Source organism: Panthera leo, chromosome A2 (assembly GCF_018350215.1).
Source record: "Panthera leo isolate Ple1 chromosome A2, P.leo_Ple1_pat1.1, whole genome shotgun sequence".
Taxonomy (NCBI): Eukaryota; Metazoa; Chordata; class Mammalia; order Carnivora; family Felidae; genus Panthera; species Panthera leo.
In genome coordinates, this window is record NC_056680.1 from 155,993,935 (window position 1) to 156,138,113 (window position 144,179).

Below are 144,179 nucleotides of genomic sequence, written 5' to 3' on the forward strand. Positions count from 1 at the left end.
AAATGGAAGATTCTTGAGAGGTACTTGTTTACCATCTTTTGCAAGGCATTTTTTTTTCTTTTCGTATATTTTCCTCCTGACAGCAGCCATACTTGGTTTTAGTATTTAATCCTTCCATAGTCAGATGAAACTGTGGCCACAGACGCTGTACTCTCCTACTCCCAAGGGGTGGGCATGTGACCCACGCTGAGCCAGTTGGATTCTTCTCCTTGGGATTCAGATCTTCAGAAGATATAAAACAAGTCTGAAGATACTTGCATCCATTCATCCCATCCACGTATCCTAACGAGGTCCCTTCACCTGTTAAACAATTCCTGCTTTTCTTGCCTTCTCAACTTCAAAAACTACCTGTTGATTTCAAATCTGATTCTATGGGTTCCCAGTCAGTTCTGTTAGCTTCGGGTAATGTTTCACCCAGTTTTACTCTCGATTGGGTTGTTAGTCTGAGACGGTAGTAATTGCCATACCTTTGGTATAGTGAGAAATCACTTCATTATTCAACCCTGCACATTCACAACTCACTAAATCCCCTCTAAATTCTTAGGAACTGATGAGTTCCTCCCTCAGTTCAGCTCTTTCAGGCAGTACCTTACCAACATAGCTGGAGACAGTCAGCTCATCTGTCAACATTCTTCTTCAAAACCTCTTTGCCATGTGCTACAGTTTCATTAGCTACAGTTTCTGTCTTACAAATTATCACAGGCAACATTTATGCTAAATGTTTTGCCTCTATATAATAATGCTGGAAGTTTTTTCCAGCTTCCAGTAACAGTCCCTTTGCAGCCCAGAGCCAGTACTGCATATTTCAAGTGTTGGCTGTGTTATGGCACTACCCTACATCTCTGTACCAGTTTGTGTTCTAGTCAGCTCTTGCTGTGTAACAAACAGCCACAAATCTCAATGTCATGTGCAAGAGTATTCTTTCTCCATTGAATTCCCTTTATGTTTTTTTTAACTTTTTAATATTTATTTATTTGTTTATTATTAAAAACATTTTTTAATGTTTTTATTTATTTTTGAGACAGAGCATGAGCAGGGGAGGGGCAGAGAGAGAGAGAGAGAGAAAGAGAGAGAGAGAGAGAGAAAGAATGAGTGGGGTCGGGGCAGAGAGAGAGGGAGACACAGAATTTGAAGCAGGCTCCAGGCTCTAAGCTGTTAGCATAGAGCCCGACATGGGGCTTGAACCCACAAACTGAGAGATCATGACCTTAAGTTGAAGACGGATGCTTAACCGACTGAGCCACCCAGGCGCCCCTCCCTTTACATGTTTGTGAAAAATCTGTTGATATTTATGCATGGGTCTGTATCTGTATCTGGACTCTACTCTTTTACATTGACTTATATGTCTGTGCTTTCACCAATACTGTACTCTCTGGATTAATGTAGCTTTAAGGTAAGTCTTAAACTGAGGTAGTTTAAGTCCCCTAAGTTTGTCTTTTTCAAAATTGTTTCAGCTCTTACATTTCCTTTTATTTTTCCTTAGAGAGTTTGGAATCAGCTTCTCATTTTCTACAGAAATTCCTGCTATGATATTAAGATTGCATTGAATATGTAGAACAGTTGCAGGAGAGTTGACATCATAACAACATTGAGACTTTAAACTCACGAACATGATATATCTTAAATTTTTTGAGGTCTTTGACTTTTTTTTTTTATCAGTGTTTTAGAGTTTTCAGTACACAAATCATAAACAGATTTTGTTAAGATTTTGGTGTTAAAATAGTCCAAAATATTTTTTATTTTTTGGTGCTATTATGATGGTACTACTTGAAACTTTTCAATTTCCATTGGTAATATAAAGAATATATACAGAAACACAGTTGATTTTGTATACTGAACTTATATTGGCCTTCCATCCACTGTTAAACTTACTTTTTAGTTCTAATAAATTTCTCATAGATTGGAATTTTCTAAATATATAGTCACATCATCTGTGAAGAGAAACATTTCTATTTGTTCCATTTCAATCAGTATGTCATTATGTCTTTCTTTCTTTTTTTAATGTTTATGTATTTGTTTTGAGAAGGAGAGTGAGCACACATGTGCGAGTGGGAGAGGGGCAGAGAGAGAGGGAGAGAGTGAATCCCAAGCAGGCTCCAAGCTGTCAGCACAGAGCCCAACATGGGGCTCGATCCCATGAACCGTGAGATCATGACCTGAGCTGCAGTCAAGAGTTGGAAGCTTAACTGACTGAGACACCCCGGCACCCCTATATCTTTCATTTCTATTTCTTCTCTTATTGCAACCAAAGAACTTCTAGTGTGAAGTCACATAAGGGTAGTGGGAGTGGCCCTCCTAGCCTGGTTTCTGATCTTAGAGGTAAAACATTCAGTCTTTCACCACGAGCTATGATGTTAGCAGCCATTTTTGTAGGTGCTTTTCCTCAGCTTGAGGACGTGCCCTTCCATTATTAACCTCTTGAGAGTTTTTATTATGAATAGATGCTGGGTTTTGTCCACTGATTTTCTGCATCTCTAGGGATAAGTGTATGGTATATACTTCCACTTTTGTCTACTGATGTGGTGAATTGATTTGATCAGCTTTTGAATGTTTAACTGTCTTGCATGCCGAGGTAAACCTTACTTGGTCATGGTGTATTACCTTTTTTACACATTGTTGGATTGCGATCACTACAGTTTTATTAAAGATTTTTGTATCTATGCTCATGAGGGATATTTGGTCTGTAGTTTTATTTTGATGTCTTTGTTTTTAATATAAGGTAATGCTAGCCTCAGAAAATGATCTTGGTAATTCCCTCTTATTTTCTGGAAAACTTTGCATAGAATTGGTATTATTTTTCTGAAATGTTTGAGAAATCTTGCCAGTGCAACCATCTGAGCCTGAAGATTCTTCTTCTTGGAAGGTTTTTAACCACAAATTCAATTTTATATATATATATATATATATATATATATATATATATATATATATATATATAAAGATTGTTTAAGATGTCTGTTTTTTCTTCAGTGAGTTTTGCTAGTATGTCTTTCAAAGGACCTGTCTGTTTAATCCTTATGGTTATAAATATCTTTAGGCTCTGCAATGGCATCCCCTCCTTCATTCTGAAATTTTAATTTATGTCTTCTCCCTTCTTACCATGGCCAGTAAAGCTGCTCAGTTATTAACTTATTGATGTTTTTAAAAGGACCAGCTCTTTAGTTTATTGATTCTTTCTCTCTTTTACTGCTTTTCCATTTCATTGTTTTTTGCTGTTATTTTTACTATTTCCTGGGAATTCTAGATCAGTTTCCAAGAATCCACACTCTAGGTCTTTATGTTTGAAACTTTTAAAAAAATTATGACAACATAAATACATTGTACATCATATCCCTTTTTATGCACAAAACCCCACATACATGTAATTAAACTTTCACAAAATAACACGTAACTGTATTACATGTGATATGTTTTATTGTTTTCCCCAATCCAATTCCATTCTGTTCTGGTGTGCCTATATTCCCATGTGTTAAGAAGAAGCTGTTCACAGCCTGCTAAACTATATTTACTGCCTACTAATGGTTAGTGATGTGCAATTTGATAAACGTTGCTGAAGATGATTCTGGTAACAAGTCATTTTTTACACCACTTTGTGAAACCTCATACTGTTTCTTGATCCATCTCATTGATAAAAATGAAAAACAAGACAAGGTGCATAATCCAGCCTACAGAATATCCCTAAAAATCTCTCGCCGGGTTGAAACAGAGCCCTTAACGAGCATACTCTGCGTGTGATGGTTTGTCCATTCATTCAGCAAATGCTGAACCCAGGTATCAATTTAGGCACTGTGGATACAGCAGTGGATAGAACAAATGAAGTCCTTTCTCTATGAAATTGCCACTTTTGTGGGTAAAAAGAGTCAATAAAATAAGTCTGTCTAGTGCTGGCGACAAAAAGTAAAGGAAGATGCAGAAGAAAGACAGAGGGATGCTATGCGATTTTATTTGGAAGTGTTCTATATCTCTTGAAATATTTTTTTTAAAGTGTTTATTTTGAGAGAGAGTGAGCATGTGCTCAGGGGAGAGACAGAGAGCGGGAGAGAGAATCCTAAGCAGGCTCTGTGCTGTCAGCACAGAGCCCAGTGCGGGGCTTGATCCCATGAACAGTGAGATCATGACCTGAGCCCAAATCAAGAGTTGGATGCTTAACTGCCTGCCGCACCCAGGCACCTCTTTTTTTTTCTTTTTTAAGTGAGCTCTAGGGGTGCGTGGGTGGTGCAGTTGGTTAATTAAGGATCCGATTTTTGCTGTAAGTCATGATCTCACAGTTTGTGAGTTCAAGCCCCATATTGGGCTCTGTGCTGATAGTATGGAGCCTGCTTAAGATTCTGTTTCTCCTTCTCTCTGCCCTTCCCCAGCTTGTGCGCTCTCTCGCTCTCTCGCGCTCTCTCTCTCAAAATAAATAAACTTAAAAAACAAAGTAAGCTCTACACTTAATGTGAGGCTTGAACTCACCACCCTGAGATCAAGAGTTGCATGGTCTACCAACTGAGCCAACCAGGTGCCTCTGCCTTGCTATTTTATTTGGGATGGCCAGTGATTGTTTTTCTTAAAAGATACTATTTGAACAAAGAACTAACAAATGAGAAATAGCTGGGGAAAGAGCATTCCAAACACAGGAAAGAGCAGGTGCAAAAGCCCTGGGGCAGGATCACACTTGGAACTGGAGAGGAGAGGAACTGGAGGGAGTGGTAGAGATAGTGGAGGTACCAGTGTCCATGCTGGAGCTCCCTGGCAATGACTGGATTTTACTCTGAGAAAAGGGAAGCTATTTGAAGTGCCTTTGCAGCTAAGTTATAAGATCTGACTTCCACCATAAAAGACTCAGTAAGACTGTTGTGGGGAGAATAGAACACAGAGGGGTAGGATGAGCCAAAGGGGAAGGTGTTGGGAAAGTCCAGGCAGAAGGTGGTGGTGACTCACGTTAAGGAGGTAGCAAGAAGGTGGTGAGAGCAATTGAATTGTTTACGTCTGGAAGATAAAGCTGACCAAATCTGCTGAGGGTCAGATAATTGTGAGGGTGTGCAAGATCGGAAAAACCCCATCCTTACTCTCCATCATCCCATGTTAGGTGTATTAATGGCTTGTTACCATTTCTAATTGTATTACGTATTTTTTTTCTTACTTGTTTGTTGTCTTCCTTAAGCATTAAAGCAGACACTCCATAAGATCAGAGACTCGTCTATCTTGTCCACAGCCATCCTCCAGCACCTGGAACAGTGCCTGGCACATACAGATGCTCAATAAACATTTGCTTCTGTGAATGAGTGAGAAGAAAGGAGTTTGGCATCTGTATTGAATCCTTGATATATTTCTGCCCTCCACTTTCTAATTCCACCCCTGGAAATCTATTTTGAGGAATTTTTCACAAATGCAAAGACTTGTCTCCATAGACATTCATCAAAGCAACTGATTCTAATAGTGGAAGATTAAACACATTCTAACCATTCAACAAGAGGAGAATTTGGCACCTTTCCTAAAAGGTTCAAGGAGAACTTTGCCCACTATCGGGGAAGGGTGGCCAGTGGTGGGGAGTAGCTCTCTGCCAGGGCTTTAGCACCCAGAGCCCAGCAGACCCGTGGGCACGGGGTTATGCCAGCCAGAAGTTCCTTCACTTCCAATCATGCATTTTAATTACAACTCTTAAAATCTCGAGGGTTTAATTTAAAAAGTTTTACAGCAGGCTTTGAACCAGTTCCTGGGGCCTCATTATCAGCCGCTCTCTTCATCCTGGGCCTGTGTGGGGGGGAGTTAAGAGAGAGGTGACTACGGGAGAAAGATGGGAGTGAAGGGGTATACGCTAGAAACACCCAAGGGAAAGCGGGAGCAGAGCTTTAATTAAAACCCAGCTGGGCAATTTGCATCAGCGAGTTTAACCCGAGAGGGACAGGCTAGCCTTCGGAAGTGCTGTGGGGATACGGGGGTGCTGGGCCCCGTGGAGGCAGCGTTTCCGTAGAGCCTACGGTACAGCACGTACTGGGCACCTTCCTGTGGGAACTCGTGCCTGTGTGAGCAAACGCGAACGCGTTGGCTTGTGCAGTTTTACTAATTAATGAAGCCTACATTTACTCAGCCGAGTGCTGGGAAAAATAAATGAAATAAAACCCCCTTTTTTTCTCACCAAAGAAAGAATTGTTGTTGTTGTTGTTGTTGTTGTTGTTGTTGTTGTTGTTTTTCAAATTTGCACCACAGAGCTCGGAGTCCTAGTATCCAATCTTAAGTATATTTACTCCCAAATCAAAGAGTTTCTGAACTAAAAGTTACTCTACTACCTTGCCCCATTTTACAAATAAGGAAATTGATGCCAGAGATTACCTCAAGGTTGTAGAGAGAGGAAAAGAATGCTTTCTTCCTTGACCACTATTTCAGCTCTCTCTTCATGATTCTGCACCGTTTTCTAATATTTTTCTGGATATACTTATTTGACAAATACTGAAAAGCCATGTGCATCGCACTGGGTAGCCATTGAGGAAAGTGTCACACAAAGGTGAAACGAAAATGAATTCTGTTTTCTTAAGATGTATACTCGGAATGTGAGTATCCTCATATTAATTATTTCAGTCTTTGTCCTCTGCCTGGCTCTAGGACCAACCGTAGTGGCCAAGATTTAGATCCTTGTGAGCCAAATGAGACCTAATGCAAAGACAAAGATGTAGGTACGATTTGGGCTGCAGAGCTTCCAAGAATTGGGTGACTTCCCTGGAGGAAGAGGCTGTCAGGCTGGCTAGGGGATGCCACAGTTGGGAGTGTATGTGGTGCGGCACTCGGGGATGTTGGTTGGAAAGCAACAGAAAAGAAAGCCTTGGCTAACTCTTGGAGGGAAGGAATTTACTAGAAGTAATTTGGACAGCTCTCCGAATTAATGGCATGTATGGAGACCGGGGAGCTAGATGCTCAGAAGTGCAGCACAGTTTATACCTCAGGAGGCCACCAGCCACTGGATGCGACCAACGGAATTGGTTCCATACTTTTATGCTCCCCAGGCATCATCTGCTTGGTATTCAGTGTCCCAGTGGACGTGGCTGACTACTCTAGCTTTAGGGTTGAGAGGAGGAAATATATGTATGTGGCATTTTTACCTAGTGTGCTATGAAGTAGGACCTTGTCTTCCACCCAGACTCAGACTATTTGAGGGGGACCCCAAACAGAAACAGGATCACTGCTGAGCAGTGAAAACAAAAACACACACAACCCCCCCCCCCCAAAAAAAAAACCCAAACAACACACAACTAAAATCCCCTGTGTCTGTTTAAAATCAAACAGAATTGAATGAGTTGAGAGTAAATAGGCACTCTACAGGAAGCTGTTCAAATTTCCATTTTTTCATCTGGAGAAGGAATTAGTAAGTCTTTTGTCAATATAGGTTCATCTTAGATACCCAAAGATATATTGAGAGATAAGGTGCTACATACATACTGGGGGCAAAATCCCCAGATATTTTTTGTTATGAAAATAATCTCTGAGCGAAGCCATATCTTTAAAAGAAAAAGTATCTTTAGAAAAAGTTTTATTTATTTATTTTGAGAGAGAGAGAATGAGAATGAACAGGGGAGGGGCAGAGAGAGCGAGGGAGAGAATACCAAACAGGGTCTTGAACTCAAACCGTGAGATCATGACCTGAGCCAAAATCCGGTCAGATGCTTAACCAACTGAGCCACCCAGGCACCCCCAAAATACCTTTTTTTTAAAAAGTGTATTTATTTTGAGAGAGAAAGCGTGTGTGCGTGCTCAAGCAAGCAAGGGAGGGGCAGATGGGGAGAGAGAGAGGGTGAGAATCCCAAGCAGGCTCTGTGCTGTCCGCTTGGAGTCTGGCTCAGGGGCTCAATCTCATGAAGCATGAGCTCATGACCTGAGCCAAAATCAAGAGTTAGACATTTAACCGACTGAGCCACTCAGATGCCCCAGAAAAAATGTCTTTTACACATTAGTTTCTTAAACATCAAGCATATAACAAATTTCAAGTCCAATTGAGATGACAGAAAATAAGTTTGTTTGGCTGAGCTATGGATTCATATTCTATCTAATCTCTTCCTTAAAGTTTGAAAACTACTTTATATAAATGAATTTACTTGCCCACTCCTTTCAAACACATAATCTCAAAGGCAGAATTTCTCACTCCATACTGGATTAGTCACATTTTTATGCCAGTATTCTCTAGTATCTCATTATCTTTTTAAAAAAAAAACTCATTAGACACATGAAAAAATGCTTCACATCACTAAATATCAGGAAATGCAAATCAGAACCACAATGAAATATCACTTTATACCTGTTAAGATGGCTAAAATAAAAAAGACAAGAAATAAGAAGTGTTGGTGAGGATGTGGAGAGAAAGGAACCTTCATGCACTGTTGGTGAGAATGAAAACTGGTACAGCCACTGTGGAAAATAGTGTAGAGGTTCCTTAAAAAATTAAAAATAGAAATACTGTATGGTCCAGTAATTCCACTGCTGGATATTTACCCAAAGAAAACAAAACACTAATTTGAAAAGATATATGTACCCCTGTGTTTATTGCAGCATTTTTTACAGTAGCCAAGGTATGGGGAAGCAACCTAAGTGTCCATTGACAGACAAATGGATTAGGAAGATGTGATATACATTATTTATACAATGGTATATTACACAGCCATGAAAGGATGAGATTTTGCCATTTGCAACAACATGGATGGACCTAGAGGGTATCATGCTAAGCAGATAAGTCAGACTCAGATACCATATGATTTCACTCATATGTGGAATCCAAAAAACAAAACAAACGATTAAGTAAACAAAAAGCAGAATCAGATCTGTAAATACAGAGAACAAGCTGATGGTTGCCAGAGGGGAGGGGTTGGGAATGGGCAGACGGATGAAAGAGTGAAATGGTGAAGGGGAGTGGAAGGTACAGGTTCCAGTTATGGAATGAATAAGTCACGGGAATAAAAGTCACAGCATAGAGAATATAGGCAACGATACTGTAATAGTGTTGTATGGGGACACTTGTGGTGAGCACACCATACTTAACCTGTAGAGAAGTTGGATTACTGTGTTGTACATATAAACTAATATAACATTGCCTGTCATCATACTAAAAAACAACTCTTCCCTTAGTCCTTTATCCCTCCAGTTGTCATCTCTTTTTTTGTTTCTTTACCAAGGAAAATCTATCAGGAGCATTTTGAATATAGGTTGTCTTGAGTTCCTCATCTTCCATTCCCTCAACCAACCACAGTTGGGTTTCTGACTCAGCCGCCATATTCCTTGACATGATCACCTCCACAAGGACGCATCCTACAGTCACATCTCCACCCTCCTTTTACATGACTTTTTCATGAGCAGTCAACAACCTATGACTCTGGACATCTCCCTCCTCCTCCGCTTTTTAAAAAAATATTTTCTTTCAAGTAGTTCTGTGATACTATCAGAAGTTTGGGCTTTTCTCTCACCTCACCAGGCTAGTCTTTCCCAATCTCATTTGCTTGTCTCACAGTGTTGCTGGCAGCATTCTCCATGTTTTCCTAAGGAATTCGGTGTGGTCTAAAGCTTTGAATATCATCTATATTCTGATGAATTCTAAGTTTCTATTTCAGACCTGATCTCTGGTCTGGAGTCTAGACTCATCAGTCAAACTGCCGTTGTGATATTTTCTCTTAATCCCATGCTATCATTTCCCACTATATCACCTAAAGGTATGAAAAACACTGAGGGCTCAAGCCGAGAACCCAGGTATCATACTTGCTCTTTCTTTACCTGTCACCATCACATCTATTCATCATTGAAGTCTGTTAGATCCACCCCCAAAATATAGATGGTCATATTTTCTGAAAATAGCAACTGTTTTGTTTCTTCCTTTGCATTTTGTCTATTTTTCTTGTCCTCATGCATTACTTAGGATCTCCAGGGATATGCTGAAGGTATATCCCTTTTCATTCTTCTCATGTTTTTTTTTTTTTTTTTTGAGAGAGAGAGAGTGAGAGAGCATGAGCGAGTGGGGGAGGGGCAGAGAGAGAGGGAGACACAGACTCTGAATCAGGCTCCAGGCTCTGAGCTGTCAGCGCAGAGCCCTACACGGGGCTTGAACCCACGAACCATGAGAACATGACCTGAGCCGAAGTCAGATACTTAACTGACTGAGCCACCCAGGCCCCCCCCACTTTTTTTTTTTTTTGAGAGAGAGTAAGCAAGTGCACGAAGGGGAAAAGGGCAGTGAGGGAGGGGGAGAGAGAGAGAGAGGGAGGGAGAAAGGGAGAGAGAGAGAACCCTAAGCAGGCTCCACACTCAGTACAGAGCCCCAATGCGGGGCTCTATCTCATGACCGTGAGATCATGACCTGAGCCAAAATCAAGAGTCAGATGCTCATCTGACTGAGCCACCCAGGTGCTCCTCTTCTCATGTTCTTGAATTTAATGTGAATCTTTCTAACTTTTTACTTCTGAGTATAATGCTTTGCCAGAGGTTTCTGGTAGATATACTATTCGTTATATTCTTTCTTTCTTTCTACCTTACTGTGCTGCAGATGTTTAATCCTGCCTGGGCTTGGATTTTTCAAACTATTTTCTGTTATGGTCATGAAGTGTTTCTCTTATAATCTGTGAAGTCAGTGAACACATTAGTTATACTAGAATTGCACCATCCTGCATTCTTGAGATTTATCTGTCCCCCCAGTCTACTCCCTCTGGACGTGGAGAGTCCCCACGGCCACTCCTGCTCTGTTAAGCCCTGTGCACCAGGCAGGTTCTTGATTTTCTTTTACCGTGTAATACCATCTTCCTGGATCTTTTAGGGGAGCCAGGCTTCCAGCTTTCCAATGCTGTATTAGAGTTATAGAAGAGATCTGGTCTTTCTAGTAAGTTAGGACCCCGGTTTTGGAGAGGCTGGAGCCTGTGCTTAGTGTGCCATCTTGAGGACAGACAGGAAAGGACTGGAATTACTGTGGTTCATGATGTAAAGAGACTTGGGAATCATCCTGATTTAGAAGAATGCCTTTGATCCAGAATTTAATGACATATATAGCAGGACCAAAGGAGGTGACAATTCAGAAAAAAGAAAAGCCTCTCCTAAATTAATGCTGGTTGAAGATCAAGTGAGGAGACAAAAGAAACCTGTGTGGGAAGAATTAAAGACAGAGACCGTAAAAATGTCAAGGCCTAAGGAATTTAAAAACTGATTATTTCCAGGGCACCAGGGTGGCTCAGTCGGTCAAGTGTGTGACTCTTGATTTCCGCTCAGGGCATGATCTCACAGTTCAGTGAGTTTGAAAGTATGGAGCCTGTTTGAGATTCTCTCTCTCCATCTCTCTCTGCCCCTCCCCTGCTCATGCTCTCTCTCAAATAAATAAACTTAAAAAAAAAATAAAAACCTGTTTATCTCCCTTGAAAGTTTCCATCACCATCTCCTACAAAATTTTTACTGGAAACATTCCCATCAGTACTGAATTTTGAATATATAAAAGGGGGTGGGGGAGGAAACCAGTGGAAAGTTAACCTCTCGCCCAGTCTGGCCACCAATGTGACCAAAATTTATGTAGCCAGTAATGAGGTAGAAAAAAATGGAGAAAAGACTAAAGTCATATTGCAGCTTCTTTCTGGAATAATGTCTTTGGATTTCAGTAAATATCAGAGGCCCGTATAGGATATTTAGCTGGGGCAGGAGTTGGGAAACTCAGTCTTTTTTGTCTTTATCTAGTCCACAAATACCGTTTGGTGTGCCAGGCCTTGTGCTATGTTTTGGGGGTAAAGCTCTGAGAAATGCAGACATCAGCCCCACCTTCGTGCCATGTATAGTCCAGTTAGGGAAGAGAACATCGCCCAAACATTATTGCAAATATGATGAGAAGCAGGGAAGGAATCACGGGGTATGACCGCAGGTAACAGTGTGCATAGTCAGGACACAGCCAGGGGTAGAGTTTCCTGTAAGAAAGGGTCTTTAAATTGAGACCTGCAAGAGGAGACAGAACTATTGGTCAGCCCTTCTGACCAGACTCCTGTCTTTCCAAAGCTGGAAAAAAAAAACCCATATTCTTTGCCTGTCCGAAGAATCTCTCTATCCAAGGGTACCTTTAAGATCAAGAATGTGTGGTTTCAGAATCATGGACTTCTAGAGGTGGAGTCCTCGGCGATCATGGAAAACTGGCTTGTGTTGTGCTCGAGTTCATCCACTGTGAGTAGAGGGAAGAGATGTGACACCAGCGTGGATCCTCAGGGAGAAAAGACAAGAGTCACACTGCTCTAACAGCAAACTGGAGGAAAGGGAAAGTATTTCAGTTGGGCTTTTCTGATGACAGGTGATTGGAACTCAAATGCGTAGAAGCAAAAGGAAGCAGTTTATTGGTTTAGGGAACAGTAGGGGAGTTTCTGTGGAACTTGAAGGCACTACGAGCCCTAGACTGTTGAGCAGGGTCCTTAGGGACCTTGGAGAAGGACAGCCTTACGACAAGTGAAAGTAGAATGATTCGACCAGCATCGTTGTCATTTTTCATTATTGCTCAGCTGTGATCCCAGTCTGTGTCACTAGGAGATATCTCATCCTAATTATAACTGGGCATTCATTGAACGTCCACAGGGCACCAGGCACGGTGCTAAACACCAGATCACAGAGATGGAAAGGAAGACTCTGTTCTGCCTGATAAGAGAGACACCTGCTTAAAGTAACTGACAACATGGTGTCATTAGGACACAGAAGTAATATGGGGCAACAAGCAAATAATATCTAAAAGGAGCACATTCGGGGAAGGCTTCTTGGAGAAGGCGACAAATGAACTCCTCCTGAAGGATGAACAGGAGTTTTCCTGGTGTATAAAGAAGGCAACACTATTTCAAGGAGAAGGAGCACTGTATGTAAATGCGCAGATATGCAAACCACGGAGATGTGTTCTGAAGATGAGAAGCAATTTGGATTTGCCAGAGAATGAGTCAGAGGGTGGGAGCTGGAACTGGAGGAAGGGGAAGGGGTAGGGTAGAGCCAGAAAATGAAGAGTCTGGCATTCTCCCTGAAGACAACCGGGAGTCCCTGAGGGCCTTTTAGCTGAAAGGTGTGGTTTGTTTGGCAGTGCTTTGGAAGACGAGTCAGTTGGAATCATGCCTAGAAGTGGGGAGCCCAGTAAAGAGGTTAATGGAGTAGTTTGGATGAGAGATGCTGGGGACTGGAATTTTGACCTTGGTGGTGGGAATGCAAGGTAAGGAGTCAGAGAGGTGGAGCCCAGGGCCATGGAAGTCTAGGCAGAGGGCAGTGCAGCAAGTCCGTCCCCAGAGGCTTGGAATTGAACTTGCCTGTCAAGCTTCTGGCTGGGACTGGGACTCTCCTGCAGAAGCTCTGACAGATTCATCACCGCCAGGGGAGATGGTATAGTCTGAAGTCACCTTGCTGCCTGAAGTAATCTCAGACTCTTTGAAATTGTGAAGGCAGTGAAAATCCAGAGACATTGTGCTGTCAGGCCAAAAGCACGGGGATCAGGAGTCAGAACACTAAACTTGAGTAGGTGTGACCCTTCCTGGTCAGTTAAAAGATTGATGGAAAACTGCTTATGCGGTTAACCTTCAGTTCCTGCACCTGCAAAATGAGGGTTGTATTTTCCTCACCTGGTAAGGATTGCATGGCAAAATGGAAAGGAAGGTATTCAAAATGCTGTAAAACACTGTGCACATATTAGCTATTTTATAGGGAAACCAGAATTTGGGATTTGAGTAAGAAGATACCATTTTGAGAAACTTGCTACCAGGTCACTGTCCCCAAAATATGCCCTTGTAATGCATTGTTACAAGCAAGTGAAGTCGTCATCTCTGAGCTATAAGGATAACTCAGGAGAAACCATTGATCTTGTATTTGGCAAAGCTGAGTGTCTATCTCAAGGTTGTTCAGACAGAGTTGTGTTATTATGGTATATTTGCACAATGACTCCACGTACTTTCATTTGTTTCCACAAAGTTTGGAGGCAGAGGAGAGGACGTGTATCGTTATTCATTCTAGACACCTAAAATCTGAGCCACAGAAAGACACCACCATACAGCTCAGTGTCCCTCATCCAGGGGAGGTGGTGTGCCCATGGCTGCTGTGGATGAAGAAGGAGCAACGAGTCATGGGGCTTCTGGGGTCACAAAGATGTTATACAACTTGAGGGGAGGCCTGGTGGTCCCCATCCCCCCCATTTCTGCTTAGTACCTAAAGATATGTTTCCAGAGCTTTCCATATGTTCCAGTCATGCAGGGGTCTCCCTTATCCATACACATGTTGATCCTCAGCTGCCGACTTAGTTCTCAGAGCAGAGTGGGCCTGAGCTGGGGATGTCCAGGACCATCTCATGCACATAGACTGACCAGAGGTTGCACACGGCCTCACTGCTGGTTGTGGCCCGGCTTGTGGAAAGGAACCCAAATGCCTTTGGACCTTATGATCACCTGACCTGGGAACATAGGCACTGACTGCACATGGCACATGATGCGGTATCCCGAATGCAATAGGAAGGAAGAGATGACGTGATGTCCAATATTCTTTATAGAGTACATCTCCCCCCACCATCCCAGGAGACCTAAAACATTTTGAGTAATCTCAGATTAATCAGAGAAACATTTGACTCTATCTCCTTGTCCAAGCTTATTTGCAACCTGATTGGTCTCCTTCTAGGTTCCTTAGAGTTTGATCCTCCCATCCTCCCTTGACCCTGAAGGGTATACAAAAGAAAGAATTGGGGTACAAAGAAAATCAGAAACAGGAAACTTCTCTCATGTGCTTTGGGTGCCTGGAGGCTCCAATTTAAACACGTTCGTTTATGTCTTTCATCAGCACAAGAACCTAGTAGCTACATCCTCTCATTGTTACCGTTAGCCCTAGGCACACAACTCCAGTTCCAATACACAAGGAAGGAAGCTCAGTAACACCTCCCTCCTCCATGCCCAGGACAGTCACATTCCAGAAACAGTCAGAGAAGCTCACCTGATCATCTTGTGCCTACAGCTCAGGTCTAGTGTGAGGGAGAAGAGTCATTTGTGTAGAAGTGGAGAGTGGGTGGTCTGGAGATGCTATATATAAGGAAGAAGGTATGATTACCTTCACAATATCCTTCTTTCTGCCTCCTTTTGGGAGAGTGATGCTTAGCTGGATGACTTCCCTGAACACCTGAGCAACACTCAAGTGATGCTTCTTGCAAACAAGCCCCTGGTCACTTCTCTCTGGATCTGAGTCTATAACTGAGAGGATTTAGGTTGAGACTGTCCCAGTCTCCTCAAGTATTCTCCACTCATCACTGTCACACTCTGCACGGAGGTGTTTCCCTGTGGTGAGCAGAGGGGTCTCTGCAAAACTATTGTTACCTTTAGTGAAAAACATGACCCAAGAGGACAGGAACCGGTAACAGGCTGAGGGAAACAAAAGGAGTAAAAGCAGAGGTCAGTGACTACTCGGGGATGTCCCATTAGAGAGCCTCCGTAGAGTGTGAGTTTTCATCTTTGCTCTTTGATCTTGGGTTAGGAGATTGGAACACCACTACCGACCATATGGGGCCAGACTGGACATTCTGTGTTGGGCAGCTTCTCTCTGGTGAGAGTCAAGGCAGTCAGTGTACCCTGATGCAGGGCCAGTCAGGTGCTGCTGTGAGGCCTCACAAGATGCCTGGGCTCAGTGCCGTTGATTTGGAAAGAGCCAGAGTGCTGAAAGCTGATTCACTAAGAGCTAATGTTTGAAGTGTACATTCTTCACTGCAACCCAGGGTGGCTAGTGATGAGTTTGCTGAATTTATTTGTTCCTTGTAGCTATTTGTATAGGGTACAGCACTTTGTACCAGATGGGGGTCAGTTTTAATAGATTATGAAGAAATCTGCCTAATTAAGGTTTGGTTAGTTTTTATTTTAGTTTATGACAGTGTCTGAAAGAATTTTCATGTGTTCTTTTTGCCAAAACTTTGCTACTGGTTGCAGAGGGAGATGGCAGAGAGAATGAATTGTCTGCTTCGGAAAGATGGAATGAAAAGTGATCATTGAAAAATATACATTCTTAAACTTTAGTATAAGAAAGACTGAAAATAAATTGAACTAAACATCTATTTAAGAAGTTAGAAAGTGATAGCAAAACAATGCCTCCGCCAAGAAGCAGAAAAAAGGAAATAATGAAGCTAAGAATAGACATTATTTAAAAAGAAAAAAAGTGTAAATAGCCAAACTCAAAAGTCTGAAAAGATGAGTCTCCTATGACACTGGTCAAAGACGAAAGAGGTGAGAGAAACACAAATAATAACATCAGAAATGAAAAGGGAAAAAAAAAGGACAGACGATGTAGAGATTGAATAATCACACAAGGATGTTCTAAAAACCTTGAAGCCAACACATTGGAAAAATTAGATACACAAATTATTGAAAAGCATCACTTTCAAATCTGAATCGAGAAGGAAGTTAATAATTCTGTAACCATCAAGGAAATTTTATCAGTAGGTAAAAATTTCTTATAAATAAAATGCCAGACACAGTGTCCAGTGAGTTCTTTCAAAAAATAATTTTAATCTTATGAAATCTTTCCAACGAGAGCAAAAGAAGGAAATGTTCAATACCTAACTTTGTGAAGAAGGATGTAACTTTGATATGAAAACTTGGCAAACACGTGTAAAAAGGAGAATTGTAGTCTAATCTAACCTGTAAATGTAGATGTGGGAATCCTAAGAACAGTATTATACTTACAAATAATAACTTATATGTCTCATAATGCACGTGACTAGTTATGTTGATCCCAGGACGCCATATTGGTTTAAACATGAGAAATTCAATTCATGAACCCACCTATGTTTACAGGCAAGAAAAGAAAAAGTGTGCAACCATTTGAGCAGTTGAAGAAATACTTTTTATGAAACTCAAAGTTTATCTAGTAAAATCTCTTAGAAAATAAAGAATAAAAACGAACTTTCCCAAACTGATCATGGATATGTATAAAACCTATTGTTAGACATTAGTTACATGATGAAATATTCAAACATTTCCCTTTGAGATCAGAATAAGATAAGGATGTGCACTGGTACCATTTTTATTCAACATTAAAAGTCCTTGCCAGCATAGAATGCTAAAGTGAAAATACACAAATAATAAAGAAATGAGTAAATGTTAAGAAGGACTGGAAATAAATTTTTAAAACTTTTGTACTTACAAGTGATGTGAGTGTGTAGGTGGAAAATATTTAAAGATTCCCAAAGTTTGGGGCACCTGGGTGGCTCAGTTGGTTGAGTGTCTGACTCTTGATTTCGGCTCAGGTCATGGTCTCCAAGGTTTGTGGGATTAAGCCCCATGTTGGGCTCTGCCTGACAGTGTGGAGCCTGCTTGGGATTCTCTCTCTCTCTCGCTCTCGCTCTCGCTCTCGCTCTCACTCCCTCTCCCCCCTTCCCTCCCTCAAAATAAATGAATAAACATAATTTTTTTTAATTCTCATAGTTTGAAAGCTATGGGGTTTATCAGTATTGCTGGAGTTAACATACAAATATTGTTATTTGATATTGCTAAAGATAACATACAAACATTAATTGCATTCCTATATACTATCAATATTCCAGGTGTGAAATGAATATTTTATTCGTTTGGAATAATGGGAAAATCCACTTGCATTAAAAAATATGGAGTCAAGAATGAAGTAACATATCTAGAAACTGTTCCACAACTTTGTGGGAAAACTAGGAAAGTAAACAGGGGCACCTGGGTAGCTCAGTCAGTTAAGCATCCAACTCCTGATTTTGGCTCAAGTTATGATCTCATGATTCGTGAGATAGAGCCGCAAGTCTGGCTGTGTGCTGACAACACAGAGCCTGCTTGGGATTCTCTCTCTCTCTCTCTCTCTCTCTCTTGCTCACTCTCTCTCTCTCTCTTCCTGTTTCTCTGCCCCTCCCCTGCTTGTGCTCCCTCTCCCTCTCTCTCTCAAAATAAATAAATGATAAAAAGAAAAAAAGAAATGTGGACAGAGAATCATTGGGGGGTACCTAAAGAGGTGCAGAGGTAAAATATGATCATAAACTGAAAAACTAATTTCTTAAAAGATATAAATTCCCCATAAACTGATCTATACTTAAAAAAGAAATCACTTAGAATCAAAATGTAGCAGGGTTTGTGGTGGTGATTGTTGTTTGCTTATTTGTTTTGGTGGAACACAATGAGCTGATTTTAAAATTTAAATATAAGCAACAAAGAGCCAAGAACAGTTGAGTGTTCTGGAAGAAAAATAAAGAAAAACAAGTATAAAAATCTTACACTATTGAACCATTGGCACAGAGATAGAAAAATAAATCAATAGAAAAAAACAGAGCGCTTCCAAAAGACACACATATATACGGGCAGTTGGCCCTGCCGATGAGGGGAAGGAGTAGACTTTTCAATAAACAGTGTTACGATAACTGGGAAGCCATATTTTTAGACACTGAAATTGTATTCCTACTTCACATGACACAAAAAACTTATTTAAAGATCTTCGCTTGAAAGGAAAATTGCAAAACTCTTGGAAGATAGTATAGAAAAGTATCTTCTTGTAATTTGGGTAAACAAAGTAATTTTTAATCAAGATGCAATTAGCATTACCCATAAGGAAAAGATTAAAAACTTGGACTTGTAATGTTTATCAGGAGAAGTATTGTTTCTCAAATGATACAAGAAAAAGAAAGAAAGGGCAACCCAGAGTGGGAGAAGCTATCAGAAAACATGTAACCAACCACAGTTATATAAACAGAATAATCATGACATACAGAAAATCCAATAGAAAAATGCACCAAGAATAAAACAAAATCTAAATGTCAAGTTAATATATGCAAAGCTACCTAACCTCATTAGTAATCAGTACAGCATAAATTAAAACCACAATAATATACTATTCTGCACCCATCATTTTGGCCAAAAGGAAGAAAAAAAAGCCAATGATATTAAGTGTCCACAGGATCTGGAGCAATGGAATCTCCTCATATATTCAGAGTGGTCCAAATTTAACTTACTGTTGTCTACAGCTTGTTTTTATCTAGTAAGGTTGAGTTGTGCATAGTTTATTTATTTTTATTTTTTTTAATTTTTTTTTAATTCACATTCAAGTTAGTTAGCATATAGTGCGATGATGATTTCAGAAGTAGAATCCAGTGATTCATCCCCTACATATAACACCCAGTGCTAATCCCAAAAAGTGTCTTCCTTATTCCCCCTTGCCCATTTAGCTCATCCCCCATCCAAAACTCCTCCAGCAACCCTCAGTTTGTTCTCTATATTCAAGTCTCTTACGTTTTGTTCCCCTCCCTGTTTTTATATTATTTTTGCTTCTCTTCCTTTATGTTCATCTGTTTTGTATCTTAAATTCCACATATGAGTGAAGTCATATGATACTTGTCTTTCTCTGACTAATTTTGCTTAGCATAATACCCTCCAGTTCAATCCACGTTGTTGCAAATGGCAAGATTTAATTCCTTTTGATTGCCAAGTAATACTCCATTGTGTGTGTGTGTGTGTGTGTGTATACACACACACACACACACACACACACACACACACACACACCACATGTTCTTTATCCATTCATCCATTGATGGACATTTGGGCTCTTTCCTTACTTTGGCTATTGTTGATAGCACTGCTATAAACATTGGGGTGCATGTGCTCCTTCAAAACAGCATGCCTGTATCACTTGGATAAATACTTAGTAGTGCAGTTGCTGGGTTGTAGGGTAGTTCTATTTTTAGTTTTTTGAGGAACCTCCATACTGTTTTCCAGAGTGGCTGCACCAGCTTGCATTCCCACCAGCAATGCAAAAGAGATCCTCTTTCTCTGCATCCTCGCCAACATCTGTCGTTGCCTGAGTTGTTAATGTTAGCCATTCTGACAGGTGTCAGGTGGTATCTCATTGTGGTTTTGGTTTGTATTTCCCTGATGATGAGTGATGTTGAGCTTTTTAAAAAAATTTTTAAAAATTTTTTATTTTATTTTTTTTTATTGAGCATGTTTTCATGTGTCTGTTAGCCACCTGGATGTCTTCTTTGGAAAAGTATTCATGTCTTTTACCCATTTCTTCACTGGATTATTTGTTTTTTGGGTGTTGAGTTGGTAAGTTCTTTATAGATTTTGGATACTAACCCTTTATCTGATATGTCATTTGCGAATATCTTCTCCCATTCCGTTGGTTGCCTTTTAGTTTTGCTGATTGTTTCCTTTGCTTTTTATTTTGATGAGGTCCCAGTAGTTCATTTTTGCTTTTGTTTCCCTAGCCCCCGGAGACGTGTTGAGTAGGAAGTTGCTGTGGCTGAGATCAAAGAGGTTGTTGCCTGTTTTCTCCTCGAGGATTTTGATGGCTTCCTGTCTTACATTGAGGTCTTTCATCCATTTTGAGTTTATTTTTGTGTGTGGTGTAAGAAAGTGACCCAGGTTCATTCTTCTGCATGTCGTTGTCCAGTTTTCCCAGCACCACTTGCTGAAGAGACTGTCTTTGTTCCATTGGATATTCTTTCCTGCTTTGTCAAAGATTAGTTGGTCATATGTTTGTGGGTTCACTTCTGGGTTCTCTTTTCAGTTACAATCATCTCTATGTGTCTGTTCTTGTGGCAGTACCATACTGTCTTGATGATTATATCTTTGTAATACATCTTGAAGTCCGGGATTGTGATGCCTCCAGGCTTCGTGTTCTTTTTCAGGATTGCTTTGGCTATTCGGGGTCTTTTCTGGTTCCATACAAATTTTAGGATTGTTTGTTCTAGCTCTGTGAAGAATGCTGGTGTTATTTTGATAGGGATTGCATTGAATATGCAGATTGGTTTGGGTAGTATTGACATTTTAACAATATTTGTTCTTCCTATCGAGGAACACAGAATGGTTTTTCATTTCTTTGTGTCTTCTTTGATTTCTTTGATAAGCTTTCTATAGTTTTCAGTATATAGATTTTTCACCTCTTTGGTTAGGTTTATTCCTAGGTATTTTGTGGGTTTTGATGCAGTTGTAAATGGGATCAATTCTTGATTTCTCTTTCTGTTGCTTCATTATTGGTGGATAGAAATCTACCGATTTGTGTGCTTTGATTTGATATCCTGCAACTTGGCTGAATTCATGGATCAGTTCTAACAGTTTTTTGGTGGAATCTTTTGGGTTTTCCGTATAGAGTATCCTGTCATCTGCAAAGAGTGAAAGTTTGACTTCCTTCTTACTGATATGGATGCCTTTTATTCCTTTGTGTTGGCTGATTGCTGAGGCTAGGACTTCATACTATGTTGAATAACTGGATAGGGTGGACATCCCTGTCATGTTCCTGACCTTAGGGGGAAAGCTCTCAGTTTTTCCCCATTGAGGATGATATTAGTGGTGGGTATTTCAATTATAGCTTTTATGATCTTGAGGTATGATCCTTCTGTCCCTACTTTCTTGAGGGCTGTTATCAAGAAAGGATGCTGTATTTTGTCAACTGCTTTCTCTGCATCTATTGAGAGGATCATGTGGTTCTTGCCCTTTCTTTTATTGCTGTGATGTATCACATTGATTATTTTCAGATATTGAAGCAGCCCTGCATCCCAGGTATAAATCCTGCTTGGTCGTGGTGAATAATTTTTTTAATGTATTGTTGGATCTGGTTGACTAGTATCTTGTTGAGGATTTTTGCATCCGTGTTCATTAGGGAAACTCCTTTTTAGTGGGGTCTTTGGTTTTGGAATCAAGGTAATGCTGGCTTTGTAAGTGAGTTTGGAAGTTTTCCTTCCATTTATATTTTTTGGAATAGCTTCAAAAGAATTGGTGTTAACTCTTCTTTAAATGTTTGATAGAATTTCCCTGGAAAGCCATCCGGCCCTGAACTCTTGTTTTTTGGGAGAGTTTTGATTTCTAATTTGATTTTCTTACTGGTTATGGGTCTGTTCAAATTTTCTATTTCTTCTTGTTTCAGTTTTGGTAGTTAATCTGTTTCTAGGAATTTGTCCCTTTCTTCCAGATTGCCCATTTTATTTGCATATAATTGCTCATAGTATTCTGTTATTATTGTTTGTGTTTCTGCAGTATTGGTTGTGATCTCTCCTCTTTCATTCTTGATTTTGTTTATTTGGGTCCTTTCCTTTTTCTTTTTGCTCAAACTGGCTAGGGGTTTATCAATTTTGTTAATAATTTCAAAGAACCAGCTCCTGGTTTCATTGATCTGTTCTACTGTTTTTTGATTTTGGTATTATTGATTTCTACTCTAATCTTTATTATTTCCTGTCTTCTGGTTTGGGCTTTATTTGCTGTTCTTTTTCCAGCTATTTAAGGTGTGAGGTTAAGTTGTGTATCAGAGACCTTTCTTCCTTCTTTAGGAAACCCTGGATTGCTATATACTTCCCTCTTTTGACCACCTTTGCCCTGTCCCAGAGGTTTTTTGCTGTGGTGTTATCATTTTCATTGGCTTCCATGTAATTTTTAATTTCCTCTTTAATTTCTTGGTTTACCCATTCATTCTTTAGTAAGATGTTCTTTAGTCTCCAAGTATTTGTTGTCTTTCCAAATTTTTTCTTGTGGTTGATTTCGAGTTTCATAGCATTGTGGTTTGAAAATATGCATGGTATGATCTCTATCTTTTTGTACTTGTTGAGGGCTGATTTGTGTCCCAGTATGTGATCTGTTCTGGAGAATGTTCCATGTGCACTTGAGAAGAATGTGTATTATGATGTTTTGGTATGAAATGTTCTGAATATATCTGTTAAGTCCATCTGGTTCAGTGTGGCATTCAAAGCCATGGTTTCCTTGTTGATTTTCTGTTTAGATGATCTGTCCATTGCTGTAAGTGGGGTGTTGAAGGCTCCTACTATTATGGTATTATCAATGAGTTTCTATATGTTTGTGATTAATTGATTTATATATTTGGGTGCTTCCATATGGATGTTTACAATTGTTAGGTCCTCTTGGTGGATAAACCCCTTAATTATGGTATAATGCCCTTCTTTATCTCTTGTTACTATCTTTATTTTAAAATCTAGATTGTCTGATATAAGTATGGCTACTCTGGCTTTCTTTTGACATCCATTAGCATGATACATAGTTCTCCATCCCTTTACTTTCAATCTGAAGGTGTCTTTAGGTCTAAAATGGATCTTTTGTAAACAGCATGCAGATGGATCTTGTTTTCATATCCATTCTGTTACCCTGTGCCTTTTAATTAGAGCCTTTAGTCCATTGACATTTAGAGTGAGTACTGAAAGATAAGAATTTATTGCCATTGTGTTGCCAGTAGAGTTGGAGTTTCTGGTGGTGTTCTCTGGTCCTTTCTAGTCTTTGTTGATTTTGGTCTTTTTTGTTTTGTTTCATCTTTTCTCCCCTCAGCGTGTCCCCCTTAAAATTTCTTGCAGTGCTGGTTTAGTGGTCACAAACTCCTTTAGTTTTTGTTTGTCTGGGATACTGTTTATCTGTCCTTCTATTTTGAATGACAACCTTGCTGGATAAAGAATTCTTGGCTGCATATTTTTCCGATTCAGCACATTGAATATATCCTGCCACTCCTTTCTGGCCTGCCAAGTTTCTGTGTATTGGTCTACTGCGAACCTGATCCATCTTCCCTTATAGATTAAGGGCTTTTTTCCCTTGTTGCTTTCATGATTCTTTCCTTGTCTGTATATTTTGCGAATTGAACTATGATATGCCTTGTTGATAGTTGGTTTTTGTTGAATCTAATGGGAGTTCTCTGTGCTTCCTGGATTTTGATGTTTGTGTCTTTCCCCAGGTTAGGAAAATTTTCCACTATGATTTGCTCACAGAAACCTTCTACCCCTTTTTCTCTCTCTTCATCTTCTGGGAAGTGTATGATTTGGTTGTTATTCCTTTTTCATGGGTCACTGAGCTCTCTAATTCTTATATAGTGCTGTTTTGCCTTAGTTTACCTCTTTTTTTTTCTGCTACATGACTCTCCATAATTTGCCCTCTATATCACTGATTCGCTTCTCTGCTTCATCCATCCTTTCTGCTGTGGCATCCATTCAAGATTGCATCTCAGTTATAGCATTTTTAATTTTGTCTTGACTAGATTTTACTTCTTTTGCCTTCGCAGAAAGGGATTCTATGCTTTTTTCCACCCCTGCTAGTATTCTTATTATCATGATTCTAAATTCTTGTTCAGACATCTTGCTTATATCTGTGTTAAGTCCCTGACTGTCAATTCTTTCTGTTCTTTCTTTTGAGGTGAATTCCTTTGTTTCATCATTTTCAAGGAAGAAAAATAATTGATAAAAAATAAAAATCAAAAACACAAAAATCAGATAAAGGATGCTAGATCCTAGGTTTGTTTTGGTCTGGTTGTTGAAGGAAGCTTGGTAGAATAGAGGAAAAAAGGAAATAAAAGAAAAGGAAAAAAAAGGAAAATGTTTGAAAATTAAAAAAAAGTGAATACAATAAAATAGAATAAAATGAAATGATTAAAGTGAAATAGAGTAAAAAAGTTACAAAAAAGTAAAAAATATAGTAGAAAAAAATTAAGGAAAAATCTTTCTTATAAAAACAAAAATAAAAATAAAAATTTTCTCTTTCTGTATTCAAGAATAAGAAAAGAAAAAGAAAAAAAAAATGAATAGATGGACCAGCGAACAGAATGGAATACGATGGAAATTACATCCAGTTTCCCCTAGCAGTCAAACTATGAAGCACTTTATACTCCGTAAACTAAGCAGGTGGAGAGACTTACGTTCCTCTAGAGCATGGTTGACACAGTTGGATGGGGCTTGGTGTAACGACTCCATTCTCTACTAGATGGCACTGGTTAACTTACCTGGGGTGGATTGTTGTGGTATGTGTACGTTCATGCACAGGAGAGGGGAAAATGGCATCACCCAGCTACCCAGTCTCTGGTATCAGAACTTTGTGTTTTTGCCAACCAGCAGTCAAGCACCCCTCCATTGTCTTTGGCCTCCACCCACTCCCCACTTCTACCCTGTCTGCTACCAAGACATCAGCCTGCCAGGTGGCACCTCCCTCCCGAGTTTTATCTCAGATGGGGCTGTGTTGCCAAACCCCTCGCTTCTGAGGGCCCTGACCCTTTGACCCACTCCACCCCTCTGGGGGAGGGTTTCACCAAGCAATGGCTGGGTGCTGGCCCACTTCCAGGAATGCTCACGTGACCGCTCTGATGCAGATGCTCAGAGACTGTAGCTGGGGGCCAGCCCGCCCCAGAAAAAGTCTGTGTGATTGTGTAGCAGCAGCGTTTCAAGGATTATGGTAAATCACAGCACACATCTGGCACCTTGTTCTTGTCTCTTAACGCCCTTGTTCCAACACTAGCAAGTGTGGCTGTTCCCTGGGTCCACTGGGACCTTTGCCTGTGGGGAGGCTGCACAGCCTCTACCAAATGTCCTCTCAGCAAGAGAACTGCCTCTCCCCGTGTGGCCCAAGGACCCCTCAGACCTCGCTGTCTGCTCCTAGGGATTTGCCCTTCTCACCACAGCTCCACCAGGTGTCAAGGTACAGAGTCTCAGACTTTGCACTCCTCTGTTTACATAGAGTCTTGATGGTATCCAGACCCTCTCCTTTCTCTTTTCTCCCTTTCTTTTTAATTCCCTTATGGGTGCTTCCAGTCTTTCTCTTTCTCTCCAGCTGCTTTCAGGGGCAATGCATTTCCTGTACTCTCCCCTCTGTCTCTGTTCTCTCTCTGAAAGCAAAAACAGCTCCCTACCTTCCCTGGCTTCTCTCTCCCCAAGTTCACCTCTCTGTATCACGTATGAATTCTGTGGTTCAAGTCATGCAGATTGTTGAGTTAATCCTCAGATCAATTTTCTAGGTGTGCAGGTTGGTTTGATGTTGATCTAGCTGCATTTCAGGGACAAGAGACACAAAAAATTTCTATGCTTTTCTGCCATCTTGGTCCCCTCCAACAGTGTTCTTAAAAATACTCCCCCACCCCCAGTTTTAAAGTCTATGTTTTAAGAAATGAATTATGGCCAGTAAAGTTCAAAGTTCTGCCTGTTTCTGAGTTGTAACTTCTTCTTCCTTCAGATTGTCTGGCCTTTGCACAGATTCAGATGAATTTCCATGTTACCTTTTAATTTGATCTTTAAAAACTTTAAGACAATGTTCCAACACCTACTGCAGAATCTCCTTATTTCTGGAGGGGTCCAAGAGGATGGAATATTTTTGATAGAAAATCATAATACCCTAGTCATGTTAATTTAAATCACTTACTATGTTCAACTGAGAACTGCCTACACCAAGGAGTCTCGCTTCAAGTAAAGGCAAAGAAAAATAGGGTAGAATATCCCTCAACAATATCTGTTTTTCTTTTGTCTTTTAACAGCTGAATATAGGATGTGGATGTAATTAAAGGGATACATTGGCTTAAATCCTTTTAAGGGCAACCATGTATCACATTCATAAACCAGTTTCCTGCTACTATAGGAGTAGCTTGAGGTCCCAATAGAACACCCACTCTAATTAAGGTAACCACTGCATAATTCTGCTTAGAGTCTTAAATACTACGTGGACACACACACACACACACACACACACGCATTTAGTTGGCATAAACATGTGAGACTAAAACTTTACTCTTCAAAAAAAATTTTTTAATGTTTCTATTTATTTTTGAGAGAGAGTAAGAGAGAGAGAAAGAGTGAGTGAGGTGAGAGGCAGAGAGAGAAAGACACAGAATCCGAAGCAGGCTCTAGGCTCTGAGCTGTCAGCACAGAGCCTGATGCGGGGCTTGAACTCACGAACTGTGAGGTTCATGACCTGAGCTAAAGTTGTACATTTAACTGACTGAGTCACCCAGGTGCCTCTGAAATTTTACTCTTATCTGTATATTTGGCCAAGGTTTCAGATTGGTTTGTTCTCTATTACTTTGGATCCAGTATACCAGTTGTCCCATTCCCCAGGGCTTGACCACAGCCAGGTTATTGGAGATGATGCAGAAATTCTCTGTGTGTATTTAAGTCTGCAGTCTTTCAAGATCTTGGGGCCTGACATAGTTGCTGATTTCAGAGCCCTCATTTTCTAGTCCTGCAGCAGGGCCAGAGTCCTTGACAGGAAGTTTGAGAACAGAGGTCCAAAATGAGAAAAGACCCCTGAGGTCTGAGATACTGGTCTTCAGGGTAGTCACAATTCCCTGATCATGGGTCCCATTTGGTAAGGTGATCATTGACACAGGTATGGGTGAAATCCCTGGTAAATTGAATTTTATTTTATTTCCTAATATGTTTTTTACGTTTTTATTTTGGGCAGAGCTCTTACTAGCCTTAACCATCTCATGGCTGGTATCCTATCATTATTCAATTTTCGATAAGTAGTTTGTAACACTTGATGTCCTTCTGTGAGTAGATTTTTTTTTCTTACACCAAGTGCATAGTTCATGTGGTATAAACCAAGTGAAAGTTACACACTTAATAAGAGGTATCAACTAAAATTTCACATGTGTAATTAATAAAGGCAGTGATTCTATTGTATGCCAAGATTCTAAATCCACATTAACAATATTATTAGGTAAACAGTAGATGAATTTGTTTCTATTTGAGTAGAGCAAATTGATTTGGGAGATTGTTCATGGATAGTACAAGTGAAACTTGGCCTCTTCTGTGTATCTTTAGTGAAAGATCAAAAGCCACAGTGTCTTTGGTGAGATGTTTGCCTTTGTAATAAAGACAAGCTCTTTGAGACCTTAAAGAAAGATTTGGATGGTAGGTTTAAATTACCCCTTCAGGGAATTTGTGTATTTGTCCTCTTCTAAAAGTCATATTTCTTTGCTTTAAAAAATTCACTTAGAATATTTTTTAAGAAGTGAAGACCATACTGGTAGGGGGCCTGGGTGGCTCAGTTGGTTGAGCGTCCGACTTCGGCTCAGGTCATGATCTCGTAGTTCATGAATTCAAGCCCCGTGTCAGGCTCTGTGCTTGACAGCTCAGAGCCTGGAGCCTGCTTGGGATTCTGTGTCTCCCTCTCTCTGCTCCTTCCCCGCTCATGCTCTGTCTCTGTCTCTCAAAGATGAATAAATGTTAAAAAAAATTAAAAAAAAAAAGAAGTGAAGAGCATTTGACTAGCAATTTTATGGGAAGAGTCACGTGGATAAACTCGTAAACTAAAATGAAGGCACGGTCCGAGTTTGCCACTATGGGAACAATACTGTTGATAGCAAGGAGTTGTAATGTTTCTGAGTGGCCACAAGGAGGAGACAAAGAACAACATAGGTGGCCCCAGCATCTCCAATGCCTAAGTTCACTCAAGGTAGACATTACTTTAATTTCCTTTAGCAGGGCTTCTTATTTCATTTTAACAGTATTTGCTAGAGAAGTAGGAGATTTTATTGTTCTGTTCAGTGTGACCAACCATTAGTGCTTTAATGGTTTTGAAATTCATTGTCCATCCTAATAAGTCAGTGGCTATCTAGTGCTAAGGGAAGAAGATATAGGTAGAGTCCTTTTTATCACCTCAAAAACTGTAAAGCAGCCTTTACTACTTCCCTAAATTTCCCTAGGGTGATGTCTTTCCTTTGAAATTTGTCCAGTATTGTAGGAATTTGGGTATTTCAGATATTGGATCTAATAGGCTATAAGAACACATGTGGTTCCTTGTCCCATGCTCTGAGACACGAAGAATGGAAGTTGGGGTACCCTTAAGAATGAGCAAAGGACATGTGGATACAAGTCCTGTGTTTCAGACCAGCTTCTAGGACTCCACCAGGCTGTTATTTTAAAGCATCAGATCTTTAAAATCCTCCAGACTAGGTAGGCCAGGGTCATGGTATTAAAGGATGTGTACCTTAGATGAATGACCCTTATCATTAAGTAGTTTCTTTTGAGTAACTAGAAATAACGTTTTTTGGTTTTAGCAGTTTTGATATGGTCATTTTTGGTTCAATAACTACGCATGCAAGTTTTTTTTTTAACGTTTATTTATTTTTGACAGAGAGAGAAAGAGAGAGAGAGAGAGAGAGAGAGAGAGAGAGCGAGCATGAATGGCAGAGGGGCAGAGAGAGGGAGGCACAGAAGGCTCCAGGCTCAGAGCTGGCAGCACAGAACCTGATGCAGGGCTTGAACTCACAAACTGTGAGATCATAACCTGGCCTAAAGTCAGACGCTTAACCACCTGAGCCACGCAGGCGCCCCTATTCATGCAAGTTTCATGCAAGAGGAGCTGGAGGTTGTGGCAGGAAGCACGTGGTATGTTGGCTGAAGGTTTGGGCTCTGCAGTCCAACTTGGGCTTTACCACTTAGCTCTGTATTTCTACTTCCTTCTCTGCAAAATGGATATAGTAATAGTACTTACTCCGTAGGACTGTTGTGAACATAAAAAATAAAAGCACTTATAACAGTTCCTGGAAGACAGCATTTATTGATGTTGAGACCTATACTGACATCCTTGTGAGCAAATGTACTTGGATACAGAATACCCTGACATTGTAACAGTTAAAATTAATTGTGAACTCAGAAACAACCAGCAGAGCCATTTGTAAGAGGGAAGGACTCCAATTTCCACTACAGAGTGTGTGGGGGAAGAGTCAGGGTTTGTCTTTGTCTCTATGACAACCTCTTTTTTTTTTAATTTTATTTATTTTTTTAAATTTACATCCAAATTGGTTAGCATCTAGTGCAACAATGATTTCAGGAGTAGATTCCTTATTGCCCCTCACCCATTTAGCTCTTCCCCCCTCCTACAACCCCTCCAGTAACCCTGTTTGTTCTCCATATTTATCAGTCTCTTCTGTTTTGTCCCCCTCCCTGTTTTTATATTATTTTTGTTTCCCTTCCCTTATGTTAATCTATTTTTTTCTTAAAGTCCTCATATGAGTGAAGTCATATGATTTTTGTCTTTCTCTGACTAATTTCACTTAGCATAATACCCTCCAGTTCCATCCATATAGTTGCAAATGGCAAGATTTCATTATTTTGATTGCTGAGTGATACTCCATTGTATATATACACCACATCTTTATCCATTCATCCATTGATGGACATTTGGGCTCTTTCCTTACTTTGGCTATCGTTGATAGTGCTGCTGTAAACATGGGGGTGCATGTGTCCCTTCGAAACAGCACACCTGTATCCCATGGATAAATACTTAGTAGTGCAGTTGCTGGGTTGTAGGGTAGTTCTATTTTTAATTTTTTGAGGAACCTCCATACTGTTTTCCAGAGTGGCTGCACCAGCTTGCATTCCCACCAGCAATGCAAAAGAGATCCTCTTTCTCCACATCCTCGCCAACATCTGTCGTTGCCTGAGTTGTTAATGTTAGCCATTCTGACAGGTGTCAGGTGGTATCTCATTGTGGTTTTGGTTTGTATTTCCCTGATGATGAGTGATGTTGAGCTTTTTAAAAAAAATTTTAAAAATTTTTTATTTTATTTTTTTTTATTGAGCATGTTTTCATGTGTCTGTTAGCCACCTGGATGTCTTCTTTGGAAAAGTATTCATGTCTTTTACCCATTTCTTCACTGGATTATTTGTTTTTTGGGTGTTGAGTTGGTAAGTTCTTTATAGATTTTGGATACTAACCCTTTATCTGATATGTCATTTGCGAATATCTTCTCCCATTCCGTTGGTTGCCTTTTAGTTTTGCTGATTGTTTCCTTTGCTTTTTATTTTGATGAGGTCCCAGTAGTTCATTTTTGCTTTTGTTTCCCTAGCCCCCGGAGACGTGTTGAGTAGGAAGTTGCTGTGGCTGAGATCAAAGAGGTTGTTGCCTGTTTTCTCCTCGAGGATTTTGATGGCTTCCTGTCTTACATTGAGGTCTTTCATCCATTTTGAGTTTATTTTTGTGTGTGGTGTAAGAAAGTGACCCAGGTTCATTCTTCTGCATGTCGTTGTCCAGTTTTCCCAGCACCACTTGCTGAAGAGACTGTCTTTGTTCCATTGGATATTCTTTTCTGCTTTGTCAAAGATTAGCCATATGTTTGTGGGTCCATTTTTGGGTTCTCTATTCTGTTCCATTGATCTGAGTGTCTGTTCTTGTGACAGTACCATACTGTCTTGATGATTACAGCTTTGTAGTATAGGTTGAAGTCCAGGATTGTGATGCCTCCTGCTTTGGTTTTCTTTTTTAAAACTGCTTTGGCTATTCAGGGTCTTTTCTGGTTCCATACGAATTTTAGGATCATTTGTTCTAGCTCTGTGAATAATGCTGGTGTTACTTTGATAGGGATTGCATTGAATATGTAGATTGCTTTGGATAGTATCAACATTTTAACAATATTTGTTCTTTCTATCCAGGAGCATGGAATGTTTTTCCATTTTTTTGTGTCTTCTTCAATTTCTTTCATAAGCTTTCTGTAGTTTTCAGTGTATAGATTTTCCACCTCTTTGGTTAGATTTATTCCTAGGTATTTTATGGTTTTTGGTGCAGTTGTAAATGGGATAGATTCCTTGATTTCTCTTTCTGTTGCTTCATTGTTGGTGTTCTATGGCAGCCTCTTAAAGCTGGTATTATCCATCCATGCAGTCTTCCTTAACATCATCGATAAGAATACCAGTTCTGGAGTTGAATTTCCTGGGTTCAACTCCTTTCTCTACCTATATGGAAGCTAACTAGTCACATGCTGAGACAACCAGAAAATCAGGTACCAATACTTTTTGGAACTTAAATTTGATATTTAGTAAAAATTCAGTAGTTAACATGAAGTAAGTCAGAAGTTTGTTGAACTTCCATTTTCTAGGTAGATTTTTGTTTAAATTATAAATCTTTCATGGAGGAGTTTTTCACTGCTAGGGGTTTCACTTAAGCCCTGACTTTTCCTCTTATTATCTGGGTGACTTCAGAAGTTATTTAATATTCCTTAGTATCTGTCTCCTCATTTTTGACATGGGAATAATAATAGTACCTACTTCAAAGGTCTGTTGTGTAAATTCCATGAGATAACTCACATTAAATACCCCACACAGTGCCTGTGCGTACTGATCGCTCATTGTGAGCTGGGTGTCATCACTGTTCTTTGAACTCACAAATGTTTATTGAGCACCTTTCATGTGAAAAGCACCTGAGAAAATATAGTAGTGAAATAAAAGGAAATTATCCTAGAATCGGGAGGAGGAGGATGGGATTCAAAAAAGGCATTTCCTAAGTCAGTTCTTCTTTAGAAGAGCTACTCTACTCTGAACGCAGTTCATGGAATGATATTCAAACCACAAAATATGGTTTAAAAGTAAGCTAGAGAAAAATGGCCACACCCCATTAATCCTGGAGATGTAGCTCCATTTAGAACTCCACCTAGCCAAAGAGTTGGGATGGGCTGGAATGCATTATTAGAAAGCTCAGGGTTAATTTGGTCTGCTGCATCCAGTAATCCTGCTCCTGAGTAAAGGCTGTCATGCACAAAGACTTTTCATTCAGTACAGCTGTTGTTATCACCGGACAGCGCCTTGATTCTTTGGTGACCAGAGGAGTCAGTCACCTATTTTGTGCTAAGAACAAACAGGCTGGTGGACCTGGTAGGGGTTACTGCTGTGACTTTAGTTTTGGTTGAAACACAAGTACTAGAAGATGGAACTAACCAAAAAGACCAAGTGGCTTTGTAACATTGAGCTTGAATTTATACCATCTTACTTGAATTTATACCACTCTTTGGGTTAGGTCATACCCACGAGTCCTTCTAGAGGTGGGAGAAAGGATGTAAGACAGGCTAGGATCTCAGTAACTATCATCACCATGTCTGGAAACAACACCTGTACTCATTACATAGTCTTACACAGAGACTGCATGCCTACCTCAAGTGGCCAACTCTGAGGTGGGATTCAGTCTTCAGGTTGTCCACACAAGACTAGATAGACAGGCCAGGCCACCATTGGACCTGGCAAAAGCTGAAGAATGCCCTTGCATGTGTATGCATTTTGCAGTGGATGAACATGTTCACCATTATCAAACAGTGGACTTTTATCCCCAAGTCATGGATGAGAATACAGAAGCACAGAGAGTTGAAGAGATTTCCCACAGAACCAAACAAGTCCAGGGCTCTCTATACCAGCCTGTCTCTCTTGCTATTAGAAAACTTCCCAAAGCATAAGAAATTTACAGTCATGTTCAAGGCTGGCAGGGGTGAGGGAGTGATGTCAGATTGTTATGGTAACCCATAGTCGTTAGAACCGTTGGTCAGAAGTAGAAGCCACGAGCCTGCAGGACCTCAAGATGCGCAGAAGAAAGGTCCTCTGCTGGAGAAGGAGGGTCGTGAAGCAAGTCGGTTGAACAGGGAAATAGTAACAAGGGCATTTTCCTGAGAAAGTTGGGGTCATTTTGTCTTATGACCTTAGCTGCCTTCCTGAAGACAGCTCAGGGATGGATGTGGGGCTCAGGCTCAAGAAGCTAAGCTGGAAACATGGGTGGTGGCCTTGGCGAGTGATCGTTCCTCCCCACCACCACCACCCCACTGCCTTGCTGCACATCCTTTATACCTGAGGATGCACGTACATCCGCATGGGGTTTTCTTGCCACTCAGGCAGACAGGACAGGCTGGCGGCCACTTCCTTCTGGACAGGCCAGCCCCAGGCCTCAAAGAATGGAGCCAGATTCTTCTGCACCTTTTCCGAGAACTTCTTCACCCACAGATTCATCTTGCCAGCCTTGTCTGTGGGGGTGCCAGAGAGTGTCTGGTACTCAGCAAATAACTGGGTGAATGGCTCCCACCCAAAGGCTTCCTGGAGCTGAGAAGAGAAGGAAGGGGCAGAATCAGGTACCAAGTTGTGAAAGCACCGGCAACATGCATGTTCAGAAGTATATTTCAGTTACAGCGATTTCTTCTCCTTGACCATTCATGAGCCTCCCTCCTGTAGTCTTGGCTAAGACTACAGAGGTATAGAATGTGCAGGGATCCTGGGGTGTCCCAGACCACCCCTCTTTTGTGGAGGAGAATTCTGACCCTGGGGTATAAAAGCCAAAACGGATAACATCCTGAAGTCAGACCTCCCTCTGATCTTATTGCCCTGGCCTCTGACAGTCCTGCTCATCACTATTAATTAATGCATCAACAGACACTTATTACACATACAGCATTTATTAAATACCTATAGCGTGCCAGGCATTGCACTAAACAATGGTGATTGAGAGCCCCTGTCTTCCAGAGGTCACGGGTCAGTGGGAGAGACAGACATGTAAATAAATGTAAAAAAAAAAAAAAAAAAAAAAAAAAAGAGGCTTATCAAGGAGATAATGTCAGGAGAGGAGGGCAATAGAACTGAATGTTGACAGGGGACCTGACTTGATGGGTAGATAAGATGTTCAAGCACATTTCAGCCACAGGAAGGAAGGAAACCTGGGAACTGGGGGACGAGAAGCTGAAGCAGCAAGATGTGTTCATAGTGGGAAGGAGTTTGGAGTACCAGAGGGTAACTCGAGGGGCACGGGAGCTGGGCGATGAAGCTGGTAAAAATCTGAAGCTGGCAGGGTCTTGTACACCCTGCTGGGCGGCTTTGACTTTGTATGTAGAGGAGATCACTTTAAGAGTTTTAATCATGGAGTATTAAGATTATTTTGGAAGTAAAGTGGATGAGGGACAGTAGGGGGTTGAGGCAAGGAGGCTGTTGTCACAGAGCAGAGACGAGCAGTGAGCACCTGTACCAGGGCAACAGTGGGAGGAAGGGTGGCGAGCAGGTAGAGGAATCAGAAGGTGCCTGCCCATCCTGAGACTGAGTCCCAGACCCCAAGATGATGGGTCTTTCCATAACTTCTGCAAAATGATCTTCAAGGCTCCATGGTGAGTGGGTAGGCGGGTAGGGTGAAATTATGGCTTTAACTTCCACTTCGGTAGCAAGCTACTATTTAAGGTCTGTCTCCATGTAGACCCTCAGACCGGCCGTGTAAGAATACAGAACTGAGGCAGTGCAAAGTCATCTCATTGAGTGGTGCTGTCTCCATTCACTCTTAGAAAATAAGGGGAAGAGGGGCGCCTGGGTAGCTCAGTCGGTGTCCGACGTTAGCTCAGGTCACGATCTCGTGGTTTGTGAGTTCGTGCCTCACATCAGACTCACGGCTGTCAGACTGTCAGTGCAGAGCCCACTTCGGATCCTCTGTCCCCGTCTCTCTGCCCCTCCCCCGCTTGCACTCTCCCCAAAATAAATAAATATATTTTTTAAAGATAAGAGGAAGGGAAGTGATTGAGAGGCAGTGCCAAAGCTTGAGTTGTGTCATTAACTTCTGATTTTAGGTTCCGGGTTCATCATTTAAATGAGTGATATGGGAGAGGCTGCTGAACTTCTTTAATCTGGTATTTGCCTCTGTGAAAAGCAGGCCATACCACTGCCATATAGGGCTGTGGCAGGCAGCATAAGAGATCTGATCTGGGGAACAGACTTGAGAACTCTGAAACATTAATATTCAGAGCAGGTTGGGGAGGGGACAGGGCTTTGTGCTTATTTCACAGGAAGTCTACCCGCTTCAGGACTTTGGTATCCTTGGGAAGTGGGGTTGGTTGGTTATTCCTTTATTCGTTCTAAAGACATTTCAGGTTCAAGTGGTGTGACTGAAGTCAGAGAGCCTTGATAACAGTTATCTCCTAGAAAGCTCTTGTAATGCAGTTGTCCTGGACTCATACCACTGTTATTACAAACGGATGGATGAAGGGATGTAACATTCTCTTAATTCACAGAACTAAGGTTAGGAAAAACAAAGAAAAACAGAACGACACCCATTTCTGGAGCACTCATTAGGCAACCATGGTCAGAACCAGTAAGTGGAAGTGCTTGGCTCCAGTCTCAGGAATGCCTCAGAACTTCTGCTCATGACCAGCAGACCAGTAGGCTGTATTTTGTCCGCCTGCTTTGTTTTTCATAATACTTTTCATTTCCTCTTACTTAACGTCGCAAAGTACAGAAGGCGAGGGGGACAGGTGTCATTATCTCTATCTTAGACATATATAACCTGGGAAGCCCCACCATGTGGTCCGGTCCCCCCCTACCTGTGCCCAGTCTGGAGGCGGCAGTGAAGGGGATCCAGGATGCTACACGGTGGAGGGTTCTGGTGGCTCTCAACTCCCTGACCTTCTCCGTACCTGTAGGTATGTTTCCAGAGCTGTCCACACATTCCAGTCGTGCAGTGGGGCTCCCTTTCCTACGTGGGTTTTAATTCTCTTCTCTCGTTCTGGAGGGCTCAGCGCAGGATGGGCCCGAGCCCTGGGGATGCCCAGGACCGTCTCATGCACATAGACTGACCAGAGGTTGCAGGTGGCCTCAGTGGTGTGTGGGGGGAACTCCCACTTCTGTTGCTGCTGGTTGTGACCCAGCTCATGGATGGGTCCCCACAGACCCCTGCTCCTCATGCCTGCCTCATTGATGAGCTCCTGCACTGACTCCAGGTGGCACATGATGGGGTATCCTGAGTGCATCCAGCCTGGGAACGCAGAAGCAAGAGATGAGGGGCAGGGGGTACCCAAACCCATCTCCCTTCATTCCTCTCTGCCGGGTAACTTTCCCTCACCATCCGGGTTGCCTTCCGCAACACCGGAATCTCCATGTTGGTCGGAAAGTAGATGGCTTCCTTTACCCGGTCAGAAACTGAACGGTCCCTGGCCCCCTGCCCAGCCTCTCACGCCAGAGTTATGCCCTCCACCTCACTGTGGCCCTGAAGGATATGAATACACTTTACACAGCCATTCTTGCTACAATTCAGTGCTTCACATTGTGTGATTTTCCTATCCTGTGAGTCTGTGACACCATGTCCTGTGTCTGGATTGGAGAACAGTGTCATTTCTTCTGCCACGTAAACCACTGTCGTGCAGATTTATACTCATCAGCAGAGGTCATCTTCTCCTTTTTTAAAGAGAAGAAAACCAAGGTCCAAAGGAAATGTCAATATGTCAGAACCAGATCTCCTCATTTTTCTTTCATGTAAACCACTCAATACTGAACATAAACTGCTCCTTTCCATGGCCAACTCACTTCTGTTTGGAGGAATATTTCTATTTTAACCTCTCCTTGAAATAACAAAGAGATGGCTCGTCACTATCTGTGAACCCCCAGGAGCAATTTTTTTTCTGAGGTTGTCCTGCCATCCTGTGAAATCTCACCTTGTAGATGTTCACCTTTTCACACGTGAACATCTCTGCATCCCCATCAAGGTCTTTTTTCCTTTACTGGTTAGATTATACCCTTCACATACTGGACATGACAAAAGGCAAAACACTGAATAAATGGTGTGCGCTGACTAGGAGGAGCACAGCCCTGGAGCACCCACCGGCTGAGATCTGCACGTCGGCAACAATCCTCTCGGGACGGCAGAGAGGGAAAGGCTGGGCTGCCAGCCGGGCTATCGCCTGCATCATCTCGTCCCAGAGGTGGAGTGCAGGCTCGGGGTCCTCCAGGGTACGGAGGTCTGCCGTTGGCACCGTCAGGATGATATTATCGGTGGCCAGCTCTCCCCAGGGAGCCAGGCTCTCCTGGACACAGTTCTTCCACTCCTGCACCGACGTCTTACCTGGGAACAAATATCATGGGCATGTCTCCCCACTTCTCCAGCTTACCTTGAACTCCAGGAGGAGGTCACTGAAATAGTGAACTGGACATGTGGGTCTATGTGCCATGAAGTGAAGGACGGGCCTCTAGACCCTCCCCTTAGTTCTGCCCGGAAGTCTCCACAGCCACAGGGTGTTTCATAGCCCCACCCCACCTCTACTTACATCTTGAACACTTCTTCCCCCTTCTGTGTGCCAGTCCCCGCCCCAGCCCCCCTTAGCAACCGGCCTGCGACTCTGGTAGCATCCCCGGCATTGTCTCCTCACCCAGCTTGTAGTATGGGGCGGGCACGGCCCTCTTGATGGTGACAGGTATGGGGCCCAGTTTGCTGCCCTTCGGCACGATGACATAGAGGAGGCCGCCCCAGAGGCAGGAGACCGACCGCGTGGTCCTGTCCATGCAGCACTGGTGAGTCACCACAGGGGCTCGGGACAGCTTTCTGGCCTCGGTCAGGTTATCAGTGTGGCAGCCAACCTGTATCTGGGGAGGTGAGTCCATCATGTGTAGCAGGAGCTAGGTCTCTGTGGTGAGTGTGGGGGGCCCTGTGTGTGCTGGCTGGATGGCGGGTACCCGACAAACACCAGCTTCCCCCTTCTGTGAGCTACCCGTGAAACCTATGAGGTCGTCCTTCAGCAGTCATAGGGAATGAACGGTATGTGGGATCATTCTTCTGGGGGTTTAAACAGCCCAACGATGGAGTGTCACCAGACAGACCAGGCACAACAGCCCTGAGGCAGATATGGACCAGGGCCCTGCGGTGTCTCTGTACCAGGTGGGACCCGGGCTCTCGTGTCAGGGCCTACGCCGTGTGGTGATTCCAACACCAGGATGAGCCAGACGGGGTCCTGGGCCGCCTTTTGTGCACAGAGGGGGGCAGCCGTCCAGAGGTGGTGAGATGTGGCCCGAGGCGGAAGGGCTAGTTCTCACTTCCCCCCGCCCTTGTCCAGGGCCCCCCCACTCCCCTTTCTGGTCACATGGGTTGAGGTTTGTTTTGTCTGGAGTCCTGGGGTTGCTTCTTTTAGGTGGAACGTAAGCGAGCTCCCGAAAGGCGGACACAGAAGAGCCCCTGACTGTGGCAGGAAGTGACCCTCAGGTTGAGGCAGGACAGTGTTAATCCTGCCTGTAGGGCCTGCTTGTGTGAGTGACCAGATGAAGCACAGCCTCAGGGGTCAAGGTAATGACGTAAAACACAGAAAGACCGTGTGCTGTTGGCGAAGTGGGTGAGGTTCTGAGGATGTGATGGGGCTCCTGGGGCCCCTCACATCCCTGTGGGGACGTAAAATCACCACACGTGGAAGTGCGAGGGCTTAGGTGTGAGTTCTATGCGTGACAGTAGCTCTGGCATCTCAGTTGCTCCTTTAGGCCCCCTGAAATAGATCTGCTTCGTCTATGAAACCCGTGAAATGGGCAGAATGGTCCCTCCTGGCCTCCCGGGAGCGCTGCCGAGACCCGAGGAAAGCCAAGCGGCTCTGGGGTTTGGGGTGTTGGCAGTGGCTACTCTGGTCTTACCTTCAGACCGGCGCAGGCTGCAGCTTCGGACAGTGAGACTTCTGCACTTTGTCCGTGCGGGAGGTAGAGCCCGGTACTCACCCAGCGGTCCTCGTTGCCTGACAAAAGCCACAGGAAGGGCTGAGTTCTTCGCCCAGCTGACTCTGGGGCACCCTGGAGCCTCCCGGCCCCTCCCAGAGGCACAGCCCCTGCCCTGCAGACCTCAGCTCACCCATGCTTCTGGCATGCATGCCCCCCAAACCCTCATTGGAACCCCGACCCCATCTTCCCTGAAGTACGTGATAGGGAATGACGCTGGCCCACTGGAGCTCGGTACCTGCAATGTCCTGTGACACCGAGGAACCCCCCCGACCCCCCCGCCCCGGGGCCTGCTGCTCTGGGCATCTCGCTCTGTACCTGGGTTGCTGCCATCGATCTCCACAGCGATGGGCTGATCTGAGGGGGCCGGAAGGGAGCCGCAGGTCCCCGTCCCAAGCTCGCGCACCAGCTGGGAGCAGTCAGTCCCAGAGCGTGCCAGCTCCGTGGCCAGGCAGAGCACCGCGGCCTCACAGGAATCGCCAGCCACTGGGTGCTCCCGGCTCACGGCTGGGAGGCCTGACAGACGCAGCATCTTCCTCAGGAGCCGGTGCAAGGAGGCGTAAGCCGGGACCCCCTCCGCGGGAATCTGTAGGAAGGCCGCACCGTCTGCTCCCAGCTTTGCCAGCCAGCGCTTTTCCAGGTTCCCAGCCCCACGGTTCAGCGTGGCCTGGAACTCGCACAGCGCCGTGCGGATGTGGTAGCTCCGCATCTCGGGGGTGGGGACAGGGAAGCAGCCCGGATCGAGGGTCTGAGCCAGGATGCTGAGGCCAAAGCGGTTGAGGATGACGTTGCCGGGGAAACCGGCCAAAGTGGAGCGGCCCGGGTTCTGGGAGGCCCACCACCAGGCCTGGCCCCCGATCAGCAAGCCCCCACCCTCGGCCACGAACTCCTGTAGCTGCTTGGCCTCCTTGTCACAGTAGGCCTTGCAGCAGTAGACACGCAAGTCGTGCGTCAGATGGGGCTGCAGACCGCACTCCAGGCCGTGCTCCGATAGGAGGGCGCACAGGTTTTTCAGCTCTGTGTTCACCCCACATTTGCCTGTCTGGCCTCTGGCCAGCCAGCGCACAGCATTGAGCAAAAAGGGCCCCATCTTGGGAGCCCAGAGCATGCCCTCGTGGGCGGCGAGGACCACCCGGCCCCGGCCATAGCGGGCGGCTGCCAGGAAGCAGCCGAGCGAGGCGTCTAACCCCAGCGGGAAGGCCAGGGCCCCGTGCACCAGCAGCTGCGAGGGAACTCCCCCCGTCTTGATGTCCAGCTCTGAGATCCCTTCCAGGAGCTGCTGCTGATCCCGCCTGAGATCCTCCCCGCACCTGGAGGGTGACACGGGGACAGAGGGTCAGAAGCACCGAAAACAAGCTCCTAGATAGGGAGTTCTCGGTGTGGGTGCAGAGGGGACAGTTCGTGCCAGCCTCCTGGTTCTGACTGATAACTGCTAGGATTCAAGTATGGAATACCATTTACCTTATCGGATCTGAGGCAGATTTTTTCACCTTTGAACGACTAACTGATGGCATATCGCTGTTTAATTGGCAGTGTTGACTCTTACTTCGTGACACAAAAATGGTGCTTATCTTATAACTGACATTGTCGTGGATTTGATGAAATACTGAGGAGTGACGTAGTGGCCTTAAGATGTGTACATCTTAAAGTCCACCTTCTCCAAATAAACACTGGCAGGAATTCTTCCCATGTTAGTCAACTGGTTGTTGAATATTCTGGCTTGAATTTCATATCTTTTTAAGTAATTAAACATATACATAAGTTAGTAAAAAAATAGTCTATTCCTAGAGAAAGTAGTCCTACTGTATTTCTCAAGAGCTAATTTTCTGCCAGAAAAAAAGCTGTAAAAACATCAGATTGCTAGCTCTGAGCTAGAAACACAAGTAAATTGTTTAATACTACAATTAAAGATTCATACACACACACACTGTAAAAATTCTCAAATCTGATGAGAGTATTTGTCACTTTTTATCGAGAAATGGTCTAAACGTAATAAATTTAAAAAAACTTTTGTATGTCAAGATTTTTTTAAACCAATTTGTAGATAGATTTGTGAATGTCAAACAACGGGACATTGGTTAAATAAGTTATGGTTAACTGTAGATGGCATACCATATGATAATTAAAATAACTGTAAGATAATATTGGAAAATGCTTCATGGAAAATATTTAAAAATCAGATTCCAAGATACTGTGCCCTAAATGAGCCAAATTTTTGGAACAAACCACCAAAAATGAAAAAGCAAATAGAAAACATGAAACCAGAGGCAGAATCTAAAGTCTGTTTATCACAACATCTTCAGTGACCATCTTGGCTAGTGGGATTATAGGCAATTTTAATTATCTTTACAAAACTTTATTGTCTCATCATAAAAATCAAGTGTTGTTAAAAAATAGTTTATCCATTTAAGTTGCAAAACATTATGGAAAAAAGTACCTCTTGCACAGCTTCTCCTTAATTTCTCTTAAGCATAAAGGAGGAACAAATAAAAAAATGGCATTAATCATACCATGGCTTGCTATTTATCAGTTAAAAACAACAGGTAAACCCATGCGAATTAACATGGGCAGATGTCCAGAACATTGTGCCGAGCAAAACAATTTGCAAAATAGCAGAACTTGGGGATGCAATTTATATAAGACAAAAATAAAACAATGTTAATATATGTCAATACATATGTCAAAAAAGTCAGGATAAAACCACAATAAACTTTTGGATCGTGGGATGGAGAGAAAGGGCTGATTTTGAAAGGGATGGTCACAGGGGTTTTTCCTCATTGGTAGTTTTCAAATAGGGAGAATATAGGAATATAATTTCTCTGGCAATTAAAAATTAAATTTAAAATGCTAAGGTAACTGCTGGAAAAATAGAAATAAAATGTATAACCTACAAATGTGTTCGGGACTTTAAGGAATAGAGAAAACTTAGTCAAAAAAAAAAAAAAAAAGAATGCAGAAAGAAAGCATAAAAGCAGAAAATAAGGCAAGAGGAAGAGATACACTGAAATTATTATTTTATATAAATGGGTTAAATTTCTATATGAAATGACTGAGCCTCTTAGCTCAGGTTAAAAATATCTAGGTATAAGCTGCTTGTAAAAGACATACTCCAAACTGACACAGAAGGACTGAAAATGAGGAAATCTGTGTATCAACAAAGCTGTATCGGGAAAAACCACAACAAAAAGAAAGCAGAAGTGCCGGTATTAATATGAGATGCAACTAAATTGAAAGAGGAAAGAGTTAAAATACACCAAGTGAATATTTTCCATGGGTAAAAGTTACACTTTACCAAAGATACAATTTTCATCAATTTTTAGGGTCCTAAAAACAAAATGCTGAGAGCAAAAACTTGGCACAAAACAAATTAAAATTTGATGAACTCATAATTGCATTTGGGATGGTAGTGGATCTGTCAGCATCCAGTGGGTCAATTACATTAAAAAAAAGAAAAAAGAGGAGAGAGATGATTTGAGCAGAACAAAAAACACGCTTGATCAGAGAACACTGGTGCAATATCTCCCAGACGCTGAGGATGATGGGGAGAGAGCCTAGGATGCTGCATTCCACCAATTTGAGGCAAGACTATAAGGAAGAAAGTAGACTTTCTTAAACATGATGCATTAAATAACATACCAGTTTTCAGCACACAAGCACATGCACAGATGAGCAAATTAGATTATCTGCGTCAAGCTTTTAAGAGCAGTAGCAACCTCAGTCCAGAGGCGTCCTCTGGGGATAGGGCCTGGCAGTGTGGGATAAAAGACGATCTACTATTCTGTATATATTTCTCTGTGGTCTGTATGTTCTTGACAATAAGCTTGAATTCCTTTTGAAAGAGTTTTGTAAAAAGATGGGATGTTAAGACAAAGGAAAGATGGAAGGAAGAGCAAACATAGTAGATGGGATACCAAGTAATTCTCAGCAGAATGCTTGACAGTGTTATGAGGGCAATATTAATGATCTCAAATATCGATTTACCAATATTCAAATCTTGCATACTATCAATGGTATTGAAGTCTGGAAAATAATGAACGTAGCTATTGCTTAACGAGGCTTAATATATACTAGGTATCCACACACATGGATTCTCTCCTTTAATCATGATAAAACTGAAATACATTACTCTCGCTTCACAAATGAGGCTTAAAAAGTTAAGCAGTTTGCTCCATGGTTCTTAGCTAATAACTGGCAGGGACAGGAAGCAAATCCAGGGTGGTTTGCCTCTAGCCAATGTTGTCCACACAGTGAAAACTCTCCTTCAATTGCTTGAGTCTTTGGATTAAGCCCACAAGTGGGTATATGGCAATCAATGCATATAGTTTGTGCAAAGGAGACTTTAAAAAGATGTGAAGGTGCAACTAATACTGTGTTTATGAAAAATGAAATATGTGTGTCCCTTCGGAGCTGACAGTGAAGGGAAGCGAGAGGTGATAGTGTTCAGGTAATACACTAGGTCACACCTAAGCAGACAAGTGATACGTGCAGTGGCTTTTTTTTTTTTTTTTTTTTTTATGTAGACTTCACACCCAGTGTGGAGCCCAACGCAGGGCTTGAACTTACCCTGAGATCGAGACCTAAGTTGAGGTCAACAGTCAGATGCTCGCTCAACTGAGCCACCCAGGCATCCCATGTAATGGTTTTCTGAATGCAGCTTAAAGAACCTCACAATAATGACAACTATGAAGAGAGGGCTTAGTGGGAAGTGAGCCACTGTCCCCTTAACCATACATTGGCCTTCCCTATCCTATTCCTTATGATGCCTAATTGACTTTTTTCCTGAGGTGTTTGGTTCTGAATTTGTTTTCTTTGCTCTGACATCCTTCTTTTCACTTCATTCTGTTACTTGTTTAACATATATTTTTGGAAAGTTCTAAATAGAACTTTAATAGCCTGAAACATTCTCAGGGAATCTGCTTCTGTTCACTGGGTCGCATTTTTCTCCCACGCCTGATTGATTCTGTCATCTTTCCATACTAAATTTGTCTTTTCTGTATTTCCCTTTCCAGTGTATTACGGTGTTTTTATAGAGTTACTGTACAGATTTGTTCCCCCAATTAGCTGCTGCAGATCTCTTGCATGTTCTGAAATAGTTTGGTTCAGTTTTCCTTCATATGCTCCGGGACCCGTTTGCCTATACACACCACCCACATCTATCCACCTTCCTGGATTCTACGGAGGTTGGGATATTGCTGCTTTCCACTTTCTTGTTGTCTGAGGTGTGTAGCATGAATCAAACGGCAAAGTAATCACCTGGGGCTACTGCCGTCCTTGCTGGGGGCTAGTCCCTGCACTTTGGGGGACTTAAGGCTATGCCTACCCCACCCGAGCAGGTGTGGAACACACCTGAGGGGTTCCACCCACCACTGTGCATGGAAGATGGCAGCTCCGGCTTCCCTTTCTGCCTCCACCAAGTCCTGCAGTGGCTCTGGTGCTTTTATATACTCCCCAGTGTGTTCGTTCTAGAATATGAGAAGGCATTAATGATAATTCTTGGATTTGTGGTGGTAGCTTTCTTCTTGCGTCTGGGTTGGGGTGGGGGTCAGGAGATGGTACATACCGTGCCACACATCAGTCACCTGCCCGCCTCGAAGCCTCCCGTTCAGCTATCTACTTGGCATTGCTCATTCATTTGGTCAGATTTGGTGGAGAGGGCAGTTCTGGGATCTAGCCCCATTGCATACAGTCTTTACCTGGAAACTCTTTGGACCGTGGTGAGGATCAAATGAGAGAACACAACACCTTTAGAAGATGCATAAGCTGCTGGCATGTGTTTACTTTCACGTGAGCAATTCCTAATATATTCTAGACTTTCTAGGTTACACCACGTATAAATGTCACGAGCTATTGTTCTGGGAGTTGTTTTCCCTAGCAAGTGCCTTTGGATCTGACTTTGTTCTTTGTTGTTTTTTTTTTTTTTTTTTTTTTTTTTTTGAGAGAAAGCGAGTGTGGGAGGGGCAGAGAGGGGGACAGAGAATCCAAAGTGGGCTCTCTGCTGACAGCAGAGAGCCAATGCAGGGCTCCAACTCATAAACCATGAGATCATGACCTGAGCTGAGATCAAGAGTCAGACCCCTAACAGACTGAGCCACCCAGGCACCCCCTGACTTTGCGTATTAAAGTAACTTCAGTGTCTCTCTCAGTTATATAAGCATGGGTGTGCAGTCAGCGCTTGCCCTTGGGGACAAGACATTGAGAGTATCTTCTGTTTTGGTTTTTGGAGAATGCCCCTCCCCTTGGCAGAGCATTTCCCTTAAGATGCTCCAGGGCCTCCAGCAGGACTTTGAAGTCAGCAAACCTGCTGGGTCAGTCCAGGCGCCTTTGACCAAGATTTGCCAGCAGGAAAGTTCCCTAAAAACCTCTAAGGGGACGCCAGGTAAAGGAGGCAGGAATCTGAGCTGAGGGCCTGGGCTCAACATTATCAGGTCTTCTTAGACTTTAGACGTGACCCTCTCAGCCAGCTTCAACCCAGTTTTTGGCTGAGCTCCCCTGGCAGAACATTCCTTAACATGAACTTATCTGTGGGGTTAACACTAGCATACTAGCCACCCTTTCTCCTTCATGGTTTTGGGTGTGTATTCACCTACGTATCCATTAATTTATATGGTATACAAACATTTGTCGCTCTATACTGTGTTTCACACGGCAGGCGCTGCGAAGAAAGCAGCAGACATGACAAGCAAGAGCAAGGCATTGGTGCAGCTTAACGTTCTGGCTGGCTGGACAGGCGCCAGCCAGTGCACAGGTCGGGGGTGTGCAGGTTGTGATCACTGATGCCGAGGCCATAAATGCAGAAGAGTGACACGGGGAGGTTAGTCTTAGATTCAATAGGGTCATCGGGGAAGACTCCTCTGAGAAGGGGGTTTGAGCTTGAAACTGAATAAGAAGAATAAATTGTCTGGTCCAGAGCTTCCCAGAGTAGGAAGAGAAATTTGAAAACAGGTCTTAAAATGAACTTTGCCATTGAACTACTAGTGTTATTTTTTTTGAATAACTGGATTTGCAAATGTCTTTAAAAAACTTCTTTAAAGTTTATTTATTTTGAGAGAGAGAGGGAGGAAGAGAGAGAGAATCTCAAGCAGGCTCTGCACTGTCATGAGCACACAGCCGGACGCGGGGCTTAGTTTCATGAGCTGTGAGATCATTACCTGAGCTAAAACCAAGAGTCAGATGCTTAACTGACTGAGCCACCCAGGCACCCCCACAAATGTCTTGAAACTTTATAGGACGAGAAACCTAATGTTACACCTTGAGGTCTTTGAATTTGGGGGGATTATTTTAGAAATTTAAAGATGTGTGTGGCTGATGTACAAGCTATACCCCCCCCCTCGAAATACTCAAGTTAGAAAATGTCTACGTACTCAACACAAGGACACAGTTAAACCAACTGTGGCACATATATTGTGACTAAAAATTCTCATTAAGAACATTACTTTTAAAAATAGAAAAATGTTCTTAAGCAAATACAAAATAGCAGTACATAACAACAACTGGCAAAAATGATGCATGATGACAGAAGATGTGTAAAGGTCAAAATTTTGTTGGGGACACAATGAGAAGCTAAAAATATTCAGATATTTCACTGTCATGTTGTTATTTCAGTAAAAGTTTTACAAATAAGGAAAACTGATAACATGGAAAACTTATTTTCATACATTACCTGAACATTCCCAACACTTCTGTTGGTCAAGCAAGTATGGACTTCAGTTAAACACTACTGTAGGCCCAGAGCCCAAAATAGTGTCTACAGTTTCACAGGCTCTCAGCACATTTTAGCTGAGTGAAAGAATGGATTGACAGGTTCTAGAAAGAGGGAAGGAAAACTGATATGGTAATGAAATTTGCATCTTTACCCATTTTGTTGCTGCATTAATAGAACAATATAAGACATAAGGTCAAAGAAAGAATCTTAGTGTAATTTGAGGAAAATTTCCTATTGTGTAAGGGTTTATACAAAGGCAGAGGAGTGATATAAAATTTTTTTCAGGTTATAATTATAGACAACTTGGAGATAACAAATGTTTAAAGAAGAAAATAATAATCACCTATCAGCTTATCTCTAGAGATATACTATTAATACTTTTATTTTCTATCTGTACACATCTTAACTAATTTGGCATCATTTAATATAGTTTTATATATTAATTTTGTCTATTGTATCATCAGTATTTTCTTACTCCTTTAAGTAATAAGTCTTTAAGGAGTTAAAGAGTAAGATATACCATAATTACTATTTTTTTAAAGATTTTTATTTTATCTTATTAAAAAAAAATTTTTTTAACATTTATTTATTTTTGAGAGACAGAGACAGAGCATGAGAGGGGGAAGGGCAGAGAGCGAGAGGGAGACACAGAATCTGAAGCAGGCTCCAGGCTCTGAGCCGTCAGCCCAGAGCCCGACTCGGGGCTCGAACTCATGAACTGTGAGATCATGACCTGAGCCGAAGTTGGATGCTTAACCGACTGAACCACCCCGGTGCCCCTATACCATAATATTTTAAGCAATATTCCATCTGTTAGACACTTATAGTTTTCCCCGTGTTTTACTTACTAGTGAAACACCATTAAAATTTTTGCTACTAAACTTTGCCCCATAGACACATTTCTCTTTTCCAATCCTTCCATCTTCCCTTGCCCCATAGGTGCTGATTCGGAGAGTCCCTCCTAGTAAACTTTCTGCTTACTCTCTCGGTCTTTGAGTTGGGTTCCTGGGGAACCCAATTCTGGGATAGTTGGTAATGTTTAGCAAAAATTACATGTGCATTTATCCTTTGACTCAGCAATCCCATTTCCAGCGATATGCAAAATTACAAAGGCATATGCACACAGGCATTTACTGCAATATAGATGAAATGGTAAGAATACTGGAAAAAATTTTTAAATACTACAAACTCAAATCTGTCAGTAAAAAAACTATCTGAATAAACTATACTACATCCATACATTTCAGTGTAATAAAATATATAGTGCATATCTATAGGTTATTATGGAGCCATATCCAGAAAACAATATTAAGTGAAAAAGTAAGGTGGAGAAAAATATGTATCGTATACAGTTGCTTTTTTCAAGAAAAAGGACACCAGTGTGTGTGTGTGTGTGTGTGTGTGTGTGTGTGTGTTCATACATATACTAACAATGGAGTAAAATGATTTTTTTTTAAAAAAGCGAGAAAAAAAATTATATAAAGGAACAGGGATAGAATATTGGCTTCTTAAGATTTTACTTTAGATCCACATAGCTATGCTAAATTATTATAAAATAAAATTAATTCACAAAAGCGCTTCCAAACAGCAAAAGTAAAATATCCAAATGAATCTACATGTGTATCCATTTATTTATTTATTTATTTTTAATTTTTTTTTTTTAACGTTTTTTTTATTTATTTATTTTTGAGACAGAGAGAGACAGAGCATGAACGGGGGAGGGGCAGAGAGAGAGAGGGAGACACAGAATCCAAAGCAGGCTCCAGGCTCTGAGCCATCAGCCCAGAGCCTGACGCGGGGCTCGAACTCATGGACCGCGAGATCGTGACCTGAGCTGAAGTCGGACGCTTAACCGACTGAGCCACCCAGGCGCCCCTACATGTGTATCCATTTAGTGGTGTAACCACAAAGAGAAGAACTAGTCTAAGTGACTTTAAAAGATGGTAATTTGACTTTATATACCTCATAAAATATATCATAAGGATGAAAGGAACTGAAAATAATCTTTAACTGTGCTGGTAGTACTGTTATTTGGCAACTGTTATGTGTGTCTTGTGGGATAAAACAAATGAGTTATTAGGGTGCTTTCTTTCAGAACTAGGATTATTTAGCATGGGACAAAAAGGAGGCAGATGTAATAAGATCACTGAAAGGAAATAAAACCCTATAGCTCTGAAGTTGAATTTGAAGCATGAGAATGAGCTCTTGATGTATTTATCATTTCAAAATCCTTATTTCTTAGCTCTGCCCACTCAAAAGGCCTGGAAACAATGATCAACCCAAGAGCAGTGAGCACACCACTGTGTCTCCGGCTCCTAAACACCATTTCCCACTCAAAGGAATAAGGGCTCCTTGTAGAAATGGCTGACGTTGGGTCTGGGGCAGGAAATGTGTAACATGAGGCTGAAACAAGGAAGTCCATTAAGGCTGGGTCAAAAAGTTTTAGTTTGACTTGAATAGGTTCATGATGGAACATGTTTATTATGTGAGTGTTCCAATCCATGAGTTCATAAGGACAATTAAAAAAAAAATAAGACACAGTGGAGACCTTTGGAAGATTCTAGGGAGTCCAACTCAGTGCTTTGGAAAATCCAGCATTTATCCTGCCTTCCCTAAGCAGACTATGCCAGGGTATGCAAATAGTAGATGAAGGGAATTATGTTTTTATAGAAGTATTCTAAATACTGGATAAAAGGAATGCTAGAATTTTAAATATACCATCTTAAGTTTATTTTTATTTATTTTGAGAGAGAGAGACAGCAGGTGAGAGAGGGGCAGAGAGAGATAAATAAAATAAATAAAAGAGAATTTCAGGTAGGCTCAGCTGTATCAGTGCAGAGCCCGAAGTGGGGCTTGAACTCACGAATGGTGAGATCATGACCTGAGCCAAAATCAAGAGTCAGACACTTAACTGGCTGAGCCGCCCAGGCACCCCTAAATCTACCATTTTATAGCCACTGATGAATTAATGGATCTAGGACTAGGCAATGATTATTAATGACTTTTAATATCACAGTGAGAGAAACAGACATTATGTTCCATTCTGTGGACATACACACATTACCACGTTTAAAGTGGTCAGGCCAAAAATTCAAACATGAGGCTCATCAAGCTTCTAAATTGGGGGGTGGGAAACTTTTCCAGCAGGGTAGATAATAGACATTAGGCTTGTGGGCCACATGGTCTCTGTTGATCCTACTCAACTCTGCCATTGTAGCTCGAAAGCAGCCACAGACCACATGTACACAGAGGGGCATACTGTGTTGCACTGAAGCTTTATTTACAGAAACAGGGCATGGTTTGCTAATCCCTGCCATAGAATCTACATCTAACTTCCAGTGTACAGGAAATACAGGGAACAAAGGAATATATTACATGACACCGTAAGAATGCAATCTAAAAATTCAGACTGAAGTGAACTGTTCAGGCAGGACAAAGTGCCTAGTTTCTTCAACAACAACAACAACAACAACAACAACAAAACAGAACAAAAAAAAAGCAAGAGATAAAAAGAATTGGGAAGGAAACTCATATCTTACAGGAGACGTAAAAGTCGTATCAGTCAAAATATTTGGGTTTTAATAAATACCAGTTCCAATAAACTTTGAAAAAAAAAGATAATCATGGAAATAAATGATGCCATTAAGGAATGACAGTGGTGCCTTGTGGTTGTTTTTGAAAGAGTTTATATGTTTAGACATACATATTGAAACATGATGGGAGCACCTGGGTGGCTCAGTTGGTTGAGTGGCTGGCTTTGGCTCGGATCATTATCTCATGGTTTGTGAGTTCAAGCCTCACATCAGGCTCACTGCTGTCAGAGCGGAGCCTGCTTCGGGTCCTCTGTTCCCCTCTCTATTCCCCTCCCCGGCCTGTGCTCTCTCTATAAAAAAAAAAAAAAGAAAGAAAAAGAAATATGATATGTCTGCAATTTACTTCCAAGTAATAGTAGGGCTGTGGGTAAAACTGACTATGAGTTGGCTCTTCTGAAGGTCAGGTCAGGGCTGCATGGGACTCATGGGACTGGTCTTTTGCATGTTTGAAGTTTTCCGTAATTAAAAGTTGAAACAAACACAAAACATAACTCAGGTTCAGCAACAGAGATGAAAAAAATGTACGTGTAGATGAAGAAAAATAGGTTTAGTTTGCCGGACAAGAGCCTCTGGAACAATTAAGTAGAATCGGGCTCATGGGATTTCCTGTTTGTCCCATAGAATTAGAATCAAAGACAAGCTGGAGTGGATCAGATCCACTCTGAGGTTTCTGAGTGACCCGTCCCCTCCCATCCCCTCCTGTCCCTCTCGGAGGGAAGGAGGTCCCAGGGCACCAGGGCTTGGGGCTGACGGCCCAGGGTGCTGCTAGCTGCTCACCCAACAAGCGTATGCTCTTCCTGGCATCAGCAACTTGATTTCTTCAGAGTTGCTAGTGCGCCTTTAAAAATACTCAGCAGGGGCGCCTGGGTGGCTCAGTCGGTTAAGCGGCCGACTTCGGCTCAGGTCATGATTTCGCGGTCCGTGAGTTTGAGCTCCACGTCGGGCTCTGTGCTGACAGCTCAGAGCCTGAAGCCTGTTTCAGATTCTGTGTCTCCCTCTCTCTGACCCTCCCCCGTTCATGCTCTGTCTCTCTCTGTCTCAAAAATAAATAAACATTAAAAAGAAAAATTTTTAAAACACTCAGCCCCTCAGAGCCTCTGGCAGCAGAGCTGGCCAGGTGAACAGCAAGTCTAATGGTCGGGGCTTCCAAAAATATTTTATTTTCTGAACTAAAAGGGATCTACTCAGCAGGTGTGGATATCCTAGCTTATCCTAGGTATGCTTACAGTGCCTGAAGTAGTAGGGGCAGCCTTGTGACCATAAAGAATAAGGTGATACACCATGACGGGAGGGGTGGAGGTGATGGTGCAGAGACAGAGAGAGAATGAATGAACCTGGCACATCACGGAGTGTCTGCCACAGGCTTATCTACCTGAACTTTGTGCTCCACAAGAAAACTTAATCCTGCATGGTTAATCCACTGCGGTAAGGCTTCTGTGACGTGTCACCGAACACAGTCACTGGTTTCACCGTTACCCCAACCCCCAAGTATCCAAAATTAAACTTCCTGGTCTCCTCTGAACTCCCTTCTCAGTCTTCCTCCACTTCATAAATAGCAACTTTGGTCTTTAAGGCATTCAGATCCAAACTCCTGTCGCTTTTTCCCTTCTCGCTCCATTTTCATCCATCAGCCATGCCTGTTGGGTCTCCAGTCTCACCTCCAGCTCCACTGCCGTCACCCTGGTGTGAGCCACGGTACCTCTTAGGTAGCCTGTTTCAGGAGCCTCCTGACTGGTGTCCTGCTTCAGTCCTGCCTCCTACAGCCTATTCTCCATCAATCAGAAGGCCCCTTTTGAAATGCAGGTACTTCCTGTCAGTCCTCTGACCCAAATCCTCTCACTTCCAGTAAGACCCAGAGCGCTGCCAAGGACTACCTCACGTCCTTTTACACCAGCCCTCATTCACCCAGCTCCGGTCACACCAGCTTCCTCAGTGTTCCTGCAACAAAGCAGGCGGGCTTCTGCTTCGGGCTTTCACCTTTGCTCCCCCCTCCGCCTGAGTTCTCTTTTCTTTTTAAAAGTGTATTTATTTTGAGAGAGAGAGAGAGAGAAAGGGAGTGCATGCAGGTTGGGGAGGGGCAGAGAGAGAAGGAGAGAGGGAATCCCAAGCAGGCTCCACGCTATCAGCACAGCCCGATGTGGGCCTTGATCCCACAAACCATGAGATCTTAACCTGAGCCAAAATCAAGAGTAGGACGCTCAACTGACTGAGCCAGCCAGGCGCCCCCTCAGTTCTCTTTTCACGGATGTCCATTTGGCTCATTCCTGAAATTCTTTCAGATCTCTTAGCTGTCACCTGACCAGACCAGAGAAGCCTTCCAAGGTGGCCGTTTTCTTGTTTGCACTCCTCTCCACTCCCCACGCTCCTCTGTCATGCTCTCCATTTTAGGGAATTGTGTTTCCCTGGCTTCCTTGCCCTTGGGCTTCTGGTGGGTACACCCACGGGAGGCAGAGGCAGAAAGAAGACTGAAGGCAGGCAGGCAACAAGAAGGAGACGAGGTCTGTGTCTCTCTCTTCAGGCTGTGTCTCTGGCACTCACGGTGTCTACTCTGAGATGCCAGGTCCCACAGACACCCCTCCATCTGGGGTCCCAGCTCCTGCTACACAGGCTTCTACCAGATGACTCAGAACCTGGGCTCCAGTGACAAGGCCACCTCCCTCTGTTGGTCATGCTGTCACTAAGCCCTCCATTACTGTGCTGTCTCTTGTGTGGCTTTCCAGTTCCTCCCTCACCTGCATAGTCAAGTTCTTATATTAAGTCCTTCTGTTTCAAACACCAACTAGTCCTGACGGGGCCTGACCGATAAGCCTTCCCTGATGACCCTCAGTGCCCTCGACTCCCCTCCCTGTCACTGTCCACTTATCCTGCATTACTTTCCCTGTGGCTCTTATCAACACATGCTAGAGTTTATATTTATTTGTTTTCTTAATTGCCTAACTCTTCACTGGCATATAAATGAGCAGGTAGTAGGACTTGGTGTGCTGTGTGGGGCTGGCAGTGGGCTGAGCTCACACAAATAAACCAGTGTTCTTTGATCTGTTTAAGAGATCTTGATAAGCACTCTCCCCATCCTGGACACTAGACACAGGAGACAGAGAGATGAATAAAGCAAACACTTCTATCTGGACATAGGACAGGGTGACGGTGAGAACCCAGCCTCCCTCCCTGTGTTTGCCTTGTGGTGCTTTCAAAACAGAGTGGAGAATCACGTGTGTGAAAATGGAAGCTCATCCAAGAGGGAGATCAAATCTATTGTTACCATGTGTCCGACTCCCCGTAGGGAAACACCACTCACCTGACATGGAGTGGGATCTTGGGTACCTTCTTAGAGACCTTGAACCGTCCTCTGTCCCCATAGATGTCGGTGAAGTACACTCCAGCCACACTTGTCACCTGGTTCCCGGGGAACCTGGACAGCACATTGTCACGACCATGCTGACTGGCCCAATACCAGGCTTGGCCCCCGATGAGCAGGCCACCTCCACGTTTCACAAACTGGATCAGCTCTGCAGTCATCTTATCATGGTAGGCACTGATGCAGTAAACCCCCAAGGGGGCCCCCAGTTCCGGCTGAATCTGTGCCTGAACCCCACAGCCCTGCAGGATACTTACTAGTGATCCCAGGGATGGGTGCACTCCAGTGGGAGCCCCAGGTGAGGGACAGAGCCAACCCACTGCATTAAGAAGAAATGGAACCAAGCCAGCATCCAGCAGGTAGCCTTCATGGGACACCACCACCAGGCGGCCTCGGCCGTAGAAGGAGGCAGCAATGAGGACCTGGCCCTTGTCATTCACCATCACCGGGAAGGCGGCCTCTCCAATAAGAAGAAGTTCACTAGGGATGGGGTCTTTGGGGACATTCCAGCTTGTCACTCCATCCATGAGGGCCTCGAAAGCACTGGCAGGAGTTGTCGCCATGGTTCAACCAGCTGCTGCAGAGGAGATGAAAGGCTGCGCTTGGTCAGAACTGATGAAGCATCAAGTGAAAACACAACTAAACGCATTCAAACTAAACCATTCACTGGGTTCCCCACTGTGTGCCAACCACTAGGGGGCCCAGCAAGGCACACGGGGACAAGGCCTTCATTTTCATGAATCTGATATTTCAGCAGGGGAAGGACAATAAATAAATCGGTAGACAAACATAAACACAGCAATTCCTAACCATTAGGATGAAAATAAGGAAGTGATGTGATATCAAGAGTAACTGGAGAGTCCGTTGAGATTGTGTGACAGGAAAGGCCTAGATGAGGAAGTGACCTTCAAGGTGTAACCTGACGTTTCAGCTGAGACGTGGCATGTGTGGGAGCCCAAAGTAGCCCTGGGCAGGGCAGAACACGACCTGAGTGGCTGAGGGGGGCGGGGCTGGGTCCTGCACAGCCTGGTACAAGGTGACAGCCATGTGCGTGAGCTGACTTAGTATTGTGCTGCATCTCTATGGACAAAACGGTCAAGTGACCTTTCAGAAAACTGCATTTTGGGGGACAGTTTTGACTAAATGAATTGAAATGTCTCCCAACTTATCATGGCTGCCCTAACTAGGAGTTCCCTACCTCTGTGTGGGTAGCTTTCTTTTTCCAGGGGTCTTTTAAAATTCATTGTGCCTGGAGAGCCTGGGTGGCTCAGTCTGTGAAGCATCAGACTTAGGCTCAGGTCATGATCTCGCGGTTCAAGGGTTCAAGCCCTCTTTTGGGCTCTGTGCTGACAACTTGGAGCCTGGAGCCTGCTTCAGTTTCTGTGTCTCCCTTTCTCTCGCCCCTCCCCTGCCTATGCATTCTCTCTCTCTCAAATATAAATAACATTTTTAAAAAGTCAGTGTGCCTAAAATTCAGCTATTTTTTCCCTTAAAGCAGCTTCTCTTGGATAAATTACTTAAGCCTCAGTTTCCCCACTTATAATAAAGAATAATACATCCCTTGGAGGATCGTTTTTGGAGATTAAGAGAATGCATATGAAAACACCTTGTTCTGGGTACACAGTGAGTGCTGAGAAAACGTGAGGGTCTGTCCCTATGCTGACCTTTCTAACTTCCCCAAATGACAAGGGCCATGTTCTGGGTGCCTGTCTGCTCCCCTCGGCCTACCCCTGACTTCAGCAACTGCCATGGAGGAACTTCCTGGGCACTCGGACGCCTCCTCACTTCCGCAGGTACACAGGGGCAGCCCTGCAGTGGCCCTGAGCGGGGAAGTGGAGGGCATGTGGACTCCGTGCCACAGCGGCTGTCCTACGTGTGTCCACGAGTCCCTCAGCAAGCACCTGAGGGGCTCAGCTCCAGCTGCCCCAGTGGTGAGCAGCTCAGCCCTTCGCTGCCTTTCCCTCCTTCCTGGTCTCCCCCTCCCCACTTCCTCACCTGCATTTGGGGCTCACTTCCCAAATAGGCTACCCGGCTCCAGTCCTTGTAGCAGGCCTCGCTTTGGGGAAGAATCAAAACTAAGACACCAAAGTTTTCCTCTACCTTTGCCTCCTTCCTTCCTCTCTCCTGTTTCCATAGACAGTCGGCTACCTCACTTTGTTCTTCTTGCACCGGGTCTCTCCAACATGAGTGAGTGCCTTCCGCTTGTATTCACATCCAGACTAAACCCATCTGGCTTTAGTCCCAGGATGGATTCTCATCTACCGTCTTCTCAAGCCATCCTACCCACTTCACTTCGTAATAAAAACCCTCTGATTTCATCCACTCTCCATAAGGTAGAAGCTGAGTGCCTTGCCCTGGATTCTAAGACCTCCATGGTCTGGGCTGTTCAGACTTTTTTTCCCTGCTACATACATTCTCTGCAAACCTCTAGCAGGCTTAGCATCCCTGAACATGTCCTGTATTTCCTATAGAAGTCCAGCTCCTGATCACCCTGTAACTTCCCGGCCCATCTAACCACCTCTTTCTCAGTAATGCTCCCAGGAAAGTGAATTCACAAAAGAGAACCGGTACCCACATCGAGCATCGTGGGCCATGAGGGCGAGTGATCTCAGCTTTCTGGTTTAGGACTAGGGAAAAAGCAGCGAAAGAAGTCAGGCAGCCTGAGATCAAGATCATGTTAACTACCTTGGAAAGGGAAGTCTTTCAGTACCCTGGGCCTAACAGGAAAAACAGACAAAAAACCCAAGAGATGAGTAATAGTTCCTCCGAACCCTGACCTCAACTCTCAAGAAGTAGGTGCGCGCGTGTGCGCAGACATGCGCACGTACATGCATACATCTTGGTAAGATTTTTGATTCACAGGTTCAAAGAGGCGAGAGAAAAGTGTTTTCAGAAAAATAGCAAACAGCACCAGACTGGGTACACGAAAGGAAACCCGGGACCCAGGCAGAGAGAAACACCTGAATGAAGGAACATTCCTGGGCATGCTTCCGGCACCAAGCGGCGCCCCAGCGAGCCCAGGTTCTCGGCCCCCGCCCCACCCGCAACGCTCTCGGATTGTTAAACTCACGATCGGTAGCCGGGTCCGTGGCGCTAGATCCGAGCGCGGGGAACTTATGCGGTGGCACAGCAAGCGGTCTGGGGTGGGGCCTGATGGAGGAGGCAGGCGGGGTGGGGCGCGGTTGGGGCGGTCCGGGGCGCGGTTGGGGCGGTCCGCGGCGCGGTGGGCGGTCTCGGGGCCGCGTGGAGAGGGCGCGGAGTGGGACCCAGAGGCGGCGAGGATGCGGCGAGGTGCTGGGGGGACGGCCCGGGGGCAGGGCGCAGCGGTCGGTCTGGGCGCCTTGTGGAGGGGGCGCGGCTGGCGACCCAGGGGCGGGCGTGCGGGGCGGGGTTGGGGTGGTTCAGGGACGGGGCTCAGGGGGCGGTCTGTGGGGCGGAGCCGGCGGGGCGCGGCAGGCGTGGTGGGGCGCCGCCCGGTTGAGGCGGCCCGGGGGCGGGGCGGCCCGGGGGTGGGCGGGGCGCGGCGCGGCGCGGTTGGGGCGGTTCGTGGGCGGGACAGGCAGGAGAGGGGGCGTGGCGAGGGGCATCTCGCCTCCGAGAGGCCCCTCCCGGCCCGCTGCGCTTGAGGTGGTGTCGCAGTTTGCGGAGCTCCATCAGGGTGCGTGACTCATGCTCCCAGGAGGTGGAGTTCCTCGATCTGCGGGGTTCGGGCGGAAAGAGGCTCTCTCAGGCCCTCCGAGAGTTCTGGGGTACGAGAGGGGAGCTTTGCCGGAAAGCAAACGCCAGGTCTCTAGTAAACCAGATTCGGGGCAAGCAACGCCCGACGACAGCGTAACCCAGCGCCTAGGGGTTTTGGCGTGGAAGCGCCTCCCTCCCCTCCAGTGGTGGGGTGCAGCGCCAGAGAATAGTTTCCTGCGTTGAAAGGCTGCCTCCTGGTGGTCAGCACCCGCCCGCGCAGCCCGTGCTCGTGGGGTTTCCAGGCTGTGCAGGACACTCAAGCTAGTACTGCGTCTGGGAGTAGAAGAGACATCGGTGCCAAAGATATTCTTGTTTCAGGGGTTTTCTTTAAGTGTATTCAGTGTGCAACACTCCTTCCTAGGAAAGTGAAATTTTCTTCTCTTAGAAAGCGACGCTTTTTCTTACCTTAGCGCAGCAGTCACTTGCCTCGAAAAGAATTTCCTAACCTCCAGATTATACCAAATCCTGCTTCCGACCACACCAGACACCTCTCTTTCTTCTTCTTTCCCAGGTTGCCACTCCACACTTGCTTGTATGACCACCGATTACCGTTGGTTTCTCCCATAGGCTCTCTTGCTGAGTGTGCCATCTGTCTCCGTCGTGTCCGTCATTGCATCCTCACTGCCGAGCTTCATTTGTCACGTAGCAGGCTTCCGTTTCTTAATAATTGCATGAAAGTGTGTGATTGAATAAGCGAATAAGCATATAGTGAACGTTCAAGAAATGTGTACTGAACTAGTAAATAACCGCGTCTTTGGAGGACTAGCAGAAATTTGTTTGGTAGAGGACCAAATGCAGTCAGGTTTCAGATGGAAGAGGCAAGGAGAAACCTATACAAGGCACGCGATTTGGCTAAGACCTATCCGAATTTGAGAATACTTCAGGGTGGAAGCCCAATGTGAGCTGGGGTTAGTTGAATTCATAGGTTTCATACCAGGAAACAAACCTTGGAGAAGTAAGGTGGGAGCCAGCCACTGAGGGAGTGTGTCAGGAAAGTTCCATGTCAAATGAGGAGTCTAGGGGCCCTTTTGTGTTTGCGCTCTAAGGTTTTAACCAGTCTCTGCCTACATCAGTGTCCCACTTTATGGTCAAGTGCCACGATTCTAGTAAGACACCTGTGAGTATTTTTGGTGTTGATCTAATAGAAGAAAGGGCTTCAAATAAAGGTGAATTTTTCAGGGCCAGCGAGCAAATGGTACCTGTGGTCATTAGGGTACCTCCATTTGGGAACAGAAGTTGGCTGAAGAATGGAAACAAAACAACATAAGAAACAGCACAAAGGTCCATTTAAAACCTAGCAAATGAAAGATGGTGGCCAACACGGGTCAGACTAAAGGGTCATTGCTCATGTGCAGACCTCCAGACCCTTCCTCCAGCCTAGGGGAAAACAGAGACTCCTCCATGAAAATCAGCATATTCTCACCGGGCACATACTCTGTGGGGTGCTCTGGGAGATGGAGATGATACTGTAGTCAGTAAATCTAAGAAGACAGTAGACACGAAAGAGCTGTAATACCGTAAGGATTTATGTAGGTGTCATAATCAGCTGAAAAATCAGTGCCAGGAAAGAGAAGGGAAGAGGCCATTATTTTTAGTCATCAGAGATGAACTTACAGGGACGGAGCCACTAAAACTTAGCTTTGAAAAACATAAATGTGATTTGTGAGCAGACAAGAGTCAAGGGCATTATAACATGAGGCCACATCGTAGTCCACAGCATGGAGATGTCCTTGTGAAAGCTTGGTCTGAGAAAGACAAAATGTTCATTGTGACCGAAATTTGTGAACCGCGCTTGTGGGAGTGAATTTGGATGGCAACCCAGGAGTTTGGATTGTAGTCTGCAGTCTGGAGGAAGGTTTTTAAGAAATGCCGTGTCGTAAACGTGGAGAGTCCCTCCTCCACATCTATTCCCTACCCCACCTCTACTGCCCTTTCTCAGCAGATCCCATTTTTGTTAGATAATCTCCTTCTCCCTCTTCCTTAAGATGCAGGGGAGATGGAACCATTTCCAGGTCCACGTGTGGGTCTGTCCTAGCTCAGGCCAAGCATGCCAACCCCTGTCCTTTGTGCTACAATGACTGACTCCTTCTGGGTTATACCTAATACGTATACACGAGCAATATGATACTTAATTGTCTAGCACATGCAAGGGGCATAGGGATCAGAACTTTTACTGTTAACCACTGGTACACCAGCCCGTTTTTGTCAAACAGAGGAAAACTCTTGCAGTAATTCCATTTTCTCACAAAGCCAAATGCAGGGGTTACCTAATACCTAAGCTTTCTAATTATGGGCTAGCATTAATAGTCACTGACTTCCTTCTTCAATTATTTTTAGCTCTGAGTTAAACTTAATGTGGTCCCATATATTCTTTCCCTGAAGGGCCTCAAGAATCTGGGAAGGATTAGCCATGGTCTAATTTAGGAATAGAGATGGTTGAATGCACCTATGCGCATTTATTGGTATGAGTCGCTGGGGAGGGTTACTAAGTCACTATTTAAGATGATCCAGAACAGGTGTCCGCAGCTGTTTGAAGAATAAGTACTGGGCCATGAAAAGGCTCCACTCCGATCTCCAACTGCAAGGAGCGAGTATGTAAGTGACAGGCGGCCACAGCTGGTGCACCCTGGAATCCTGGGTGCTGGGCCGTGGATTCTCCTGGCTGGTGATTAAGTGTACTCGGGCTATTGAGGCAGGCCCATTCCTGGGGTACATGGGACTCTTCTGATGGGTGACTTTGGCTCAAGGACTCCTATTGGCCTTGACAGGACTTTCTCTGAGACCTGCCCCACAGAAGCTTTTCCTGCGTTTGCTCTCTTCCTTCAGAGGATGAAACCTCCCTCACGGTCCCATGGCTCTCCCAGCCTCTTCTGGTCCCTCTCCATTTTCTCTCACAGATGTTTCCCTTGAGATAAATCTCTTGTGCATCTGACCTCATCTTGGCTTCTACTGCTTGGAGGATCCAGGCTAACACATGTACTGTTACAAGGATATCTCCTAAAGTTAAAATGCTCAAGTGCACTGATCAAAATTGTGCCTTAGTGGGAGTAAAGAGCAAAGCCGTTAACTTGAGAGCATGTAGGAAAGCCTCACCGACTACATTTTTTCATTCTTTAGTACATGTATGATAACCCTCATTCAGATCATAGCATGGTCTATCTCTAGGGCAAGTTCCTGCCTGCCTATTTATTTAAAGCAGTGAGGCTGGAATTTGCTGCTACTCTTGACAGATGGCCAGCGCTTAATCGCAGTTAGAAGAGCTTTCATTTTCTCCTGTGGCGTCTTTGTGAAATTAACCTAGGCCTATTTTTTAAAATTTATTTATTTTAAGTAATCTCTACACCCAACACACTCACAACCCCGAGATCAGGAGTCACATGCTTTACCGACCGAGCCAGCCAGGTTCCCCAACCTGGGCCTATATTTTCTTTTTGGATCGTAAGGATGTGGGACGTATGTGGCAGGAGCAGTAATATTGCAGTCACAGGGGGTGTCTTGGAACATACCACTACCACTCCACAGATGTCCATTCTGAAGATGTCTTCTTCACATCAGCAACAAGAGAGGAGTCTTCATACATTTCCAAACTTGTCCCATCTCCATAACGGTTGGTTTTGTACTGAAGATTTCAGTTGTCCCGGAGCCAGTGGAGCTGACTTAGCCCAAGGCTGAGTGTGGATGTTTTTCCTCTGGCTCTGAAATATCAGACCCATTAGGTAGGTATACAACAGACCCAGTTTCTATAATTGTATCCACACCAGTGTGGTTTATCTGTCTTCATGCACAAACCCACAAGGGTCGCAGATGTCAAGATGCCAGATGGGCTGCTGTATGGGAATTGGGAGTCACTGAAGGCCAATATCTCTACAATAAAATCCACGTAGAGAAGGAATATCAAAGCCACCAGTCTTATGGGATCAACAACATTATTTTTTAGATTTTTCTGCAATATAAACAATTATTTCCAAATTGATTTATTCTGAGAATTACTGTAATATCAAGGTTTTCCTCTCAAGGTTTTTCATTTTATATCGATACTTATGATCCAAGTATCTTTTCATTTTTTTAAGTTTATATATTTACTTAGAGAGTGTGTGTGTGTTTGTGTGTGTGTGTGTGTGTGTGTGTGTATGTGTGAGTGGGGGAGGATCAGAAAGAGAAGGAGAGAGAGAATCCCAAGCAGGCTCCGTGCTGTCAGTGCAGAGCCTGGTGTGGACCTCCATCTCACGAACCGTGAGCTCGTGACCTGAGCCGAAACCAAGAGTCAGATGCTCAACCTACTGAGCCACCCAGGTGCCCCCATGTGTCTTTTAATTTTAACCAAGGTCAAACGGATATTATACAGCTTAGCAGGGGAAGAGGGATATGGACTAGGAGGCCAAGGATAACTGAGGCTGTTTCCCATGACACATTTGTCCTAATGGACATCAGTATGGAAGTCTAAAACTTGCACTGCTGTGCAAATTTAGTCATTTGCTTCCAAATCAGTTTTCTCCCATGAATGTGGTTCCAAAGTCCACTTGTTACTGGATCCATCAGGCCATCAACAGGGACCCAGAACTTTGTATATAAAAGTTAAAGGCATGTCTTCATTCAGTACCTTTGGTAGAGGTCACAGCAGCCACTAAGATGAGCCCCTCATACTCCTCAGTCACAGGGATATTTCAGAGTGAGAAGTGTGCTTTGACTTTGAAGTTTGAGGAGAGATACTCAAAAGTTGTGAGTTTCCATTAAGTCAGTGGGTTCTGTCATAAGGCTAAGGTCAGAAATTAAAGCTTATATCCAAGAAATAGCTATGGACTCTTACGGGGATGAAACTCTTGTCTGTCTTGCTGCTCTCAGTATGCCAAGTCTAATTTTACCTCTCTTTGCCTTGAAGTATCTGCATGCTTTGCTCCCTCATTTCCTTCAAGAATCTGCCACATCTCCCCTTTATCAGAGAGGCTTTCCTGGACCTCACTGCATAAAACAGCAAACACACCCCTTGTCCAGTGCCCTCCTCCCCAGAACACTCCTCTGTCTTAACTTTGTTTTATACTTCAACATACTCGATATATGTTTATTTGTTCATTTTAATGTTCAAACTGGAACATAAGCACTATGAAGACAGGTGCTTTATTATGTTTATTGTGTATTTCCAGACCCTCTAACTAGCATTGTAGTAGGTGTTCAATAAATGTTTATTGAGTGAATTTATAGGTGACCCAGTGGCCAGATTGGAAGGAGATGCCCAAATGTGGGACATGCATCTTACAGAAGCCAAAATTTTATAATGATTTTATGAATGTTTAGGGAACATTTCTTTGAACATTTCTTTTTTTAAAACTTTTTTTAATGTTTATTTTTGAGAGAGAGAGACAGAGTGCAAATGGGGGAGGGGCAGAGAGAGAAGGAGACACAGAATCTGAAGCAGGTTCCAGGCTCTAAGCTGTTAGCACAGAGCCCGATGAGGGGCTTGGACTCACCAACTGTGAGATCACGACCTGAGCTGAAGTCAGATGCTTAACCGACAGAGCCACCCAGGTGCCCCTCTTTGAACATTTCTTAAAAGAGGGCAGATCAAACACGAAGAATTTTAATTTAACTTGGTAAAGCACTTTTCCAGTGGTTTCATTTAGTTTTATGCTAAAAAATATTAAAATCTCAGTGAGGCCACAGATCTTTACTGCTTTGCTCTCCTATCTCCCAGAGACTATGAGCTCCATAAGGGAAGTTTGAGCCCTGGAGAAAATGGTTTCTGCTACTCCTTTTATCAAAGCACTATAGATCTTTTTTACATATACTTTTTTTTAAAAGTTGACTTATTTTTGAGAGAGAGAGTGTGTACACAGCAAGCAGGGGAGGGGCAGAGAGGGAGAGAATCCCAAGCAGGCTCTGTGCTGTCAGCACAGAGCCTGATGAGGGGCTCAATTTCATGAAACATAATAAGATCATGACTTGAGCCCAAGTCAAGAGTCAGACGCTTAACTGAGCCAGCCAGGTGCCCCGAAAGCATTATATATCTAACTAACATAAAGGCACCTTTCAGTTTCTGTTTTAAATTCCAATTTTTCCTGTGTGGCTCAACTAGCAAGTGCATTTAGACGGATTGTAATGGTATCTTACTGTTATGTTCTTCCTGTTAGGTAAAAGCAAACTGCTTCCCTAATGCCTACTTTGTATTCTTCTCAGGAATGGCTCAGGGAACCTACATTTCAAAAGTGGGAATGTTTCAGAGAGTAAGTGGCCTGTTAGTATTAACTTGTGGTCCCAGCCTCATTTTGAATTACAACCAAGACTTGCTCCAAGTCTAGGGAATCATTAGGGAACCACCCTTTCCAGGGGTTGCTCTTGGGCACCTTGTGATACTATTTTTTTCCCCAACATATCCGTATGCTCAGTCAAGAGAAATGCATATTTTAATCTTGTGTAAGAGGAGCAGAGGCTCTTCATTTCATCCTCTAGCACTGTGAAAGAAAAAAAAAAGCAGCTCCTGACATCAGGAGCCTGTCTGATACAGCTAGGCGCTGTTTTTCCCCTTTGTACATAAACCATTCCATGGAACATCCACGTCAAACAAGATCACTCTGAGACCATGATAAGGCAACAAGAGCAAGATCTCTGGGCAACCTCAAAATACCAAATATCCCTCTCTCTTACCTAAAATGAGGACCTGCTACTTTTTCAGAGACCAGTTCTGGCTCTATGGCCACTGTAGGCATCCCTTTACCAATAGATGAGATTTCCTGAGACAATCATAGAATTGCCCCTGCGTCTTGACAGCATCCAATCCAGAACAAAGCCTTGCTTCCTTAGACCCTCCCCAGAATGATTCACCCAAAGCCAAATTCTCTAGTCGTTTCTTTTAAACACCTTTTACTGAGATGTCCAGTTCCCTGCAGTGTGTGCTTTTCCCTAGCCGCAATGAGTTACCCAGCTTGTTCAGCTAGAGGGGTGCTCCTGGTGGTCTTTGGCTGGAGGGCATCAATACCATCATCTGTTAGACCTGAGGATATTCACCCCTCCCCATCCCATCCATCCCATTAAATTCTCTTCTTCATCCAGTACCAGAGACCCAGTAGGCGTTATCCAAAGGTCACTCCGACACTACTGATGTGAGTCACTGTTCACCTTTTTATAGTTTAATCTCCATTTCCTACGGGGATCTGAGATTTGTCTGCTCTAGATTTTGACTGTTACCAACGGACCAGCTCACAGTGCCAAATGTCTTGTGAATAAATATCAGAAACCTTGATTACGACTTACTATTGCTTCCTTTGTGTGGCCCCCAAGCTGCTCTGACAGTAAGAACCACAGGAGAAACTGTTAAAAAATAAAACAAAAAATTGGAGTTGGCCTCTCCCACTCGCTACCTTGATGGAGGCTACAAGGAGAGCTCATGACCTCTTCCGGGTACTTGGCTCTTACTTAAAGCAAACACTTCACAGATAACAGGACTTGGCATAGGTATAGCCAGTTATATATACTTGGGCCCAGAATTACAGGTTGCGTTGGGGAAGGGGGAGGATGTCTCGGTCTGTGGGGCCTCTCCTGGACTCCTTGATTTGGTTGTCTTTATGTTTTACATTTGATCATTTTGCCCTCCTGGCTCCCACCCTCAACATTCTCCCACCCACCCACCTGTACTATCTCTGAACTCAAATTATACTAAATAATTTTGGCGGTCTGTGACAGTGAACTTTATGCCAAATTTAAGGCAGTTCATGCAAAGAAATTTTTAGTACCCACACGTACATATTTCTTAATTATGTATATTTGAGTTCCTTTATAGTTCAGATGAACAGAAGTAACATTTTAATGACCTTCATGTACACATGCTTGTGTTAACATAGTCCTTGGCTCCTGATAACTGTCATCACTGATCAATGATTGTTTTGTTTCTAATTTACTCATTTATTCTATTTTTTTCCTAATATAATGAGCACCTATAAAACTAAGCATCCAGCATGAGAACATTGCCAATAACAATGTACACAACCTTTCCTCTCAAAGAAATGCTTCTTTATAGCATTCAAATGTGTAAGAATCCAAATGAATCAGTAGCATTTCTATAGCTCTCTTGAATTAGATGTGGAGTGTGTGTGTGTAGTTAGAAGATGCTTGAAAAGTAGAGGATCACCCTCCCACCCAAACCTTCTCTACCACACTTCTGACTCTAATGATGAGGGTCAAAGAAAGAAATCCTTTTCAAAATGGAAGCTAAGTAGAGGTCCAAAAGCATTGAAGGAATAAAGAACCTAAAAGTGATGTCATCTTGAAAGAAGGCATAGAATGTGTTACTTCTGCCAGCAAAACCAGTCAACATCTAATGCCATATCTACTTACCTAGTGGCTTGCTAGCATATACCTTAGGTGAGGTTGCGACTCACCAATGTGAGGACATTGGTTTAGGGACTAAATATAGCAGCCTAATGTGTAAGGCCAATATATATGGCTGTAAGGCCAATGTTCCTTAGAGAGCTCCACCTGGCCTTGGGAGTTGGACAACAGAAGAAAGTAAACTAGTGGGGAAGGAAGAGCCACCAAGAGATGAAGATAGCAAAACACAAGAAATTTGGGAGCCTGAAGATTTCTCCTACATAGTTGACTGCCTCTCCAAAATACGGGGGTGGGAGGCAGAGGGAGAATTGGAGAAAACAGATTATGATGTTCAAGCAAAGTGGCAAAGAACATAACAAGGAGACTGACGGATAGAAATCTTCTGACATGACCTGGTCTCATCTAAGACTAAAACTTACCCAAATCGTCAAATGAATAGGAATGCAGGAAGACTTACAGCCCCATTATGATCTTGAGATGTTCCCTGGAATAGAATAGGGACAAGTATCATGCCTTCTTGGGAGAGAACACTGGTTGGCAATCTTCATGCAACACCTGTTGAGTGTTCCTTCACTCAATGAATATTAAAACTCTGCTAGAGAGTAAGCTTAATCTCAGTTACATGGTGAGATCAGGGACAAGCTTTGTTTTTTGTGGAACACCTGCAGCAACAAGGGAAGGTGAAGTGTGAATAATGGCCGGACCTAGAGAGTAATGGGAAGAACAATGAACCTGGACACACTGGGTGGATCCAAATATCTGAGGGCCTCATAAGCCATTGTAAGGGTTTGGTCTGGAGCATATCTTAGTCAATATGAAGTCACTGGAGAATTTTTATTTGAGTTTATTAAAAATTTTTCAAAGTAATACATGCACAAGGTAAAAAATTAAATAGTACAGAAGGACTTAAAATGAAAAACACGGTTTCCCACCCCACCCTCTTTAACCCTAGCCCCGTTCCCTAGAGGCAATGCATTTAACATTTTCTATTTTTAGATCTTCTGTTAACTAACTTGCTAACATTAAATAATATGTCTGAACAATAATTCTTGACTTATTAACTTTAGACAATCTTTAATAATTCCCCATTACAAAAGATAAGGATTTAACTTACACTATCCCCACCTTTCCTTTGCCTGTCCTTTCCCAAGCTTTCGATAGATAATGCCATTTTTAAGACTTCTGTTGATTTCATTTATAACTTTGGACAGTATACTGCCCTCTAGTTCTTGTTCCATTAACTGCAGACTTCATCTTCTCATTCTCGCTGTGAATGCAGAAGTGGCCCATCTCTTCCTTCCACCCCTCCTCCCCCAACCAATTCTCAACCTCTTTCTGTTCTCTTGTTTCTGAGCTTGTCAGGATTCGTTATATTCCATTTCAGTTCTGAATAAAAAATTAAGCTTCTCATGTTTTGTCTCTAGGCTGATCAGAACACTGAATACCAACAGACAGCATCTACATTATTTTGTCTAGGTAAATAGTGTTTACCGAGAGCCGAGTAGATGCGAGGGCATTTTTTTGCCATTCAAAACCCAGTGTTCATGATTCCTATGCCACTTGTAAGGAAAGGTACCTACCGCCAATGTCAAATTGCATCTCTTCGTACATTCCACGAGTTTTTGTTTCACAGTTGGACCTGAATGTCTCGACATACTTCCGTTTTCTTTTTGCCGACTGAAGCATGTATGTCTTCCATATTTTCAAACATTGCAGCTTCTCAATGATACGATCTGTGGAGCAGAATGTATATTCTTCCCAAAGAGCCTGAGACTGTGTGCTCTCATCTGAAATGGGTCTGCTAGAGTGAGGCATCCTGCTGGGACAGCTGTCACTCTAGAGTGACACATCCTGCTGGACTGTCACTCTAGAGTGAGGCATCCTGCTGGACAACTGTCACTGTAGAGTGAGACATCCTAGGTGAGGTCCATTGTTTCCTGGATTCCATTTCTTCTTCTTTCCTGGTCTTCTTCCTCATTTTCTTGGAGAACTTCCTCAAGGTACTTTCTTAGTAAGGGTGCAAAGTAGGTAGACTTTCTGAAAACTTGCCCGTCAGAAAATGTCTTTATTTTGACGTCACTCTTGACAGTTTGGCTTGCTAGGTTATCCGGGATCCAAATATTTCCCATAAGGGAAGAAACTGCTCCATTGGCTTCTAGCACTCAGCGTTGCTGATGAAAAATCTGCTGCCAGTCTATTTCTCATCCCTTTTTAGTTGAGCTAATTATGATGACTTTATTTTCTCTTTGGGCACTTGTAATATCTTCCCTCTTTCCTTAATATTCCAAAACTTCACAAGATCGTGTCTAGATATAGGTGGTATCAGGGTACCTCCATCTGGAGACTTAGTTCTTTCTGTTCTTCAATTTTTAAAAAATTTCTTCACCTAGATTTTGTATGTTCTCTTTTCCAAAAAGTCCTAATGCTTAGATATTGATTGACTAGATCTCTTTCCTTCATTTTTTCTACTGTTTCTTTTTGTTGTGTATCTAGGGAGTTGCCCTCAACTTTATTTTCTAGCCTGTCTACTGAATATTTTGGGTAGTTTTATTTCACTTTCAAAGGGCTCTTTTTATTCAGTTTTTCTTTCCTTTGTAGCCTTCTGTTTTCATGTTCACTTTGTTCACCATGTTCACTTTGTTTCCTCTAGAGTTGGTTGTATTTTTCAAGTCTCCCAATTCTCACTGGTTATTTTTCTTACATGCTTCTCCCCTGGTCCTCCCCCTCCACCTCCTAATGCCCAAACTACTGGGCTGACCGTTTGCATTTAAGAATCAATATAACTGTTAACTTCTATAGGAATTGGCGTGGGTATCCTCTGCCATTGTATGGCTGGGTCTGTTTCTCTAGTTAAGCCTCTTCTGGATCTAGAAGCACTTGGGCATTTGCAGAGGGATTTTGACAGAGAATTAGCTGATAGACTGGGGGGGTGGGGAGTCACTTATTTCCAAAAAAGAGAAATCTTATTCTGGGGCACCAACTTCTACCTCTCCTCAGGCAGCTTAATCAACTTCTGTACAAACAACAACAACAACAAGAACAACAGATTTTTAATGGGTACCAATCGCAATACTGCCTGTGTTCTGCACAATGGTTGGGGTAGGATAGGACGGGGTTCAGATTTACAATGGGTATAAGGTATAACTCTATAGACTCTTCAGGTGCTCATGTTTCTTTGGGATTAGGTTGTTCAGATCAGCGTCTATTCTGTCTGAAAGACACCTTCACTCTTTCATTCATTATCATGCTTCATCCACCTTCTCTCTTCCAGAAATGTGTTGAGATCTTCTTCAGTTATTATCAAATCTGTTCCATTTTCTTTGCTGAGATGTGTCAATCCTCTTTTGCATTTCTTGACTTCAATTTCAGTGGGGCCTGGGGAGGGAGGGGAAGTAAACTTATATGCTTAGTTCATCATCTTAAATTCAAAGTCCCACTGGAAGCTTTTAGACACAAGAGTGACATGAATAGCTTTATATAATTAAGAGGTCCCCGGGGCCGCAATGCTAAAAATGAACTAAAGAGGGCCAGAATGCATACAAATATTATTCTAGAGGACTAAGAATCTGATTTCCTCACTGAGAACATGCAATGTCTGGGACTTCTGGGAGTCAGGCACTTTACCAAAATAACCCATCATTCAAAACCCAGTAAGCTACTAGAATGCGTTCATGGTGCCCTAGAGATAATGTGTGAAACCTGAATAAACTGAACCTGAAAGACCCACACTGTCTTTGGGAAACACTTTAGGAGCCTACCGTAGATTCTTGCTTTGAACTGGCATTTGGGGTAAACAAAGGGACTTTCTGTTCTGATAAAATTGGATGGGGGGTGAGCACAAGCAGCCAAAAAGCTGGCAAGAAGGACATAAAGGTCCTTCTGTTTGCTGGCTGGTTTCATTTACTCACTGATTTGCTTATTCAAAGCACTTTCGTTACTAACACCATTCTGTAATCAGAGGGCCCTGGTTCGAATCCCAGGTCTACCACCTGTTAGCAATGTAGCCTCAGGCACTTTACTTGATCTCCATAAAATTCAGCTCACTTATTCCTGAAATGGGAGCGATACATTTCCACTTCATCAGATTATTGTGACGATTAAATTAATCTATATTAAAAACAAAAAACAAGTATGTTATTTGGCACACACTCAAAAACCCTCTAACTGACAGGATTTTTTCAAATGTTGAATGAACGTCCAACATCTACGTTTAAAGCATCTAGAGGAAGACATTCATGATAGAGGAAAATAATTCTAGGACTGAGAAATGACATAATAAAGGAATCCACAGAAGAATACTCTGTGGGTCCAATCTTATTGCCTATGCCTCCACCCAGTTCCTAACAAAGTGAATAAAATAGTGTATTAAAACAACTAAATGAATAGAAGTGATCTAAAGGAAACTGGCTGGGTGTACGAATTAATCCCAGAGCCTCAACTCTACTTCAAATTACACAGAAAATGGGAGGTTGTGAATAAGATCAGAAGAAAACTTAAGAAAGTCTTTGCATTGTAATTAAATGAAATTTGGGTCAGTCATATCCAGTTAGCTGGTTCTGAAATAAAGATTTCTCTGTGTGTGTGGACTTTATCTGCCAAACTGGTAAGGAACTCTGGCAGCGATAGGAATCTGTGCCACTCTGGAAATATAGATACCATCACTAAGCCAGGTGCCCATTGTTTGCTAGACAAACACCCTCACGGATTTGTTCTAGTTTTTCAAGTGACTTCCACTCTTGATCTAATCAAGGAAGGGCTTTTACCTGAAAGGTGGAACTGAATGAAGAGACCAAACCCCAAGTAGCTATTAAAACCCCACTGTGGATTTAGAGCCTGTGGATCCTGTAGATGCTGAAGCAAGATTCCACAATGCTTTCAGAGGCTGGTGTATAAAGTGTAGGATGCGATGGGACAGATCACACTGCCATCTGTAAATGCCATCTAAAAGGGCGGTCTAGCTCTACAATGATACCGAATTCATTAGACAGTAACAACAGAAGCTGACACTTTCTCAGTACCTGCCAACTGCCTGGTACTGTCCCAATTCCTTTTAGAGGTGCTAAAATTTAATCCTCACAATAATTCTATGAAATAGATCCCATTTTATAAGCAGTTTGCCCAGAGTCACGTGACTAACAGGTGGAAGAACCAGGTTTGGACGCAAGGAGTCTGCTGTGAGAGATGATGGTCTTAACCTCCAGGCTGTGGCGAGAAAAGAGGACGTACTAAGCTCACTACTCCGTGGGCCAGCAGAACGCGGAGCAGTCTCTGAGACGTGCAAGTACTGTATTTGCAGGCCTCTTCAGAGCTATTGGTCTGAGTCTTCACGACCACCCTGTGAGGCAGGGATTTTTGTCCTCACCTCACACTCATAGAGCTACAGTGACTTTCCCAAGAGCTAACCCCAGCTATGGGCTCTTTCTGGTACACTAGATTGCGTCTCATGCTCTTGGAAAACGACCTAAGACACAGAATATCAAGGAACTATCTGGTTATCCTGGTAAATTTGTGCTGTAGTAGATTCTAGGGTCAGGTTTTTGGAGCAGCTGGTCAAAACATACAAGACCAGAGAGTCCTCAGGATGTCAGAATGAGGACCTCCCCCTAAGGGCCATGGCCCCCAGTGGTGAGCCAAGGGCTGGCATGAAGGCAGGTGTCAAAGCTCTCAGAACCAGGCCAGTATAGGGCCAGGAGGGAATCTGACAGCTGAGAGCAGAGGAACGAGACTCACAAACAGAAGGCCTTGCTCCTGAGAAATTAGGATTCTCCTTTTTGCTGTGTTCTTAACCCACTTTCTAGGGATGGAGCCAGGCAGTCAGTTACAGGGGCAGGGAGCTGAGAGGGCAAGGCTAGGACCCTAAGAGACAGAGGTCGAGGACTGAATCCCCATCTCTGCCTACTTCCCCAAACCTCTCTACCTGCCACCTCGCTGGGCACTCCTTACATCTGTGTGAGGAGGTATAATTTCATAATATTTTCCTTCCATTCAGGCAGATAGGCCAGGCTGGTAGCCACTTCCTTCTGGATAGGCCAGGCCCAGGCCTCAAAGAACGGAGCCAGATTCTTCTGCACTTGGTGGGAGAACATCTTCACCCACAGATTCATTTTGTCAACATTGTCTGTGGGCAAGTTGGTCTGGTTCCTGTACTCAGTGAAGAGACGGATGAACGGCTCCCACCCAAAGGCCTCCTGTAGCTGGGAAGAGAAAGCAGCAGCAAGATGAGACATTTAATCCACAGAAAGAAGGCCCAGCAGACACTACAGTAAATTAATGTATTTAACCTCTGAAACACAAGTTTCATCTCTGTCACTGACCCTGTCTCCCGTTGTGGCTGCTGGCCTCATGGGCCATCCTTGATCTTATCTTCGGAAGGGCCTCTGAGCTAGCACGGTGCTCAGCACCGAGCAGACACTCAATAAATGATGGCTGTGGTAATAACTGTAAAGGTTATCATCAGTATTTACCACCAGTATTGTTATTCATGTAGCTCACTAGATCGTGAAAGCGTCCACAGGATATCACACAAGGATTCAAAACAGGCTGACGTGGAAAAAAATCCTTGTATCTTCAACAGTTGCAAAGTTAAACCCCAATAGTTGGGGAACCTCCACCCTTACCCTGACGTTAGCCTGCATCGGCCACAGGCCTATGTCAATCTGCAAGGCTAGGAACATGGCCTTTAGGGAAAAGAAGGTGAGTCCTATAGACACAGAAGATTATGTACAGTCTAGGTGGCTAGAATTAAGTTACGTAAGACATAGTTTTAGGAGAAGGCAGCTGTCCTGAGGCCACTGGCAACAGCCCACGTGAGGCTGGGTTATGGCGCTTTACTGTTGGGACGGACATTAGCCATTCTCTGGAACAGCGTCAGCTGGATTTCACACGTGAGCACCTTTTGTCCCTGGGGTGAAAGCGGCCCAACGACAAGGTTAAGGTCTGCAGGCACTCTCACTGTTGTTCTCAGGGCAGCGGATTCGAACAGAGCAAGAACCAGAATAGAGTGTGCCTGGCTGGAGGCCGAGTTCCAGAATCCCAGGTGGTGAGACGCTGCCCGGTGAGCTGGGAGCTGCCCCAGCAACCGCGGGGAGGGAACTGGCGTGTTGAACAGTAGTTCAAAGGCAGGGGCAACCTCGTGTCCAGGCCAGTGAGGAATCTGGGACTGCCTAAGAGGGAGAAACTGAGGCAGGGAGAAGATCCGCCTCCTGTAAGGAAACAACAGGTCCCATCCCATATCTTGTGCGTGGAGGGCAGGGCGGGGGGGTGTTTGGTTTTAGAGGGCTATTCTGTGGCACGGCTTGGCTTCAGTCTCAGGTACGTCTGGGTTTAAAGCCAGAGATGGTAACTGTACTTAAGTACTCTTTTCGCCTCTACCAAGTTTAAGCTTTCGTGGTGCTTTCTATCCACTCTACTGAACCTCCTCAGAATCATGGTGTGAGGGTGGGGCTGAGGCAGTCATGTCCACTGGGAGGCTTCATCAAATAGCACTGTCACACTTGGGCTCCGTCAGGTCTCCTGGGTCACTAGAGCGTCACCTGACAAGGTTGCGCTGCCGGTCCCCTGAGTGGGAGGTTCCCAACCCCCTCCGTTGCTGCCCAGTACCTGGAGATATGTTTCCAGGGCGGTCCATGCATTCCAGTTTTTCACATTGGGACCCTTGCCCAGGTAGATTCGGACCCTCTTCTCCCGAACCGGAGGCCACAGAGCAATATTGGCGCGGCCTCGAGGGATGCCCAGGACCGTCTCGTGCACATAAACACACCACAGGTTGCAGGTGGCCTCCGTGGTGTGCGGGGGGAACTCCCACTCCTGCCGTTGCTGGTTACGGCCGAGCTCGTGGACGGGGCCCCACAGCCCCTTGGTTCTGATGAGCTTCTCATTGATGAGCTCCTGCACAGACTCCAGATGGCACATGATGGGGTACCCTGCGTGCATCCAGCCTGGGCCGCAGGAGGGAGGAAGAAGGGTTAGGATGCTCCCCACGCATCTGTACCAGGACTCCCAGAAACCGTAATGCTCAGAAGGACGATCCACACAAGACCCACCCGGGCTTCCCCCCTCCTCTCATGGTGGATGGGTGCCCCCACCCCACTCCCACCCGACAGGGTGTGGCTGCAGGACTGATGCACGTTACAGACAGCCCTTCGTGTTCCTCTTCAATTTCTATTTTTGTGAGAGTGTCCTGTCCATGTGAACCTGTCTCATTATACCCTTCTCTCAAAACTGAAAAACTCCTGACAGTGGTTTCCCCTTCTCAATATTTAGATGTGGAGTTGCCCACATTGACACTACTTTATAGGGATCATCTCCGGAGGGCAAGAAAACTGGGGTCCAGAGAAATTTCCATCGTTCTTTAATGTCCACACCCACCCTGGTTTTTCTAGGCTTCTTAACCCCCTGGCACAGATCTCTTCATTCAGTGTCTTCTCAAAGTTGTTAAGTTCCTTCTCCCAACAACTGTGACCTAGGTCCAGACCCTCTGCCACTTTTACTTTCTCCTTGACATCCCCTGCTGGGGCTGCTGTGAAAGCCTGGCACTATTCTCTGAATGGTTCCTGCTGTTGAAGACCTCTCTTGACATGCTGACTTCAACTGTTACATACTTTTATGTTTTACTTTATGTTTATTTTTGAGAGAGGAAGAGAGAGAGTGGGAGTGGGGGAGAGAGAGAAAGAGAGAGAGAGAGAGAGAGAGAGAGAGAGAGAGGGAGAGAGAGAGAGGGAGAGAGAGAATATCCCAAGTGGGCTCCGGGCTGAGAGTGAAAAGCCTCATGGGGGCTCAAACTCACGAACTGTGAGATCATGACCTGAGCTGAAGTCTGACGCTTAACCAACTGAGCCACCCAAGCGCCTGTCAACTGTTACATATTTTAATGTGCTGCTCATATAGTTCTGTAGCCTGCTTTTGTGTCACATAATCCCATTATATTTCTTTCTGCCATCAAAAGATCACTTTAAATATCTTCCTCAATGACTGTTGAAGGTACACACCATATATCACTTAACCGTTCCATACTTTTGGACATTTAGGTAGTTTCCCATTTTTTGTTGGGGGATATGGCTGCATCTATTTTTCTTAGATCCATTTTCCCCCTTTTCATCTATATGGCAAGACTTACATCTTATATGTCTTGCTAGAAAAACATTTTTAACCAGCTGGCCACCCACTGGATGGCTGTTGGAAAAAAAAAAGGAGAGGCCCCGAGGGGAGCGCGCACAGAGGGCTGGTTCGCCCGGGGCACCCACCAACTGAGATCTGCACGTCGGCGACGATCCTCTGGGGCAGACGCAAAGGGAAGGGCTCGGCCCCCAGCCGCGCCACAGCCTGCATCACCTCATCCCAGAGGCGAAGCAATGGCTCAGGGTTCTCCAGGGTACGGAGATTGGCGGTTGGCACGGTCAGGATGATGTTGTCCGTAGCCAGCTCTCCCCAGGGACCTGGATTCTCCTGGATACGCTTCTTCCACTCCTCCTGCGAGGTCTCCCCTGGGAAGAGAGGCCGTGGGGCTTGAAACTCACTTTCCCAAATCCCTTAACGTGAAAAGATACAACCTGAGCCCAGGCGGAGAACAGCAAGGTCATGAACAACCACATCCCCTCTCTCTCCTTCTGTGAAGTCCCTCCCCATGAATGTGGTTTGGTCCTTCTCTCCTTCCCTCTACCAACCCACGTGTCTCTCTTCCTACACCGAACAGCCCCAGACGACCCATTCCCGCAGGCGTGCACCCCACGGCTTTCGCTCACCTAGCTTGTAGTATGGGGCATGCACAGCCCCCTTCACAGTGATGGGCACGGAGCCCAGTTTGCTGCTCTGAGGCACGATGATGTAGAGGAGGCCGCCCCAGAGGCAGGTGATGGACTTCGTGGGCTTGTCCAGGCAGCACCGGTTGATCACGAGCGGGCCTCGGAACAGCTTGCTGGCTCTGGTCAGGTCATCCGTGTGGCAGCCAATCTGTATCTGGAGCAGAAGATCCCCCCCGCCCAGAGTCACTTCGGGGAGTGTGCAGGTGGAAAGGGAAGGCTCCCAGGAGGTGGGGACAGTCAGGATCACTGGGCCATGATCCCACGCAAGCCCAGTTTTTCCACCATTCGTGAACCATGTGTGCCAAACCCATGCAATTCCATCATTCCTCAGGGCCGCGTGGACTGAACCGCGTGTAATGTCCTCCCAGGGACGCTGAAGTGAGGGGCACCAGGTGGAACCCACACGCTAATGCTGAGGAGGGCCGACTCCCGGGCCCCTGGGTGTCTCTGAGACCCACAGGATACTGGGTTGCCTATTTCACTGTGGCCTTCTGGCATTGGTAATGGGGCAGAGGGGACCTTGCGGACTTCTGCGTTTTGTTGACTAGAGAGGAGGCCCAGTGAAGGGCAGGGTGACCGGCTGATGGCCTGGAGGATAGATTCAGTTCCTCCTGTTCTCCGGGGCCCCCCTCCTGGGCCAGTGGAGCAGTCCCTGTACTTCACAGAGTCCTGGGATGGTTCTCCCAGGCTGATGCTAGAGAGTTCCAGGAGAGGTACAGGCACAGAACAGACCCTACCTGTCACAACTCTCAAGGGGGCTGAGCAGGATGGCTACTTAATTTGTGATATGTGTGTGTGACAGCGGCAGAGCTGAAGGTGGAACAGGGAAGCAGGAACAGTCTTCGGTGTCACAGGGAAGAGGTAGAAAGACCTTGGGCTCCAGTGGGAGGTTAGATGGGCATGGAGAGGGAACTGCGGTTGACTGAACATTGCTGTATGCCGGGATGCCTCCATGTGGTGCCTTATTTTATTTTACTTTAATGGAAGCATTTTATTTTTTAAATTATTATTATTATTATTTTTTAAGTAGGCTCTGTGCCCAACGTGGGGCTTGAACTCACGACTCTGAGATTGAGAGTCGCTTGCGTACCGAGTGAGCCAGCCAGGCACTCCTGTTTGCTGCCCTTCTTATTCCCCACTGCAGGACATGAATGAAAGGCACAGAACTTGAGAGCTAGCAATTGGTGAGCTTTGAGTCCTGGGCTCCACAATGCATCAGATCTACTGATCGACCCAAGTATAGTTGACACACAGTGTCACATTAGTTCCAGGTGTACTAGATCAATATTTTCAATCCACCTGCCCCCTCAGTTGTCTTACCCTTAAAATGGGGTAAGTCCTTGCCTCACAAGGCCAGTAGGGTTTTTAACTGGCAACCAGGACAGCAAGGACCTCTGGCTTCTGCGTCACATGGGAGATGGGGCCCGGCCTTACCTTCAGATCAGCAGAGGCAGCAGCTTCAGGCAGCGAGACCTCTATGATCTGCCTTCCAGGAATGTAGAGCCCGGTGCTCATCCAGCAGTATCTGGTGCCTGCCGACGCACAGAAGGGCAGACTTTATCCCTCCTCCGTGACGCCATCTCCGTCCAGCACATCCACAGCCCATTCTGGAGCTCCGCCCGCCTCCCTCCCTTCATGCCGCCCTGATTCAGGTGCTTAAATGTCACCTAAATCCCCAACCCCCATCTCCTGGAAAGTGCACGGCCAAGGGTGGCGATGGCCTTCTGAGGCCATCAGGCCCCGTCCCCACGGCCCCCCATGCTGAGTTCTCCTTCTCCCTGCCCCCATTCCTTACCTGGATTGTTGCAGTTGACGTCAACGGTGATAGGAGATTCCGAGGGGCGCAGATAGGGGCTGCTGTACATGTCTTCGATTTCTGGCACTAACAGAGAGAGGTCGCTTCCCGAGTGGGCCAGACCAGTGGCCAGGGAGAGCATAGCACCCCTGCAGCAATCATTGATAACGGGGTTCTCTCGCGTTGCTACCGGGAGCCGATAGCGACTCAGCAGTTTCCTCAGGAGCCGGTGCACAGACATATAGGCAGGGATCTCCTCTGCGGGGATCTGGAGGAAAGCAGCCCCGTCCGGCCCCAGCTTTGCCAGCCAGCCCTTTTCCACATTCCCTCTCTTCCGGCCCATTATGACCTGGAACTCGGCCAGAGTGGAGCGGAAGTGATAGGTCCTGATCCCTGCTTTAGGAGTACGGAAGGGCCCCGGATTGAGGCTCTGGCTTGTGATGCTGATGCCAAAGGGGTTGAGGAGGAGGTTTCCTGGGAACCGAGCCAAAGGGGACACTCCAGGGTTCTTGAAGGCCCACCACCAGGCTTGGGCTCCAACGAACAGTCCCCCGCCCTCTGCTACGAACTCCTGCAGCTCTTTGACCCCCACATCGCTCACGGGTTCAAAGCAATAGACACTTGCGTCGCTGGTCAGATGGGGCTCGATGCTGGTGTCTATGCCCCCCACTGCGAGCAGGCCGCTCAGTGTCCTCAGTTCTGTCTGCACCACGATCTTGCCTCTGCGGCCCCCGTCCAGCCAGCGCACGGCATTGAGCAGAAAGGGGCCCAGTTTGCCAACGGTGAATAATACCTTGTGGCCGGTCACGACCACCCGGCCCCGGCCGTAGCGGGCAGCCGCTATGACACAGCCATGGTAGGAGTCTAACCCCAGGGGAAAGGCCAGAGCCCCGTGCACCAGCAGCTGGGATGGGAAGCAGTCTGAGTTGCTGATGTCCAGCTCTGAAATCCCGTGCAGGAGCTCGTCTCTGTCCTCGGAGAGGTCATCCTCACAGCTGCAAAGACACACAAGTGTTCTCCATTCAAGGAGCAGCCACAGAAAGCCCCAGGGACAGCACCCAGCATACAGCAGGCAGCAGCTTTCCTAATATGACCACTTTTGTCTCTCACAGGGCAGCTGGGAGAACAAGGTGGGCATATCTGACCTCCCTGGGTATGGAGGCTGGTCAGAAGGAAGACGGGGACGTTGATTCTGGTCTACTCATTCTCGGAAGACAAACTCTCCAAAGCAAGGGCGCCTGGGTGGCTCTGTCAGTTAAGGGCCCTACTCTTGATTTCAGCTCCGGTCGTGATCTCCCGGTTGATGGGATCAAGCCCCACGTTGGGCTCTGCACTAAGAGCTCAGAGCTTGCTTGGGATTCTCTCTCTGACCTCTCTCTCTGCACTCCCCCCCACCCCCCAATTGCAAGTGTGTGCTGTCTCTCTCTCTCTCTCGCTCTCGCTCTCTCTCTCTCAAAATAAATAAATAAACAGGGGCTCCTGGGTGGCTCAGTCAGTTAAGCGTCCAACTTCGGCTCAGGTCACGATCTCGCAGTCAGTGAGTTCGAGTCCTGCATCAGGCTCTGTGCTGACAGCTCAGAGCCTGGGGCTTGCTTCAGGTTCTGTGTCTCCCTCTCTCTCTGCTCCTCCCCCACTCATGCTCTGTCTCTCTCTCTGTCTCTCAAAGATGAATAAATATTAAAAAAAATTAAAAATAAATAAACATTAAAAAAACACAACACAAATTTATTAAAAAAAAAACAAAACCCAAATTCTCCAAAGGAAATCTCAAAGGAAGGCTTGCTGTGTTTACCTAATATTATATCTTAAATATTCCAGATTTAAGTGTTTATTTCAGCCTTTTGCACATTATATAAATAACTGAATGGTATATCATGTTTTCATTCTCATAAAGAACCTTATTTATAAGTTCTGTGCAGCCAATTTTCTGCAAATAAAGTCAATGGAGAGCTGAGTTGGTGGCACCAGTATTATCTCAAAAGGTGGGGCAGGGGAGCTGAGTGGCTTCAACTCTAGTGAGACCCTCCTGGTAACTTGAACCTAAAAGGATTGACTGCTGACACCCAGCACTCCACCCACTCATTGCCGGCTCGCTGGAGTGACATCCACACTATAAGGTCTTTCTCAGCACCATCTGTACCCGTCTCTGGGTAACGGACCCCTATCACCTCAGGACACCTGTAACCCCAAAACAGGAGACGCAGCCCTGGCCACCTAGTGGGATCCTCAGGGGGTAAGAGGTGGAGTGACCTCCATAAGTTCGGGATCCCAGAACTGGCTGTGCCACTTTTGTAAAGATGTGGTAACTGCAGAAGGCAGCTGCCAGGATACAATGGAAAACAGGAGCCAGGCGGACAGCAGAGCTGAGTCGTGTCCTCTGGCTGGGAGAACTCCAGTTAACCGACGGGGAGACCGCGGTGCTCTCAGTGGGTACGAGCCTTTCCTGGAGACAAGGTTTCACCCTAGTGACTCTCCAGCTCCTTCAGGTAGTAACCTCCGAAGTTATTCAGCTCGCTGTTCCTGCTCTGATTCTCAGTTTACCCAACCACCTTGTGATTATAATCTTGCTTGTGATTCTGACGATCACCTGCCCCAACAGGCCAGGCCACACAGAATGTTCTAGTTTTGTGAAATGTCTATTTCTCAAGCAATATCTTGGACAGTCTGCCTTTAATTTGGTGATTCTAAAATTAAAAATATTAATTTAGGGGCGCCTGGGTGGCTCAGTCGGTTGGGCGGCCGACTTCGGCTCAGGTCATGATCTGGTGGTCTGTGAGTTCGAGCCCCGCGTCGGGCTCTGTGCTGACAGCTCAGAGCCTGGAGCCTGTTTCAGATTCTGTGTCTCCCTCTCTCTGACCCTTCCCCCGTTCATGCTCTGTCTCTCTCTGTCTCAAAAATAAATAAACGTTAAAAAAAATAATTAAAAAAAATATATTAATTTAAAAAATTTTTTATGACTTTATACCTGCATATAAAATTAAATGCAAAATGTGTTTAAATTCTTATAAGAAGCAGTTCTGTGTATAAATTTCACGCAGTTGTTTTACAGGTGAAATCAGTGAAGAGGTAGGTCACTGTGTTTTATTTATTGTTTTATTTTTTTTAAGTTTATTTATTTATTTTGAGAAAGACAAAAACTAGACAAGTAGGGGAGGGGCAGAGAGAGAGGGAGACAGAGAATCCCAAGCAGGCTCCACTGCCAGCACAGAGCCCGATGCTGGACTTGAACCCAAGAAACTGTGAGATCGTGACCTGAGCCAAACCCAAGAGTCAGACGCTTAACTGACTGAGCCACCCAGGCACCCCTGTGTTTTAGATAAATACACTGGCATCAAGGTTTATACACTATTATGACAAGGGGGGTGATACTGAATGTGCAAACTTGAGGTCCAGACACTGAGTCGCTAGAACCTCATCTAGACAATGACCCTGGGTGAGGTCCTGCTCATGCTAAGCTGGGGGGCACCCTCAGAGTGTCTTTTATGTCTAATAGCCATGACTTCTTTGCAGGGGGAGAAAAATTTTTCTTTCATAAACTGAAAAAAATCTGAACTGGATTTTTACTTCTCTTTCCCATTCTCTTCTGAAATGAAACATTAAGTTTTAAAATCAGAATAAATCCATGATAGCACTGGGTTTGGAGAAGGGCACAATCAATAAACTGGGCCAGTGAGAAATTTATAGAAAATGGAAATCAAATGGAATCAGACTGATCAGAAACCCTTGAAAACAGAAGAATCTGTAACTGCATCTATGTGAAAGAAAAAGACCAAGAAAACAGGAAGAGTAGGGATTATCATTTGTCCTGAGAAAATACACCTCAGTAACCAGTAATGACCAATCTAGAATTTCAATGCCACTTAACATTTAAATAAACAAGAATCACTGAATATGTGGTGAAAAGTAACACCGTGAAAGAGAAGCACGAAACTAACCACAGAAAACCAACACTCTAGTAACAGTGATAAATGAAGGTGAAAGTCCTACATAAATATTGCAGATTATTGGAGTTTTGAGATGACATACTTTGTCTCCAAAAAAAAAAAAAAAAACAACAAAAAAACAGGCTGCTATAATAAGTTACTCATTAGAATAAAAGTATAATTGCCAGAGAATCTCAATTTTAATACATGGCAGGAAGTAAATCTTGATGGGGATGAACACTATGACTAAGTCAACAGGGAAACTGAGTCAAGTGATCGTTCCAGAGGGCAGTGCTGAAAGGCATGAAGCTAAACAGTAGCAGAAAAAAGAGAATGAAGGACAAAGAAGATCTAGCAAGCGGGAGTTAAGAAAGCAAAGAAAGAGAAAAAAGTAGCAAGAAACCTACAATTACATGGCAATTTCCTTGCACTGAAAAACCGATTTCAGTTCTCAGAAAGACAGGACTACCCGAATGCAAAGCAGGGTAAATGAGAAGTGCAGGATCTAGCTGGTTACTGACAAGCTAATGAACTTCAAACATGAAGAAAAAGCCTTGAAGGCCGCCAGAAAGAAAACAAAGCCAAAGAGAACAAATTACCTACAAAGAAGCGAAACAAGTTCCCTAAAAACAAAGTATTTGAGGGCAGTGAAGGCACTCTCTTCGTACGACACACACAGCCGCCTAAAACTCTTCGTTGGCACGTGGAAATGCTGATACCACATCAAGGGTTTAGAAAATGTACCACTCATGAAAGTTTTCCCCAAAATGTACCTAAGGTTACCCTGTAGGTCTAGAAAAAGAAAAACAGGTACAACAGACAAACAAATTGGCTTCAGGAAACAGTGGCGGGCACGAAGACCAGTGTAATTTATAAGTAATGCTGAGAAAGGTCTTCTGCAGTTGCTAAGAAAGAATCCCGAATTAGCAGAACCATGATGTTAAACTAAACTGAGGCAAAACCAAACTGGAACCAAGGTGCCGCTGTTTTGGGAGGTAGAGGGTGAGCATGCAAAAGTGCGAGAAAGAGACAAATGGCGTTCTTAATCTGGAGATGCAGATTATAAAAACTAGTTAATTCGCAACTCAGATCTAAAAATATAAAGCTTACTAAAACAATAAGGGCAACACAGTAAATATGGCTATTAGTGTACAATAAAGGTGGCATCTTGTATTACTGGGAAAAGATACTTTCATAAATATAATTTCAAATAACCTATATTATAAATTATATTAACTTATTATAAATATTGATGTAATACATAATGCATAATATAATCTATAATTATATAATATAAATAATAAATATGTTATCATATTATAAATTATAAATATAATTTCATAAATGTTGGGATGACTGGTTAGGCATTTGGGAAAAGATAAAATGGATACCCTCTGACACACAACACACAAGACAAGATTCCAAATGCATCCGAGCGGTAAATTTTAAAAGGGAAACCACCCAAGTACTAGAAGAAACCAAGAGTGAAATCTCATAATCTAGGTGTGAGGAAAGGCTTCCTAACTATGACCCCAAATCAAATGTGCTAAGAGAAAAGATTGATAAAATTAGCTACATATGCATTTTTGAATGGCAGAAATACTAAGTACATTTAAAAAACAAACATGCTGTAATCACAGATAAAAGATGAATATTTCTAATCTGTAAAGACCTCTTAAAATGAGAACACGAAAAACATATCTGAAAATGGGCAAAACATGTAAAAGGACAGTTTGCAACCAAAAAAACCTAAATGACTCTTAACACACACTGATTTACTTCTAGAAAAAAGAATGAAGGGGCGCCTGGGTGGCTCAGTCAGTTAAGTGTCCGACTCTTAGATTTGGCTCAAATCATGACCTCATGGTCCCTGGGTTCAAGACCCTCTTCGGGCTCTGTGCTGACAGTGCAGAGCCTACTTGGGATTCTCTCTCTCTGCCCCTCTCCTGCTCATGCTCTCTCTCCCTCTCTCTAAAATTAAATAAACTTAAAACAGAAAAAAGAATCAAGTTACAACGATATTGGAATACCATTTCCCAGCTATCAGGGTAACAAAGCTTCAGAAGTCTGATAACTGTCCTGTTAGAATTGTGTGGGGGAAACAGGCATTCTCTCTCCACTGCTGGTGAGAATGCTAAGTGGTACAACCCAACATGGGGATGAACTTGGCAATTTCTTACAAAAGCATACATACATTTATCCTTGGACCTAGCAATTTTATCTCTAGAAAGTTAGCCAAAAGGCACAATTTCAATAAAATGAAAACACTTAAAACAAACTTATCCATTGCAACTTTATGATAGCAAAAACATGAAAGCAACACGAATGCCCGTACATTAGAGGTTGGTTGAATAAACTATGGTATACTCATAGAGACAAACAGAACGCCACTATGGAAAAAAAAAATAAGGGAGATTTCTAAATATTGTCAAAGCATAATTATTAAGATATATTAATTGAAAAAAGCAGGGTGTAAAAGAGTATTCATAGCATGCTTCCTTTAATTTGTGAAATACTGGGCACAATATGTATCCACACACACACTGTTGTAAAAAGAAACAGGAAGGAATAATCAAGAAACTAATGAAATTGATTATCATACAGGGGTGAGAACAGATTACAAACAGAGGGAAAGACAATGAGAAGGTTTTTTTTTTTTTTCAGGCTTTAACATGCCAATTAAAAAAACTACGCTTTATTTATTTATTTTTTTTAAGTAGGCTCCATGCTCAATATGGGCATGAACTTATGACCCTGGCATCAAGAGTCTCAAGCTGTACTGACTGAGCCAGCCAGAGGCCCCTAAGAGTACTTTTAGGCTCACAGCACTATTGAGGGGAGAGCACACAGAAGTCCCATATAGCCCCCCCCCCAACACACACACACACACACACACACACACACACACACACACACACACACGCACAGCCTCCCGTTACCAACATCCCCATCAGGGTAGTACATCTGTTACACTCAAACCTACATTAGCACATTATTATCACCCAAAGCCCATGGTTCTCATTAGGGTTCACTCTTGTACATCCTGTGGGTTTGGACAAAGGTATAATGACATGTATCCCTAATTATGGTATCATCAAGTATTTTCACTGCCCCCAAAATACTCTGTGTCCTGCCTATTCATCCTCTCATCTTGCCCCTGGCATCCACAGATCTTTTTACTGTCTCCAGAGTTTTGCCTTTTCCAGATATCATCCAGTCGCAATCATACATTAATCATGCATTTAAATTTCCTCCATGTCTGTTCATGGCTTATTAGCTCATTTATTTTTAGCACTGAATAATACCCCACTTCTGAATGTACCACAATTTACTTACTCATTCACCCCCTGAAGAACATCTTGGTTGCTTATACGTTTGGCAATTATGAACACAGCTGCTACTAATATCCACATGCATGTTTTTGTGTGGATATAACTCCTTTGGGTAAATAGCAAGGAGTGTGATTGCAAGATCATATGGTAAGAGTAGTTTAGTCTGTAAGAAACTGTGAAACTGTCTTCGAAGGTGGCTGTACCATGTTGCATTCCCATCAGCAGTGAACAAGAGTTCCTGTTGCTCCACATCCTCATCAGCATTTGGTGGTGTCAATGTCTTGGATTTTCAGTGTAGTGACAGCTCATTGTTTTACTTTGCATTTCCCCGATGACATGTGATATGAAGTGTCTTTTTATAGGATTATCTTACATCTGTACATCTTATTGTGAGGTGTCTATTAAGGTCATTGGACCATTTTATTATATTGTTTTCTTATTGTTATTTTAAGAGTTCATTATATATTTTGGATGATAATGCTTTATATGATGTGCCTTTTGCAGATATATGTTCCCAGTCTGTGGCCTGTCTTCTCATTCTCTTGACATTGACTTTTGCAGAGAAGAAGTTTTCAATTTTAATGAAGCCCAGCCTACCCATGATCATGTTCATGTTTCCTTGGTTATTATAGCTAAAAAGTCATAGCCACAGTCAAGATCATCTAGGATTATTTCCTATGTTATCTACTAGGAGTTTTACAGTTCTGTGTTTTACCTTCAGGTCTGTGATCTATTTTGAGTTATTTTATGAAAGCTATAAGGTCTGTGCCTAGGTTTCATTTTTTTGCCTGTGGATGTCCAGTTCCAGCATCATTTTTGAAGACTTTCTTTGCTCCATTGTATGGCCTTTGTTCCTCTATCAAAGATCAGATGACCAGATTTATGTGGGTCTCTTTCTGGGCTCTCTATTCCATTCAGTTTGTCTGTTCTTTCACGAATACCACACTCTTTTCTCTTTTGATTACTGTGAGTCTCAAGTATAGTGAGTCCCACTTTGTTCTCCTTTGATATTGTGTTGAATATGCCAACTTTGAAAAAATCAACCTCGCAGACATGTGTTAAAATCCATCCATTTAAAGTGTACATCTTGATGAGATTTTGTTACATTTATACACTGGTATAATCACAATAAAAATACATAACATTTCCATCACCATATAAAGCTATCTTTTGCCCTATTTCGGTCACTTCAGTCCCCGGGCAACCACTGACATGCTAGCTTTCAGTGTAGATTAGGTCTGCCTTTTCTGAAACTTCATATAAATGGAATCACAAAGTAGATACTCTTGCATTTGGCTTCTTCCACTTAGAGTACATTTTTGAGAGCCACCTATATTATTAAGCCTATCAGTAATCTATCCCCCCCTTTTTTTTAACTGCTGAGTAGTATGTCCCTGGGTGGATATGTCACATTTTGTTTATCTGTTCATCTGTTGATGAACATTTGGGTAGCTTCCATTTTGGGGCTTGCTGCCATGAACAATGATGTGCAGAATTTTTGTGTGGACGTGTTTTCTGTTCTTCTGGATAAATACTTAGGAATGAGATGTCTGAGTGGTATGGGAAGAGTAGGTTTAAGTTGATAAGAAATTGCCAAACTGTTTTCCAACTGTACATTCCCAACAGTAATGTATGAGAGCTCCAGTCGCTCCACATTATTACCAACACTTCTTGTCAGTCTTTTTAGGAGCAGTTCTAGTGGGGTGTATGGTATCTAATTGTGACATTAATTGGCATTTCTCTGATCACTAACAATATTGAGAATCTTTTCATGGGCTTACTGGCCTTTCATAGCTTATCTTCCATGAAGTATGTTGAAATATTTTGTCCTTTTATTTTTTTTATTGGATCGTTTGTCTTCTTATTGAGATGTAAGAGTTCTCTATGTATCTTGAATGCAAATCCATTGTCAGATACAAATACAGCAAATAATTTTTCTAGTCTATAGCCTGCCTTTTTGTTTTCTTTCTCCCTTTTTTCTTTTCTTTTTCTTTCTTTCTTTCTTTCCTTCTCTTTCCTTTTTTTTCTTAATATTATCTACTGAACTTCAGAAGTTATTAAAATTTTATGAAGCTCAATTTATCAATCATTTCCTCTTATGGCTCATGTACTTTTTGTGTCCTATCTAGTCCATCTTTGCCTAACCCAGGGTCACAGATAATCTCTCCTGTGCATTCATTTAGAAGTTTTTGACATAAAAAAGGAAAAAGAAAAAAGAAGGAAGGATGAAAGGAAGAAAGAGAAAAAAGAAAGAAAGAAAAAAAGAAAAGAAAGGAAAGGAAAAGAAAGGAAGGAAGGAAAAGAAAGGAAGGAAGGAAGGAAGGAAAGAAAGAAAGAAAGAAAGAAAAGAAAGAGAAAGAAAGAAAGAAGAAAGAAAAAGAAAGAAAGAAAGAAAAAGAAAGAGAAGGAAAGAAAGAAAGAAAAAAAGAGAAAGAAAGAAGAAAGAAAAAGAAAGAAAGAAAGAAAGAAAAAGAAAGAGAAAGAAAGAAGAAAGAAAAAGAAAGAAAGAAAGAAAGAAAAAGAAAGAAAGAAAGAAAGAAAGAAAGAAAGAAAGAAAGAAAGAAAAAGAAAAAGAAAAAGAAAAGATGGTTTTGAATCTTAGCCTCGGCTTTTCGGTCCAGATCTTTTTAGTTATTTGTTTTGTATGGAGCAGGATAAGTGTCAGGATTCACCTGTTCTCCATAAGGGTATCCATTTACTCCAGAACCATATGTTGAAAAGATTGAGCATGGATCTGTGAGCCTATTTCTGAACGATGTGTAGTCATTTCACTGATCTGTATGGCTGTCCTTATGCCAGCACCACAGAATCTTGATTACTTTAGCTTTCTAGTAAGTCTTGAACTTAGGTTATATTAGTTCCTTTCATTTGCATTAATTTTAGAGTCCATTTGAACTTTGGTTAGGACTGCATTGAATCTTTATGTCATTTGGGGGAAAACTGACATCTTAAAATTACTGAGTGTTCTGATTCATCAATCTGGTGTATTTCTCTATTTCTTTAGGCTTTACTTAATTTCAGTGATGTTTTATAGTTTCAGGATATAGGTCTTATAACATTTCGTTAACTTTATTCATTAGTATTTCATGATTTGGGGTCCTGTCTTTATTGGATTATTTTTAATTTCAATTGTCAATTTTTGGCTGCTAGTATATAAGAATGTAATTGATTTTTATTGACCTTGTATCTTGCAACCTTACTAACTTCAATTATTATAGTGCTTTTTTTGTAGTTTTAAAGAGTGTTTTTTTACATAGATCTCATGTTTTCTGCTAATAAACATAGGTTTACTTCTTAATTTTTCATCTCTGCGCCTTCTTTTACCGGCCTTACTGAACTGGCTATGATCGTTAGTGCAGTGTTGAATAAAAGCAGTGACAGCAGATACCCTTTCTTGCCTTGTTTTCAATTTTAGGGTATTTCCCTATTAAGCACATTCTTAGCTATAGCTTTTTCAAAGATGATTCTCACAATATTGAAGAAGTTCCTTTTTATTTCTAGTTGGCTAAAATATTATCATGATTTGGCACTGAATTTTGTCAAATGCTTTTGTGTGTGTGTGTGTGTGTGTGTGTGTGTGCACACGTGTACTGAATTATATGGTTTTCTCATTCATTCTGTTCATATGGTGAATTACTGGGGTGCTCGGATGGCTCAGTCGGTTACGTGTCCAACTTCCGCTCAGGTCATGATCTCACGGTTCGTGGGTTCAAGGCCCACGTCCGGCTCCGTGCTGACAGCTCAGCCTGCTTCGGATTCTGTGTCTCTCTCTTTCTTTCTCTGCCCTTCCCCTGCTCATGCTTGGTCTCTCTCTGTTTCAAAAGTAAGTAAACATTAAAAAAAGTATGATGAATTACTTCCATGGTAGAGTGTTAAACCAGCCATGCATTCCCAGGATAAGCCATACTTGGTCACGATGTAGTATCCTTTTTATATATTACTTTTATTCTTTTTACAATATTTTATTAAGAATTTTTGCATCTGCATGAGGGACATTGTTCTGTAGTTTTCTTGTGATGTCTTTCTCCGGTTTTGGTATCAGAGAAATACTAGTGTAATAAATTAAGTTGCAAAAAGTTTCCTCCTCTTCTACTTTCTTGAAGAGTTTATGTAGGGTTAGTATCTTTTGTTCTTTGAATGTTTGGTCAAATTCATCAGTGAAGCTATCTCCTTATTGGTTTTTTTTGCATTGTTGTTTATTTTAAATAAAATTTTTATTTTAAAATAAAAAACCATAAAAGTTGCAAATAGTACCAAGTTCCAATATACCCTTCACTCAGTTTTCCAAATGTTAACATGTTACACAGTTATGGTACGTTTGCCAAAACTAGTTAAGTTAAAATTAGTAAAATGCTCTTAACTCCAGACTTTACACAAATTTCACCTTTTCCCACTGATATTTTCTAGAATCCAATCCAGGATACCAGATTGCATTAGTATTGGGTTGTTTTAAATTAGAATTCAACTCCTTTAACATACATTTTCTGTTTCTTCTTGTGTCAATTCTAGCAGTTTGTCTCTCTGTGGAAAGCTGTCAAATGCATTGGCATACAGTTGTAATATTCCCTTATATCTTAATGTCTGTAGGATCTATATTAATCATCTGTATTCCATTCCTGGAATTTATCATTTGTATTCCTCTCTTGTTTTTGTGATCAATGTATCTAGAGATTTATCACTTCATTGATTTTTTTCCAACTAACCAACTTCTGTTTTTACTGATTTTCCCTATTGTTTTTCTACTTCCTGTTTCATTGATTTCTGCTCTCATCTTCATTGTCTTCTTATTCCTTCCACATATTATGGGTCAGGTTTTTCTTTTCTTTTCTTTTCTTTTCTTTTCTTTTCTTTTCTTTCTTTTCTTTTCTTTTTCTTTTTTTTCTTTTTTAGCTTCTTGATGTGGAAATTCAGGCCACTGAAATTAAGGCTTTCATTTTTTTTAATAAAAGCATTTAAAAGTACACCTTTCTTTCTCTGCACTACTTTCACTACATTACACAAATTTTGGCATGTTGTGTTTTCATTTTTATTCAGTTCAAAACATTTCCTAATTTCCTTGGCAATTTCTTTTTTGACTTGTAGGGTATTCATGTATTTTTTAACTTACAAATATTTAGATATTCCAGATATGTTTATCCCATTGATTTCTAGTGCAGTACCACTGTGATCAGAACATACTATGTATAGGGGCGCCTGGTGGCTGTTAAGAGTCCGACACTTGATTTCAGCTCAGGACATGATCTCATGGAGGTTAATCAAGCCCTACATTTGTCAGGCTCCGCACGTGGCATAGAGCCTGCTTAAAGTCGTCTCTCTCTGCCCCTCCCCAACTCGTGCATGCTCCCTCTCTCTCTCAAAATAAGTAAGTAAACTTAAAAAAAAATAAAGAAGTGTACTTTGTTGTTACAACCATGTCAGTACTTAATACATTCAAAAAATAAAATTAAATAAGCAAATATAGGCAAAAACCCACATTAAATAAAAGTAGGACCAAATGAAAACAAACAATCCAAGTACCTTCTGAACACAGTACTCGGACATTCTACGCTCAGTGAAGTATATTCTGAGTATAAAAATAAATACAAAGAAATCTTTAAAACTTACTATTTATGCTCTTGGCTATACTGTGGGAATAGTAATCATGAAATTATTTTGTGCGCACTGTAGGACTGAGCTAATGAGTAAATACTGAAGTTGTGGAAACCAGTATTCACATTATGGGAGACGGAAGATACAAACAGGGAATCTTCCCTGTGGTTTTGGATTCAAACTGGGGGTATCAGTATGAACTTATGATTATGAGATCAATATTTCCTGGCTGTCTTCTGAGGAGCCCAGGAATGAGGACAGTCCAACAGCAGTGAGTACACTGTGATGACCATAGTTTCTAAATACCATTCACCACCAAAAGGAGCTAAGAATTCTTGAAGAAATGGCTGAATCTGGTTTTGGACTAGAAAAGGACAACATGAACCTGCAACGTCTTGTTGTACCAGACACTGAGTAAATACAAGAAAACTGATGGGGCGTGTCAAATGATTTAGGAGGCAGCTTAATAGGGCTTTGCACTTGCCAAATTTGAGACAGTATGACCTTCCAAAAACACGCACTATAAATGATTTATATTTGATTTTTTTTTAAAAGTGTCCATGTGTGGGGCGCCTAGGTGGCTCAGTTGGTTAAGCATCTGACTCCTGGTCTCCGCCGAGGTCATAATCTCATGGTTCATGAGTTCCAGCCCCACATCCGGCTCTGCACTGTCAGCACAGAGCCTATGTGGGGTTCTCTCTCTCCCTCTCTCTGCCCCCCCCCCCCCCCGCTCGAACTCTCTCTCTCTCTCAAAATAAATAAACTTAAAAAAAAAGGGTCCATGAGTACAGAGTGATACTCAAGCAAAATTTTAAAACCACCACAAAATCAACAACAAATGTTGTGGGGGTGGGGAGGGATCCCAACCAATTCTGGCAGAAATCTACAAGTAAACCTACACTCAGCTAGAAGGTCAGGTTGCTACAGGTGCTCAGAAGAGAGACATCCATGTCAGAATGGGAGAGGGTGGGAGAGGTTTTCTGGAAGAGGTGATGTTTGACATGAATCTTTAAGAAAGGGGCAGGAAGTACCCGTGTGCAGTAGAAGTAATCACTTTTGTAAATATTGACCCGGGCACAGATCATCAACTAGTGCTAAAACCACTGGGTGGAAGGTTGCTGGTGAACAGGACATTAATACTCTCAAATTGTCACACCATAGGTTAAACTGGTTAAAAGGGGGGAAAGGCACTATTACACTAGGAAAATCTGGCAAACTCCAATTTAACTAAATAGCCAATTCTGTCATCACCAGTAACAATAAAACTGATGTCATATGCCTCCCAATTTGATACCTTGTAACGAGCCCAATGTCACCTATGTAGTATTCTTGCCAAAAAATGTTTGGACTGAGTATAATCATGAGAAAATAATTAGACAAATCCAAACTGAGGGGCATTCCACAAAATGGCTGGGCTAGATGCTTCAAAAACACCAGTGTCCTGAAAGATAAGAAAAGCTGGCAAAGTTTTGGTTGGATCCTATATTAAAAAAAAAAATCTAAAAAAAGATGTTGTTGGGGTAATTGCAGACAGTTGAACATGGACATTAAATAATAGTGTTGTATCAATGGCACCGTTTGTTTTTTTGTTTTTTGTTTTTTTTTTAGATCATTGTATTATGGTTATACTGGAAAATGCCCTTGTCTTTAGGAGATATATACTGAAGTATTTAGATGTGATGTGTTACTCCGTCTATAGGTTTCTCTCGAATGGTTAGGCAAAGTAATCTGTTTCTGTATGTTTATACAGTATATGTGACAAAATCTAGTCACTGACGTATCTAGGTGAAGGGTATGGTTATCATTACATTATTCTTGCAATGTTCCCATAAGTGTGAAAAATTTTTACATAAAGATGTGGGAAAAAATTAAGGATAGCTATAAGAAGAATAGAAAAATCGTGTATAATTTCCAGATAGTGAGAAGAGAAAAAGAAACTCAACCAATGGAGCAAAAGGCTGTAAAGGAAAATTTTAAAAGAAGCAATGAGAAAGTATAACAAAATATTGAGCAAGATTATAGTATCTAGAACATCAATTTTTTTTATTATATAAATGGATTATTTACCTTGTAAACCACAGAGGCACTATGATTAGGTTAAAAAATCAGATTTACACTAAGAGACAAACCTTTTAGAAAAAAACATAGAAAGAGTAACAAAACAAAACGAGAAGCAAAACACAAAAAATAGGAATAGTAACTACATACTACACAAAATAGAATTCAAGGTGAAAAACACCAGTTGCTAGAAAGGGTATGTTCTGACAAAATGTACACACCATGAAAAAAACTCAGGAGTTTTCAGGATACCAAAATATAGTTTTAAAATATGGGAAATAAAAGCCAAGTTCAGTTTTAAAATCTCAGTGGGAGTTTGGAACAGTTGTCTTAGAGATCTCTTTTAGATCAAGTATGCAAAAATTAAGTAATTTATGGAGAATATGAATAATCCAGTTTCTCTAAGGGATAAATTTAGACATATGTACGTAAGAGAGAATACTTACAGAATGCTCTCAAAAAACGATATTGTTACTGATAATTTGCTAGGTCAGAAAAAGTAATGCTATTTAAAATATGTGATAACAGTACTGTGGTTATATTTAAAGATCAGTCCTTGTCTTTTAGAGATACACTATTTTATGGACAGAATGATGCAATGTCAGAGACTTGCTCAAAACAAACTGGAAGAGGGAGGAAAGGGGTAGGAAGGTGGTGAGTGGAGACAGTTAGCTGGTAGTTGAGAATTGCACTGGCTGGGTGACGGATGCGTGTTTGTTCACTGCTCTTATTTCTATTTCTATGAATATATATGTTTGAAGATTTCCAAAATAAGAAATTTCTAAAAGGAAACTGCCAAGCACTTAAAATGAATAAGTGTATATCCAGCCTGTGTGGGTTTCAGTGAAAGGATATTCATTATATCTTTATTTACAGAAGAATTAGAAAGTAACTTTACTGTGTGCTAACAGGCGTATAGTTAAATGACTTATGGAACAATCCAACGCAAAACGCTATACAGCCATTCTGAAGGATGATGCACATTATCAGAAAGATGCACGTGGAAAATGTTCAAGATAATTAAGTGGAAAACCAAGTTGCAGGTTTCTCTGTCTCTGTCTCTGTCTCTCTGTTCCTCCAGCTCTTCCACACCGTCCTCCCACACAAATGGGGGAAAAGTCAGAAAAGATAGAGTCCAAACTCTGGAGGAACAAATCAGCAGGGGCAGAGGGACAGGCAGAGATGAAGATCTTTCCCTTTTTACTTTGCCTACTTCTGGATTATTTCTGTTATTTTCCAGCAAGCATGTATTTTGAAACTGGAAGAAAATGTTCATAAAAAGGGAAAGCAGGGGTACCTGGGTGGGTCAGTCGGTTGAGCGGCTGACTTCGGCTCAGGTCATGATCTCGCGGTCCATGATTTTGAGCCCTGCGTCGGGCTCTGTGCTGACGGCTCAGAGCCTGGAGCCTGTTTCAGATTCTGTGTCTCCCTCTCTCTGACCCTCCCCTGTTCATGCTCTGTCTCTGTCTCAAAAATAAATAAACGTTAAAAAAAAAAAAGGGAAAGCAATCTAAATTGTGATTTAGCAATTCCTCTTTTTTTTTATTTAAAATTTTTTAAAATGTTTATTTAGTTTTGAGAGAGAGACAGAGTATGAGTGGGGGAGGGACAGAGAGAGGGAGACACGGAATGCGAAGCAGGCTCCAGGCTCTGAGCTGTCAGCACAGAGCCCGACATGGAGCTCAAACTCACGGACCGCGAGATCATGACCTGAGCAGAAGTCAGAAGCTCAACCAACTGAGCCCCCAGGAGCCCCTAGCAATTACTCTTCTAACATGGCCTGTCTTTCCACTTGGATTCGCTCTCTGAAATGTCTTGTTTATTTTTTGAGAACCAGTTTATGCAATTTTAGCCTACATAACTAAGCATGCAGTGAGGACAGAGTAGGAGTTAGGTGAGGATATTTACCCCCACCACGCCCAGCCATGATCCTGACATAAAATTCTATAGTTAGCATTCTGAATATTCCTAACACGTAACAAGCAATGACCTCCAACGATTTGTGGATCCTTGTTATAAGTAAGCTTATTAATTAATATCTGCGTAAGGTTTGTCAATTCAGGTTTCACAGGGCCAAGGAATTTGGAGCATGCAGACATTGGAGAGCACGACCGTTGGGATAACATTCTTTTCTATGCATCTCTGGTGACTGAATATATATGGGGATCACCATAGACAGAAAACCAGTCTCAATGGAGTAATAGCTAAAAGGAGGACAAGGATGTTCTACTCCAGCACTTTCCATTTAGAGGGAAGAAGAGGTGAAATGCATGCCAAGCATGTCTTGCTGCATATACTGGCAGGAAGATCACAGGTTTCCAGGTTCCAGTGAAACTCAGTATCACAGCCCTCTTCCTAACACAGTTATTTGTTTTTTGTAAATTCTTCCAGCTCTTGTTACTGAAGGTTTCTGTGTTTTTAATTACTAGATCTTTGGAAATCATTGTCTTGACATACAAAATACTGCCTGGGACATAGAATATATTCAGTAAATTGCTGGCTATATAAATGTATGAACGAACAACATTCCTTAATAGAACTCTGTAATAGAAGACTGAGATTTTGGTAAAAGTGAGATAAGGGACTTCTTATCCAAAAGAGGGACTAGACAAACTATTCTGGTTTGTCTCCCTAACCTCCTCCTCTCCTAAACTTCCCTAGGTTGAACATCTAATGATGCGTTTAATTTACATCACATCTCTTATTGGTGGAGCCAATTCGGTCCCTAGTACCTGTTTTATTAAATATATAAAGAGGATAAAATGTGGCAATTGATCGTGATGATGCAGCTTCAGTTTGGTAGAGGAAGTAGGTGAAAACATGAGTAAAAATGCCAATATTTGCGGTGCCTGGGTAGCTCAGTCGGTTAAGCGTCCAACTCTTGATCTCAGCGCAGGTCATGATCTCAAGGTTGGTGGGATGGAGCCTCGTGTCAGGCTCTGTGCTGACCACTTGGAGCCTGCTTGGGATTCTCTCTCTCCCTCTCTCTCTGCCCCTCTCCTCTTGCACGAGAACATATGCGCATGCTCTCTCTCTCTCAAAATAAATACATAATTTCCTAAAAGGCCAATACTTTACACAACTCAGAGAACACACATGACCTGGGTAAAGCAGCATAATGATGGATGCTAGGTAATCATCAGTGGTTGGGAATGATATTCATGGCATCCTACAACTTATATACCATAGTGTGGAGGCTGGATGTCAGAATAATTAAAGTGCCTTAGGTATTTGAGCGTGTTTTCTTCATTCATTTAATCCTCACAACCACCCTGAAAGGTAGTCATTGTTAATCCCACTTTGAAGATAAGGCTTAGAGAGGGTGGCTCCAACACCAGGTTATAGCACATGCACCAGACAGAGCTTGGGAACTTACTGAAGTCTGCCTACTCTAAAATCTGGGCCTTTTCCAGGTTATATGAATACTGAGTCCTGCAATGGGACCAGGTAGTTTATGACAATGGACCCAGTGTTTTTCAAATGAAATACTTAATAGAAGTTGAGGCTTCTTTTGCACATAAAGTGCAGTGCCACTGGCCTCAGAGCCAAGGCACAATCGAGGCACTGAATGAAGCTGGTAGGAGAGTAGAAATCGCTCAGGGAACAGCCTACATGTGGCTTGGTCTTACGGGGCACGTGGAGGCTAGTGTTTTTCTTAAAATAAAAAAATTTTTTTTAATGTTATTCATTTCTGAGAGAGAGAGAACACAAACGGGAGAAGAGCAGAGACAGAGAATGGAGACACAGAATCCAAAGCACACTCTAGGCTCTGAGCTGTCAGCACAGAGCCCGACGTGGGGCTTGAACTCACAAACCATGAGATGGTGACCTGAGCCTAAGTCGGAAGCTTAACCGACTGAACCACCCAGGCGGCCCATGGAGGCTAGTGTTCTAAATGCAGATGATGACGCTTTGCTTTCCGGGCAGGAAACCAGGGCAGTGACTAGGAGGCTCATGTCCTGACAACTGTGGGTATTCTCACCCGGCTAAAAGTAGATCATCTGGTTTAATTACTTAGGGATATTATTTTTCTGATCATAAATTAGACTCTTCCTCTGATAAAAATGTGATTCATCTTGATAACAACCTGCGGATAGTTTACTCTTTTAGAAGGCTAAGAGGATCCCAGGATCGTATGTAGAATTTAATTTAGTAAGAAATATGCAAGGAATAAGATTAAGGTTAGCTTAATTCACACTCTTCTGTTTAAATGAGGGTTTAAAAATAAATAAGATACTTTGGCAGAGTAACTAAATCCATAGGGGCTTTCCATCTGAACCTTGCTCAGCCGGTGATGGAAATAATCTCCCTTGAATTCTAATAGAATCATCTTGGTGTCTTGTATTGTCTAATACTTCTAAAATGTTTTGAAGATATTCTCTGCAGTACTACCTATAAGAACAAGAGTAGAGAAAGATCCAGATGCTCAACAGCAGGCAAATGATTAAATAAATATGGTGTATGCACTGCATTCTCATGAAGTGAATCAAATATAACTTTAAAGACTATATAGAATGAAAAATATTCGTGAGTAGAATTCAAACTAGCATGTGTACTAAGAGGACAATGATGTAAAATTATGGATGAATGGGGAAAATAATATATGAAGACGAAAAGAGTTGTATTGTGAGTTTATGACATTACTTTTTAAAATGAAAATTAGGGGCGCCTGGGTGGCTCAGTCGGTTAAGCATCTAACTCTTAATTTTGGCTCAGGTCATGATCTCTTGGTTTGTGAGATCAAGCTCTGCACTGGGCTCCACAATGACAGCGGGGAGCTTGCTTGGGATTCTCTGTCTCCCTCTCTCTCTTCCCCTCCCTTGCTCATGCACGTGCTGTCTCTCTTTCAAAATAAATAAATAAACTTAAAAAAAAATTTTTTTAAATGAAATGAAAATTAAAAAAATAATAGATCCCACAATATTGAAAAAGTGGTTTAAAAGACCATCCATGAAGAAGAAACATAATTCAAAAGTATTGGCAATTGGCAATACACACACACACACACACACACACACACACACACACACACACATTTATATGTATATCAGAGATGTCAAAAAAATTGAACTAGGAGACTTAAATTTGGTTTTATATTTTTTGTTTATGTCATAGAATGGTGCATTGATAGATGTGGAAGATCTTTGACAGGACTTCTAAATTATTTTTCTTGTCTTTAATGTTCTTGTATGTGAAGTGATATTATGGCCTTCTCCTTTGATAATATTTTCTACACATAGCTATATTTTTTGAACAGAAGTGGGAACATACTGAACAACAGGTTAGTATCCTACTTTATTTCATTTCATAGTACCCCCTGAGAGGTTTTCTCCATGCCCTTTTCCCCATGCCTAAAACTATATTCTTGGAAATAGTTTTAATGGTTGGTTAATAATTCTATAATTTATTTAACTATACTACTCTTCCTTATTGCAAATAGTGCTGCATTGCATATCCTTGGACATGAATCTGATTGTCTCTGATTATTTTTTTTAAAGTGCTATTAAAAAATCTATTTTTTCTCCTGAAACCAATACCACACTGTATGTTAACTAACTTAAATTTATCTTATTGTATTTTTTTATGTTTATTTATTTTGAGAGAGAGAGAGATAAAGAGAGAGAGATCATGAACGGGGGAGCAGGGGGCAGAGAGAGAGAGACAGAGATAAGCACAAGCAGGCTCCACAATGTCAGCGCAGAGCCCAGTGCAGGGCTTGAACCCACAAACTGTGAGATCATGACCAGAGCTGAAATCAATAGTCAAACGTTCAATGGGCTGAGCCACCCAGGCGCCCATTAACTAACTTGAATTTAAATTAAAAAATAAAAATAAATAAAAATAAAAACGCTAGTTTTAAAGGTTTATTAAGGTCTAATTTACATAAAGTAAAAGCCACTCAATTTAGGTTTATAATTAAAAAAATTTTTTAATGTTTATTTTTGAGAGAGGAGAGAACGAGCAAGGGAGGGATAGAGACAGAGGGAGATAGAATCTGAAGCAGACTCCAGGCTCTGAGCTGTCAGCACAGAGCCTGATGTGGGGATGGAACTCACGAACTGTGAGATCATGACCTGAGCCTAAGTTGGATGCTCAACTGACTGAGCCACCCAGGGGCCCCAGATTTAGGTTTATAATTAATGAATGTGGATAAGTATATAGTTTAGCAACTGCAACAACATCAGGTGGGAGAAATATCCCTCAACGTCTACTTTTCAGCCTTGGCTACAAGAGAGTGAATATTAAAACTATGGGGAGAGGAGGAGAGGGTTCTTGTTTTCTCTTTTCCCATACTAACCTCAACGTATGCATTTAATCAGTATTTCATGCCTCTGTCTCTCTCCCTCACACACACACATGCACACGCTCAGCTCAGGAAAATCAGTATTGCCATCTTCAATCCATCTACACGTCTAAAATGACCCACCTAACATGAGCAATGCTTTGCTATAGCTACCTGTAGAAGTAAAGACAGTCAATGATTGTGATGCAGTCTCACCTAGTTAACAACCAAAACTAAAAACCCACAATCTCCACAACAGAGTCTGCATGCTTGCCTTATTAACTCTGATTTCCCCTCAAGCATCAGTCTTCCAGTTGATTTTACACATGTGCATACACATATATGAGTGCACACACACACACAACCGAGCTCCACCCGCAATTCAGAATCACTGATGATGAGAGATGATTTAGGTAGAGCCAAAGAAAAAAGAAGTATGGTTTTGATAGAGAAAAACATCTTTGAAGGCAAGTAAGGGGGGTTAGGTAGTTAAGAAAGAGAATTATGGCCAAGCCTTCCCTCCCTATTCCTTAGGATGAAGGTCATTGGTAAACTGAAATTTGATCAATTTGATCAATCACTATGCCCCAGAATAACCGTGTCTTTCCTCCTTGCACATATGGGGTTTTGTTTCAAATGTTCCATGCCAAGAAGAGGCCACAGCCCATGATCTGTATGTCTGTTCTAACCCTGCTGTGCCTTCCTCACCCAACCCTACTTTACCATGCTCCCACCAGTCAGAAATACCAGTGCTCTTTGCTCTAAGGATGCTGTGAGTTTTAATGTACAACAGGGTGTGGCCTGGTACACTTCTTCTACTCCTGGAACTACACCCGCCTCTACTCTCCCTCATTCATCCATCCAGTCACCAGACAACACGTGTTTACTGAGCATCTACAAACCTGCTTACGTCCAGCACTGTATGAGATGCTGGAGCATAGTGTGCACAGAACAGGCTGGTTAGTGCTCTTAAAGAACCTTCCATGTAGCCTGTCTCTGTACCCATCATCGGTGTCCCTCATTCTCCATCATCAGGTCTTTTGCCTGCAGACATAAAATCCTCCCCTAACTCTTAGACTTAGCACAAACAACATATTTCAAGCTAGACGTCAGGGAACATCATGGTCACTAAGAAGTTTTTCTGCTCAAAGAGCCAAGTGGTCTGGTCTTGGGAGGCAACAGCAATGGTCTGGTCTGAGTGCCTGGTCTGAGAAGGCAGGAACCCTCCTGTGCCTCAGGGTATTTTTAAAATCTGGTTGATTTAGGGTGAATCAATGCCTAAGTGCCAAGTTCTCTTCTGTTAGCCTGGGAGCAACCTAAAGACAAGAACCATGTCTGTTTTTGAACCTGCAACCAAATCCCCACCAGGGTAAATGCACTTACCTAACTAAGACTGGGATCTTGGGCATCTTCTTGGAGACTTTAAAGAAACTTGTGTCCCCTTTGTTGTCAGTGAAGTACACGCCGGCCACACTGGTCACGAGGTTGCCAGGGAACGTGAAAAGCACCCTTTCGTCATCGCCCTGGTTGGCCCAGTCCCAGGCCTGGCCTCCAATGAGCAAGCCCCCTCCACGTTTCATAAACTTGACCAACTTTTCTGTCATGGTTTCATTGTAGGCATCAATGCAGTAAACCCCCAGGGAGTCTTTCACTTCAGGCTCAATCTTCGCCTCTACCCCAGAACCCTCAAGGATTTTGGCCAGGGGTGCCAGGGACGGGTGTATGCCAATGGGAGCCCCAGGGGAAGAACAAAGCCAACCCACTGCATTGAGGAGAAAGGGAGTGAGCTGGGCTTCTACCAAGTAGTCCTCGTGGGACACCACCACCAGGCGGCCTCGGCCATAGGAGGAGGCAGCAATGAGGACCTGGCCCATGTCATTCACCATGACCGGAAAGGAGGCCTCTCCAATGAGAAGCAGTTCACATGGGATGGCATCTTCGGGGACATCCCAGCTGGTCACTCCATTCATAAGGGCCTCAAAGGCAGCAGAGGGAGTCGCCATGGCTGGATCGGCTTCTGTAGAGAGAAAATCAAAGACTCAGTTTGGGGAAGGACAGATAAACAAATAAATAAACAAGCCAAACAGTTCACTGCTCCCCCAGCTGGGGCAATTCTTCTGTCTATGCAGACGAGACTGACTCTATGAAATGACTCAGGGACTCACCAAGGGGGGTCAAGGTATCCAATCCGGGAGAATGCATCGCACCCTGACCAGTCCTCCTAAACTCCTGTGGTTAAACTAAAAGAGCCCAGCACTTTTCTACGCAGAAGGAAACAAACAGAAATGAAGGCAGAATTGTGTCCCCAAAGAGATACGTTCAAGTCCTAACTCCCGGTACCTGTGAATGCGACCTTCTTTGGAAATAGGGTCTTTGCAGGTACAATCCAGTTAAGATGAGGCCATACTGGATTTGAGCGGGCCCTAATTCAATGACTCACGTCCTTTAAGAAGAAATCTGGATGCAGACAAGACACACAGGGGAGAATGCTAAGAGATGGGAGTGATATATCTACACCAAGGGCGGCCAAAGGTTGCTGGTGAGCACTAGAAGCCAAGAGAGGGAGGCGAGGAGCAGATTTTCCTTCAGAACCTGCAGACCGAACCACCGTGCCAGTACCTTGACTTCAAACTTCTGTGCCCCCGGGACTGGGAGAGAATAGATTTCTGCCGTTTGAAGTCCCCCAGTTCGTGGGAATGTCTTACAGCAGCCACCGGAAACACACACACTGGTGCAGCATGCTGTCCCCACCCCACTCAGCTCCCACACCGATCTCACTAAGTGCAGCTCGGGGACCCCAGAATTTCAGTCTGGAAAGCCTGCGTCCTCTGAGAAGTGTCCTTGGTCACAGTCACAGCTGGAGAAGAGGAAAGCGGAAGTCCTCTGTGGCTTGAATCCAGAAGCGGAATGTATGCAACACATTATGAAACGATGGCCAATTCTCACTTGTGCCCAGACACCGTGGAGACGGGTGTGTATGTCTGTGGCTGTGGCCTCGCATAAATCCTCTGCTGCTTCCCTGTGAGCTCCCTGCTCGGGATGTGCTACAGTCTGACCTCCACTATGGGCACGGCACTGGAGCGATCCCCTCAAGAGCAGATGTGTTTTCATCATCAGGACACCGAGGGCTTGCCGTTCTCACTGCCCACCCGCTGGCACCGGACAGTGCCGGTCCCCGAGGCTGTCACCACCAGTAACGTTACCGCCTGGGCCAAGCGCAACGTCTTCAACCTGCTGACCCATTTACTTTCCAGCCTTCTCTTACCTCTTCTGAAAAGTCCCAGGTTTTTAGTCTTGGGCCCGTAACCTCTTTTCTTTCTGTTTCCCTTGTCAGAGAATATTCTCACTCTGAAGGCAATATGGCAAAGCGGCTCCAAGCCCGGGCTCTGGAGGTAGGCTACCAGGACTTGAATCTCAGCTGTTCGCTTACTGACTGTGAGATGGGCAGCACATTTCCGTCCTCATTTCCTCATTCATTAAGAAGGGATAAGAGTATCTACCACATCAGGTTGTCCCAAGGATTAAAGGAAGTAACAGGTTAAGTGCCTTTCAATTACTTATTTCATATATATATATACCTGTATATATACACACTCATATATATATACCTATATATATATATATATATATATATATATATATATATATATATATATATACATATATACATATATACACTTATATATGTATATACACATGTATGTTTGCTTATAATTATTTGGTTAAGGGTAAGCTATTTAACTTGCCAACGTGCATAATAGAGAATTCTTACAAAGTGAACAACAAGCAAACCTAATGTTAGAATTTACAAATACTGGACTAAGCATTTAATGATTTTTTTTTAAGTTTATTTATTTTGAAAGAGAGATGATGGGGGGAGGAGCAGAGACAGAGGGAGAGAGAGACAACTCCAAGCAGGCTCCATGCTGCCAGAGCACAGAGTCCGACGCGGGGCTGGGTCTCACGAACCATGAGATTGTGATGTGCGCCGATGCCAAGGGTCGGATGCGTAACCAACTGGGACACCCAGGTGCCCCTAATGATTCTGATTTTACAGTTTTCACATTTTGGAGCCAATGCTGACACTAAAACTAACGATGACTACGTTTAGTTCTCAAATATTTCCACGGGCCTTTGAAAAGGTCCAAGGCACAGACAAAAAGGCCCTGGTTCTGAGGTAACGAATAAACCCAAGATCCCTCCTGAAGGAGCACGTTCTACCATTTGCAGAGGCCTCTAAAACTAAAGAAGTACTAAATTTATTCTTTTCCCTTTAAACTAGCTCCTCTTAGGCAAATTATGTGAGCTTAGTGGCCCTAGTTGTTAAGGAGACATCTACCTCAGAGAAGCTTTGAGACCACAGAATCAGCAAGTGATTGGTTGCCAAGGGCTTGTGCCTTCTCCGTTCTTCCCGGTGTCCACAAATAGCCAGGACGGCAAACCACACAGGCACAGTTGTGTCCCTTCTCTCTCCTGTCCCGTATCCAGCTGGTCACAGTCCTGTCAAGGTCATCGTTCATGGTTTCCAACCACACTGCCAGTAACCTAGTTCGGGTGCTCAGTAATTCATTCCTCGACTGAAGTGATCCAGTTTCTAAGTCACCAGGGTCTTGTTCTGGCCTCTGTTCTCCTAAAGCTACAGATCACATTAGTTCCCAGAAGAGAACCCCCGCCTGGAGCTTCGCCTTTTCCTATGGTGTTAAATCTGACACCTTTATCCTGGGGTTTAAGGTCTCCGGGGCGGGCTGCTCCTTCCATTTTCCAGCCATGTCTCCGGCCACTCTGCAGTTTCCAGAACACTTGGCATCCCTGGACATACCCTGCTGTCATTTTAGATTCTCTTTCCTTCCTGTTGCCTCTCCCACATCTTTCTATCTGCTGAAATCCTATCCTTTTAAGAGAAGATATTCACAGAAGAGGACATTTAAGTGGCCAATTAGTCTATGAAAATGTGCTCAATCTCACTTTCAGGCAATTCACGATAGGATGCATGATGCTGCCCACAAGATTGTCAAAAAAGGGAGATGGTGAGGGAGAAAGGGAGGGAGGAGGAGGAGAAGGCGGAGAAGGTGAAGGCAGACAATAATGCCCAATGTCCAAAAGGCTAAGCAGACACTACTGCAATTTGCCGGACGGGCCGAGAAGCTGAGAGCGATCTGACAGATTGCTTTGTCAACAGAGTGGCAGCTCCGTTTCAGGGCCGAGCCTGTCCCCAGACCAGCAATCCCTCTTCTTATTACCCTGCTTACAGAAATAAGAGCAGCATTACAGATATATGTACAAGGATGCTCGCTGCCATACGAAACTATGAATGGAGACGGATAAATGCAAACCTAGGAGATAAATGACAAAGGATGTTTTCTGGAACCATCTGTGACTCCTGTGGGTGCAGCTCTCTACCCTAAAGCACACCTACCCCACTTCCACAAACTGTGGCACCCCACAGCCCATTATGGCAACATAAGACACCAGGGCGCAGCCCCCAGGCAGCCACCCATACATGCCCCACCCGGAAAGAGCTGCCCGTCAGATCCCTCCTCTGGGGGCCCTTGTCGCTGCCAGTTGCGGATCCTCCAAAAATGCTCAGGGCAGGGAACTCACATTTTTCTCTCACTAGCTGTCTTTCCAGCTAGTTCGTGGGAGAAGAACTATCTGTGGAAAAGTGACAAAGACACAGGCAGATGGCCTCGACACCTGAAAAGGAGGGGACCAGAATGAAGAGGGCTCTTCCTGTGGAGTTGCCTCCTTCTACCTGTCTCCTGGGCTGGACGAGTGGCCCAAGGTGAGTGGGGTTTGGTGGGGACACTCAAGCTGGCGTCCTCTCTGTCCTGCATCACGAGTGGGGACTTGAGTGCAGCCTCAGCTTTATACCAACACTGTGTGTGTGGCAAGCCAGCTTTTGAGAGGGAGAATGTCTGAATAAAGTATGATCATGTATATTGTAGAATATCCCATCACTGTTACAAAGAATGCGTTAAATTTTGCACGTACGTAGAATACCCTAGGTGTGTTTTAAATGAAACTTTCATATCACTGTATGCAGGACACACACCCGTTTTTGTATGAGTGAAAATAGTAATCGTTTTAGTAGTAGTAATGACACTACACTGCTTCCCAGGCTCCAGACGTTACTGGAAGTGCTTTACATCAGTTCCTTGATCCTAACAATACACCTGTGAGGTATGTACTATCACTAGCTCCATTTTATAGGTGGGCAAAACCAAAAAATGTGATGGTCAGAGAATGTGTTACTTGCTCAAGTCACACAGGTGTGAGCGGTGGGACCCAGGATTCAAACCTGGGGAATCTTATACTGGAGTCCACACTTGTAAATACCGGAAATAGATAAGCCTCTTAAGTACCAGGATTTTATATACGATAAAAAAAAAATCTATGGAGGCCACATTTCAGCATGCGAACATTCACTGCATCAGGAAGGGACGAGGCGCACAAGTCTGCATCCTTTGAACTGCTGTGTGTATCACAGTGAAAAATAACACAGATAATAGAACTTCAAGCAAACATTAAATGAATGAGTATGCACATCATTGGCCTGCTCAACCGATCATCTCTCACTCATTCTAAAATGTCTTTGTCCATCTCCCAGTCGGTTGAGCATTTACCCACCAAGAAATCTGATTTCCTCCTCTGTGGGGTTCCTTGAACTTTGCAGCTGGTTCTGTTCCCACTTTAACCAGTTATATCCAGGACTGCAGCACTTGACTGTTAAACGAAATGCTTCCTGTTTATGCCCAAATCCCTGTTTGCTCTCCTAGCTTGGGGAACGCAGATGGACACGGCCTGGGGGAATCCCTTTTATTTCTCTAAGTTCTTCATCCTCCATTCTCCTTCCATGGCTCCTGCTTTCTCTCCTTTGGGCCAACTCTGGCCTCTGAGCTTGCTGGAACCCAAGGCACCCATAAAGCAGAAAGTACCTCAGGCACAACTTGTAACTCTACAAATCCCTCCCCCTACCACAAAGAGGCCTCATGCTACCTAAATGGTGTTTTCCTGTACGAGCTGTATTTGGAAGGGAAGGAGGGTAGTGGGCTGGTCTTGGATAATGTGCCACATCCTGCATTATGGTTCGATTTCAAATCCCCAAAGCAGGATACGTGTCTGAAATCAGGGGATATGTTTGATTCTTTGGATTCCCCAGGAGAATGAAGACGTACTCCATGGATGGGTGACTGGGAGATGGATGTGGGTATCAAGGGCAGGCCTAGGATCACTTCTCCAGCAAATAGCTACCTTGGCCTTGATGAATGAGTAATACCACAGACATCCAGTCCTATAGGTCTTCCCTTCTCCATGCCATTTTCTTCCACGAGCCCCTGTTTCTTTTTCCCTGTATACATCCAATATCCTTTCCAGTGTCTGTCAACTAAACTAGAGTTGGGGTGGGTTCCCCCTTCTTTTGCATTCTGTCCTACATACTTACAGATCAATCTTGTTTTTCACTTAAAAGTGGTTTCATTGGGGCACCTGAGTGGTTCAGTAGGCTGAGCATTTGACTTCGGCTCAGGTCAGGATCTCATGATTCATGAGTTCAAGCCTCACACCTGGAGCCTGCTTCAGATTCTGTGTCTCCCTCTCTCGCTGCCCCTCCCCCACACACTCTCTCTCTCAAAAAAGTAAACATTAAAATTTTTTTAATGGTAAGGAATATGTAATGTGTGTGGAAGGACACAGATGGTAAAACAAGTTAAAAAATTAAACATTCCTACATAGCTACTACCCAGCTTAAAAAACAGACCATTACCAGTTTTTGAAGGCCTCCTCGTGGCCCTGTCCCATCCCTCCCCCATTCCCTAAAAAGCACGATTCAAAATGCTGTTTTCTATTCCCCTGTTCCTATCTCACTACATTCCCTTAATTCCTGAGTTCCCCTGGGGCTCTCTTTCCCTCACTCATATTTGCTCAGTTCTCTCACCAGGAAACTCCCAGGAGAAGGCATCACGCAGGAGCCCCGGAGTGGTGACCGGCCTGCCTCCGAGAGCAGAGCGTTCTATCAAAGGGACAACGTGCAAGACAGGCCATTCTCAACCTCGAGGGGTTGTTGATACCTTCTTCTGGTGTGGGATCCTCTCCGTTAACCTCCAGGCTCCCACCCCAGCCAGACTATCCTACGCAGGCCCAGAGCCAGTAGGCAAAGAGCTTGGCGGTGACGTCAGAGGAGGAAGGGAGAGGGGCTGGGATGGGGGAGGACACGGGTGGGGGGCGGGGGAGGACACCATGGGGAGGAGGGGAGCGAGGCGGAAAAGCTCTGCCTGGCAGGGAATGGCTCCAGACCCGCTGGCACGGTTGGGGTGAGGTAGGGGTACACAGACAGACCACTGGCCCTTCCTGCACTTACATGAGCCCGCGCGCGCGTACACACACACACACACACACACCCACACCCACCAGCCTCCAGCGGGCCGGTGAGAGTGGGCAAGGGAGCTCAGTCCCCGAGCCAGTGTTTGCAAAGATCAAAGGGCAGTAAGACAGAAGTGATGCTCTGTCACCAGCCACCTGTGTGACCCCGCGCGAGCCCTGCCTCCTCCCTGGGCTGCGGCATTCTCCGACGCAGCTGCGGACGAGATGCTGTGCTCCCGGCTCGGGCCTGCGCGTCTCGACGACACAAAGCACGCAAACACAAACATCAGATGTCAGAGCCCGGAGAGGGGCAGCACTGCGGCAGCGGCGACGCGGCGCCCAGGCCAGAGAACATCACCAGCAGGGGCGCGGACACGGTCAGCGAGAGGCCCGTCCCCGGCCTGGGAGCCTCCCGGCCCCGCGGCGGGCCGCTGCCGCAGGTCCGCCCGCGCCCCCATCGCGCCCCCTCGGCCTCCGGCACCGCCCTCCCCGGAGCCGGGCCGAGGCCACCGCCGGCCGCCCCTCCTGCGCTTTCGCAGAGGGCCACTCACCAGGTCGCCCTGCGACTTCCACGGGGACAGCCGGAGGGGGCAGGGCTGGGCGCAGAGGGGACGCGCGGTGCTGCGGGGAAGGGGCTTCCCTGCGGGCGGCGCCGGGCAGGCTGGCGAGCGGGCACCGGGAGGAGGGGTTCCCGAGGAGTCTCCTCCTCCCCACTTCCTCCCGGGCGCGACCGCCAGCCCGAGGGGCGGCGCTTGGCAGGGGACAGCGCTTCTTTGTGTCGCCGGCCCAGTGGGCTCGGCGCTGCGACGGCCCCCACCCTGGCAGAGTGGACGGGATTAGGGACATAAACTCTACTCGTTACCCAGGGCAAGGCTGAATAAATGATAGGGTATCAGTTCTTAGGAGGAGCTTAGATCTCCATTTGGTTGGGGGGAATGTACTTGACGCACTGCCAAGGGGAAAATAAAAACTGTAGGAAGCTGTTGACAATGCTTTCGTTTTTATAGTAAAAACTAGCCTTTTATGTATTCGTATTGCGGTGGGAGAAGGCACGCTGCGTCTCTACCTGTTAATACCGTTTGCCCTGAGGAACAGCGGAGGGCAACTTTCCTAGAGCTCTGCATTGTTACATACGTTACTTCTGTAAGTGAAAAATGAGATGATGTTGCAGACAGACAATAGGCAGCCAGAGTTTATGCATCTGGGTCCATTTCCGTTCCTATTTCTACCTCGAACTCGTTTCCAGTAACCAGCTGACTGTTGCTCCTCACTTCGTCTGGAGCCTTCACCTCCCTCAGGTGCTAGCTAGTTCCAGCATGTGAAGTGCAGGGTGGCGCAGCGGTTAGAAACTCAAGGCTGTCACCAGATGCCCTGGATTCAGATCGCGGTGCTACACTTCACAGGCTGAGTGGCTTCCCCAGAGTTACTCTGCACTTCAGTTTTACCTGTACACCGGGGATGATGAAATTAGTATATTACAGATCTCTTAACAAGGCTTAAATTAGGTGAGTGAATACTTACAACGTTCTTAGATCAGTAAGACTGTACCAGTGCTTCTTAAGTAAAATAAATATTCAAGTTGTGCTAAGATTCAATTCTTCGTGTTTCAGGAAAATGCATCCAAGTCATATTTCCTTTCGGCACCTCCCTTCAACCCCCTTTCCAATTTCCTTTCTTCTTTAAATCCTTCCCCAAACCGAATCATATCAGCAAGAGCCAACAGGGGGATGTGGGTAGGTGAGCTCAGTGGCATAAAACATGGAACGCAGGGAACAGAAACCAAGAGAACCTCAATTCAGGCTCCTGCCCAGTGAAGGACCACCTGTGTGAAAGTGAGCAGGCAGATCCTTTACCTCCTACAGGGGTCAGGGCTCCCAGATGATAAAGGAGGAGGGCTGGAAACTTGCTAAGTCCCTTTCCATTCTGAAATGCCACGACTAGAAGCACCGCAAGGCAAAACCCCCAAATACTGAGTTTCACGAAAAATGTTAAGGGGCAAAACAAAAACGCACATATTGCTTACATAAAGATAAATACAATAAAAGTACAAAAACATACATGAGAAGGACAATATAACAACATCTGAGGATGGACACGAGATTTGGTGGAGTAAGGATTTTCACTGTCAGGTTTTGTTTCTTAGAAGGAGGGGACACACACACACACACACACACACACACACACACACACGGCGGAGTAGGGGAGACCAAGTGCGCTGAAGCAAAGGTAATAAAAAATGTTCGCATCTGATAATTCTGTTATGTAATTGTCTGTACCTATCTGCAGTTTTGGAACATTTCATTATGAGAAGTGTTTTTAAAAGGCATAAATTCCTGGAGAACAAGAATGAAGCACGAAAGAAATAAGAGCCAGAGTGGTAGAAAAGGAGCAGAAGCAGACACAGGGATGGAGAGACCGCAGGGAATCCTCTTTGGAAGCCATCCGCCTCCTTAGGCCCAAGCGGTCTCAGGCCCAAAGCCCGACTACCTTCGCAGCCAGGCAGGCGCCCCCTCCCCCGCGCTCCCCGGGACCCCGGGCGGGTCCGTCCTTCTCCCCCCTCCCCCGCCCCCCGGGCCGCGCGGGCTTGATCGGTGGGCCTGATCGGTGCGCCGGGGGGGGGGGGGGGGGGGGGGCTGCCCCGGTTCTAGAAACGTCTTTGGTCGAGACTCACCCGTTATCCAGCAGTTTGCACACCGGGCTACTTCGGAGGGGGAAGGGACTCCTCTGCAGAGACGTGACAAGGAGACAGGGCAATCAGCCTGCGGATTTGGTAATTGGTGGAGGTGGGGGCGGGAGGCGTGTGGGGGCAGACTGGCTGCAGTGCGGAGAGGGGCTGGGGGGGGGGGGGGGGGGCGTGCATCCCGGGAGCTGATTGGCGGCTGCGGCAGTGGGGGGGGGGGGGGGTGGGCGGAGCCTGGCCGGCCGCCCCCAGACCTCAGAGGCCCTGCTTTGTGTCGGGTTCTGGGAGAGGATGCAGCCACGAATGCTGGAAGGTGTCCCGGCAGGGCTCCGGGAGTGCGGCAGGGCGATTAAAAAAATAATAAATCCGTGAGACTATTTACCAACAAGGGAGGGGTTGGTAAATATAGATTTGCATGTAAGACAAGGATGAGTTAAATCTACATATATGTGCCAGGAGTTGGGCTGTAGCTATATTCATATTTTTAATGAACATTTAACATGGTAGTAAGTGGAGAGCTTGCATTTTTGTACGAAAAACTTTAAAAATATATATGCTTATATAAACACAGGAATTACATGGAAAACACATTAAAATATTAGAATCCGTTCAGACAGTTAAGAGTAGATTACTTTTAAGTATCTTTACTTCACACCCCTCTTTAACATTTCAATGGTGATATGTGTCATTTTGTGATAAAAAAACGATACATTTAATCAACTACAAGAGATAAAAAGATCCTTGCTCAAGTAGCTGGTAGCGACGCCTCTATAAATCTGATTTCTCCCTGTGTGGGGGATTCTTGAACTTTGTTCTTCGTCCTGTCTCATTTCAGTCAAGAAAGAGTGGGATATAACAGGTGACTTTTGAGCGGGGACTGGACTCTATGGCCCTGTCTTGAATCCATGGTGAGCTCAACATGAGAAGCTGGGGGAAAACCACCTGTCCCTTTTATGGCTGCCGGTCCCAAGGACCTGAAAGATTGGTGTGGCCTCTGCACATTCGCCTGTTTCCTCACCCTTCACCCCTCACTGCACTGGCCCCTGTTCTCTGGGTGCCTAAGGAGAAGGTGTCCCTGGCCAAACTTCTCAGGAAGCGACCATGAAACAGCTTTCTCCCCTCCTGCAAAACAGTGTCCAGGCTGGACCTTCCACAGGAATGCGGACTCAGTGGTAAAGGGGATAGATTACTACATCCTGTATTCCTTCACGGTTTCATTACCACTCACCACACTAGAGGAAACATAAGTCTAGACCTATGTTTTCTTCTTCTTCTTCAGATTCTCCACTTCATGTGGCCATAAACCGGTACTTCGTAATGTCCACTTGACGGACGGATGGACAAGATACATGAATGTGAGGTCAGCCTATCATTTTCTTCCTATATCTGCTAAAACTTCAGCTAGTTCTAGCCTTTCTCTCTTTCAAACTGCACATTACCAGCTCGGTTTTAAATCCTATATCCTTCCTTATTTATACTTTCTCTAGCGTTTCTGTTTTTCTTTCCAGTTTCTACCTCGAGTAACAGAAATTGCCAGGAAATCCTGAAAGTACTGAAATAAATTTGGAGATGTTACGTTCTGTAAATACTCGGCTACATTGGGATGAATAAACAATTTGTTAAAAATCCATACTGTAAAATATTATGGAGTTCTAAAAAGGATGAGCTCAAGTTATACCTTGAATGCTTCCAATATATACTTTCAGTGAAAATTTTGTAATGCTCCTTTTGTGTATTTATGTTTATCTAGCAGGAAAAATAAGGACATATTTGGCTACCTCAAGAAGTGGGGCGGGTTGGCCAGTAATTTTTTTCTTTAGACATTTTGTATTTTTAAAATGTTACAAAAATAATTTTGAAAAAAAAATAGGACTACTCAGTAATACCACTCTTAGGTATATACATATACCCAAGATGTATATATATGTCACCAAAAGACATGCACTAGAATATTCAAAGCAGCACCACCCATAATAATCTAAAACTTGTGGCTAGTCAAATGCTACCCTCCCTGCTTTCTGACCCCTAGTGCTGTCCTGGCATTATCTTCTATTATAAGTGTCTTAAAAATGACCAGCAAATACTGAGAATTTATTTTCAAAAGCTCTTTAAAGGAAATTCTAAAGGATGTATCTCAAGAAGAAATAAAATAATATTAGATAAATTATCTAAAATGTAAGACAAAATGGTAAGAGACTTCTAAATCTGGCGTTGAGAGGATACCTTATTTGGAACCATACTTCCACTGAAAATTCACAGCAATAGATGTTGGACAAAATATAGGAAACAATGGAAGACTTTGAAGAGCAAACAACACAGGGAGAACTTGAGAAGCTACAGTCCCAAGGGAAGAAAAACACAGGACATGAGTTCCACATCTGCTGTGGCTTTTTGGTTTAGGACAGTTTCCAGTTCACAATGCATTTCACGAGCTGAAAATGTCAATCTTACTGGTTCAGGATTCTCAAACCAACTGAACCCAAAGGGCAACATTTCAGACAAGAAGTCCCTGAGAAGTGAATGTAAAAATCTATGTACAAGTTCCCCTTAATTTGTCCCTGGCTGACTGACTTTCAAGCTCTGCACACACAGGGATAGACCCCCCACCTTCCCCCCCGCCAAAAACTTGTTGAAAATAGAGGCTAACATGCTAAATAGTTGAGCTGTCAATTCAGTAATTGTACTTCTCTGGGAACAAAGCAGTAGAGGACAAGTCCCACAGAAGTAAGTGATTCTTATCAACACTCTGCTTTCAGTTGAGAAAATCCATGGCGTATCAATAAGAATGACACCTTAGGAGTAAGCATTAAGGGTGGGTAAAGGAAAAACTACAAATGTACCAGTTTTAAGAAAGCTTAAAACTCAACTTTGATAGTATGAAAGTAATCTTCTGGTACTTTATCTGTTCCCCATCCCCCCAAAAGTCCTCTTTGACAAACAATAACATCAACCATAACTTTATAATTTTTCATTCATGATGTCCTGCACCCCATCAAAAATTTAGAGGGAGGGTAAAAATCAGAAGACATGGCCAAGAACTCAAAAGAAACAACAAATAATAGAAATAGACTCACAGGTGGCTTGGACATTTGCATTCTTAGGGACTTACTTTAAAATAACTGTGATCCAGTGGAGTACTAACGTGGCAATGAGAAAGAACGAAATATGGCCCTTTGTAGCAACGTGGATGGAACTGGAGAGTGTGATGCTAAGTGAAATAAGCCATACAGAGAAAGACAGATACCATATGGTTTCACTCTTATGTGGATCCTGAGAAACGTAACAGAAACCCATGAGGGAGGGGAAGGAAAAAAAAAAAAAGAGATTAGAGTGGGAGAGAGCCAAAGCATAAGAGACTCTTAAAAACTGAGAACAAACTGAGGGTTGATGGGGGGTGGGAGGGAGGGGAGGGTAGGTGATTGGGCATTGAAGAGGGCATATTTTGGGATGAGCACTGGATGTTGTATGGAAACCAATTTGACAATAAATTTCATATATTAAAAAATAAATAAATAAATAAATAAATAAATAAATAAATAAAATAACTGTGATCAATATGTTAAAAAATTACAGAAGCCAGGTTGGAGGATTTCAGTATAGAATTAAAACTCATATATAGAAAACTATAAAAGCTCCATCAAAAAACTGTTAGAATAAATGAATTCAGCATATTCAGTATGGTTTCAGGAAACATAATCAACATATAAAAATTAGTTATGTTTTTTTATACTAACAGTGAAGTATCTGTAAAGGAAAGTAAGAAAACAACCCCATTTACAATAGCATTAAAAACAATAAAATACTTAACCAATTTAACCAAGGAGGTAAAAGATCTGTACACTGATAACTATAAAACGTTGAAGAAAAAAGTTGAAGACACAAATAAATGAAACGATATTCCATGTTCATAGATTGGAAGAATTAAGGTTAAAATGTCCATACCAACCAAAATTATCTATTAATTTAATATAATCCCTATCAAAATTCCAATGGCATTTTTTCACAAAAATAGAAAAAAATTCCAAAATTTGTATGAACCATAAAAGAACTCAAGTTTCTAAAGCCATCTTCAGCAAGAAGAATAAAATTTGAGGCATAAAATGCCTGATTTCAAACTATACTACAAAGCTACAGTAATCAAAATACTATGGTACTTGCATAAAAACATATAGGCCAATGGAAAAAAGTAGAGAGCCCAGAAATAGGCCCATACATTTGTATCCAACTCATTGTCAACAAAGGTACAAAGAACACACAATGGGGAAAGAATAGACTCTTCAATAAATGGTATTGAAATAACTGTATACCCACATGCAAAAAAATGAAATTAGGCTATTATCTCATACCATATACGAAAATCAACTCAAAATGCCTTAAAGACTTAAAATTGTAAAGCTACTAGAAGTAAACATAGGGAAGAAAGTTCTTGACATTGATCTGGGCAATAAATGTTTATATGACCCCAAAAGGGATCCAGAGCAACAGGCAACAAGAGCAAAAATAAACAAGTGGGACTACTTCAAACTGAAAAGCATCTCCACAGCAAAGGAAACAATCAGCAGAGTGAAGGGACAACTTATGGAATCGGAGAAAATATTTGTAAACCATACATCCCCAACAAGGGGTTAATATCCAAAATACGTAAGGAATTCAAGCAACTAAATAGTAAATGGTCCAATTAAAAAATGAGCACAGGACGTAAGTGGACATTTCTCAAAGGAAGACATACAAATGGCCAATAGGTATATGAAAAGGCACACAAGTCCACTAATCATCAGGGAAATACAAATCTAAACCATGACATATCACCTCATAACCTGTTAGAAGAGCTACTATCAAAAAGATAAAAAGTGTTGGTGAGGATATGGAGAAAAGGAAAGACTTGTGCGCCGTTGGTGTGAATGCATTTTGGCATAGCCATTATGGGAAATAGCATGGATGTTCCTTCTAAAATTAAAAGCAGAACTACCTGCGTGCTTGGATGGCTCAGTCAGTTAAGCGTCCAGCTCTTGTTTTTGGCACAGGTCATGATCTCATGGTTGTGAGATTGAGCCCTGCATCAATCAGGCTCTCAGCTGGGCATAGAGCCTGCTTAAAATTATTTCTCTCTCCCTCTCCCTTTGTCCTGCTTCCCTGCTCTCTCTCTCTCTCTAAAATAAAAAAAAATGAAAAAAAAAATAGAACTACCATATTATCCAGGAATCCAACTTTTAGGTATATATTCAAAGGAAATGAAATCAATATCTAGAAGTGATATTTGCACGTCCATGGTCACTGCAGCATTATTCGCAGTAACCGAGGTATGGAAAAAACTTAAGTGTCTAGCAAATGAATGAATGGATAAATAAATTGTTGTATGAGTATACAGTGGAATTTATTTAGCCATAAAAAAGAAGAAAATCTGGCCATTTGTGGCAACACGGATGAAACTTGAATGCATTATGTTAAGTTTTGAAATAATTCAAGGCAAATACTATATGATCTCGTATGTGGAATCTAACATAGTCGAACTCAGAAGCAGAAAGTAGCATAGTGGTTACTAGAATGTGGGAGGTGGGGGAAATGGGGAGATATATAGGTCAAAGGCTGCAAAGTTTCAGATATGTAAGATAAATAAGTTCTGGAGATCTAATGTATAGTACAGTGTCTATAGTTAATAATATTGTATATATACTTGAAATTTGCTAAAAAAAATAGATCTCAGTTGTTCTCATACACACAAAAAAGGTAAACTATGTGTGGTGATCAGTGTATTAATTAGCATGTGTGGTAATCATTTAATAATTATACATATCACATTGTACATCTTTTATATATGCAAATTTTATCTCTCAGTTCTACCTCAATAAATGTTATGAATTAAATGTATCATACAACTAAGTTATAAAATTTAGGAATTTTGGAGTATTCCTAAAACATTCAAACTAAAATGTTACAACATGTAATTTCCAAATAAGAGGAGCAGTAAAATGGGGACACAAAGGAGTAAAAGAGGGGAGAGGAATAAAAGAGACAGACAAAGCATAAAAAATAATAAACAAATAAAATTACAGAAATAAATCTATTTGCACTACTAATCACAATAAATATAACTGGAATAAATTATTCAGTGGTAAGTTATAAATTGTCAAACAATAATTTTATTTTTACTTATTTTTTAAATGTTTATTCATTTTTGAGAGCGAGAACATGAGCAGGGGAGGGGCAGAGGGAGATGGGGACAGAGGATCTGAAGCAGGCTCTGTGCTGACAGCAGTGGGCCTGATGCAGGGCTTGAACTCATGAACCATGAAATCATGACCTGAGTTGAAGTTGGAAGCTCAACCAACTGAGCCACCCAAATGCCCTGTCAAACAATAATTTTAAAACCCAGCATTTAAAAAATACAAATAAGTTCATGATATATATCCTTGAAACATAGATTCAGAAATATTTAAAGCCACAGGATGAAAGAAAGATAAATCTTCCTTGGAAGTAAACACCAATCAGGGTAAACACTAATCAGAGAAACCTTGATTGATTGATTTAAATCTTTATTTATTTTCGAGACAAAGACAGTGTGTGAGCAGGGGAGGAGCAGAGAGAGAGAGGGAGACACAGAATCTGAAGCAGGCTCCAGGCTCTGAGCTGTCAGCACAGAGTCCGATGTGGGGCTCGAACTCACGAACTGTGAGATCATGACCTGAGCTGAAGTCGGACACTCAACCAACTGAGCCACCCAGGCGCCCCAGAGAAACCTTGATTTGATACCTGAGCAAATTAAGCATTTAAAACAAAAAGCATTAATAGGTAGCCACAATATTGAATCCCTACATTATGATAAAATTTTCAATTTACTCCAATTCACTAGTAACATAGCCTCAAAATATATGAAGTAAAAATATACAGATCTATAATGATAAATTTCAAAATCTACCATCAGAGTAAGAGATTTTAACATACGTATTTTTGTAATTGATAATTTAAACAGACAAAAATTGGTAACGATATGGAAGATCTGGATTGCATAATTAATGCACTTGTTTTAAAGGTATATATAGGACATTATATAATTAGAAACTACACATTATTTTCAAGCACACAGATGAAACTCACTGTGTGGTAGGTTATAAAACTAGCTTCAAGAAATCAAAAGCACTTGATATTGTACATTCTCTGACTACATTATGAATTAGGCAACATTTACTGCAAGATAAATCAAAGAATCTTCATGTGAATAACTGAAAATTAAAGTACACTGTCCAAAAAATTGCATGGCTTAAATAAGAAACCATAATCAAAATTATAGATACTTAAAGCTACATGATAGCAAAATATTCATATCAAAACTTGTGAGAGACAGCTAAGCAGTGACAAAATTTTATAGTTTTAAGAGCTTAACAAGCTAAGCATATACCTTAAAAGCTTAGAAAATAAGAGGCGCCTGGATGACTCAGTTGGTTAAGTGACCAACTTTTGATTTTGGCTCTGGTCATGATCTCACTTTTCGTGGGATCACGCCCTGTAGGGCTCTGTGCTGACAGCATGGAGCCTGCTTGGGATTCTCTCTCTGCCCCTCCCCCAATCACATGCATATTCTCTCTCTCTCTCTCTCTCAAAAGTAAATAAATAAATATATTTTTTAAAAGCTTAGAAAATAAATAAAAATTCAAAGAATCAAGAAGTACTAATAAAATAATTAATGAAAAAAACCCCTAAGGGCTGTGTGTGTGTGTGTGTGTGTGTGTGTGTGAGTGTGTGTGTGTAAGTATCTGAAAGAGCTAATAAAGTAGTCCAAATTCTGACAAAATTAGTCAAAATAAAATGAGAAAATATATACACACATTAATAATGAAAAAATGGGTCAGAATAATAGGTGATGAAACTGTTTAAACAGATAATGACAGAATATTATAAAACCATTTTATTCTATTAAGTTTGAATAATACACATATGTAATGGTAAAATATCTTAGAAAACAAGTTTAATGAAAATTGATTCCATAAGAAGACTTAAATAATCCTAAAATCCTTAAAATAACTGAAACAACAAGTTTAATACATTCTGATAAAGTGAACTTCACTCCCTAAAGGTTTTGCTGGTGATTCGAGGAAATACTCAAGGACCAGATAATTACAACCTAGACCAAATTCTTCCAAATTCCACAGAGTTCTTCTACAGAATAGAAATAGTGAGAATACTACTCATCTTATTTTATGAGATGATATCAATAACAGATAAAGTTAGAACCAAACAGGATAATTACATGTCAATCTCAATTCACATATACAAATGCAGATATCTAATGCTTATCTTTATATCTGTATCTTTACATAAAAGTTATTGCATATTTACCATCGGCCATTTGTTCCAGGAATGCAAAGTTGAATTAATATTAAAGATTGAATACTACACTTCATCATATTAACATATTTAAATGGAAAAAATATATGAGAAAATCAATAGCTCCAGAAGAAGCATTCAATAAAACATCTCCTCATAATAAAAGTGCTTACCAGAAGAAGAATCAAACTTTCTTATGGGACAAGGCAATTACAAAATAACCATTGCAAATGCAATATTTAAAGTTGACCTAATGAAATCTTTTCTCTTTATTATGTTAAGGATAAAACAAGATGCCCTTCTCTACTTTTATTCTTTATGCTGGCAATGCAGTAAGACCGGAAAAGGAAATTAAAGGTATAAGGATTGGAAAGGAAGAAACAAAACCGTCATTATTTTCAGGTGATATGATTGCCTATGTAGCAAATCTGAAAGACTCTATAGGTAATTTTTGAACTATTAATGGAGTTTATCAAGCTTGATACAGTTAATATATAAAAGGCAAATGAATGATACAGAAGCAGCAATAAGCTACACAATATAAACTTATAAAAGAAAACATTTACAATAGCAGTAAAAATATAATGTACTTAGAAATAAATTTAATAAAAGTAAGCAAAAGGAAAGCAATAAAAATATTACAAAATATTGAAAAACATTAAAGATGAACTAAATAAATAGCATTATATACCAAGTTCATAGATGAAAAGGTGAAACATCTTTTTTTTTACTGCTTATTTATTTTGGGAGACACAGAGAGAGAGAGAGAGAGAGAGAGAGAGAGAACCCAAGCAGAGAGAGAGAGAGAGACAGAGAGAATCCAAGCAGGCTCCATGCTGTCAGCACAGAGCCCACACAGGGCTTGATCTCACTCGCAGGGCTCAATCTCACGAACCGTGAGATCATGACCTGAGCTGAAATCGAGTCAGACGCTTAACCAGCTGAGCCACCCAGGCACCCCAGGTACAAATCTTAAAGAGGCCTTTTCTCCACAGATTGATATATAAAGTTAATGCAATATCAATCAAAATTCTAGTGGGTATGTTTGTTTGCTTGTTTGTTTCTTGTTTTGGAGAACTTGACAAGTTTATTTAAATATTTATATGGAAGGTCAAAGATCCAAGAATTGTTAAAACACTTCTGAAGAAGAATAAAATAAATAGCAGGATCTTTATTACCATATTTCAAGACTTATTCTAAAAGTAGAGTAGTGGGGGAAATAGATAACTATAGGATTAGGGAGCTTATAACAAATTCATGCATATATGAAAAACCAAATTTATTCAGATCACTAGTGTTGAGACAATTGATTATCCCTGTGCAATAAACAATATAACAATCAGTTTCCAGGTGGATTAAGACTAATTGCCAAATGCAAAACTATAAATGCTTTTAGAGGTAAATGTAGTAAAATTAATGTGTTATCTTGAGAAAACAATTTTCTCAAACAAGACAAAGTATAAAAGAAAATCTTGGTAACTTGAAATTAAAATTCAAAACTTAGTTCTTTAAGAGAAATGGACATACAGAGAAACAAAAGCTAAGCACCAAACTGAAAGCAAGTATTTGTGGCATATACAGCTGACAAAGGATTGATTATCCTCCACATTATATAAGGAAAGCATTCCAATGAGTCAATAAGAAAAAGACAAACAACCCACTATGAAAATGAGGAAAAGACAGGAACCAGGATTTCAGAGAGGATGCACAAGAGTTCACAGATATATGAAAAGATGGACACTTCATTAGTTAGAAGAGAAATGCTAATTAAAATCACAATGGAACACTATTTCATGCCCACCAGACTGGTTAAAAATGAAATTTGATAATACCAAGTTATAACAAGTATGTGGAGGAACAGAAACGCTCATCCATTGCTGGAGGGAGTAAAAACTGGCTCAATACTTTGGAAACGGGTTGGAAATAACCTAATGAAGTTGAACATACACGAATCTTATAGCCCAGCAATTCTAGGTATACAATCCAGGGAACCAGAGTGAGCCTGTGCATGAGAAACAGAAGACATGTACAAGAGTGTTGGAGAACAACATTATTTGTTAATATCCCCTGTAGTAGGCAGCCTTTATAATGGCCCCCAATGATTCCTGCCTCCTGATATTCATGGTCTTGTGTAAGCTCTTTCCCTGGAGTGTGGGCTGCAAATAGTGACTCACTTCTAATAGAAGATCACATGTCGCTTTTGCGATTAGGTTACAAAAAGAATCTGGCCTTCGTCTTTCTCTCTCTCTTTCTCTCAGGGAGCCTTTACCCTGGGGGGAGTAAGTTTCCATGTTTTGACTAACTCCTAAATAGAGGCCCATTTGGCAACGAACTGATGTGTCCAACCAAAGCCAGTGAGGCCAAGAGGCCTGCCAAGAGTCACCTGAGGGAGTTTGAAAGGGGTTCCCCTCTACCCTCAGCCTTCAGATGATTGTAGTCTCGACACCTTGCTTAGAGCCCAGCCCATGAGAGACACTGAGTCAGAGATTCCCAGATGGATTCCTGACCCACAGAAACTGAGGTAATAGGTTTTTGTTTTGTTTTGTGTTAAGCCAAGTCTTGAGGTAATTTGTTACATAGCACTAGATAGCTAATACCTTTTCCAAACTAGCAACAGCCTAAATGGAGAAAGGATAAACTATAGTATACTCATACCATAAACAGTGAAAATGAAGGAACCATCAACAACGGTGAATCTCAAAAACTTGAGTATGTACAGTATACTGCCATTAATATGAAAATTTAAAAGGGAAAGCAAATATGTACATATATGTTTCTGGAATGCACACACAAATCACAAAGCTATAAAGAAAAGCAAAGAAATAATTAATACAAACTTCAGGAGAGATGTCACCTCTCGGGGGAGGGAGAAGGGGGCTTCTAAGATACTGCAATATCTTATTTTTTCGATCTAGGTGGTGGTCAGGCATTTTATTATTCTCTAGACCATTCTTAGATGTTTTATAATGCCTCTTAATGATTAAAAAAAAAAATCAAACCAAAGCAAAAAAGAAAGCAAGGTATTGAAATGAAGTCAATGGGCAAATAAATAGTTTGGAATATGAAAGGATGGATGGATGGATGGATGGATGGATGGATGGATGGATGGTTGGATGGATGGATGGATGGTTGGATGGATGGATGGATGGTTGGATGGATGGATGGATGGATGGATGGATGGATGGATGGATGGTTGGATGGATGGACGGATGGATGGACGGATGGACGGACGGTTGGACGGATGGATGGTTGGACGGATGGATGGACGGATGGATGGACGGATGGATGGACGGATGGATGGTTGGATGGATGGTTGGATGGATGGACGGATGGCCGGACGGTTGGACGGATGGATGGATGGACGGATGGATGGACGGATGGATGGATGGATGGTTGGATGGACGGATGGATGGACGGATGGATGGACGGATGTTTGGACTGATGGACGGTTGGACGGACGGTTGGACAGACGGTTGGACGGACGGTTGGACGGACGGATGGTTGGACGGATGGTTGGATGGATGGATGGATGGATGGATGGTTGGTTGGATGGATGGTTGGATGGATGGATGGATGGATGGTCTGCTAGACAGATACATTTGGTCCTTTATGTCTAATTTGACTTGCACATGTTCCAAGAAGTTTCATGATTATGTGATTCATAAATCCTTCCTTTCTATAGTTAAGGCATTCACAGTCCATTGCAGGTTGACCCAACTCATTCATTGGCCAGCTTGGGCTGTTTCCCTGGGGAACTGTTTATAATCGGGCACTTACTGCTAAGGCCAAAGGCATTCCAGACTAAACGTCCAGCCTGCTTCTCCACACCTACTCTCGCCACCACCCCTCCGGCACCCTGCACCTCCCTCCCACAGAGCTGACACGCTCAGAGCCTTTGGGTGCCTAGAACACTGGAGTAGGTGAGGACATTACCTTTCGAGGGGTGGGGTGGGGTGGGGTGGGAGTGTTCCTGTAAAGGCAAGCAACGCCCAAATAATTCAAAAGCAAGGCCGCAGGAGATGAGGTAACATCACCTCCAGGGCTCCCTTTTAGCTCAAATCTCGGTAGCTCCTTGCAGAGCACACACACACAAAAGCGCAAGAAAATGGGGAAGGGGAAGTTCATCCATCGCCTCCTGACAAGCAAGGGTGAAAAACAATGCGGCAAGAAGAAAAGAGAGACCGAGCTGCAGAGACTGCAGAGAAGGATCCGAGAGGTAAACAGCAAGAAGTCCTCTATTCGACACGTCTGCCACCCTCCCCTTGGGGCCCCGCAGAGGCCCACACCAGTCCCCATCCTTCCCTACCCCACACCACGCACAGTCTCCCCGGGCATCCCTCTGTCCCCGGTCTCCCCTCCCGGGCCACCGCACTTCAAGCAGTGGCCTGTATCACTAGCAGGCCTCTTTGGGCCACTCACCGTTTGCCCCGCTCTTCCCTGCGGCGCGGGTTGGGGCAGAGAAGACCTGCTCGCTGGGGGCAGCGTCAGTTCCCTAAGGGAAGGCGCCTCTCAGGTGAGAAGGGACTGGGCGGCCGACGACGCTGGGGACGTGGAAAGTCGCAGGCAGACGGGGTGGGAGGGGGGATGCGGGGGGGAGTGGGGGGCGTCCCGGGAGCTGATTGGTGGCCGCAGCGCTGGGGCGGAGCCTGGCCCGCAGTCCCTGGACCGCAGAGGCCTCGCTTTGTATCAGTTTCTGCAGGGGGATGCGGGCCCCAAATCCGGGGCGGCGACCCCAGCACCCGTCCAGAGAGTGCGGCTGGGCAATTTGTTGAAAAATAAATCTGAGACTATTCATGAACAAGTGAGCAGTTGACATATAATAATATATTTTTCTGTAAACAGTGCACACTTATTTCTAAGGACGAATTTAATCTATGGGTCCTAGATACATTTTTTAATTAAAAGCATCAAGTTGCATTAGAATGGAGCATACGATTACAAGAAAATCTTGCATCGCTTATATAAAGGGCAGGGATAAGAGTGAAGAAGTTGGCAACTGATATCTTCATAACCATTGAATTATTTTAAAGTGCCCATGTTTTGTTTTATAAGAGAAATAAAACACGAAGGTGTCAACAATTTTACTAACCAACAAATAGGTGACAGATATTGGGCATGAGAGAGAGAAAGAAAGGTGTGGCTACTAAAAACCTAGACTCTGTATCGACTGCCGCTTACCAGCCTACCAGCTGGGGAGTGCATGTGCTTTCTGGGGCCTCAGTAAGAAACGACCACAAATTTGGGGACTTGAAACAGTACATTTATTATCTGACACTTCTGTAGGTCAGGAGCCCACTGGCTAAGATCCAGGTGTAACAGGGGTGTGTTTTCTGGAGGCTCTAGGGGTAGAATCCACTTCCTTGCCTTTTTCAGCTCCTGGAGGCTGCCCAAATTCGTTGCCTTTTGGGCCCCATCTCCAAAGCCGACCATCTCACCGCCTGAATCTCTGCCTGTGTCTGCATATTTCTCTGCTTCTGTTTCACTTCTTTCTGAGCGAGTTTGACCTGTTAAGTTCCCTTTCTGTCCCGGACCCAGCAGGCCACCCTCAATTCTAAATCCCACCTCCTTTTTTGTGCTTATAGTGTTTCTTTTCATCTGCTCTCTTCCTGTGTTTGTTTGCCTCTGTCCCCCAGATAACTTCCCCTCTTTACAGGTAGAAAGTGTAGTGGGTGAAACACCTTATCAAAAGGACACTTGGCTGTGTGCTCTTACTGCCACTTAAAGCTGGTGCTTTCCAGGGCTGTTGAAACACATATGATAACGTGTCAGACACGACGTTTTTGTTTTTTTAATGTTCATTCAGTTTTGAGAGAGAGGTGGGGAGGGGCAGAGAGAGAGGGAGACACAGAATCCCAAGCAGGCTCCAGGCTCCAAGCTGTCAGCATAGAGCTGTCAGCACAGAGCCCCACGAGGGGCTCAAACTCACCAACCAGGAGATCATGAGCTGAGCAGAAGTCTGAGGCTTAACCTGGTGAGCCACCCAGGCGTCCCTCGAGATATGAGATTCTTAACTGATGGCTGTCTGTACTAGTTCCCGGTCTCTCTCCCCTCCTCTCCAGACCCTCACCCCAGGCCGAGCTTTCCTTCCCAGGTCTAATGCGGGTCCTCAAAGAGCATATCGGTGATTTCAGAGGAGGAGGGCCTAGGGGGCTGGCGTGTGGGGAGGCAGCTGTGGGAGGAGAGGAGCTGAGCAGAACAGCCGGGCCCCCCATTGGCAGGGGATTAGCTGGCTGAGGTCCGTGCTGTCTTGGGTGGAGGAGATTTGCAGGCTGCACTTGCCCTGTCTCTTGCCAGCCACCCCCCTCCCCCCAGGAGCAAAGCCTAGAGGGCTGGCCCAGGGATCTCTGCCAGGGGGATTTTGTACTGAAAGCACTGGCCTCAGTGGGTATTGAAATGTCAAGGTCATGCTTTCTTGCTACCTATGCTAACTCTTTCTGCTGTCTACATTCAGTATTTCTTTTTTTCCATAAAGGAGGTTGGGTGAGATGTTTTCACTCTCAAAGTCTGTGACCAAATGCTCGGGAAAAACAACTGGAAATGGTGGGTTTTGTGAGTGTGTCAGGGGAGAGAGTGGGGGCAGGCAGGCATGTGTCCTGCTGACTCTCAGTGTCTGGGAGGAGGAGGAATATGGCAAGAGAGAAACGCAGCTGCCTTGGCAGAGAGAATGAGTGAGAGAGAAAACTCAACGCCAAAGAAGCCCAGGTCTTTCAGGAACACTCTGTCTGCCTCCACAGAAACCTGCTCCCCAAGCACCCCTCTCAGCTGCACAAACATGCCCAGACATTGGCTTTGCCTTTCACCCTCACAGGACTTTCTAGTCAGAGACTGCCCCTCTGTGTCTGGGAAGCTGGTTGCTCATTTCTAGAAACCCCTGAGAACTGAACCCCCATGTCTGCCCTTCACTCTGTGTCCAGGCCTGGTGGGACCGTTCTGAGGGAGACGAGGCTTTGGCAGGGAGGCGAGGAGAGAGGACAGGCGGCTTGCAGATTTCCAGAGAGCAGGAGACGGTGATTGTACCAGTGAACAGAAAAGCTGATCCTCTCCTGAGTAAGAGGATTCTTTCTGTCCTTTCTCCCTGGATGTTGAGCCCGTTGGCCTTGGGACTGGAGTTTCACCGGTGAGTTCTCAGTGTGCTGACTGTAGAGTTGGCCTCCACAATCGCCCAAGTCAACTCCTCGATATAAATCCGTGTGTGATGTACTATCCACACAGATACACCGAGTGTATCTGTCCCGGTGGGTCTGTTCCTCTGGAGAGTGCTGACTGTGGCAGGCCCCTTTCCACACCCCCGCCCCCCCAGGGTTATTCATTTGGAATTTGCTGCTGTTTCAGCTGCTTCCAGTCTCCACTGGGGCTTTGCCTGTGGCCACTACTGACAACTCCCTGGGGCTTTTCTTTATTTACAGAGATGGAGGGTGAACACTGGGTGGGCCTCACTCCCTGAGTGTTTCCCTGAGCCTTTTTTCCTCCTCCCTACCCCTAAGAGCTTTATGTTGCATAACGAAGGGACTTGTAGGGTGAGAGGGGGACACTTACCTACACCGAATGTAACTCTTCACTGTATAGTCTGTGATAAAGGCCTCCAGGAAGAGAAAATGGCTACTGGAGGGCCCTTCTGGTTGATTCCTTCTCTCCCCATTTTTTTCCCTCATTTCCTCCTGTGTCCCTCCCTGTGGGTTTTAATAGGGACTGAAATTGATTTGTAAAATGGAATTATTACAAACACAAGTACAAAGAAGAACATTTCTAAAGCTTATCTTGGAACATTTTGTATTTAGAAATCAAGTTTGCTCAGAGTCTTAGGAACTTCACTGAGCAATAAATATAATCAAAATTAGGAACAGTGGAAGGATGGGGGAGAAATGAGGGAAGACTGGTGGGAAAATTATTGTTATTATTATTATTATTTCTAAGTTTACTTACTTATTTTGTGAGAGAGAGCCTGTGTGTGGGAGCACAAGTTGGGAGGGGTGGGGGGGGGCACAGAGTCCCAGCAGAGCCTGACGTGGGCTCGATCTCACAACCGTGAGATCGTGACCTGAGCTAAAATCAAGAGTCCGAGGCTTAACCAACTGGAGCCACTCAGTCACCCCCATTTTTCTTTTTAAAGAATGGTTAAGTGCTATCTTCTGTTTTTAGGACAACAAATTCCTTATTTTTATGAAAGCAATACAGTTCATCAATAGATGGAAATAAAAGAAAAAAGAAAGAGGATTGTACTGCACCTGCCATTTTTAATTTAAAAGGTATTTAACTAGTCCCAGCTGCTTTGGGCTGCTATAACGAAACTATCATAGCTGGATGGCTTGAAAACAAATACTTTTCTCACAATTTGCTGGAGTGTCATGTTGTTGTTGTCGTTGTTGTTAATTTATTTAATTTGAGAGACAGAGAGAGCATAGAGGGAGCAGAGAGAGGAGAGAGAGAGTCCCAAATGGGCTCTGCACTGTCAGCGTGGAGCCTGATGCAGGGCTCAAACTCACGAACTTGAGCTGATTATCAAGAGTCAGACCCTTAACCAACTAAGCCACCCAGGGCCCCCCTGGTACCTAGCAGTGTCACTTTTAAGTGAACTTGAATTCAACTAAGAAGCCAAAGAATTGCTCAGCTAAATGTGTCTCTACAGCACGGATGTCTGAAATACGCAAAGTGCTCTGAACCAAAGTTTTCTGCACTTGACTGGATATGTCTTCTTGGGGTGCAGCACTTTTGAACCCTAGGAAACTGCGAGTGCTAAAGGTTTCTTTGGGCTCTGTGAAGACTATGTTGGATGTAGAGAGATGATTCTACCTTGAAAGATTTTACTGTCTTTTTCCAGAGCTACGCGCCTCGCCAGCCCACTATCTCAGGATTGGCCAATAACAGCAAGAATTCCTAGCATTTTGTCAACTCACCTTCAGTATAATTTCTCAGGTTCTGGGGGAGCTCTTGGCAGAATGAGTAGGGGAGAGTGTTTAAATATCATTCAAAGATGAACCAGAATCGTGTTTTTTGTTTGTTTTTGCAGAGGATTTGGAGCCAAACATCCTGGCCTCAAATATCCATTCTTACATAAGACATCTTTGAAGAGAGCCTCGTACATAGAAGGGCTCAGTAAATGTCATGCATTTTTTAAATTATATTCACGTTTAGGCTTCATGGAATGATGTTGTGCCCCATTCCTTCTTTGCTTTATACTAAGAAATGTATTTTTTATGCTTGTACACCTTTCTTTAACTTAATTTCATTAGATATTGATGGAAGGGATTCTGTGACCTAGCCTCCTACCATCTTTACATGGAATTTCCTGTTTCTGCCTCCTAACAGAAGAAGCATTTAGGCTAACCAGCATGTTCCTGGAAGGATTTTACCTATTTCCCTTTATAGATGTCTCAAATGTTCAGTTTTTACATTGACTTGAAAAAATGCCTTGGCCTTTTTTCTCCTGGTCACTGAAATAGATAGCCTCCCCACCCTAAATCTGTGGTCTCTTTCTCTCTCAGTCTGTCTCTCTTTAAATCCCATGTAGGAAATTCAAATAGGGTGGTTTGGAGAAAGAAAAACAAAATACACTAACATCCTTCTAAAAGAAGAAAAATAACCTACTCGAAAGGATCCAGAAACAAGTCTTTACAGATCTGACGCGGGCCTGGACACTCTTAGGGGGCACTCATGGACACTTCTTGGCTTACGGATGTTCCTCGGCAACGACACTAACAGAGCCTGGGGGCAAGGGAGCCTCCAAGGCCACCCGCTTCTTTCAGCTAGCCTCCTCCTAGGGCCCCAGTCCCTCAGATCCAGGGCCTGGATTTCAGGTGTATAACCCTTGGGCAAGTTGGATTTAGGTTGGCCATTCATGGAGGAAATTCCCATTTCCTGAAGACACTAGGGCTGTGGCTCCAACAGACCCAGGGGCAGCAGAGCCTCCCAACCCACCCACACCTCCTGAGCCAGACAGATGTCGTGCCCTCATCACCGCCCCCCCCCCCCGCCTTTTTTTTCTTCCAGGGTCTCGCTGCTAGGCTGGAAGTCCTGGAAGAGGCTGGAAGCTGACTGAGGCTCATGTGTTTTGAAAGGCAAGAGACTCCAACTGACCCTTGGATGTGAGGAAAGTCCCTTTTCTCAACCCACCGCACCCCTTGAGCTAACTGCCAGTTCTGCCCCTAACCCACTAGGACCTCCATCTGACCTGGAAGCCCCCAGGGGGGGGTCTAGCGATGGCCAGGCAATGCTCATAGCAATCTCTCTCTATCTACAAGGTAGATAGGTGGGGTCTGTCCTCACCCTCGGCTACTGCCAAAAAGAAACAAAAACCCACCACCCCTGTTTTATTTGCTGTGGATAGAAAACTACACATCCCCATTAGGTTGGATACCCATTGGATTGCCGAAAAAGATCCCTCACAGATGGTGCAGGCTCCCAATAGGACTGATGTACTTTCAATGGCAAGTGCAGAGGGGCTGAAGAAGTCAAACGAAAAGCCAGGTATGTAACCACTGTGATTCTGTGAGGTTTTGACTTTAGACACTGATGTAAATCCTATTTATGGCCTGTTTATTTTGCTCACCTAAAATATCATTTTTTTTGTCACTACATTTTCCAACTGGCCATTGCTGTTCTGAAGGAATGCTACTGATATTTTGTTTTAAAGAACCTATTAAGTGAGATGTTAGCTATTGATTTAAAGTGGAGAGATAATACTTAATCATGTTAAAGAAATATACTTTTATTTCTAGTGTGCCAAAATATATAAAATATGGAGTGAACAAAGCATCTTACTAAATTTCTTCCTTTTTTTTATTGATCCAGGAGATTTTCAGGTTTAACGTCTTACATTCATAGAATATATGCACTTAATTATGGTAAATTATGTTTTCATTAAGTTGTTAAAATTACTAATCCTTCCTTTTTTAGGAGTTTTGATCTATTTTTTTTTAATGAACTTCATCTAATCAGCAGTTTTAGATTTTTATTCTGTGGAACAGTGGTCAGGAACATATTAGTAAGTGAACTACTTAAATAACTTTAAGAAATGCCATGTTTACATATGTTTTTGCAAATTCAAAGTCATGTTAGCATATTGAAGACTCTGAGCAATCCTGTAGTAAATAATACTCCTTAAATTTATTTAATGCAACACTCTATATATTTACTTAAAAATGAAAGGAAACCTTTCCTATTAAAATATATGGGTCAGACTTCTGTAGAATACCAACTTTGGGACACATTGATCTGTGGGTTTTTTTTCCTTATACTGACTTTGCCAGATTTTGTACCATAGCTATATTAGCTTTATAAGATCTAGGCATGGACAGACTTTTGCCAATATTTTCACTTATTTATATTAAAATAACATTTTTATGATGATAAAAGTACTGTACGTTTAATATAAAAAGTGAAGAGAGGCACCTGGGCGGCTTGGTCAGTTGAGTGTTCAACTCTTGTTCTCAGCTCAGGTCAAGATCCTAGGGTTGTGGGATCAAGCCCCATGTCAGGCTCCATGCTAAGGCACTGAGCACAGAGCCTGCTTAAGATTCTCTCTCTCTGTCTACCCTTCACCCCCACTCTCACGAACATGTTCTGTCTCTCTAAAGTAAATCTTTAAAAAAATGAGGAGGGGCTCCTGGGTGGCTCAGTAGGTTAAGTGCCTGACTCTTGATTTCGGCTCAGATCATGATCTCACTGTTCATGAGTCTGAGCCCCTGTTTGGGTTCTGTGCCGACAGTGAGGAGCCTGCTTGGGATTCTCTCTCTATGTCTCTCTTTGCCCCCACTTGTGCTCGCTTGCTCTCTCTCTCAAAAATAAGTAAATTAAAAAAGAGAAAATGAGGAAATACCAAAAATAATAGACAAAAAGATCACCTATATATAATCCCAATATTAGAAATAACCCTAGTTAACATTCCAATCGATTATTATGGATCTGTATCTATAAAGTATCTATCTATATAGAGTCTATATATGTACATATATTTAGGTATTTATAAAATTGGGATTATTTTGTATATTGTATACAATTCCATGTTGTATTCTTTTACCCATGATTTACATCTTGAACGTTTTACCACACATACATACATTTAAACATAGTTTTTTAATGGCTGTATAACAGCCCAACTCTTTTACTGAAATTGCATTTGGTCATTTTCCATTTTGGAAATTAAATTGTTCCAGAACTGTGGTAGTCACAATAATTGTGTTAAAAATATCTGCTTTACTTACCTTTTTTTTTAAAAATGTTTATTTATTTTGAGAGAGAGAGAGAGAGACAGCGTATGAGTGGGGGAGGGGCAGAGAGAGATGGAGACACAGAATCCCAGCAGGCTCTGGCTCTGAACTGTCAGCACAGAGCCTGACACAGGGCTCAAACTCATGAACTACGAGATCATGACCTGACCTGAAGTCGGACGCTCAATCAACTGAGCCACCTAGGTGCCCCTGTATTATTTACCTCTTGATCTGCATTTCTGATTATAAGATGGATTCCTAGAAGGAGAATTGAAACAAGCCAAAAGATTAGCATTTAGAGGGTTTTTGATACATAGTGACAAATTATCCTGCAGAAATGTTTTTATACATTTATACGTCCATCCCTGGATATGCATGTACCCATCTGAACTTCTGATGCACTCAGTATCTTCTTTTCCAAACATTATGGAGGCTCTCTACATGTTGACTGAAATCCTTTTCAGTACAGATTACAGCATGTGTGAAAGAATGGGTTTTTCTCTCCTTTCTTTCCTTCCTGGAGCCTGATCCATATAGAGCCTACAATGAGGAAAGGGGCATATTTTCAAAATATGAGCTAGGGTGTGGGGGAGTTTAGGAAGATTTACCAGCTTAAACTTAGTACCTGCAGTTTATAAGCCCATATATCTTCTAGACAATCCTTGCAGAGGCCAGTCTGGTAAGGATCTTGCCACCTCTCCTTTGCCATCTCATTCCCCCTTCCCAACTCAGCCTCGGAATAAGTAGGGAAGCTGAACGGAGCAAGAAAAATGGCTAGACCAGGCACAGAGCATTTGCCAAAGGGCTGGCAAAGAAAAGGGAGAAGACCCAGGAAGAAAGGTTGCTGCTGGTTGCAGAAACATGCTTAGGATAAACGTTGAAAATATAGAACTAAAGCCCTGTGCTCATGGATGGAGTTTGGAAACAGGTAGAATATAAAAAAGAAGTTGCTCCAAAATCTCTGCATGGATTAGAATTTATCACACACACTTGCGATAAGACATGATTGGTCTTTCTCTGGGATTCAGATTGTGTGTCGGATTGGGCAGCATGAAGCCTGCTTTGTTGCTGTGCGTTGCCCTCCAGTGTTTCAATGCCATCAGGTTATAGAACTGAGCCAAGGGCATTGCTTAGCCATGGCTGCTAAACTGTTAGAAAAATAGTTTCAAGAAGCTGAAGTAGACCCTGAGAAAGTGGTAATGGTACCTAAGATGTGTTTTGAGGAGAAAAGAAGATGCTCTGGCCTAATTTCCTTAAAAAAATTTTTTTTAATGTTTATTTATTTTTGAGAGAGAGGGACAGAAGGCAAGCAGGGGAGGGGCAGAGAGAGAGGGAGACACAGAATCCAAAGCAGGCTCCAGGCTCTGAGCTGTCAGCACAGAGCCCTACATGGGGCTTGAACCCACGAACTGAGAGATCATGACCTGAGCTGAAGTCGGACACATAACCGACTGAGCCACTCAGGCGTCCCATGGTCTCATTTCTAAAGATGAAGCATATGCTTTAAAACTGATGGTTCAATTGCAGAGTCAGGGTTATTCGGTGTTGTGAAAGATGCCATAGCAGGGTGGGGGATGTGTGCTGGTGAGAAAAGTCCATATCAATTAACATATTTGGGGGGGAAAATTAGATTATTTTTGGAGGACAACATTAGATTGACAGGTGATATGAAAAATCCAAACAGAATGGGACTTTCTGGTTTCATTTCTAGGATCCCGGGCTTTGGGGCTCTGATGGGAAACAGGACAAGCCACACATCCATGTGGGATCACATTCATGTCTTTCTACCAAGTCCAGAAAGTCGTGGGTGTTCATATGGTGCAGAAAAGGCAGGGCTGAAGTAGGGAGGAGCTCAAACTATGGAACAGATCCATTAGGAGGCTGAGAGAAAGGACTCTTATGGCGGGTGTAATGCAAAGGCGATGGATGAATTGGAAGCTATGAAAGCAGTAGCTCAGTGCATTATTGTGTGCTGGTCTTTGAGCCTTTGGAAAGGTAGAGAGGGCTGAGAAAATGCATGCCAGATTTCTGACTGTCAGGGAATGAGCAAAACATTTCAATTATGTAATGAGGTTACAAAAAGTTTTCTATAAGGCAATAATAAAGACCCTGAAAAAATGGGGCCGCTTCAGCCAAGCACAGGGTAAAGCTTGACTCCTGGCCCTTGTAGAAGCAGCCTGCGAGCCGCCTGGAGCTCTGTTTGCTAGTGTAACTGCAGTGGTGGCAGGGGAAGGCAGGGCCAGGAGAATGAGGAGACTCAGGACAGAGCAGCTGAGGCTGCATGCTGGACTCGCTGGCGTCTTGGCGGATGACGCACGAGGTGACAGGTTGAACTGACCGTGGCTCTTCTCTTCTAAAGGCAGAGAGCCCTGAGGCAGCAAACCCCACCTTGGCCCCCGGAGGGTGAGGTGGAAGGGATGCCTCAACTTTCATTATTTATGAAAGCTCGATGGGCCTGAGATCACAAACTTTACTCTCCTGGAGGGACTTTACTTCCGTGTTGAGGTTAAACAACGTGTCTTAACGGCCAGTTGGATGATTTTGATAGAAACACGTTGGACATTTGAGTCAGAGTCTTGCCCGACTCATTACGGATCCCACAACCTCCCTGACCTTTGGAGACCACGTGATCCCCCTGAAGGACCTGGCAGTGTCCGCTCCAAGGAGTTACACGCGTTACATTTGATTGTCATTGTTTGAGTCTTCTTCAGTCTTTCCTTCACCTTATGACCTTGACACATTTGACGACTACAGCCGGTGTCTTTGTATATCCTCAATTTGAATTTCTCTTGCTATTTCCTCATCATTAGTTTTAGGTTATGCATTTGGGCCAGAGTATCACAGAAGCTGACGCTGGGTTCTTCATGCTATCAGATGTCACGTGATTTCCACTTACCCCATTACCAATGATGTTCATGCTCATTACTTGACTAAGGTGATGTCTGCCAAGCAGTTTCTTTAGCAAAATTCTCTCATGTAGCTCCCCTGTAATACAGTCCTCCGATGCTATTTTAATTTAGTGGATTCATTTCACAACCGCATAAACTCACTTTTCCCAAATGTGGTAGCCATGGTATATACCTAAGGCCACTGACCTGGCTTTATCTGTATTGGCAGCATTCTTGTTTCACATTAGCCTTTTTTCTTTGATTATTTGCAACATCTCTCTTAGCTTTTTAAAAAGGTTTATTTATTTTGAGAGAGAGAGAGAGAGAGAGTGAGCGCTCATGCATGAGAGGGGAAGGGGCGAGAGAGAATCTCAAGCAGGCTCCTCCCCATCAGCACAGAGCCCGATGTGGGGCTCTGACTCAAGAACCGTGAGATCATGACCTGAGCCGAAATCGAGAGTCAGATGCTTAACTGACGGAGCCACCCAGGCACCCCTCTCTTAGCTGTTTTTGATGGGAGGGTCAGGAGGGGGAGACGGCAAAAGGGGATGGGAGAGGAAGGGCTGTGTCTGCCTCTGCCATCATGAATCAAGGCTGCACCCCAGCCTGGGTGCCGAGTGTGTGAGTGCCGGCTGGTGGATCGCCCTTGCCTGTGCCCCCAACATGTGGAACCGGTGTGAGTGTGCTCAGCTCCAGGGGTCGTGCAACGGAAAGAACAGATGGAAGGTAGAGAACCGGGGACGGGTTGGGGGGGGGGGTGGCGGGGGGGGGGGGGTGCTGTGCTCTGGGGTTGATTCCTTGTGTGATGCTGAGTAACCCTTGTTCTTCTCTGCACCTCAGTTTTCAGGTCATGGCAATGAAGAGAGTTCCCTTTCCACATAGCTAAAGAAAAACAGGAATACGTCAGGACTGTGAAATTTTGAGATGAGAAAGAAGGCACAAGAGTAACACAGGTGGAGTAAAACGGAAACAGATGCTCCTCAAGGAAGCTTTGTCCCCCTCTGGGCTCACAGAGAGTCTTTAGCTCCTGGATGCACCTTCCTATGCCTCACGGGTTCGTGAAGATCCACCATTCCAGCCGCTCGCACTGCTTGCGACCTTGCCCAAGAAAAGGTCCTCCCGCCCTCTCATCTGGAACTTGTATATTCCAGAAACTCTTAGAGGTAAAAACCCCCTCATCTGTGCTACTATTTCAGCTCAAAACATGTTTAAAAGGAGGTTATCTCAGAGAAGTGATAAGGAGACAGATAAACATCCTGGAGTTTGTAAGGTAGGAAAAGAGAGTGAAAAGGAGAATTGTTGTCCATAGAAGCCTCCTTCCTTCCTTCTGGGCCCCACTGGAGGCCCGAGGGGCTGGAGCTTTGTGGTGGAGATGTTCCTGATTCAATAAGATTCATAGATGGCAACTTGTGGGGCTCCCACACTTTGGCAATTCACAGAGCTGGGTGAAAAGAAATGACAAAACCACTTAAAAATCTTTTAGTCTTGATAAATGTGCTTTTTTTCTTTTTTTTTTTCCTTTTAAAGGATCAAATTCTTTCTTAGCTCTTGGTTCTGACACAGCTTTCTCACTGGAGTGCTATCAGCGACATTTTGCACAATTGGAGGCTGCTAGTTCCAAAAACCTTCTGAAAATTGTTGCCAAGGGCCTATCGGGTAGGGAGCAGAAAGGAGAAGGAAGGAGGTTGTTTTGCATTAAAATAAATAAGAGTCTGAGGGTTATATGTAAGAATCACTAAATTCTATTCCTGAAATTATTATTACACTCTACGTTAACTAACTTGGATTTAAATTTTAAAAAACTAGAAAATTGAGCCCCCCTCCCCCCAAATAAATAAATAAATAGGTTCAATTTGTAAAGCTGAGCTGCCTTCTAGGAATGGAAAGAATGAGTCACGGGCATGGCTTTCCAATGGCATTAGGAGCACAATGCCCTTATATGCCCACAAAACTTCTCTTTCTGTTTCAGGTGGGAGGGGCAGGGAGAAAATATTTCCTTTAGGCAAACTACCTAAAACCCACAAACCATATCTGTTCTTTCCGATGGGCTTGTCCAGTGGTAGGCAAGACAAATCAACTCTCCAGTGGAGGAAGACATCAAGCAGTTTTCAGAGGCTGGCTGGAGAGAGACCACTGGTATCTACAGCCCATAGCAGCTTCGCCAGGCAACCACGTGGTTTACTAGGTTCCGGGGACATGTTCTCACCTTAGGGCAAACTGGGGGCTCGGCTTAGGGGGCTGGGTTGATATCTTTACATTTCAAGGATTATTTGAAAGCCTCTTTCTTTGGCAAGAGACTCAAAGAATATCTAAAGGACCAAAAAAACAAAAAAACAAAAAACAAAACAAAAGGAAACCCAAACCAAAACAAAAGTGAAAGTCTAAAGTTACATTTTTTTTCCATGAGGAATTTAAACATCTAGATAGACAAAAATAAATCTGCCATCAGTACGAGATCCAAAGAAAGCTACTCTGAACACTATTAAATATTATCTTCCTTTTGAAGTTCTTATTTTTAAAAACATACCTGAATATTGTGCTTAATGAATTAATTAAATCATTCACCAGTTTGAAAAACTTTTTAGTTTGAAATAGTTATAGATTAACAGGGAGCTGTAAAAGAAAAAATGAACAGGGGTTTCTTGTGTACCCTTTACCTAGTTTTCCATAATGGTGACATCTTGCGTAATTATAGTGCAATGTCACAGACAGGAAACAGACATTGGGACAAGCCACAGAGCTGGCTCAGATTTCATCAGTTTTATATGTACTCGTGTGTGTGTGTGTGTGTGTGTGTGTGTGTGTGTGTAGTTCTATGCTGTTGTATCACGTGTAGATTTGTGTAAGCACCAATCAAGATACAGAATTGCTCTTCCACCACAAAGCTCCCCTGAGGCTACCCCTTTATAGCCACATGCACCCTAACTGAACGGCATATCCTTATAATTCTGTACACTTTCCTTTAAAAAAAAAATTTTTTTTTACATTTATCCGTTTTTGAGAGACAGAGCACAAGTGGGGGAGGGGCAGAGAGAGAGGGAGACACAGAATCCGAAGCCGGCCCCAGGCTCTGAGCTGTCAGCACAGAACCTGACGTGGGGCTCGAACTCATGAGCTGTGAGATCATGACCTGAGCTGAAGTAGGACGCCTAACCGACTGAGCCACCCAGGTGCCCCAATTCTGTACACTTTCTATGTGCAAGTCCCTGCTCTGGGTACCAGGAATACATCATTGAACAAACACAAGTCCCTGCAGTATTGAGAAGAGACAGGAAAGAAACATCTTTTAAAAATAAACATTGTGTTAGGTGATGAGTGCAGTTAAGTGAGACCCAAAAGAATAGATACTGAAGATTCCATTTTAATGAATTGCAGGAATAGGAAGACTAATATCTACGGGGATAAAGATCAGAAATTGGCTGTTATTATGGGCGTGTATTGGCTACAATGGGGCACGAGGCCCAAAGCGAGTTTCTGGAAATGTATTATATCTTGTTTGGAGGGAGAGTATAGGGCATGTATGTCAAAACTCACAGCTCTGAACACTCAATTCTATACATTTTATTGTATAAAAGTTATGTCTCATTTAAAAAAAAGTGAGGTAGGGGTGCCTGGGTGGCTCAGTCCATTAAGTGTCTGACTTTGGCTCAGGTCATGATCTCACAGTTTGTGGGTTCGAGCCCCTTGTGGGGCTCTGCTCTGACAGTGTGGATCCTGCTTGGGACTCACTCTCTCGCTCTGCCCCTCCCCCACTTTCACTTTCTCTCTCAAAATAAATAAATAAACTTAAAAAAAATAAAAAAGTAATAATATACAGTGACAGAAAGTATTTAGCTAATATTAATTCTCAAGCCGCTGAGCATATTCAGTTAAAATGTTCAAGACAATCAGTTACAGGCAAACGACGAGTAGTTTGGTCAATATTTATCTTCTAGATTCCAGAGGTTACAACTTTCAAATGTGTCTTCTTTTTGACCATGAAAACCAAGATGATGTAATTATTGCAATGTAGTACCTGAGCATATGCATATTTAAAGTGATAGTTTGGATGACTTAACTCATGAATGGACTTACATTTTGACCTTAATTCTCTTTATAGGATGTTCTTTATTACCACGTTTCTCAAGCTGTGGATTTGACAAGCTGCAGAATTTGAGTTCATTTTATTTTCATTCAGAAAACATAGGCACCTGGTTTTGATATGTATAAAAATCAGCAACATGGAAACAAGCATACCAAGCAAAGTTCAGATGAGACATGAAGGTAAAGAAAGATTTCTTTGGTATTTGGTGGGTCTCCTCACAGGACAACTGTGACAATTAAGATATTCCTTCTTCCTTTATTTATTCATTCCTTCATCAACTACTCAGTGTGCATTTACGCATCCTATGCATTTTCTAGGAGCTGGTGATAGATCAGTGAGCGAAACAGACTAAAATCTTTTTCCTCGTGGTGATTACACCCTACTGGGAAGAGACATAATAAACACAATAATAAGAAAAGGATATATTCATTTTAGGGGTGTTCGAAGATGATTAGTCTATAGGAAAATATAAACTAGGAAGATCAGTTGTGTGGAGGGAAGGAAGATCTCGGTTGTCCCAGTGAGAATACAGTATTTGGGCAGAACTTTGAAGGAGATGTGGAATGAGCCATATGGGTATTTGGAGAAGAGGGCCTTGCTCCAGAGAGCAGCCCAGACAAAGATCTGAGGTAGAGAAGTGCCAAGCATGGTCAGGGAATAGCAGGAACTGAGAGAGAGAGGGAGATGAGGTCAAGTCATGAGGGTGGCAGCGTGTGTGGACAACCATCCAAGAGAAGAACCAAGAACTCAGTCAAAGAATTTGCCGCAGGCTTCAAGTCAATGCACAGTTAAGCAACGTCAGTTTCACCTCGTGGATTTCAGATTCCTTTCCTCGTCTCCATTCCCACTGCCTTGCCCTCCTCCAGCCTGCTGTCAGTTCTCCCCAGGGCGGCCTCACCTCTGACCAGATTGGCCCCATGTCTATTCCTGTATTCAACAACCCTTTCCCCACACTGCAGCCAGGCACCTATAATCAGCTCCCTTTTGGTCATGAGAGACTAAAATTTTTTATGGCCTCTAAGTTTTGATTTTACCCACCTATCCAGGCTCCTCTGGTAGCACACAGCTCTGTGATACCTCCCATCACCGGAGCTGTACAGAGATGCTTCTCTTTCCCAGAAATCAAGGTCTTGTTCACTTCCCCACTCCCCAGGGCACCCTCCCCACATACATCATATTAACTGCTGCCTGTATTTTCTCTATCAGCTCCCAGGTCCATTTTTCAGGAAAAACTGACCTGCTGCCTGTGCCATGTATGCGCATTTTGCATATTATGGTCATTTTGCTGACTGTAATTGTGCTAGATCATCAACTTAAGGTTTATAAATGCACTTCCGGGAGTTTCTGTTCTTAGAAGATTTGAATCTTCTAAAACTGAATCTGCTCATTAAAAAATAGTATTTGAGAGGCACGCGGGTGGCCCAGCAGGTCAAGCGTCTGACTTCAGCTCAGGTCATGACCTCATGGGTCATGGATTCCAGCCCCACCTCAGGCTCTGTGCTGACAGCTCAGAGCCTGGAGCCTGCTTTAGATTCTGTGCCTCCCACCACCCCCCCTGCCCTCCCCAACTCGCACTCTGTCTCTGTCTCTGTCTCTATCTCTCTAAAATAAAATTTAAAAAAATATTTTGAAATAGTATTAGAATGTTATGCTAAAATGTTTCGCTTTTGGAGGGATTCAGACTTTTAGACAGATCGCTCATGGAAGCACTGTCGTAAAGAATTTGCAGAAGTTGTTGGTTACTGGGGCATCTGGGTGGCTCAGTCAGTTGAGCGTCTGACTTCCGCTCAGGTCATGATCTCATGGTTCGTGAGTTCGAGCCCTGCGTCGGCTCTGTGCTGACAGCTCAGGGCCTGGAGCCTGCTTCGGATTCTGTGTCTCCCTCTCTCTGCTTCTCCCCTGCTCACACTCTGTCTCTCTCTCAAAAATAAATAAAGATTAAAAGAAAATTAAAAAAAGAAGTTGTTGGTTACTAATGCCAAAGGTTTTTGAGAAGTATTCTTAGATGCCCATGAACTTTACATCAGGGATAGTCAGAAAACTCCATATGATAAAAGGAAGGGAGTTGCATCTCATTTCTTCAAAAAGGAAATAGAAAACCAAAAGGCTTTACAACTGGACAGAAGTAGTCAGGCTCCTTTCATGATGTGAGGAAGGGCATATGACTCTACAAACCTAACAGGCTTCCCTCTGGGTTTCTGGTAGGGCAAAAATCCTGAGAGGATTGAGAGAGAAGGAAATACGAAAGATTTTTCCTGAGAATAAAGGTAGCTAGAAAAGCAAACCAAATACATCTTTTCAATTAGCTCTAAATGCTTAAGCTAGGAAAATTGACCCTGGTGGGGACAGATGGTGGGCTTTGAAAGCTGTCCAGAGAGGCAATTGCTGACAGACAGTTTGAAGTGCTTTTCCTGATTCTCTGTGATGAGTCATCCTTTTATAGGGCAAACCTGTCATCTAGGTGCCAAACAGGTCGCCATAGGAGAGTGAGTTGAGGTTGGTGCCTTGACGTTTCCAGAGTTAATCTTTGCCACCATTCTTCGGGGGTCTCCTCCCTGTGGTTAGAGTCAGAGCCAAGCTTTCAAAAGAAAAAGCAGATGAACAGACAAAAAAGAAAGCCCATTTTTCCCCCTTCTTCTGTTATGATAGTGAAATAGAAAAGTGGAAAGAAGAAAAAACTCCACTCATTGTACTATTCCTATCATTTACCAAGTTTCTGAATATGATCATACAGTGATTGGTTGCAAGCAGGAGAGGAGAAGTCGGGCTAATGTAAGCAGAAAACACAGGCACTAAATAGCTCACAAAATCTCTGAAAAAAGGCGGAGAGTTGACCGCATCATGAAAAATGGTTAAAAAAAATCGTTCTGCAGACTGGTCCTTTGCAGACATCCCACGGTCTTTCCTGGACCCAGACAGAGATATCCCTAGTGCGCTGTTAATCACGGCTGATTCTAGACACTGGATGTGCTTTGCCTCAAGTGCCGGCCTCAGAACACTTAATTCTGGGCAGTTCCTCCCTTTTTTAATTGCAAATCCTTGTCCCAAATCTGGCACGAAAGCACCTAAGTGACAGAGCCTGGGTGTTCTTGCTGCAAGGGATGCCGGGAACATTTTAGCCTCTTTTCAGGGTGGATACCCCAAACACAGAAAGAAGGTTCAGACGCTGGTTAAAAAAAAATCATGACAGATAATTGCTTACATTTCACACCTTGGACAGCCCCAAATCAACGTATTTCCTTCTTCCCATGTTTAGTCCATTCTTCCTCTAGAATGTCAAAGTCCTGCGTGGATAGTCTGCTACCTGTGTACTAGTGTGAAAAAATAGGACACCATAAACATAGCCTGTAAACAATGGTAAGGGAAAGGACGTGGACGAAGAAAATTGGTCAAAAATACAAATGCGCTCAGCAACAGCAAGGAGGGGCATATGTGAAGATGCTGTGCCCCATTTGTGTGACTGGTGTGTGGTCCCAGTGTGACTTTTGTCCACCTCCCATCCCATGATCCCTCCCTTCTGCCAGCTTCAGAACTTGTTTCTGTCCTTCACCCAAAGGGTCATCCAAATCTTCCTTCTGAGAAAGCGGAAATGTTGAGAGTGGGCCTTAGGTATGCGAGAACATAATATCATGTATCTCAGAGTCTATCTGTTAAATTTCCGGTTTTCTCTTCACTGCATAGACTGTATTTTTTTCAGGGTGGCATTTTCTCAGCCAGCGCCAATCCATTAAATGCTAGCGGGCCACCTGGAGACTGCAGGCATTCCAATTTAGTAGATGCTTACGAAGGACATTCTGGACCCACAGGAGAGAGGAAAGAGCTGTCAGATGCAGGGCAACAGAAGAGGAAATGCTACACTAAAGCCATTAAGAGGAAACTCATTTTAAAAGTTGGGAACTGAAAAATATTTGAGAATAAAAATCTGATTCAGTATTGAGTAACCACAAATACATCCTTAAGGTTTGTCTGTAAAATAAGCCCTTTGGGAACATTTGCTTACCCAAGGTTGCCTTGTTTCTCTTGTGGACCCCAACATTTCATCTCTATAAGCCTTTAGGATAATTGGCCACCGTGAATAGTGGCACTTAAATTAATGTGCATAATCTGAAAACATCTATGAACACACATATCTTTTAATCAAAAAAATCTTGATTTAGCTATTTGTGCATATAAAGGCAAATAAAGGATTTTGGTAGATTCTTAATCTTAAAATGATGCATTTAAGTGATTTTTGATATGACAGGCAACCATGAAAAATGCTCCTCTCAAACTTACCTTTTGGAACCTGGATGTGACTGCTCTGCTGTCTGGAAGAAACAGCACCAGATGCTGGCCATAGGTTAGAGCAGTTTCCTTGTTGTGATGCTGTTGATGTTTGGGGCTGTATTATACTTCGCCACAGGAGACTGTCCAATGTCCGTACTTTGTCATAGGAGACTGTCCAATGTAGGGTTTTCAGTAGCATCCTTGGCCTCTACCCACTAGAAAACTAAATGTCCCCTGGAAGACAAAATTCCCCTTCGGTTGAGAGCCCCTGGGTTGGAGCATATACGACAAACCAACACACAAGTTGTTGTTTCTCAGTGGGAGACACCTGGACTCTTAAACAGATCATTCTGAGTAATATGTTACATGTTGAGACTTGTGAGTCCTCAAGCATTAGACCATTTCCTTATTTCTTTTTCTCAACAATACAAGTAAAACTGTGAGATGGAATTCTTACAAGGCAAGACAGGAAGCACTTTTCACAAGTTAACTAATTTATTTTCAGTGTTACCCTTGGGGGAAAGCACTTTTATTAGTCCCTTTCCATAGCAGAGGCACTGAAGCACAGAGAGGTTAAGAAACATCCTTAAGTCCATAGTGCTGGTGGGGACAAAGAGAAGATTTTGAAAATTGATTTTTCTAATTTTAATTTTAATGTTTTTTAAAAGTAGGCTCCATGCCCAGTGTGGAGCCCAGTGAGGGGTTTGAACTCACGACCCTGAGATCCAGACCTGAGCTGAGATCGAGAGTCAGACGCTTAACCAACTGAGCCACCCAGGTGCTCTGCAAATTGATTTTTAAAACATATTACTTTCTTTTGTGCCTGGCAAAACTTTCCCAACAGTACCAAATCATGCGTTAAAAACTGTAAATCTCTTCACATGTCGACTGCAGTCTTCTCTAAAGGCAAACACAGTACATATTTGTGTATGTTTAGACCTTAAACCTAACTGGTAGTATTCCAGACAAGCTACTTTATGGCTTGCTTTCATTCCTCTACAACATATCATGGAAACCGTTTTGTGGTTAACATGGAGGGAGCTGCCTCATTATTTTATACATTAAAACGATCAGCTTTTGGTAGAATTAAAAAACATTTCTCATATAAAATTACAAAATCCTACAGAAGAGGAGGAAATCTCATGCATACAGTGCTCAACGTCCAAATGATCAAATCATGGCCAGTCTTGTTTTATATATAGCCTCACCATTTCCGCTTCCCTCAATTATCCTGAAACGATTATTTCACTGTGCACTTCTAAAAGATAGACATTGTTAAATTTATAACCGGAATACTATTACATTTAATTCAATTTAAAAATTATTCCTTAATATCATCAATTATCCGCTAAATGTTCCAATTACTACTTTTCTTTCAATTGCATCCTGATTTCTAAAAATATTCTCTGTACTTTGAAACATTAAAAAAAAATTTTTTTAAGGGGAGGGGGTGCCTGGGTGGCTCAGTTGGTTGAGGATCTGACTTCAGCTAAGGTCATGATCTTGTGGTTTGTGAGTTTGAGCCCCGCGTTGGGCTCTGTGCTGACAGCTCAGAGCCTGGAGCCTGCTTTGGATTCTGTGTCTCCCCCTCTCTCTGCCCCGTCCCTGCTCATGCTCTGTCTCTCTCTCTCAATAATAAAAAACATTAAAACAATTTTTAAAAATATTCTTTGTACTTCGTATTTGCTGGATCCAAGAGCAAACCAAATGGAAAGAAAACCAAATTAGAAGCAGTTGAATCCCCTGACTGGATCACATTCTGTGGTCTGGTCTGTTGAGGCTCCGGACCACATGCTGGGTTCTTCTTACGAGATGACGCAAAGTAGCCTCTGCTTTAGACTATTATCTTGTAGTCTATTAAATCTTTAAAAAATTAAGTTTTATGTTTATCTTCAATTTTACCATTTCTAGCACTTTTCACATCTTTGTGTGTATCCAGATTCTGTCTGGCGTCATGTTCCCTTTGCCTGAAAAACCTCCATGAACATTTTTTGGAGTGTGGATTTTCCGGCAATAAATTCTATTTTTTTTCATTGCTTGTTTGTCTGGTGAACTCCTCTTTCTCCTTCATCTTTGGAAGATATTTTCTCTGGGTATAGAAATTTGACTTGACAATTTCTCTTTTTTAGCAGCACTTTATAATTGTCACTCCATTGCCTTCCAGGCTGCATTGTTTTTTGTTTTTGTTTTTTGTTTGTTTCTTTGTATCTTTTAAGATTTTATCTTAAGTAGCCTCTGCACCCAACCGAGGGCTCCAACTCACAACCCCTAGATTAAGAGCCACGTGCTTCACCACCTAGGCACCACGCAGGCACCCCCAGCGTGCATAGTTTAAAACAATTTTTTTCTTTCTTTCTTTTTTATTTTAAATGTTTATTCATTTTTGAGAGAGAGGGGATAGAGGGGCAGAGAGAGGGGGAGACCGAGGATCTGAAGTGGGCTAGAGGCTGACAGCAGCGAGCCTGATGCTGGGCTCAAACTCAGGAATCGCAAGATCATGACCTGAGTTGAAGTTGGACACTTAACTGACTGAGCCACCCAGTCTCCATAGTTTTAAAGAGAAGTTTTTTTAATTCATATCTTTGTTTTTCTTCACATGTCTGTTTTTCTCATTACTTCCAAGATTATCACCTTTTTTCTTTAAAGCAGCTGGAATATGATATCTCTAGTTGTTTTTATTTGTTTGCTTGTTTTTCTAGTTATCCTCCTTACTGTTCTCTGAACTCATCTGTGCTTTGGTGCATTTCATTATTTATGGAAAGATCTCCTGTCATTATCTTTTCAGATATTTATTCTTTCTTCTTTTATTTCTATTCTTCTGGGATTTCATTTGTGTATATGTTAGTTTGATTCATACCATCCTATGAGCAGTCATTTTACTGTTGGCCATCTATCCTAATGAAACGACTGCTCATTCTCACGTGAAAACCTACATGCGAGTGTTTACAACAACTTTATTTATAATAATACCATCCAGAAACAATCTGGA

General features: G+C 43.1%; 2 protein-coding genes and 2 long non-coding RNA genes across 12 annotated transcripts; 2 read left to right on the top strand and 2 right to left on the bottom strand.

The window, feature by feature from the left end:
• Window positions 1-31,623: 31,623 nt before the first annotated feature.
• Window positions 31,624-56,728, bottom strand: TCAF2 (TRPM8 channel associated factor 2). 6 transcript variants are annotated; one of them, XM_042926918.1, is made up of 8 exons: window positions 56,620-56,728; window positions 53,490-54,123; window positions 39,218-40,209; window positions 38,822-38,919; window positions 37,579-37,792; window positions 37,035-37,274; window positions 35,854-36,191; window positions 31,624-33,511 (listed from the first exon to the last, which is right to left on the bottom strand). In XM_042926918.1, exons 2-8 carry the CDS (start codon window positions 54,110-54,112, stop codon window positions 33,257-33,259), a joined length of 2,760 nt encoding a protein of 919 aa, XP_042782852.1. In that variant the 5' UTR covers window positions 54,113-54,123; window positions 56,620-56,728; the 3' UTR covers window positions 31,624-33,256. The 6 variants fall into 6 exon arrangements, 5 of the variants coding, with proteins under 5 accessions (XP_042782852.1, XP_042782851.1, XP_042782850.1 ...); XM_042926917.1 differs by having other exon boundaries at window positions 53,490-54,145; XM_042926916.1 differs by having other exon boundaries at window positions 53,490-54,126; window positions 56,620-56,727.
• LOC122212946 lies at window positions 37,649-72,069 on the top strand. Its single transcript, XR_006199369.1, has 2 exons — window positions 37,649-37,720; window positions 71,596-72,069. It is a non-coding gene; the product is annotated as an uncharacterized LOC122212946 (long non-coding RNA).
• On the bottom strand, window positions 68,639-109,502 carry TCAF1 (TRPM8 channel associated factor 1). Of its 4 annotated transcripts, none has more exons than XM_042926913.1 (9): window positions 109,416-109,502; window positions 99,770-100,403; window positions 77,202-78,196; window positions 76,841-76,938; window positions 75,347-75,560; window positions 74,849-75,088; window positions 73,206-73,543; window positions 71,550-71,800; window positions 68,639-68,981 (listed from the first exon to the last, which is right to left on the bottom strand). In XM_042926913.1, the coding sequence occupies exons 2-9, from the start codon at window positions 100,387-100,389 to the stop codon at window positions 68,972-68,974; spliced, it is 2,766 nt and encodes a 921-aa protein (XP_042782847.1). In that variant the 5' UTR covers window positions 100,390-100,403; window positions 109,416-109,502; the 3' UTR covers window positions 68,639-68,971. The 4 variants fall into 4 exon arrangements, with proteins under 4 accessions (XP_042782847.1, XP_042782846.1, XP_042782848.1 ...); XM_042926912.1 differs by lacking the exon at window positions 109,416-109,502 and adding an exon at window positions 107,296-107,530; XM_042926914.1 differs by lacking the exon at window positions 109,416-109,502 and adding an exon at window positions 107,296-107,530 and having other exon boundaries at window positions 71,524-71,800.
• A 787-nt stretch (window positions 109,503-110,289) lies between these two features.
• Window positions 110,290-111,016, top strand: LOC122212945. Its single transcript, XR_006199368.1, has 3 exons — window positions 110,290-110,596; window positions 110,704-110,784; window positions 110,933-111,016. It is a non-coding gene; the product is annotated as an uncharacterized LOC122212945 (long non-coding RNA).
• Window positions 111,017-144,179: the final 33,163 nt, after the last annotated feature.

What these genes read in the sequence shown, in the direction of transcription:
- TCAF2 (XM_042926918.1), bottom strand. Translation starts at nt 54,112, where the DNA reads ATGGCGACAACTCCTGCCAGTGCTTTCGAGGCCCTCATGGATGGAGTG. An exon ending in GATCGATGGCAGCAACCCAG is followed by an intron (nt 38,920 to 39,217) that starts GTACAGAGCGAG and finishes GGCTTTTGTCAG; the next exon opens with GCAACGAGGACCGCTGGGTG. An exon ending in CGACGTGCAGATCTCAGCCG is followed by an intron (nt 36,192 to 37,034) that starts GTGGGTGCTCCA and finishes CTGCGTTCCCAG; the next exon opens with GCTGGATGCACTCAGGATAC.
- TCAF1 (XM_042926913.1), bottom strand. Translation starts at nt 100,389, where the DNA reads ATGGCGACTCCCTCTGCTGCCTTTGAGGCCCTTATGAATGGAGTGACC. An exon ending in CGTCAACTGCAACAATCCAG is followed by an intron (nt 76,939 to 77,201) that starts GTAAGGAATGGG and finishes GTGCGTCGGCAG; the next exon opens with GCACCAGATACTGCTGGATG. An exon ending in CTGCCTCTGCTGATCTGAAG is followed by an intron (nt 75,561 to 76,840) that starts GTAAGGCCGGGC and finishes CTTCTGCTCCAG; the next exon opens with ATACAGATTGGCTGCCACAC.